Genomic DNA, 144,179 nt, shown 5'->3' with positions numbered 1-144,179 from the left:
ATGATGCTGCTTCTTCACAATCATGCAGGACACCTATGGGATGCCGGCAGGCGAGAAGCAGCAGCACCAGAAGGCAGGGCCACCACCAGCAGCAGTGTGCCAGACTTCACAAGATCTGACAAGTCCCCTACAGACACAGAAAGCTCCAGGGCTTCTTCAGGGAGAGGAGGACCCCCAGCAAGAATTTCATCAACAAAGTTGGAGCTCTCTCTGGCTAGCAGATAAAGAAAGGAGCTGGTTTGAGGGATTTCCATTTCAAGTTCACACCTGGCCCATAAACCCTGGGGGAAAGATAGCCATAGATGTGACAGAGCAATTTTACAAACAATCTCTCCTAAGCATCAGTTTCTCCAGGCAAAGAGGAATGGGTAGTTTTTATAGCAGTCTCCTTTTTATGACTCACTTCCATGTCATTATACCAATAAGATCCTGTCTCTCCAGGGTGTTTTTTTCTGGTGATTAAAGTTGTGAGCCTTCGACCTTGTGCCTTATCAACACTACCCAACACACACTATAACCACCTAGAAACTTGCTGCCTTTCATCCCTTATTGCTTAATAAACTTGCCAGCAGACCTATTGCAACAGAATAACGAAGCTAAGCAACTGCACTCAGCTCAGTAAATCTGGGAACAGAGCCTGTTAAAAATAAATAAAAGTAAATTAAAAAACCCCAACAACTAATTGCAGAAATGTGGAGTGTTATGAAGAGATCCCATCAGTTCAGTCAGAGTTCACAAACCACTCTCTCCTGCTGTTTCAGCTGCTGAAAGGAGCAGCAGTGTGAGAAAAGATGAGAGTAGGGAGTTGCATAAAGCTACAAGAGAAGGAAGAGGATGTGTCAGGACATATACACACAGTCTGTGCCCTAGGGAGCTGCTGCAGGAGTTGCAGACAGCATGGCCTTTGGCACGAAATGTTCAGGAAGGGAAGAGATGGTCCTCAGAAACAGGTGCTTTGGCAGCATGATGTGGAGAAGGCAGCCCAGCACCTGGCTCCAGAAGTTTCAAATTTGGTGAAATTGCAGCCAGTTGACATCAATAACCTGCAGTTTATGTTGTGTTAGTGCTGTAATTGGGCATTTGCTGGCATGAAGCACGAGACAAATCCTCTTCCAAGGCAAGGCACGGGCAGGACGTAACAGTAAAGCACAAGGTAAGCACTGCACTTGCAGGAACATCTGACACTGCTATACTGAGCAGTCACACAATTCAGGTCCAGATACTTGATCACGATGCAGAAGGTATGGCCCTTTCCCACCATTGCCTGTGTATGTAGTCTGTAGTAACCACATTTCCACCTCTGGATGCACTGTTTGAGATTTATGGACAGCTCTACAGTAGATCTCATCTGCGAGATCACAAAGAGACATCCGTCAGGGCTCATAACACTGGCCCTCACGTGTTGGGCAGCCTGAGACTGTTGCAAGACTAAAAGTCACAGAAATGTATTCAGTCCCCAGCAGGTGGTAAGAGAGAGCAAGTGCCATGCTCACTCTCATAACAAGTTCCCTCCAACAACAAGGAGGTCATTCGGGAAAAATGCCCAAATCATCCTAGGATTACCTACAACACTGAACCTCTTCTGCCTCTACAGCTCCCTGGCCCACTGTTTTACCAGCATATATTCCTTGCTTCATCCTTCCTCAGGCAACAGCACCACACTACAAGCCCACTGCTTCATTTCTGCAGTCAGCAAGAGGGATCAGAACAGTCAGCAAGAGGGATCAGAACAGGAATCACTGACTTTACTATCCATGGAAGTGCCTTCTTGACCAGACAGCAGGTCTGGACCACAGGCATGCATGAGTGCAATAAGACAACCACATTAGTTCTCATGGCATTAGTTCTCAGAGGCAGGTCCGGAGAGCTAACCCATCCCAATAAAAGATGAGTGGTCTCCGGGATCCAGGGCTATTACAAACCTCCAGTGGTTCCCACTGCCACCCTAAGGTATTTTCTCCAGCTACCAAGTCACTTGTATCTGAATTTAGACCTGTGTCTGATTCCTGGGAGAAATTTCTGCTGCAGGTGTAAGTTCCTGCTGTGCCTTTCCACCAAGCAGTGGTGGAAAGACATGTCCCAAATAGTCAGAGAACAAGAAAAGGGAGTTCCATCACCACAGTGCACTCCACAGTAAGTGGTACAATTTATAGCACATAAATTCTGTACGTATACTGCTGCCTTTTGCAGACATTATCATCTCAAAGGGTAGGTAGGAGGTGGGAAAACAGCTTGTAACAACTGTAGCATAGATAGCTGCTTTCTTTGCCATGTCTAATGCTGTTTAGGGAGGCAAAATAGGTCTAACAGCAGTGCCTCTGCTTCTGCCAGCATACGCTGCAGCTCCACGTGGGGCTTCTGCTGAATAATTAGGTTAAAGAAGGCACAATCATGTAAACAATCTTGTAGAGGCTTTCTGGGATAAATTTCAGACAAAACCATTCATAACTCCAAGAACAACCATTCCCCAGAAAGGAGTAATGTTGTCCTCGTGCTGGGCTTTTGCACTGCAATTAACACAGACTGTTTGACACAACCACTGTGGCTGAAAATCTGTGGACAGGATTAATCTCCCATAATGCCAGGTGTCACAGCTCATGGCATGTTTCAGCTGCACACAATACTATTTTAAAAAGTTTTTTTTTGCACCAGAAAAGTGAGTCATAATCTTCCTACCTCTACTCCTCTCTTTCCCCAGTCTGATTATCAGACTCATGTCCTTGTCCTCCCATGTCCTTGTGTCAAGGCTCCAAAGAGCCAGTTCAGCTCACTAATCTGACAGAAAATGCTTCCTTTATTCTATCCTGGGGGAAAACTTTTGGGCAAGTTTCTTTTTGTGCCAGTTTAGTGAGTTGAATCATCTCAGCAGGAGCTGACTAGCAAAACCAAAATCAGAGCTGACAATAATTGTACAACTAAAGACATACAAATGGAAAGTTAAAAAAATTCAGGGTCAAGAAGACACTGGATCAGGTCATGTGTACTACTGAACTGCACCCTCCATTAAACATGGAACATCCCATTTTAGACTGTCTTGTATTAAACAAATAGGTAATTTCTCTCCTATAGGCCACAGGATATAAGAAATTATATTTTCACTGGCCTAGTTTATTCTAGTTGCTGGATAGCTTGGCTCCACTGGCCAGAAAAGTAGCTTTTTCTCATTTGTGCTTGGAATTTGCCTTGAGGAAGTTTGGCAGAATGCAGCTATGACATCTGTAATGGTAACAGCATGGGAAAGGAATGCCAAGGTGATCCTGTTTTAGTAAGTGTAATCACACTGGACTTATGCAGCCTTACAGAAGCCATAACATGGCCCAGGGTTTTTAGCCTATAGATAAATGGAGGAGACACAATGTCTGGTTCTGGAAGCCTCTGAGATCACCAGGCGTACAGCATGGCAGCAAGGAAAGCAGATTGCCCCCTGCTCGCCCTGTTCTTGCACAGGTGTTTGTGCTGGTGACAGCACAGTGTTGTCACAGATCCCTGCTCTGACCCACCAGGTCTAACCCAGACACTGCAGCCACAACCAAACAGTGGCCAATAGCCTTTCTTTGCTCCTTCCTTCTCTTCTGCTTTGAGCTCTCAGAGTAAGGAAAGCTTTGCTTTTCTCTTTATGGATCTTAGGCCAAGAGTCTTTCACATTGATAGTTTGTCTGAGCAGCAATAGAATTGCCATGGTTACAAGCCTCATTTGTGGATTTAGGGAGAACAGCAGGATTCGTGGAGCCGAACTCAAAAGCTCACTTTTACATTAGAGAGATGCAACTGGGGATGAGTCAACATCAGAAGGAAACTTAACTGCTTCTCCCACCACACAAAAAGCCAAAAGGGACAGTCAGGAAAACCAACATCGAATCAGGGCTTTGAGAAAGGTGAGCACAATTACTTTCATTAAAAGGCTTAGGGAGATACCTAACTATCATCAGAGCAGGAAAGCAGCTGCAATGCAGTGCCCTTTCTCCTCAAGGGCAAAGTGTGATTATTTGTCTAGAAGTGCAACCTTCAAGCAGTTCTCTTTGCTCCTTATTTTGTTTCAGCCAGAAGTTGTGAGGTTGTAAAGGCCACGTGAACCTCCTGGAATCTCTTCCTGCACTGAAGAAGGCTGCAAGAAGAGTTCTAGGTAGAGCTCAGACTGGGAGACATGTTTCTTTCACCTGTGTCAGCTTCCAGCTCACAAGTGTGACATAGCACAGACACAGCAAACTTTGCATGTGCATCATGACCAGGTACGAGGTGCAGAAGCTGAGAAGAGCAGCTATGTCCCGGTTGCCCCTCAACAGCTGGCTCCATTTGTCCATGCAAGGTCACCATCCTCAGCCCTGGCTGGGCCATGAGGCTGTACCTGTAGGGCTGGATACAGCCTGTTCCCCTGAGGCTAGAGTCTGTAGATGTGCTCCCTCCATGCACAGCAGTATGAGCAGGTACCATGAGGTCCTCAACCATGGAACACCCTTATTTTTGGTAGTAACTCCCACTGTGATTCACTTTGCCTGCAAAGCAGCCAGACATGCACCCAATACTCCAGCTGTACAGCACTGCCAAATCTCAGCACAAAATATCCCAGCAGCAAAGCTTTTCCAGGGGAAAAGCTGCCCACATCCTTGGGGGCAGTGAAAATGTTGCTGTAGTGACATTGGAATTCATGGTCTCAAGCGATCCTTCCCACCAGACACAGATACTCAGGAGGATGTGGCTGGTGTTGTCCTGTGGTCCTATGAGCCAGCAGGATTGAGGATCAGGATTTGATCCTCAAGCTTCTCTATTTACTGGAAAACACCTTCCAACACCAGAACACAAACTGATTTCATCAGTCAGAGCCCTCTGGAAAGTATCTAGAAAGCAACAAGAACCCACCACAGTCACTTCTAGAGGCTACTGTCCACATGGACTCCTTTTCCAGACTTCTTCCAGCACAAGATGCTTAAAAGCAGACTCACCTCCTCCCATTTCACTGAGCAGAGAAGCAGCCTGAGCATGCAGAAGAGCAAGGGAAGACCCTCCCCTGGTGCAATATGCCCAACCTCTGCCGTGCTGCAGCTGTGCCTGTGTGCACTGTCCCTTCTATAATGTTCTGTGACTCTTTGAAACCTGCTTGACCACACCAGTGCAGTAGCAGTGTAACAGCTTACAAGCTCAGAGAAAGGAGTTCTGCTGGTGTACCCATTTCCCAAGAAATCAATGTATTTACAGCCCCAATTTAAGCTGCTATAAGCACTATCACTAAAAACGTATTTGCATTATTATCATTGCACTGTGCAGTTAATTGCTACACAAATATTTGTATTGCCCACATTTGTCACAAGGCTGCTGCTGCCTCCGGGTGAACTTACTCAAAACCTGATGTGTTTTCCCAAGACTGGAAATCTTAAAATGGATGTCTCTCTTTTGCTCAGAGAAACACTGTGCCCTGATCCAAAATCCATTTCCATTGAAGTGGATCCAGAGCAACAAGGGACCTTCATAGGATGCTTCAGAGGAAGAGCATGTTGGGGCAAGATGAAATCCAGACTTCCCAGGCTATATATTTTGGACCAAGAAGCCAGGCTGCATTTACCTTTCCTCTTGTCAGCTTATTGTGATTTATTTAGATTTATCACCAGTCTTTCCTGCTCTCATCTCTCTCTCCTTTCTGTTTTAATTAGGCCATTGAGGCCTTGTTTTCAAAAACCGTCTGGATCCCAACAGAAGCTTTTAAGTCTCAGACATCAAATGGCAGGCAGTTTACTATAGTTAATTATGGTAATTTTTGCTTAGTAGTAGCTTCCCTCTGAAGAGTCAAAACTACTTAGAAAAAGCCCCAGCCTCAGGCATGAATTTCTAAGAACATATTTTTTTGTCATTTATTATTTTACAAAGTTAAGTAGCAGCAGAAAGTTAAAACCCAGAGGGAAAAAAAGAGCTGACAAAAAGAATAAGCTTTTGGGGTCTATACACCCTCACATGATACACAACAGACAATGTTTGCCTTTTACAGGCATCTGGCACCACTGTGCTGAGCTGTGGTACAGGGTCTGGGTCTCCCCAGTTCCCCACCACAGCTGTGCTCTGCTACAAAGGTTGCTCTGAATTGCATAGAAGGACAGACAGCCCTTTGGAAAGACTCCAAGCAAAGAAGGCACAAAAGCATCCTTAAACTTCCCAGAAACAGTGTGAGCATGGGAAGCAGGTGGGTTGTCGTGTATGGAGTGTAGGTACCTGGCTGCCCCACAGGGATGCTGGCACCTTTGGATGCAAAGCGTTGTTACCCACTGCATTCAACCCCTGCTGCACACAGCCAGGACATCCCGAGCAGCTAGAGACCAGCAGGGTCACAGAAATAACAGAAAGCCATTCCCAGACACTTTTGTAAGGAGATTGTACGCAGCAAAAGGGCTTTCGAAATGCCCTGACTAAAGCAGACCCTGCCTCTTCGCAAGGATTAAGCCTGTGGGTGAAACTATGTTGTGTGTTAAAAATGAATGTAACCACAGCACTCACAAAATCGATGCCCTACGAAGAGGGTGGAGCTGCTTATGCAGGGAGGAAAGGTTCTCGCACAAGGAAAAGCTACACATGTCCCCTCCCAAACTAGCAAACCAAACAGTGAGGAATTAAGAGCTACTTTCCCAGTGTTTTGATACAACATCACCTTGCTGCCTGCAGACTACTCAGCCTTGCATGAGCTAAATATCTTGCTTTCTGCCCCCACTTTTTCTGTTGAAAAACAAGAATATTAACCTCCGTTTTCCAGGATTTCCTTCTAGATTCCCACAGAAAAAAATAAATCCTTTTGAAGAGAAGTTCACCTCTTGGAGAGGAAAACAGAAGGAAAACCAAGTTTGCCTTTGATTTCTCTGGCTACAGAGTCTGCTCAGATAATCTGGGCCTTTAATACACAGATTCTTTCTTTTATGAAGGGCCTGAAAAGGTGGTGCTTTTATCAACTACTGAAATATGTAATCTTCAGGTCTGCTTTGCTACTGCAGAGTTTGTTTCATCTTCAGGCTCCTCTTTAGGTAATTTAGCATTTCATCTGGGAATCTAGAAACCGCTTGAAGCAGTTGAAGTCAAACTTTCAACTATTTATATTTCATGGGTTCAGAGGTAGGCACAAGAATGTAAAATACAAGTTCAAAACTTCCTGCGTAACCAGTTTCAGAACTGGAGGAAAGAAGGGGGGAATATATGTGTATTTCTAATTTCACTAAAGATAAGTATCTAAGCAATCACTATGGTCCTTTCCAGAAGTTCTCATTCCGTGGATGCTGCAGCTGTTTGTTTGCAAAGTGGTTTGAACAGCTTAATCATTGTTTAGTGTAAGAGAAAGTAATTGAGTTTTGAAGTTACACTGAGACATTGCACGGCACTGAGAAAATTGCTCAGATTTCCAAGAACATCTTTTAAAACAGTTTGTCTTTTTTGGCAAAGTAGATCTGGGTCTCTGCATACTTTCAGACAAATAAATTCTGGCTCTCAACAAGTTTTTTCTAGGCAAACGTGACTAGGTTTCAGCTCAAATATAGCTGGTGCTTTAGGCCAAACATGATGCACAAGAAACTTAGATGACCCTCAAGGTCCCTTCCAGCCTTATTCTGTACAATTCTAGAATAAACACTGGGCTTGTTTGTCCTCTCACCACACCCTCCTTGAATGCTACAGTCAATCTAGAGAGCCACCAAGCAGTGGACAAGAATTTGGCACTGGGACTCACAGCTCCATCCAAGCCCTTCAGTGTCTGTGTGGCTTCAAATCCTCCAGCCACACCTGGCTCTGTGTACCACTTAAGTGCTCATGTCAGGCATTAGAGACTATGGGGCAACGGACAGGCTGGTGTGCTTTGTGGATTTGTGGCACTAAAGAGAAAAGGAGCAATGGAAAAGATGCCAGCTGGCAGGGATAAAGCTGAAGAGTTCCATTTCCTAAGCCACACAACTCCACTGCCTGAGCTGAGACCTTTTCTTTCAGCAGTCATGGACTATGCCATTTCCCTCCTGTGAAAATTAGGGAAACCAGTCAGCCCTTTCAAAAAAACATAAGGACAACTCCTGGAACAGTGTCAGTGGTAGGATCAGCTGAGGTAGAGGGAAAACAACCATTTCTCCATGCCAGACTGCAAAACCCATCTAACTCCCAGGAGCAGTGCCCAAGGATCATTTATTTGTGATCCCTTATGCCTCAGAGCCAGCTCTGCTTTCCCAGCACAGAGCCTGTCTCCTGTCACACTCCTTCACAACAGAATTTTGGAGTCTCAAGTCCCCCTCTCCATCCCCCCCCCCCCCCCCCAAAAAAAAAAACCACAAACCTAAAAAAACCTCAAAACTCACAGGTAAGTACAATGATCAAAACTGCAAGAAAAGACTTGCCTTCACTGCATTAACCATGCGGAGAATGCAGGATTACAACATGGGAGTGGTGGGAAAACCTCAGCCTAAAAGTCACCCTTGGAGAAACCCACAGGGCTCAGCAGTCTAGATATACTCACTTCTGCAAATCCATATACATGTTGAGAGTATTCCTCCAGTACCACTTCTCACATCACACATCAAATCTTCAGAACTAGAAGATTAGAGGACATAAAAAAACCCCCACATCATGCTAATATATAATCACTTAAATAGTGATTTTTAGCCATAGATCAAGGTACTTTACATAGAATAGCTCAAAGACAGTTATAACGAGGTCCAAGCCTGTGCTAATAGTAGCAGATAAATCTCAAAGCACTGAAATCCTTATACTGTGAGGTCAGAGATCACACTGGGAATTTCAGTTCCCTCTCCCAGTTCTTGTTTCCCAAATTTCGCATTGTGTGTTCAAGAGCAGCTGATGTAACATCCAATTGAAACTTTCACCCTCTTCACAACTTGCCCCACTGCCACATGTGGCTTTAATAACTAAAAGTCAAGATGACATGAGTGGGTAGTTGCTTTCTGGGTTGCCTTCAAAAATCCCTCCTCTCTCATTAACCAGGCCCCTCCTTCATGCCACCACCAACCAGGGCAAAATTAGTACATTAAAGAAAAGCAGAGCATGGCTTTCTTCTCACTAATTAGTCCAGACCAAAAGGAGCCTCATCTCTCTCACAGCTGAGACAAAATGTACAGGAAGTCAAGGCAAGATTTCCCTTCCTTTATCCTTTCAGCAATTCCATTACATTCTTTTTGGCCAAAACTTTCCCTTTGGGGCCAAGGAAAATGCTTTTCATGTTTCCCAGCTCATAACACCCATTGGGGCTGGGGATATAAAAACAGAAGGAAAATCAGTGTACTGCTGAAATCAGTGCCTTGGCTGGGTGTGTTTGCCTGTCTCCTCATTGCACAGTTCTGCAAGGCCTTGGCAATAGGCACCCAAAAGTTCCTGGGTGCTGAAGTCATTTGTCCAAAGAGCAAGGGAGAGCCCTTTCCTTCTGAAAAAAAAAGAACAACCAACCTACCACACCAAAAAAAAAAAAAAATTAAATAAAACAAAAAGCCCAAACAAACAAAAAAACCCCCAACAACAATAACAATAAAACCCCCAAAACAAAAACATAAACCAAAAACCAAACCAACCAACCAACCAAACAAAAGAACAAGGAAAGAGAAAGGGGTTTAAATGCAGGCAAAAAACATTTAAATGCACAGAAAAATGAACCACGTACTTCAGCTCTTCCTGTTCAGGATCTGTTCAATCCAGTCCTCCAGATCCCCTGCACAGGAGTACAAAGGAGTCCCCAGTTCCTCTGTCCAAAACCAGCCAAAATCTTGCCCAAAGATTGGCCTCAGCACAACACCCTTGGACCAGCCAGCAGCTAACACCATCGGACAAGTCTGTGAGGGGAAACTCTATTGACTTGCCAAAACCAGTGAGGTATAGCCACCAATTTCATTGTCTGTTGTAGTATTTCTGCATTTTCATCAGCCATCTTAGCTCGGTTCGGGCTGCCCCCACCCCAGACGTTGGTAATAGTGTTTCTTTTATTGCCAGACCATAATGATTCCTGTTCATAGAGCAACCCGAGGCGAGTTTGGTCAGTTAAGAGCTCTTACCTGGTGCTGTGCTCTCCTTTAGCTCACTAAGAACTTGAGTTCCAGCTGTCAAGGAATCAGTTACAGTGGTTATAGGAGATACAGAGGAGAAAGATGCAGGCGGACACACTGATTAAAAAGGTTTCCATCCTCTGGCTGTGTTTCCACTTCCCAGTTCTCCTGCCTGCGCAATACTGCCAGAGGAGAGGTCTCTGCAGTTTTCCTTGGTCCAATTCATAGAAAATCAGCCTGAGGAGTTTGAAGCCCATTTTGCAGCTGCATTTGCTTAAACTGATAGACATTCCATGCAGCAGATCAGAAAAAGCTCAATGAGCTCTTCCATCAGGGCTGGGACGGTCACATTCCTGAGAAGGGCAGATAATAGGGTGGGAAGCATCTGCCACCCAGACTAGTAAAGGAAAGGAAAAACATTTCCCTACCAAGCCAACGCTTTAAACTCTTAAACTGTGTGGAAAATAGTGACTTAGGCCCTCCTCAGGCTACTGGCTGCAGTGAAACCCATTCTCTCTCCACTGCCTGTGGCTGTGGCACTAAGCCTCCCCATAGCCACATCCCCATGCAGACCTATGTCAGCAACATGTACTCCCCACCTCCACCACCAGCACCACAACTACCAGCTGAGGACCCCTCTTATGCCACCTGAGGACCCCTCTTATGCCACCTGGTACCGTACCCCAGCTTCTGATGACAACCTGGGGCCCAAGCAGGGTACGCAGCATGGCATCAGTAGGGGCTTCCCTTTGGGAGCTCTGTGCTATCTCCTACCCCTCGAGGCAAGCAGAGCAGCCAGTCCATCTGCCTGGTCCCCTCAATGCTGCCTGAAGGGATCTCCCCTCTCATACTTGATTGTACCAAGTCTGGTGCAAGATCAAACCAACATTGATCAAATCACTCGACCTTTCCATGTCTCCTTCAATGATCTGTCAAATGATGTTGATAATATCTCACTAAGGTGCAGTGAGGCTTAACTATTTTAATGCATTTGCAGATGTCTAGATATTTGTTACATGCACATATAGGCAAAACATATGTAATTCTGTGAGTGCCAGCCCTTGTTTGAGTACCTCAAGGGGTCTCTAGCAAGAGAGGCTAGCAAATAGGAAAGTACCAAAAGTATCTGTGGACAGATGGGAAAACCTCCTCAACCTCACAGGTACCTGTCCTGTATTTGTGAAGTACTCTGCCCATGTGATCAGAGATGCCCTGCCCACCTGACTACCAAGCCTACAAGCAAGAGCTTACTGTACCAATGCAGCAAGATGATGCTCTTGCATAAACAAAATTGACCAATTATATTGTGCAACAACTTATTCATTTTGATGTGCATATCTAAATAATTATTGCAGGTGTATGCAAAACAGGCTCTAGCTTAATAGGCTCACTATTTTGTTTGGTTTTGGCCAGAACGATTGTCTATGAAGAAAAATCAGAGAGCTTTAGGCTGTTGTTATTGTTAAAAAGCAGAGTTTGTGGGGAGAAAGAAATTTGCAGTGGGAAAAAGAAGTCTCATTTGAATAACAAAGCAATTTGTGTTGATTTTGTTGTTGTTTATGAGCTATTTAAGCCCAGGGGTGCGTAGAAAGAGGAATATAAGAGGAATTTACTGACAAAGATGTTTTAAACAGATAGTACCAATGATAAAAATGCCATTTTGAGTTTGAGCAATGAGTAGTACATCATACAGTTTCCAGGAAAGAAATTAGAGAGAACTTAATGAGATATGAAAATATTGTAAAAAGGGGTACATGTTTTTTAAAATAAACACAAATAACATTACATCCCCATTTGAGCTCTTAAGTCTTTTAATTTTTTCAGCCAAACTCTCCACCATAACTCTTAGAAAGGTTTGGAAAACAAGATGGCATTTAGCTTCCTCCCTTCAAGTCATGGAGAGCAGCTTCCAGTACAGAGCTGGAAGCACATGAGACACCTCTCTGACCCCATCAAACCCCATCCACTCCTGCTCTGCTTAGTTTGCAGAGGGTGGGAGCTGTGCCAAAGATCCCAGTCCCTGCTCTGTCTGGCTCTGCAGCCCACAAACAAAAGGAGGAAGAGAAACCTGCTGCCACAAGCAGATAAGTTCAAGAACCACACAAAAAAAAGGAGGTAGCAGGGACCAGCAGTGCCCACAGCACCATCACTGCCTTCACATCATGCTGCCTTGCAGAGCAGAGACATCTGTGGTTAGGATGTTGGTACTATAATAAATATATCTGAGAATAAATAATGCTCAGGAACTGCTCACAGAGATAGTTTTCAACACTACCGTGAATCTGTTGCTTAAAATCTGTCTTAAGTTCCTCTCTTCAACCACTGCTTTTTGCTTCACTGTAAGAGTTCACTAAAGTCACTTCTACTCGTTGCACATAAAATAGCTTTGACACCAGCTCTATTTCCATCTTTTGGCTACATATAAAACATTCACAGTTTAACAGCCAACATTCATAGTAGGCAGCAAGCTGAGCGCCCAAAGGTCACAGGTAGCACTCCTGAGCAACTCCTGTGTTAAAGTTGTTTCTCATACCCAAGCAAGGAAGAGAGCTGCATCACCTCCATCACTCGGACTTGCAGCCAACCATGGAAGTCAACAGTGAAAAAGAACAAGACAAAAAGAACAAGGCAAGAACAAGTGCTGTGGTATTTACATAGAAATGTATATGCACAGTTTTTAAAAAATAAAATGTCCCTTTCATACTCTGAAGAATTAGACATGCGTGCTTTTGTGTTTAGAGGATTTTCTGGGGGGTTGTTTTTTTTAAACTAATAAACCCAAGACTTACTGTAGACATTTCACAGGATATATTCGCACCATTTAAATTACAAAGACCTATCACTTTTGACAGGCACATTCAACATGTTTTGATATAAAAATTTAAAAAAAAAAGATAATTCTTTCTATAGAAAAGGAAAAACATATTTCAGATAACTGCTTCACAAGTGGTGACTTGTTATAAATGGATCAGTGCTTTCTTCCAAAGAAATACTCAAAAATATTCCTAATTAGCAGTAAGCTAATTACCACAAAGCCTCCCGTGTTCAGCAGTGACGTGCTAAATCACCCCCGCTTGCAATTTCTAGAGCTTCACAAAAGCCAGAAGTGGGAAGAAGGAGCAGTGAGAGGAGTCACCGCCTGCTCTCTTGGGAACAAGCTGCAGCTCCCACTGCTGCCAGGCAGGAAGTCCTGGTGGGACTCTTGCACCCTCACTCCCTTCCCAGCCTTCCCTCCAGGCAAGCTCCATCCCTTCATCCTCATTGTCTGTGCCCATCACTGCTCTTTTCTCTCACTTTTCTGACCTTGTTTCCACTGTCTTGGTTTGATTTGCTGTGAGCCTGGGTATTCCCAACAGCACAAGGTAAGTCAGAGCCTTTCTGTAAAAGTTTTTCCAGCCTGCCCATCAGTGAGCACAAGATCCCCACTATGAGACAAGGGCATTGCTTCTTGCACACAGGTAGGTTTTTCAGCCAGGGGAAAAGACGAAACAGAGCATTTAGTGTGCAATACTTGGAAGTTGTTTTGTTTGGGGTTTTCTTTTTTCCCTAAAGACTGATGGAAGTTCCCAAGCAAAAATAAAGCCTTTTTTTTTTTTCCATTTTCAAAAGCTGAGGTATTTCAGAATATGCCCATCAAACCTTATCCTAATCTCCAGAACCTGGAAGAAAGAAAATGTGTTGATGAAAAACGAGGAAATGAACCTGAAAAAAATTGGAAAATTCAAAATGTTTGAATTTCAACATTTGCAATGCAATTTTGTTATTTAAATAGAAACAAACTGGGTTTGGTTTTGTTAAAAAACAGCAGAAAATTTCAACAGAGATGTGAGCTGCATCAAGGCAGTTTCCCTTCTCCAGCTCAGGTTCAGCATTTCTCCTTTTTGCCATCATTGGCTCTTGAGTTGCTCAGCTCAAGGGCATGCAGACGATGCAGCTGGCTGTGCAGAGGTTTCCCACCTCATAACTACTCCCAAATGTGAAGAAGGTTTATCAGGAGGTTCCCCAAATCAGAGATTTTCTGCGGAATCCCAGATTCTCCAAATCACCAGCATGTGATAATAACAATGGCACTGGAGAGACTTTCCCCCTTGGGGAGCAGGTGCCTCTCTTGGGCTGGTCCAGCCCCAGCCCCATGGACCCTGAGTGTCCCAAGCTTCCTATTCCTCACAGCCCTCTCTGGACGGCTCTGGGCTTGGAGCCTTGGCCTGGCTGCAATGCTTGGGGCTGTTGTAGAGGTGGGAATTGCAGAGTGAACTGCCCTGGAGGCTGATTCAGAGAAATTGCTTAATTTAGCTTCTCTGAATCACCATGAAGAGGAGAAAGCTGCTCTCTGACTACAAAAGGAACTGGAAAGCTTAGCAGAAAGTTTTCCTCTGTGAATCCTCATCCCCAGTGTCTCACAAAGTCTGCTTCAGGGCTTAATCCACATGGCCCAAATTTTAAACTGTCACCGCAAGCATTATCAAGCAAACAAAACAAAAATAGTTGGGTCACAGCAGAGAGTAGCAAAAACCACTTTTGTTTGTGTTACACACTGTTTGAGTTAAAACATCATTAAAGGCAGCCCCCAAAAGCTGCCTTTGTTCCCTGCCTGGGGACCACAGGCAAGGAGAGCCCAGGGGCTGCATTTGAAGCTCAGGGATAAGTTCAGCAGTTGCCTGGACAAGTAACAGTGTCAAGATCTCCAGAGACAGTGAGTGACCCAATAGCCTGCCAGTCAGCTCAGCACCCACTTAAAAACCCACAGAAAGTCATGGCTCATTTGCCTTGCTGCTTTATATAGAGGATCCTGAGCAATTATTAAATCACAGAGAGAAACTTAGAGGGGAGAAAAGGTACCCAGACTCCAGCTCTCAGGTCAGCCTCTCACATTCAGAACATCTCTTTGCCAAAAGGAAAAAGCTTGGTCAGAGTGTTAATGGCTGGGACATGGACTCAGGAGAGCTCTTTGTGTTTCCATTTTATGTCCTGGAAATTTGCTAAGGGGTTCTCTTGGGCTGATAGACTTCAAAAAGAGGGTTTGCATGCTCACACTGTCTGTGGGTCAGTCTGTCTGCACCCCACTTTGCCTGTATCCTCCTCCACAATCTCTTAAGCTTGGCAATTTTGAAAAAAGTGATGAAGGAAATCTGCTCTCTGCCCTCACTGGCTTGTGCTCAGCTATGACAGACACATCCAGAGGGAAAGGGCTCCTTGGTGATGGACAGGTCAGTCCTCCCAACCCCTCTGCATTTCTGAGGACCAAGAGACTGCCACAGGGCTGCTCAGGGCTGGTGTGGGGAACACAGCCTCATCCTCTGCCCAGGGGAATGAACGAGGAGAAATATGGGTTCTACTGTCAGTGCTCTGCAGGGAGTCAGGATTCTCCACCCACAACAGCATTTATCAACTCACAGCACCAAGCAGTGGATTGGGGCTCTGCTGTGCAATGAAAGCACAAGGCAGACTCTGACACCACATCATCTCTAACAGGGTTGTATTGATCTGAGATTCATTTGTGGGGTCTGATCCACAGTTTCAAACCCAAGCCCAGGAATTAATGTAAAACTCAGTCTCTGGGAGCCCCCTACATGCCTTGTGCCTGGGCACTCTTCATTGTGCCACACTGAGATATGATGGGCAGCTGTTGCCATCAAAAAAATGCCACTGAACTAAACAAACTCCATTTAGAAGCTGTGCCACGGGCTCCATCCACCTCATTACCTGAAACAATCATGTCCATCAAATCCCCTTGTTTTCACAAACTTTACTTCTGGTAAATGATTGGAAGTGTAAGGCAATCTGAAACAGTGAATGTTTTGCAGATCAGACAGTGCTCGTCACAGAATGTAACAGCTCCTGAATTATTAATAGTAAAAAATGAGGTGTCCCAGAGCTGCTCATTTCTGGATGAGGGAGAGTAGGAGGGGGGTAAGAGGAGAGCATTGTGCTATTACAGGTTATTTTTATCCAATGTTTCTATGCTTCTGTCATTAGCTAATTGATGACACAGCCTGTTTAATATTATGTCTGCCTTTGGTATTTATAGCTCACCAATTACTGTAGTATCTAGGTGCTACTAGCAAGCTGCTCTCAGATGAATTTGGATGCTCATGGCCAGATTCCTTGGCACAAGGAACTACAATTCACTTGAAGTCAGATGTTTCACACTAGCCAAGGATTTATGGACTAGCCCACTTAATCATGTGTGGTGATGCTGGATTCCAGTTCTTCTAGTACTGGGATGCAGCAACAGTAAGTAAGAACAAGGCACCATATCACGTTGTGCAACAGTGACTGCCCCCAGACACCTCTAACATTTCTCCTGCACTTGTCACCTGTGATGTCAGAGAGCCAGTTTCACAGTGGGACACCTCTGAGTGTCATCATTTCCTCAAGCAGAGCCTGGAGCATTCAAATCAAACTTTCAGATATTTGGTCCAAGCACCAATTCCCTGAGAGAGGGAGAGAAGAGGAGATTTCCAGGCAGATGTCCAGTCAAATACTTCCCAAACACCAATGAGGTCTGTGTAGGTGAATTCACAGCACTGAGCCATAACATCGCAAGTTGTATGAGGTCGTGCACTCATGGCAGATGGTACTGACCTTTGGCAGAGCTGCTCGGTGAGAGAAGCAGTACTACCCACATGCAGAGCAACATCTGACTGTCAAAACTGCTCTCAGCTCTGACAGGCAAACACCAAACACCTCAGTTCGAACTTTGCCCAGAACCTCTTGTTCCTACACTACAGTACCAGGAAAAAAATGTCTCAGACATATTAATTTATCTTTCCACCACTTCAGCTTCCATCTGAGAAAGACACATGCACAGTCCCAAGGACACTGTGTTCACAAAGGGCTTGCTGTTTGAGATGCAGGTCCCTTGGGCTGTGAACCATGAGGTCCTGTTGGTCTGTGAGACTCAGCAGAACTCAGCACAAGGATTTAGTGATTCAAGACCCACCACAAACAGGCCTCGGACAAGAGCCATCTGCTTCTAAGTGCTACAGGTGGCATGCACAGGACTGGTTACCTACAGTAAAATGGCAGTTTTCTGTAATTGTAAACAACACTGGTGCCCGTGTATTTCAGTCCTGCCTTTACTGAGTAAATCTGAGAAATAATGAAACCTGAGGAGAACATTTGAACTTTTATTGTACAGGGTAAAAGCTCTGTAACATTAACAAATCAAAAAACATTACTTCCCGAACAGCAAAATACCAGACCATTTACATTAGCCATGCTCAGATTCCTGCTACGATTGGTGTGTAATTGTCCATCAGCAAAGAACAATCTCTCAAAATTAGTGCTTGTCACAGAGCTCCAGACTGCCTAGAGCTGCACTTAACAGGGCTTATAGCTGAAATGCACAGAAATCTGCTTTTAACCTCAAATCAAAGAACAGCCTTTCCAGTGGCATTCTCTCTGCAGCTGCCCCCTGCCTCCTTTTTATCCCTCCTTCATGAGGGAATCTAGTTTGTCCTTTAAAAGCATCTTTTTTTACAGAAACTGGCACATTGTGATGCAGCTGCATGTGACCCACTGATTGCTGCCCCTACAAGACCCATGGAGACTTGGGGACCTGATGTATCCCAGTGCAGCATTACATTATATTACAATACCACAGACACTGTGCAGAAGAGACAAGTCATGAGACAGGACTGAGGCTCAATGACAACTGAAGGGGATATTCCCTTCCCGCCACCAAGCCAGTTCCTAAGGCATCCAGCATTATAGTGGTTGGTCTGGCCAAAACATCCCCCATCAGAAGCAAACACCCCAGCACCAGAGCATTGTTGTCTGCTCCTACTCCTTCTCACCCGTTTCTAGCCAGAAATTTTGTCATGAAGCTGAGACCACCTCACTGTTGCAAGTTTTGTTAAAATAAGCACATGTATTTGATGAGTTTCATTTTCAATAAGCTGGCATTTTCTGCCAAAATGCGTTTAGTTAGAAAACTCCCAGCCAGCTGTGACAGCATTCAAAATTTCTATGAAATTTCTTTTTCATTCATAAAGACTGTCTGTATTTTTAAGTTAGAAAGTGATGGAGAAAAGTTTATATGCCTCCAACATTGTATTCTTTAGTGGCAGCTCCCCAACAGGAAAAACAATAGCCTTAATTTTAAAAGGGAAGAGGAAGGCTGCAGAAACATCAATGGAGAAGATTAGGTGGACTGGGGAGAAAAACAGCACAATTAGCTCCCGTCGGCACCCAAATGCTTCCTGTGGGATCTTCCAGCTAAGCCAGTGATGAAGCAACACAGTCAGGCTGGTTGGAGAAAGCAGCTTTGTCCTTCCTACTCCAGCACACAGCAAGTGGCAGCCTCCTCTCCAAAAATTTTCCCACCTCCGAGGATTGCTCTGTTTCACACTTTGTTTTCCCTGTCCCTTATCTCCCTTTAAGCTTCCCCAGTCTCCGGGAGCACACAGACATCAGGGGGGCTGTTCGGAAGCTCATAAGGCTCCCACAAGTCCCCAGAATAAACTAATCTCTAGCAATTAGATGGAGGCGTTTTGCTGCCTTCAGTCAGTTGCAGAGGGAAGCAGAGGAGTGGTTCTGCCTTCTCTCTGCGCTCAAATCACAGAAACAGCAGTTACCAACGCAGGCATTGGCACAACAGATCAAAACAGGGGTTCAAATGCCTAAATAGCCTCTACCCAGACAGACACATTAGGGGGAGAAAATCAAAGAAAAGAGCACGGTCCCGGAGAAGTTATGAAATCATTTGCTTTAGCAGCTCAGTCTTAATCTGCCAACAGCTCCCCTACAAGGCATGTAAGAGAATAAAGCTAGAAGAAGATGGGAGCCCTCTGGGAGTGTGATCTCCTAGCAGGGTGAAGAAGGTCACAGTGCACTTAGGGCTGAACACAGTGTAAGGAGCTCAGAGCACATCCACTGCACTGCCTGGCAATGGGGAGCAGCTTCTGAACTAGACAGCAAAGGGAAGAGCAGCTGCTGCACGGAGGGCAGGTCTTTTCCTTCCCAGCATCCAGCCTTCCTCAGCCATTCCTCACCTGCCATGGTTGCAGCACCCAGGCTCCCCGTGATGACTCCTGTCACATCTTTAATACCAAAAGGAGCACCACAGGCTCTGACCCTGCTGGAGCAGAGGGATCAGCACCTGCCTTGAGCCTGGAGAAAGGCAGATCTGCCACTGCACCAGTCCCCTCTGCTTGTGCATGGTGTCACCAGAGGGAAAAAAGCATCTGGGAACAGCACAAGTAATGCCTGTCTGTCTCTCACTACTGCTGCAGCCCTGGGTTTCAGGGTGCTCCTACAACCCTCCATGAGCCACTCTCCTGGATGTGCCACCTCCACAGAAGTGATGGCAAGGGTCTGAGCATCTCCTGTGTTCAACCTTTTTGCCATTCTGGGCAAAGAAGAACCAGGGCTGCAGTGACCAGTTCACCCAATGTGTGCACAGCATCTTCAGGATAAAGCATGATCTTGCTGGCCTCAGGATGCTTTGTTTAGAAAGCACTATCCGTCACCTCTATCCAAATCCTGCTTCCAGGTGGACATACAGGACAGGACGCAAGAAAGGACAGTCCATCTGCACCAAATCAGGAGAGGAAAAAAGAACAGAACAGAGCACTACAGGTTTTACTTCAGTCTCATAGGGGTTAAATAATCCCCTTGAGTTAAATCACACATTTGGAAGAGCTGAACAGTGATGTGCTGACACACCTTGGCACTGTTTGTTAGAGGATGGAGAAGAGCTGCCTCACAGCTGCACAGGGCTGCTCCTCATGTTTTGTCCCTGCTCCTGCAGTTGGGTTGACTCAGGCAGGACACTGGGCAGGGTGTCCACCCCGACATGCTTATTCCCTGCTCTTTGGCCAGCACCCTTCTACTCTGGAGTTTACACCAGTGCAAGTCGGCAGAGATGAGCTAACAGCAGCATTGAGCATTCTGCCCTGCCTGCAGTCCCCTTGCACTAAATTTTGCATAGCCCAGACAACCCAAACTGGAACCTGAGCTAGGATAAATGGCCAAGCTACTTCTCAGGATTAATCATCCTTAGATATGTTGCATGAGACTGCCACAGCCTCCACGGCTGGTGAGGTATTTGCTGTCTCAACTCATTGGGAGGCAGGAAAATGAAGCAGCTCTGTGAGGTATCCCATTACTTAAACAGTTTGTACTGAACCTGAAGTACCTCACAGGGAGACAGCCAAGGATTTGTCCTTCTGTTTTAACAGTCCTGCCCCTTATCATAGTGTAAGTGTCTGAAACATTATAACAACAACAAAAATCCTCTAAAAAGACAGGAAAGTGTCCATTACTGCCCTATGCAAATTCAATGTTTCCAGTGGAGAAGCCCTGAATACATAAAAAAAAATTAATTGTGACCTTTGGCTATAAAACAGATTTTGCCTAGGGTTATGTCAGCAGCATGTCCGATTCCTCACACAGATCTTTGATTCAGGGAATGTTTAGGGTTGGGGCAGAGGCAGAGTAGGTTAACTCTGCTAAATTCATCACACCACAGAAGCTGAAGGAGACAGGGCTGAGGCAGACAAAGCTTGACAAATATTCAGTGCAGTGCCTGAATGTCCATCTTGGTTATGGGAGCAAAGAGCCAGCAAAGCTGCAGGATTACAGTGCTTGGAAGTGGTGAGCCCCTTCCAGGCACTGGGGCTCTCTGGGGATGCCAGAGAAGCAGGACTCTGAGACTGGAGATGCTGAACTGAGTGCAGTCATTCATACCTTTCTAATTTACCTCATTGCAGTTTGCCCCACTCCAAGCTGCTGAGCTTGGGAGGTGAGAGCAGGCCAGAGAGGAGCTTGCACTTTTGATTTCCAGAGCAAAAAGGTTTGATGCAAACTACAAACACATCACCACCACATCCACCACCCAGTCTTCATTTCATCCACCAGAAGGGAAAAAAAAATAAATTTCAACTTAAGAAAGGCTTCCAGAGACCTCATAAAAAACTACTTCACTAGGGACCAAATGAGAGACCACTGAGACCTCCCCTGCCCAGGGGTCACCGGACACAGGGAAACTCTTAAGAGTTAGTGCATAGACAGCTCCCAGCAGAGTTGGGACAACCCCACCCTGCAAGGGACAGTGACATTCACCCCTTACAGCAGCACTATCAGAGGACTGACCTTCTCCACCATCTCTCCAGTCAGACTGCAAAGGCACAAAGCTGTCTTCCTCCTTAAGTACATCTTCATCCTGCCTCTTTCCCTTCTGCTCCCCCCTGCTCTCCTACCCCCACCCTCTCCTCCTCCACCTCACACCATCTCTTTTTCTCTCCTCCTCTCGAACCTTATTTTGTGGCAGCTTCCACACAGTATATTTTGGTGTACATTAAGGACAGGAGAGCCAGAAAGCAAGGGTGTGAGTCCTGCTTCAAAAGGAAGAAATAAAACCAGTCTTCCTTGTCCACACTGAGAGGAGAGGGGTGCACAAAGCCACTGACACAGGGCTTCCCCAACAACTTACACTTCATGAGAGCATAAAAATTATATTATTGGCTAAAATCTGTGTTTATTTTTAGCACAGATGATAACTGCTGTCAGCCACATTTATCTCCTCACAAATCAGATGTTAATGATGATGGAGCAGCTCAGCTCACCAAAAAATTTGCTGGAGTGGTGTCTGCATGGGAGGCAGCACAGCAACAGAAGGCAATGGAGGCAAAGGTGGGGAACCAAGCCCAGGGCCCATGGTCATTTAGCCCTGGCTCCTGCTACAGGCCCTGACATTCTGTTGTTGCTCCTCCATGCACCCACAGCTCTGCCCTTTCCCTCTCTTCCCCTAAATCCTCCACATCTGGATCTGAGCTAAACCCTTACAGTCACCCACACAGCCCATTACTGAGACAGGATCCAAACACTTTTGCCATCTGCTGTAAAGCTGGTGCCAGGCTGACCTTGGGTTAAGCATCCAAGTCAAGGCTGGAAGTTCACAACCCCTCCAGGGTGATGTAGTTACCACTATACCCCATATACACCAGGAAATCTTGGCAGCAGACAATACAAGCCATCCTGTCTTTTAAATATGTGCTGTGCGTACACTACCCATACGTCCATCACAAACACGATTATCTTCTAAGTATTTATGTCATTTGCTGTAGTCCTCCACAATAAATCAGATGGCAGTATCAACATCAAATCATAAGGGAAGATCATTTGATATAGTAAAGCAGTGCTTTAAAATTGTTTATGACTGCTGTATTAAAAAAAAAAACAAACAAAAAAAAATTTTCCAAAACAGTAATGACTTTGCCTTTAAAAATGAAGATATTAAACAAAAATTATAGCCCCAAAGGAGATAATTGCAAAAATGTAACAGAATAAAATAAAATTAAGAAGATGGCAAAATATACCTCCATCTTTGTAAATCAGAGCTTTCCCATTCTAAACACACAGCAGCGCTGAGGAGCAGCATGTTGGCATAGCTGTGCTGTCTTCCCTGTGTTCTTACCACCACTTTTGGTTAAATTAAGAAAAGCATCATTCAGAACAAGTGTGTGCTGTCCCCCTGCCCAAGCAGTCAGGGAGGAGGAATTCTGTCAGCAGCAACATGGTGCAGTCAATTCTCATCTGAGACTAATGTGGTTCTGGGTGTCTTGAAGTCCCCTGTTGCCGCTGTTCACCCCCAGGCAAGAACCAGGGAGATATGCACCCCAGAGCTAGGGAAGTGCCTACCCTGGCACAGCAGCTCTCATGTAAGACAGTTTAGGACTCTTACTAATGTTATTTCTCTAATAAAGAATGATGCTGTTTGCTTCAAGAGTCAATTTCGCTGTTATTTCCCATCCCATAATATCTGGCTGTGTGTAGGGCTACTCTTGAATGAACAGTGGAGAGCATTCTCTCTCCAAGAGGCTTAGTAATACAGACAAGTGGTACAAAAAAGCAAACTTGTTCCTACCTGCAGAGGCCTCCAAAGCAGTGAATCTGCCCCAAGATGACAGAGCAGATCCAGGAGTACTCAAAGTCCCATCACCCACACAACTCCTCTACAGGACCAGGGTCCTGCTGGCACAGAGAGGAAACCAGGACACCTCAATAAAGGACCATGCAGGATGCAGGTATTTCATGTCCACGGAAATCCTGTAAGTCAGAGCACTCACCAGAGCCTGATGCTCTCAGAGAAAACAGCAATGATCCTCTTCTCATCCAACTCAAAAAGCAGAGTTCTTAAAGGTCATCTGGACTTTCTCATGGCCAGGCAAAATCTGTCCTGGTGACATCATGGTGTCCCATGACCCTTTGTTCATTCTCTTTAGGACATGCTCTCCTGAGCACCATTTTAAATCTTTGAGACTGTAAGGTCCTTGCAAGTCAGGCTGTCTCTTGTCTGAACATTTGGCTGGTACATCACATGTGGGATAAGATTTTGCAGCCCCAGCACAAAATAAAGATGCTCCACGCTGCACTAAACCTACTGCACATCTCATTCTCCCTTCCTCTTCTCCCCCAGAGATCCCCAGTTAATTTTCCTGTGCAGAATATAGTCATTACACTCTCAGATTACACTATAAAAGAGAAACCCAGTTTTGTACTGGAAACACTCTTAGCCAATTTGTCAGGGACTGGCAGCTTCCACCAAATCTTTAATAATAGTCCTGTAAGACCTATTACAAGAAAAGCACAGTGGATCAAGCAGTGATGGGAAGACTCTGGCATTACATGAAACAGGGCTGCAGGCTCTGTGCTTGTAGGCATCAGCCCAGGACACTTGAGACATTTCAGTGCTCTACTTGCCACCACCTGTCCCTATAACATCCTCCTGCCAATACTGCCATCAAATTCAGCTGCTGAACAGGTACATGTGTAGCTCTCCCTACCTAAGTGTGGCTTTACCAAGTGCAGTAAGCTCAGGCGTAAATCAGGAACAATTATACTGTACCAGGTACCTGCCCACCCAGCAGTGGCCAAAGCCTCCAACAAGCAAAGGTCAACCCTCACCCACATGGTTGCAGCAGAGCTGCTCAGGTGTAATGCTGATGAGGGAGGGCACATATCACACAGGCAGAACGCTTTCAACACCACCACGAGTAGCTCCAGAAAGGAGCAGTAACAGCCAAGAGCACCCCAGCAGATCCCAGCTTACACCAAGGCAGAGCTAAGCCTGGCTCCACACTCCTGTCCAGAGCCTGACCTCTGACACACACGGCTAGATCAACAGCAGGCATCAGGCTATGTCAGAGGCACAGTCCTTCCTCCTCTCCAGCAGATCCAAAGAACCAGTGAGCAAGAAAAGCCCCTTACACAAACCCACTGCTCCTGAGCCAAGGAAATGCAAAGAGGAGGGGTGAGGAGGGTGTTGTTACAGTAGCATTCAGAGGAAGAATTTGTGAAGTTCCCAGAGAGGAGACTTTGGAGATATGAGACAAAGAAAGATGTTAAGATCATGCAAATGTTTCTTGTGTGTCTCCCAGGAGTCCCTGGCTTTGCATCTCAAATTATTTCAGCTCGTCATTAATCTTTCTCTATACCCTGCTCACCAAGCAAGCAAAAATGTCATCCAGTTGTCAAAAACTACCATGTCTTACAGAGGAAATGTGTTTGCTCCTTCATGCTCATTCTCTGTGCCAGAAAGACTGACCAAACCTGTCCTTCTCATGCCTTATTTTAATTTACCCAATTGGCACTGTTTGGATGTGGAGGGCTGTTGCTTCTGCATAGCCTGGTTCTATGTGTTCCCTCCACCCTCTCACCACCTGGAGGTGCTGGTCCTTAAGAGAAACTTCCCACCAAAACCACCTAGAAACTTTTCCCACATGGTACTCACCATCCAAGCAGTGGGCATAGCTTGGAGAACAACATCCTAAACTAACAAAGAAGTAATTCAAAATCTTCAGTGCAACAAGGTTTGGCCCTGGGTTGGCAGAAAACCATGGAGCAAGACGTAACCAACATGCACCCCCACCCACCCAGAGATCTTAGGGGAGCAGGGCAGCTTCACATTCACTGCAGCAAGTGAGGTCTTTCCCAACATCCTCAGTTTGCAGAGCTCACTTGGCCCTCAAGGAAGCACCAGGTAAAAGGCAAGGAGTAGCAGAGTTGCTAAAGCCAGTCATAAGACAGACAGCCCAAATCCCTCTGGCAGACACACTAGCTGGAAACAAGATGAGCACAGGAGTGAAGTCCTTTTAGAGGAGAGGCAGCTTCTGCCACCCCTAAACCTGCAAGCAAAGCAGGAAACCCAGGAAGCTGAGGCCAAAGAGGCTTTGGCAACTGAATGGCAGAGTAAATTAAATTTAAAGGAGGGAGATGGCATAAAAGGGCCATAAATGCACCACAGTGATTTATGCACAGCCCTGAGCTGTGGTTACAATCCTGTGATCCAGACAGCTGCATTTATCACCACAGCACTCTCTAAACTCTGTTCCAGTTCTGGGAGCAGTTTCCCTGGAAAATGGCTCATGTTTCTAGAGTTGCCAGGTCTTTCGCTTGTTGGTTTCTTCCATCTCTCTACCTTTTTTTTTTTTAATAAGCAATAAACTCTTCGAAGTCCTGATGTTTGCTTGAGCTCCCAGCCCTTCCTACCTTCCATGCTGCCCTTTTCCTCAAGGGGCTTTCAGTCTGTCCCACTCTAAAAATAATTCAAGAGAAATTACAGAGGAGTTGTACTCCATCTGTCTCTAAAAATGGGTTTTGTGCTCATATTATTCGCCAGTGACACTCCATCGGCACAATTACCACTGCTATTTTATCTCTCTCTGCCTGCAATGCTGATGAGAGAGCAGCAAACAGTGCTGGTGTTTAAGCTGAATAAGTCACTTAAATACATTTATACCCTCAGATCACAACATACAGCATAAATCTAACCATCTATCATGCACTGACTTGATACAAATACTCACCACGATATCAGGCAAAGCAATCACACGAAAAATGCAGGATGATTTGAGCTGCAGCTGCTTGGAAGTCTTTGACAAGGGTATTAGATGAAAAAAATTGAAAAAAGGGATGAAGCATCTCACCTAGATGTGGCTTTTTCTGTGCTGATTCCACAGGGAAAGCAGTGACTTAAAAAACTTCTTGGTAAATTTGCAGCTATGCTTGTAATATCCTAATCCAGCAAGGGATTGCCCAAGGCTCGGCCTTGAAACTGGATTCTTTTCATGAGCAAATCAAAGAGAAAAAATGCCCAGAGCCAGAATGCTTTGTGTGGGGAACCTGGCTGCAGGTTCTACCTGCAAAGCATCTCCCAGCTGCCCTCCCCAGCTCTGCTCCACTGCCCTGTCTGTGCACCAGGGCTGGGAGGCCTGTCTTCATCACTGCTGGATGAGAAGATGGGAGATAATTGGGATGATGCTTGGATCCTGTGCACCTGAAACATTTCTCTGAGTGACTCTGCCATAGACTTGACTGGTAAGAAATCACCCTGTGCTTCCAGATGCCTGTCTGAGATGTGACACGATGTCTGAGAAGGGTTATTATGAAGTGTTTTTTTCTTGTATTCTTCATCTGGAATACACTAGAGAAAGGTGAAATATTGTTACAGATCTCACTGTGTCCGGAGTCAGATGTGCTCTGTGCAATCCACCCTCTTCTGCAGCACCACTGAACCAGAGGACAGTGATGTGGGCACGTTTTCCAAGGGACAGATAAAGCTCAGCACAGTCAAGTGCTTTGTAGTGGTCATGTAAACAACTCGGTGGTGATAGCATGTTGTGATCCTGGGCAAGACCCATTCTCAGAGCAGACAATTAACCTGACACCTTTGTTGCAAATTCCTTCTCCCTCAGCGCTACAGAGTCCAACACAAGAACAGGGAATATGTGAGCCATGGTCTGTAAGCCTTGTATGGTAACACACTTCTGCCCTTTTCTGCCTTGCGAGGGATGAAGGTACCACACACTCAAATTGGAGATAACACTCAGCCTCACATCCACCCTGAGGATCTCTGCTCCCAGAGTAAAATTTTGCCCACAGCACATAATTATATGGACTGTGCTTTAAATGGAAGCATTTCCTAGTGGAAGCATTGTTCAACAATCCCAGTCTTACTGTTTTACCAAGAGTCAAAAAACAGTCACAGAAGTGTTGATTTTTCCCCTTAGGATTGCTGATTGCTGGCTTTCCCATTAGGCTGGCTTTCCCAAAGGCAATTTTCCCAGCCCTAGGGGAAGACTTTCCCCACATTCCACTTCATGGTGGATTTAAGTAAACCCCATTGGTTACCTGGCCTCTCACAGTGAGCTGGGGAAGAGGGGAGGAGAGAGAAACTGCAAAGAAGGCCAGCATCCCTGCCCAGCTCACTTCGGGGCAGGATTTGTCTGTGCATGGACCAGGCTGGGGAGAGAGGTGACAGAAGGGAATCATGCAGGTTACAGTTTTACCAGAGCAGGAGAAAGCAGTTTTGTCTGACATCAGAGACGGGGTTGTATCAGAGAGCCCAATAGTCTTCTGTTCTGTGTTCAGGTGAACTTTATCTCAAAATTTGGCACTAGAAGTCTCAGGTTCCCATCCTCAGCTCCAGAAAAAAATAAAGAAAATCTCAGTGACCTATTCTTGCCCCCGGTGCCTGCAGAGCACTAAAGGCAACAAGTGGCCACTGCCTCCTGTTTCTCTTCTTCCCTCAAATTCAGCTTCCACCCAGGGAGGGCAGATGTCTGGATAAAAGCAGAGGCCAGTCCTAGGGTACAGCAGCAAGTACCATGACTGTTCCCCTAGGCAGACTCTGGGCTGTTTGGGAGCATCAGCCTAGAGACTGGAGGCAGCCAAGGGCAAAGCAGGTGCAACCCTGGGGTGGTGCTGGGGAAACCAGAACCAGCAGCACACAGAGGGAAAGAGTGAAGAAAGCAAGCTGCAAAACTTGATCAAAGCCCAGCAGAAATCTGCACACTGCCAGCAAAGGGAACAGGCAGAGGAGGTGTGACGGGTGGCAGAGGGCTCAGAAGTTGGCTGCCAGCTTGCACTGAAGCAGATAGGAAAGAAAAAAATCAGTTATCCCTCAGGCTGAAGTAAATTATGAGACACATCCCTCAAGAGCACAAGGTGAAGCTCTTGATCAGACAAGCAATGCTGGCATGTAATTCCCCTTGATATCACCTGATTTGAATTTTAGTGCTTATGAAGGGTGCATGACTGACAGCTCTGGAAACTGCAGGCATCTGTTCCTGTGCAGAAGAAGGAGAGCACACAACCCTGGGCATAGCATCCCCATGCCAGCTCTAGCACTGGCTGGAGTTGCAAGGAGAGCCAGCACATCTGGGGAAGGAGAACAGAGCTCATCCCTTGCTCTGTGCCCAGAGCTGGGTACAATGGGGCCAGTTGATGCCTCATGGGGACAGGCATCTGCCCCACATTAGGTAAAAAAAAAAAAAATCAAGTTAGCCACCAGAAGTACAAGACTTCCCAGGGTTATGAATCTCATCCTTCTAACACCGGTCTAAACCATGAGAGCTTGGTGAGAGCTGCAGAAGTAGAGGGGAGTGTGTATTCCAACACTGGCCCAGTACCAAAGAAGTAATCTTTTGGGACACACAGCCTCAATTCACACATTGCCCCCCCCCCCCCCCCCCCCCCCCCCCCCCGCCCAGCAAGATCAAGCATGGGGTCTACCAACAACTAAAACCACCAGAAACACCACCACCACCAGAGCCACAACACTTTTGTAAGACAGAAGCACCTCATTGCTGAGGACGACCTTCAGTGCATCCATCCAAATCATCAGGCTGCTTACCCTGTATTACTGGCCATGGGAATGGTTTCCATTGGCCTGGGAATGGTTTGCATGCTATCAACAATCAATATAAATGGTAAAATTCAGAGCAAAAAATAACATAAAATGAGATGTAGATTCAGTAAGCTGACATCATTTTAGGAGCAAACTAGAAATAGTGTCTATTTAATTGCAAATGGAATATGCTAAACCCTCAGCTCATGTACTCAGGCAGAAATCTGTTGACTCCTGTAACCAAAGTTTACTTAATTGCTCACTTCTTTTGTTAACGCACCTCACTAACTCCTCTGCTGTGTTGCATACCAATTGCAACATGCATTTCTGCAAAAAGGACAACAGGATCCACTCCAAAGCCAAGCCACAACAGAGGTTGCTTTAAGAAATTTTGAAGGTAACTTTTTCAAGAGAAGCTGACTAGCAAAGCTGCTGCAAATTCAGGACTAGTGCAAGCATCGGGAGTTAGCAAATAGCTCACCACCGAGCAAATAAATCAATGCTGGGCTGTTACAGAAGGCTGGTCCAAGACATTTCAGGTCTGCTTGTCTTTTTCCTCTACAGCACCTGAATCAGCAAGGGACTTGGTAATTTCTGGAAGAATTGTGTACACTCAGTTAAAATAAAACTCCAGTGATGAGTTTTCCTAACCAGCCAAGAGGGAATACTTCTGAACGATAGCACAGAAATTGTAGAGGATGAGGGAGCTCAGAAGCAAGAACATTTATTACCCAGGCAGCCCCCAGTGTTTGTCCTGTCATTCAGCCACACCACGAGGCTCTGCACATCCTTCATCAAAGGGAGCTGCAAAGAGGCACAGCTTTTGCAGAGCAAAACCAAGCACTTTAGGGGATGTTACTAAATTGGTTTTCAGGTGAGATGCAGTAACCAAGCATGTGTTTGCTCATAGCCTGCCCTGATTACAAAGTAAAACAGGCTTATTTAAGCTGCTGCTTTGAGCACCTTTTAATTTGAAGTGACAAAGATGTCTTAAGCAAACACTTTGTACTCTGCAGCTGGGGCCAGTTAAGTACCTGTGGGCAGTTCCTGCAGCTCAGATGCCACAGAATAGCTTTTGGCATGATCACATGAATGTCCAAGCAGTCCTAGAAAACTGCTCTCTGGCAGGAGCTGGGCACAGCACTCTAATTTTTTTTTTTTTAATTTATGTTTTAAACAAAACCAGTGTTTTTTCTCCAGAAACACCCTGTGCTTAGGATAAAATTTCAGAGTGTTCATGGGGAGAGGAGACAGGAGCTCATGTTGACTGGTTTCTTTAGATTTTTTTGTAGGAAAGAATGGTTAATCAGCTACATCCCAGGGCTGATGCCAAATACAGCACTCCTTTAGTACTTTGCTTTTACCAACCTACAGTTCTCAATGAGTCTGAGCTATCACTATGTTTTGCCATTACACAAAAATGCCTTGTTTCTATAGGGACACTTGGAAAATTAAGAGGGATCAACAAAAGTTGCAAATACATACTTCACTTGAAATGCATTCAAACCCCATGTAGAGATTCTCATTTCAGATTAAAATGGCTTTAAATTACTGCTTAGTCTTCTGCCAAGAAAGAGAAATGGCTCTTGCTGTGAAGAACGGTGGAGTTTAAATAGTCAAGACCGGCTGAAAGCAGAGTTGTTACATCCATTTCACACCTGGGCATATTAAAAGTGCCCACCATCAAAAAGGGAGACTCCTGGCCACCTTGGAATAAAGGAAATCTGTCAAGATCCAGCCTGAAAAAATAACATCCTTCAAAACAACATTTGCACATCTTTTTCTTTCTGGATCTTAGGTAAGCTGAAGAGCTTACAAAAAACCAACCAACCAAACAAAAACAAAACAACAAACAAACAAACAAAAACAAAAAAACCCACTAAAACCAAACCAAACCGACCAAACCAACAAACAAAAAATCCCAACGACAATAAATAATAAATAAAATAAAGAAAATGGCTGGTCTGGTACTCAAAAATGGGAGCAAGACTGCCCTTAAAGCCAGCATAGGATGTGCAAACAGGAAATTCACAGCTAGGAGAAAGCTCTGGCCAGCACTTTTCATTGTCCCTGGAGGATGCAGTACCTCCTTGAAAACCATGAAGTCTCCTTGAAGACACTGACACTATAAGATAACAAGGATCCCAAACAGAAAATTCACAGACACACCCTGATTAAGAAACAGTTCCACAGTTTGCCCATAACTTAGAGATTTGAGTCTGTGGTTGCTCTCTCAGAGGGGAAAGGAGCACTGCAAAAGCCAGTAAGGTAGAAGAGATACAGCTTGGAGCCCCAGCAACAGTTAAAGCAAGGGCTATTGGATTCACAAAGGCACCAAGAATATCAACTCTTCTTGAAAACCAAGTCAAAACCCTCTCTGTGGAAGCACCCTCCTACTATCAAAGCCTTGGCCAAGAGCAGCCAGCCTGCAGAAGGCCAGCACTAATAGTGTGCATCACAGCCCCATGGTTAGACAGTACAGCCTAAGGAAAATGCTGCTTCTAAGCCAAGGTAGAACACAAGAGCAAAGTTTACCTTCACCTTCGTTTCAGAGCAGTCTGCAGAGTTCAGAACTTGATTCTTCCCCTTCAGTTATACTCTCATTACCCTAAAAATCAAAGCATCTACCCCTCCTGGGCATCCTGCTTATAATCACTACCCAATTGGCACCCAGTGGGGACACCCACCCCCAAACTGCATCATGACCCTGAAATTAGCTCAGTTGGTTTGCACCTGGTGCTAATAACACCTCACTCATTCCTGCTTGTCTGAGTAGCTCTATACACCTGTGATGAGGTACATAAACCCACTGAGATCAGTAGAGAGATATACTAAAAAGTATATGGGTTCCATAAACCTACATAGTTGAGGAGAAAGCAAGCTAAAGTTAAGGCTTAGCAGAGGAGCAGGCAGCTGCTGTGACCTCAGCCACGTGCAGCTTATCCTACAGGTCCTGCCCTACCCACTCACACCCACGGGTGCTACAGGCACAGTTTCACCTCCCCTTTGGAAAACTGAGGTCCTCAAGCAAGCCCGAGAGATAAGATCCTGACATCTTTCTGTGCGCTGAACAGCACAAGTAGCTGATCTGTGTGGGGCTGCTTACAAAGCACTCAAGTAGGGAACAGAAAGAGCAACAAAATCAAGTGCCTGCTTTTGGAAACACACTAAAAATACACTAGGCTAGAAGAGATGGCACAACAGCTAAACCACCTGCTAGGAAAATAATACTCAATTGCTAAAATGTCGAAATACAAATATGCATGATTTAGATATTCTAATGTGGGTAAAGAGAGTTGGGATGGGCCAATTTTCAGGAAGAGTCATTAACATTTCAGAGATGGCAGGCACTGGTTTTTCTGCTCAACTTCTCTTTCTGACACCCCTGCTAATTTTGTTTTCTGTTAATCTCGCATGGGCGACAGAGAACAAGGCAAAGGTCTGTTTCTCTCCGCTCTAACTTATAACTTCTTTAGGACACAGCAGTTTCACCCTAACATAAGGATATAAGATAGCAGCCCCAGACCAGGCATTGTGAACTTGCACGATTACTGGCAACTCTCCTTCAGGCAGTGCTCCGGGCCATGCTGCTGGACACCTCTGTAGCTGTTCTTTGTCCACATGGGCTGGAAGGAAAGCCTTTCCTCTTCTTCACCTGGGCTTTCAACACCAACTGACTGCTCTCCTGGGCGATCCATCCCTCTCCATCCTGCGACCGCTTGCTCTTTGACAGTACTTAGAGAACTAAAGTTGCTCCTAAGTCTTGCTGTCAGGGTGCAGCAAGAGCCAACTGCTCCCTAAAGGACAGGAGACCACCAGAAACTCAGCTGCAGGGCCAAGCTTGTTAAATGGCACCCAGCAGGGAGCTGATCGGGGCCCTTAAGGTCCATTAGTGCCCCATGGCCCAGCACCTGCTGTTCCCCTCACAGTAGAGCCTATGCTCTGTGGTACTGGGAAATGTCTGCGTGTGCCAAGTTCCCAGCCTTTCTCTCTGCCTTCCCAGTCCTGGGGTTTGTAGATCTCAGCACAAAAAGGCCTGAGTTGTGTCCTGTTTTTCACTGCAGTGAAAGGGTTCCCACATTCACAGCAGCAGGACATGTTAGTGGGTGTGTGGTACGTGTTCCTGCTGTTCAGAATTCACAAAGCGAGTATAAATTGAGGACTGGATTCTTGTGCTGTGTCTTTAGTAGCTGGCAGGTGATCAGAGAAGGGTCATGCTTCCCCATTTCAACTTGATATCTCAGTGTACAGTGTCTTGTTTGTGTCCTGCTTGTGTAATACACTGAATACAGACCTACCAGATGAGATCAGAACTTAAGTTAGATGTGAAATTATTTAAAATATTATCTACATATTGCAAGAGCTCTGAAAATGAAAAATATCACATACTTTGGTCACTGAAAGACTCCAGGATGGATTTACTGTGCAAGATCCAGTCCAAAGCAATTAAAGCGAAGAAAGATTTCCCCTAACTTAAGTGCCATGGATCATAGCCCTTCACCTCCATCTTTTCACTTATCTTTACAGGAATAAGAATTTAAAGATATACTTGCTACTTTTAGGCTTACATCTTGCACAAACTGGAATTCAATTAACATTTTTCTGCAACGAAACCTGGAGAAGCACTTCAGAGCTGCTGCTCACAATGCAGAAGCCACTGAACAAATGATATTCTCATTAACGCTCTGCCTTTCCCTGCTGCGCAAGCCAAATCCTTGAACACTAAAAGCACCCCAGCATCAGCTGGGTTCACAGACATCCAGAGCAATTTTTCAAGCTCCCTGACTTTTATAGACCATGGGGGAAGGGATTTGGTGTGCTTTAATCCGTTCTATTATATGAACTCAGAAATGGTTTTCACTCTCTAGCACTATAAATTAAGCTGGCTGCAGTTATTCTATTCCTGATTATGCTGGAAATTACTGGCAATAATTTGATGAGTGTGTTTTCTTGCCTTTTCTTTTTTTTCTCTTCTTTTCGAATTTAACCTGTGAATTTAGTTTCCCTGGTAGTAAGTAAATAATGCAATAAAACTGGAGATAGTTGCCAACACATTCACATCTTGATGCCTGAAATTGTGGATGAATAAGTAAAAGCTTCTGTACTTTGTAGGTGGAATTTACTGTGTTCCCTTCCCAGCCCTTTAGTCTAGAAGAACATGTCGTATGAGAAAATCACAATTTTTTGCACTGCCCTGCATTTTTATTCAGTCTAGAAGACTAATCACTTTTTCAATATAAGTGAATTCACCTTTGCAAATCTTTAGACAAATACTATGCCACACATTTTAGAGACTGAAAAAACTAAGGTCAGGAATCACTCACAGATGGAGTTTCTTACTTGTGCAATGCAAGCTACTATTAAGTACAGATAAAGATGGAAAAGAATCTGTTTTTTTAGCATACTCATAAAAATATATGCAAGCAGGGAACAGATTCCATCTGCTTGGCTTCCCCTCCTTGCCTCTGATCACTGTAATAACTTGTCTCCTAAACCCTGATAACAAACAGAGAGAAAGTGAGGCCACTGGTGAGGCCATGCTGGCGAGGCCACACCTCAAGTGCTGTGTCCAGTTCTGCGGCCTTCACTACAAGGACATTGAGGCACTAGAGTGAGTCCAGAGAAGGGCAACGGAGCTGGGGAAGGGCCTAGAGAGTAAATCATATGAGGAGTGCCTGAGGGAGTTGGGGGTGTTTATCCTGGGGAAAATGAGATGCAGGGGGCCTCATCACCCTCTACAACTACCTGAAAGGAGATTGTAGCAACATGGGGATGACCCTCCTCTCCCAGGCAATCAGTGACAGGACAAGAGGAAAGGGCCTCAAGCTGTGCTAGGGGAGGTTCAGGTTGGACATCAGAAAGAATTTCTTCACTGAAAGGGTTGTCAGCATTGGAATGGGCTGCCCAGGGAAGAGGTGGAGTCACCATCTCTGGAACTGTTCAAGAAATGACTGGACGTAGCACTACACAACTGCCTGGTCTAGTTGAAATGATGGTGTTTAGTTAAAGGTTGGACTCAATGATCTTGGAGGTCTTTTCCAACCTAAATTACCCTGTGATTCTGTGAAAGATGTACACAGACTTGGATTACCTCTGAATAAGTTAAGGGCTATGCTGTACAGTTTAAAGTGTATTACGTAAGTTGCCTTTCTACAGAGTGATGGTATTCTGGGAGTCTACCTGTACCTCTCATTCATGTGAATTAATAAATGTGGCTTTGATGACTGATTTCAATACAAATTACTTTCCAGTGTCAGCAAGCATAGCAGACTCCAACTCCAGGTTGGATACTTGGGACCTTAACAAATATCAGCTTCTAAAAGCTTCAAGTAAAACCTACTTGGGATTCCACCAAACTCAAGTACCCATGTCAGTTACTGTCAGCTATTCTAACTATAAGGACATGTCAGGTACACAGAAGAGGATTCAGACAGCATGACTGTCCTAAAATGATAACTTTAGCATAATGCACTTGACAGTGAAACAGCAATAATAGCTATTTTGGGAACAAAAGAAAAATACAATAGATCTGATGACTAAGTGTCCCAGTCCTCAATGTAAAAGCAAAGTAGATCCCTGTCATATTTAACTTGATTCCTTTGAATTAAACACTTCCATTAAAGTTTCCCACAGTAGCTTTAATATTTAATTATGTATTCCACCAAAGGAAAGAACAAAATCTTTGCAAAAGGGTTTTTTGGTTTGGTTTTGTTTTGATTTTTTTGGTTTTGGTTTGAGTTTTTTTTGTGCATGTGAAATATTTATCAGCATATCTCTTTGGACAAGTATTTTTATCCCCCAGGCAGGGGAAAAAACTTTCTCAGACAAATCAGTTTCAAAACATTTTATTTTACAGCTTGCAAGTTTTCTATACTTCAGCACCTCACGCCGTGACTTTGTTATTTCACTTGTTAATGAATGGTAATTAAATCTCTTTTGGCTGAAAAGGTTGGAGGGCTCCTGCTGTATTACAAAAACAATTTCTGAAAGTTACAAAAATGCCCAAGTGTCTAGAAATTAAAGCATAAAGTTTGCCATGTTTTGAGTCCAAGTTTGAATCGCTTGGAAGGATTTAAGTGGAGAACAGCATGTCCCACTCAGTGTGCACAGTCTCCCCAGTTGAAGAGACATAATTATGTCACTTTGTATCTACCAGAGTAAACACACTTGTGCTCTTAATAATGTACATTGTGGCCACAAACTTCCTTGATCTTACTAACAACTGCAGCAAACATTACCTAAACCCTATTATATACTACCTACACAAAGAACTGCTACATGTGTACATCTAAGTAAAGACTTGTTAATTTTGCATTTGCTCAGCAGGGCTTGAAACAGCAGCCTATTAATTTTTCTTCTTTTCTGTTTTCTCTTTTTTTTCAGATGCTTTGAGTCAGAAGATAAATGGAGTGAGTGCTTACAACAGAGGTAGATAAAAGAGAAATAACTACATATTAAGGCATTTGGTAGTGTTACAGTGCTAAATAGAAGCATAATATTGAAAAAGAAATATCTCCACTATTCACTTACACCACTGTAGGCTTCTGCTGGCATCAAATGGGCAGCTTTGGTCCATGTTTTGTAAAGAAAACTATGTTAATTGCAATATAATATGCAGTACAAAATATAAATGCAATATAAAATATAATTCAAATGTACAAATGCATTTTATTATATACAACATATAAAATTTTCCTGAAGGTGATACAATGATTTCAGTAGATTCTGAATCTCTTCTAAAATTACAGTTTCTCGAATAACCCACAAATAAGGTTTAGCAAGAAACTGGGAATGGGAATGTGACTAGATGAGTAGATTCTTAGGCTGCAATTTTGGGAAGGGGCCTGGTTAAAGGAAAGCCCCCTATGTTGAAGTGAGGTTCATCATCAGGCCTGAGGGGGGGTAATTTCCTCTTCATATCTGGGCAAGATCTCTCCTTCTCCCTTTAAATAGAAACAAAGAAACAGAAAATACATATTTCATTCTGCAGCCCATAGATGTTTACAAACTAAGGAAATCCGTGTCCTCCGGAGTTTCTTTGACGCAACCACGTCTCAAGAGATCATTAAAAAAAATGTTGATTAAAGCCTTTTAGGCTAAACCACCAAGACTAGGTGTCTGTGTGGATCTAATTACAAGCCTACTGATGGGTTTTGGAATTATTAAACATTAGAAATAAATGAGATTTCTTTGTGCTACTCCCCAAAATGGTCAGAACACCTCATTAGAGCAAGCTTGTACATGAGCTCCATGACTTCAGATTTCTAATCACCATCCCATCCTAGCAAGAATACACCTGTTTTCAAACAAATAGCAACTTTCATAAAAGATGCAATAGAGAGGTATTTTTTCTTTGTTGAATTTTAATGACTATATAGTGTTATCTGTCTTCACATTTTAACAAAGTTCCAGTGATAATTACCCTGTCTGTGACATTTGCAGAAAACTAACAGTATGCTCTAGGTGCACTGATAGCCCCAGGAAGTTGCTCCGTCCGGGAGGATCCAGGAGGTCCTGAATTTGATGGCCTTAAGAGGAGGGAACAGGAGTTAGCTAGTTCCACTCATGTGCTTGGGGAGGTAACCACAGCACTAAAAATATCACTCTCTGTGATATACCTGGATGCTTCAGAGAGAGGTCTCGAGATATTTAAGATTAATCAAGTGGAGCTTTATGAAGTACTAGTTTATCATAACAGCAGAGATATCAAAGCTTTACAAAGAAGGTCAGTGCCATTACTTTTATTTCACAGTCACTGAGATTGAGACACAAATGTGAGTGCAGCCACACTGTTAGTACCTTTTTTCAGTCCTCAGTAAGGGAAAAGAAAACACTTTCTGGAATTAATACTTTTGTCTTTGTCCCTAAATAACTGTCAGGAGAGGAGAAAGTTCAGAGAAACTGTAGGATTAGTTATGCATCCTTTTCCAAATTCAACCCATACAGAGGTGGGAGAATAGCCAAAAGATGGCACAGAAGAATGTAACCATGAAAACCATTTATAATTGGTTTTAATTGTATAGATGTATCAATGGATATGCCAGCTGACAGCACTAAAAACTAACGTGCTGTATTTAGATGGCTCATCCTATCTCACTATTGGGCTTCCAAGTTTGGGGAGAGAAAATGATCCAGAATCCATGCTCATTCTTTCTTCATGCTCCCATGGAGACAACCAACAGACATGCTCATCAGTATGGAAAATTCTATGCAACTGAATACTATAATATATTTTGCAGAATTAATGCGCAAGCAGTCACGTGCAAAAGCTCCCAGTTACTACTGACATCCCTCAGTGCAGTTATATACACATACAGGACTGCTGGATCACGTCTCTGTGTGGATTTAAGCTTCATATTTTCTCATCGATCCTTATCAAGATCAAAATGGAATCCTGGTACTTGAAGCAATTAGAAAAGTAGTGATGCTGAAGGGGTGCAAGAAGCAGAAGGAAAGAATAGGAGGAGATAGCAGAAGGAAGGCTAAGACAACTGGGTAAGACAACATTCAGAATCAGAGAGCAGAAAAAGAGGATTTCAAATTCACGACTAAAATCCTAAATATTGAATTTTCATTTTGAACACCAAACTACATTCCTGCTGTCACTCATATTCCTTCAGCATCACACAGAAAGCTGCATTTGTTCAGTACCAAGACTTTAAATCACAAATCAAAGCTACCTTGTGCAAATCAATAAAAGCTTTAGATGATAACTTTGTGTGAGGTTATCTGAGAGTATTAATTCTCTTTCATAGCAGGGTAGTCAATAATGCTGTTAATGCTATTGTCCTGACAGGATCCTCTTTCTATTAGCAAAACCAGCTACATTTATTTCAGACATGATGTTAACATTAGCCAACAAGATAGATTTCAAGTCAGTGGTTTTGTGTCAGCTGGGATTTAGAGCAACCCGAGACTGTACAAATCCAATGGCTCTGGCTCTTTGGCATCCACACACCAGGCACTGCCTGTCGAGCCCTGACTGAGCTGTGGGATGGCTGTGTGTCAGGGAGAAGGACTCCTTGGGGAAGGACCTAACTGCACAACAGGCTCTCTCTCAGAAAGCAAATGATGTGTCTTGCACAACTGGCAAGGTTGGAGAAGAAAGGCTGTATAGGGTTTGTTTTCTCTGCACTGCTGGTGGCCAACACAAAGCACAGCCTAAAGATTGCAGAAGTTGCAATTATCCAGGACTGATACACCCAGTTATGCCTTTGTGTCCTTCAAAGCAGGATGTAGTCCAACAGGCTTAACTAGGGAACAAAACAATGAGGGACAGAGGAGAGCAAAGTCCAGAATCTGGACACTTCTCAGCAGCCACAAGACAAGAGAAGTGCAAAGCAGGGCTGGCAGGCCAGTGCTGGTGCCTTCTAAGCTGTGGTGGGGGCAATAAGATGATACCATCCTCCAGAAGCACCACCAACAGCATCTGAATGTACTTCCAAAACACAGATGTCACAAAGACACCACACTCATGGGACTACAGACACATTTGGCCCACAAGAACAACTTGACAAGCTGTGCTAATGGCAGATATCTACCCTGAACCTATCCAGCACTAACTGACCTGCAACATGAAATTCCATCCACTGTATATGATTAACATGCCCCTGTTGAGTCATCATCAGCTCACATAATATGTTTGTTTTTTTATTTAAAGCAGTTGTGTCCCTAACAAGTGGAGTTTTTATGGCAGGAGTTAGTTCTAGATGAAATATAACAACAAAACATGGGTGAATTTCTCCTCATCTGATGAACATAAAGAGATGTGATGCCAGGGTCCAAAATGGAAACATCAAAACTACTGTGAAGAGGACACTTAGCTGCTGGAAATGGATTATCAGGCACTATGGTAGCCTCGCATATTGATCCTAAAGCTCCAGGAAGGCCATTAGCACGGCACAACTGTTGCTAAATCCAAACATTAAGGTAACATTATGCAATTTGCAGATGGACAAAAGTCACTGTTTATCACTGATTATTTTGCTAATTTAGTCATCAAATTCATTTGCTGGCTGAAATAGGATTAAGGAAAAAAAAGATACTGGCAACTTTGAATTATATTCAGACACATAGAGAACTGTTGGCTTTACTGTGTGAGGAAGGCACAGGTTGAGGTTGGAAATGGGTGGAAAGACAAAAGCCTTTCTGTGTATACGGAAAAACTTGGTAACAGATCACATCATCTGACTGCAGAAATCTATGAAATTTTTCTTTAAAAGTAAAGTCCACCCTCAGCACCCTCCTCAAGTTTTTAGGTGACATAAAGCTGAGTGATGCAGTTGAATCACCTGAGGGATGGAATGCTATCCAGAGGGACCTGAACAAGCTCAAGAAGTGGGCCCATGGGAATCTCATATCAAGGCCAAGTGTAAGATGCTGTATCTGAGTCAGGGCAAACCTTCATATCAACCCAGGCTGTGGGATGAACAAGTTGAGAGCAGCCCTGCCAAGAAGGACTTGGGGATGCTGGTGGATGAAAAGCTGGACTTGAGTGGGTAACGTGTGCCTGCAGCCCAGAAAGCCCATTGCAGGAGGAAAAGGGGTAATGCTTTAACCTAAAGGAGGGTAGATTTAGACTAGCTGTAAGGAGAAAATTTTCCTTTGTGAGGGTAGTGCAATGTTGGAACATGTTGCCCAGAGATGTGGTGGATGCCCCATGCCTGGAAACATTCAAGGTCAGGTTGGATGGGACTCTAAGCAACCTCATCTGGTTGAAGATGTCCCTGCTAATTGCAGGGGGCTTGGACCACATGGCCTTTAAATGTTTCTTCCAACCCAAACTATTCTATAATTCTATGCTTCGATGTGAGAGACCAGACACTAATTTGTGTCCTCTGGGTATCATCTCATCAGTATGAATAATTTAACTGGACTGCAGAACATGTTCAGCAACATCTCTGCTGGATGTTCTTGTCCTGGCCATAGATCATGGTAAATGTACACCAGACTGAAGTAACATGAAGGATAGCATTCAGGAAAGTTAGGCAACAATACTATATCACCTCAGTCAAATTTGACCACATTCTGATCAAAAGGGTAAAGTACAGTCTAAAAACAAAAATCTAGCTTATGCAGAAAGTTGTGTAGACAAAATTATTTTCCCATACTTATTCTGTTGCTCCTTGCGTTTCTTAGCCAGATATTTCTTTTTCACGTTGTTAAGCTCACTGTTAAGTCTTTCGATTTCATGTTTGTATTCTTTGCTCTGAGCTTCATACATATTCAGTTCTGAGGACAAAACCTAACAAACAAAAGACAAACAGCAGAAACAGGAGATGTTAGTTTCACTTACACATAAGTGAATATTTTTACAAGCACTTGCTCCTTTCATATATGATGAAGTAACATATCACCATTTTCTACCACAATTCTTTTTCCATTATTACGTTTCATTTCTGTTGTCCTCTGTTCACTTAAAGACAGCTTACAAAACTGAGGTTATGCCATTTAGCCATGATACAACATGTAAAATATGCTTCAGGTTTGGGAATGGTAATAATATATACACTAGCCCTTAATTTCTGAGACATAAATCTGGGTGAAAACACAAAATGAAGGTCTTAAAAAACAATAAATCAGGGAATTATTTGACAATAATGGGGTTTATTCACAGGGACCCACTGTTAAGTGGAGTAATTCATTCCACACAGGCAAGGTAGTGCCAGGCAGTGTAAATATTAATACAATCCCACTTTCACGCAAATCAGTTAAATTTTTGAAAAGAGGGACATGTATAGTGTGTTTTCTTTCTTTCAAAAGGAGAATAGCTTGACCTGGCACCCCAAAATGTCATGCACACCAGCACATTACAGCATACTGTGCCTGAAATACACGGTAGCAGTTGACTGCATTAAGGACAAATAAGGCCCATATAGAAAACTTCAAATCACATTCAGTTCAGCTAAACTTTGGCTTCTATTTTACATTTTCTACATTGTTTTTCTTCTCCATGGAAAGCTAAGATTTGCATAACAGCCTCTTTTGTTTCCTAAGGGCCCATCTGCTCCTGCATTTTTTCCCTCATAGTTAGTATAGACGTGATTATGATGCAGTGAACAGGAGATGATGACTTCAACAGAGAGAGGAGCCATGTAAGTAGATGAACTCCTGGGGAGACTGATCTCTCATGCAGGCAAGAACAAGGGAAGATCAGCTTATTCATAGAATATCACAGAATTCTGTGAAAGAATCACTTTTTAAGATCATGCTTTTTAAATTTCCTACAAAATTCTTTCGGAACCAGGAAATCCTCCCTTCTACTGACAAGGGGTTAGAACAGGTTCCTCCTGTCATCCCCATAAAATCTGCACATCTAATATATGTGTATGTGTTGCAAGACAAATAACAATAATTTAAGACTAGATTATATATTCCCACTACTTTGTTAAAAAGAAAACTAAATGGGCTTTGATTTGCTTCTTACAGATTTTAACAGTTTAAGAAAAGTGAAGGAGAATAAGCTTAATGAAAAGCTGGCAGTGTCCCAGAATGCCCATGCACAAAACTAATTTACAGCATTGTGCGGCACACTCATATCCTAATAAGACTTTTCCAGTATTTTAATGAATCAAGCTAGCATAATGTGTAAAAAAGTTCTCTTGCTGATAGTGGTTCTCCCTTGAGGAGTTGCAGTATTAACCTTATTTTTCCTGATCTAATCTACCAGGGCAGGCACGCTGTTCATTGAAAATCTTCCTGAAGCCTCATTCCCCTGGTGCAGTCACCCTGCAGTGCTGGCAGCCCCTCAGCCAGAGGCAGAGGGCATCTCTTACTTTGAGCTGTTTAGTTTTCTCCCGGAGACTGTGCCGGTAGTGCTGCAACTGTTCCGTGGCTTCAGGCCCAGGCTGCCGGGCCAAGACTTGCCTCAGCTCCACATACAGTTTCTCCTTTTCCTAAGAAAAAGACAAGAGGAAGAGCTCTTTTAAAACTACTAAGGCAGCAGCACAGCCTGTGATGAAATCAATCTCACTGGAAATTGGAATGCAAACAGGAAGATACGTGGAGAAACAAATCTGCCTGTGTGTCATCCTTTCCTCACTAGCCATAAGGTATTTAAAGTTGTTGTGATAGCAATGGGAGAGCTCATTAAGAGAAACATCCAGCTATTTTGAACCACGAATGAAATACTCTTAAACGCCGTCATCAGTGAGCACATTCCACCACAGAGAACCTACAACAGTCACCGGAAGAGTATCCAGGGCTGGGAAATTAATTACTAGCAACTGTGCTTATTGCAATCTTTCTTCTTATGAGGCACACTGCCTTACATTAAGCATCATAGCTTCACCCAACAGGATGTGAGCAGACTATAGAAATGTCACAGAAGGACTGTACAAAAGAATAACTTCTTCCAAAGAAAATCCTGCAAGGCACATGTACACACACACACGCAAACACACATACACACACACACACACACATATATATTTAGATAACCTTTCAGTTTAACTGCAGGGGCTCTGGGAAAGGGAAAGAAAGTATAAACAGCAACAACAATGACTAGCACAAATACACCATGTAATTTTATTTTGTCATGTGTCTCCTCTTCCTTTATGTTGGAACAGTAATACTTGTGGGAATTGTATTTAGTCATGCCTGAACAGAAACCACGCCATGGACCCACTTACAGCTCTCTGTACTGAAATGTGGCTTTCAGTTGTGTTTTGAGGATGTACTTATTTCCACTCTGAGGAATAAAGCTGTGAACAAAGCCACCTTCATAGATTTGCACATTGCAATAGTTTTAGTATCTACCCTGTCAAACTAAGATCACTATTATTTAACATTATTTAGTAAGATCACACCCTCTTCTGGTACCTGGAGAGCTAAAATTAAAAAGGAGACTAGCAGACAAAAGATTTAACTGAGGAAGACAAAAATGCCAAGAAGGAAGTAGGATAGGCAATTATTTACACTGGATTTGACAAAAACTCTTTTAGCTGCCTTTTTTTAAGCTCCATCTACAACTCTTACTGCAGAATTCTTCCGTTGACGTGGGAAATGGTACCTCCATGTCATCTAGAACTGCAACATTTGCTCCTGCTCAATAGTTGAGCCAGGATTTTCAGAAGTGGCTTGCAATTTTGAAGATGTAAAATTTTAGGTGCCCAGTCTTCAAGAGCATAAGGAGTCTGGAGTTTTTAAACCTCATCATTTTCTGACAACCATGCACTACAATGGCCACAAGCTGGGACCCAAAAACAGAATCACTTGAAATCATACATTACTTTCACAAGCATTGTCCTTAAACTCTGAGGATTACTGAGGAAGAGTTTCTTATAAATGAAGCTATACATAGTTTATCTCTGGAAAAATCAAAGCCCCCGAGACTCAGACTGAAATTTGCATAGTGGCAAAAATTAAATTCATGATTCATTCTGAGTAGACAGTTGTTATGCCACAACAAGTGGTTTCCACTACCAGCTTTTCTTTCTGAGGAAGTAAGATTTTACTGCAAGGTAAAAACAACAGCAAAAGAAAAATACATCTTGTCAAAATCTGACTGGTCAGTATTAACATTTCACCCCTGAATGTATCATAGATTTGTATTTTGGAAGAGTGTAATGGTAATTTGGATAAATATGGAGCAGTAGATGGACTGAAGGTCTTACGTACAATTGTTTTCCAATTTTTTTCTCTCCTAACCCTCTACAATGGCCAAGTAAGCTCTTCAAACATTGTGCAATGATGTGTATAATAATCTCATTTAGAGACAAAGTGTGCAATTCTATTATAAGGAGAATCTATCTTATGCAACAGAGACTCGTTAGCTGTCCAATGCATATTGTCTCCCTAATCCAACCAGATGTCTTATAATGCATATCCTTCCTTGCTAAGCACTGTCCATCTCTTTTACATTTAGTCAATTAATTTTTCACTGGGTTAGAAGCACCATATGTCAGCAAAACATTAAAAGAAAATCCTGGATACTTCTTTCCTCATCAGTAGAAGTTTGTATTCACAGGTTGGCATTTCTAGAATTTCTGACGTTTAACCTTAGCATGGAAAAAAAAAAAATCAATTAATTTCCATTAATTTTAGAACAGCAACCACCAGAGTAAATCTAAGTGAGTCACATGGTACATGTGGTTCTACCACCAAAAATACATTGCTCACAGCAGTTACTTTTATCTCTACACATAAGAAATCAGGAATGCCCCCCCAAAAAATCAGCACAAGTTAATAAAGAAAAATTTTGTTTTCTATAATGGAATCAATTCACTATGATTGGCTTTCTTTGGCTTGTCCCAGACTGCCTCCCCTCGCACTTCCCTCTGTCCTCACACCAGGCTGCAATCACAACATACATCTTGTCAGAGTTATGCAGTTTTGAGATTAAAGGAACTTGGAGTCACAAACACACTGCAAGACACAACACTTCTCCTTGGGGAGGGGAAGGAAGATCCATCACATCTCTCTGTAACTCCATGGTGTTAAGCCTTCACTGGTAAGAGTAATGTACATGAGTTCAGATCAGGTCTAGGCCAGTAACAAAGCTTTTTTACATGATCCTTCCACAGTGAAATTCCCATGGAATTCAGAAGGTGTTTGACTGTAGGATTGAGCGCATAATAATTGAGTCAATAAGATTCACTGGTTTATGACATAAAATAAGACAAGGTGATGGTGCAGAGATGTTGGCACATGCATTTTGTGTATGTAGGGCAGGTAGGGACACTCAGATTGAGGGTTGCAGTCAAATTTCAGTAATTCTAAAGAGAATTTCAGTACCTCAGTGAATACCTGCTGTAAAAATTGTGTAAATAAAACTACAAATTATTTTTAGAATAGCCCTTCCTGTCTTAGATTTGTTTTCAGGGGATTTCTGAGGAGCTCACAGATCCGCCGTAGGCTCGGCCATGACAAAAAGTTTCTTCATCTCTAAGTCTCTCACCCACTAATTTGGAGGGGGAAGGTGTTGAAGTGAGTGGTGCTTTCCCCTAAATTTAACTAGGTGTTGTTTCAGCCATATTCAGTATTTCTTCTGGCCTGTTTTCTCTACAGCAAATTGAGAAAAATTAATTTTCTTCTGCAGAAGACTGGCTCATGCTTGGCAAATTTCAGTTGATTCTCCAGGATCAAGTGGTCACAAGTTTGCTCAGTCTACAGCAGAAGAATCACTTTTGCCAGCAAAATCCTACTTCAGAAGAAGCTACTGCTGCTGACCAGAACAGCCCAACTTGTTTTTCCCTGTGAGAAGAACCATCAGCACCATCAGACACATTTCCCAAAGTGACAGCAAGGCATTCACTGCTTAGACAGGGAGTGGGAGGCAGTCATCAGTTCCAGGCTGGAATAGACCATGGTACTTGGCATTAGCTCTAAAGATGTGACTCTATTTTATGTCATCCTGTCCCTCACCATGACACCAGGAAACTCCTGAAATGATTCATCTTGTTAATTAGACCAGGGTTTCATTCTGAGCCAGAGACAATGGACAACCATACATTTAATGAAGATGTATTCACAGCAGAAATAGTCCCTGAAGTCCCAACTTCCTCCTTTTTATCAGATTGTCTTTCCAAGTAGATAATTCAATAAATTTACCTGGCATAGCAGCACCTCAACAGCCTTTTCCACCAGATCCACAAAAATCCTATTTTGCATGAAAAACTTTCTATCACACAAATCATTCAAACAAACAAACATACACACAAAAATCCAAAAGCCTTTGACTCAGAGTAAATTTCATTTATGTCAGCTCCTGTCTCCAGCAACTGAGCGAAAGGAAAAAACCCAAGATAAAGATGTAGTGCAAAAGTGTGCAATGGAGTGTATGGCAGCAAACCCCGAAACACTCAGCCTAGCTAAAAATCCTTGTTTTAATTAGTGAGGTGGAGAAAGCAATGTAGTAACTGTGTAAGATCTTCACAGCTCCTCATGGTTTTAGTGAGGATAACAAGTCAGTCAGTGTGCCACAGGGGGCTTTCTTGCTTATTGGCACTATAACCAAAATGTCAGCACTGTGCTGAACCCCTGAGCCATTTTGTTCACGATGCCATGCAGCAGCAGAGTATCTTTAAGGGGTTGTGATTCCTTTTCATAAGTGTTAAACAGGACACTGAAATCTGGGTTAAATACATGGACATCCTCATGTAGTCATAGTTGTTTTACCTGTATAAGCTGCACATTTGTGTGTTTGTATATACCTAACAATAGCTGTTGGCTCAGGACACCTATCTTTAAAAGTTTTAAGAGGTGAAGATAAAAATTAGCATATGATGACCTTCACAAATTTTGTAATAACAGAAGCAAGTTGCCTCCAGCACAATGAGAAATGTGCAGTATAAACTTTCTGTATAAACACTTCTCAAAAGCTCCCCCCCTTCTTTCTTGTCTATTCCACATCCATCAGCAAACACCTTTACAGACATGCAGCTCCCTAGAACGGTTTCTATTTTCATCATCATCTAGACACTTTAAGTGTCCAGTGTGAGGTTTTTTATAGGGTAAACTTATTAGGTTTGAAACAGAACACCGAGACCCTTTCACAGAGTGCCAACACTAACACTGCATTAGATGCTTTGGGTTTTCTTGTCAAAATGTTGCCACCAATTTGAAGGAAAGGCTGGGATAATCCCATCCTAGGTGACTTCTGCACCACTCAAAATGTAGTTAAAATAAATCTGTCTTGTAACTTATACCTCTGATAATAATACTTCTCCAGAGCAAATCTGTCTCCTGTGACACAAACCAAACTGCACCAAATTGACTGGCATTTTCAAAACATGTTAATGAGACAGGAAAAAACACCTTGGAGCATCTTCTAAGTCTTCACCCTTGCCTCTTCTTTTGCAACAGCAAAAGCTAAATGCTGCTCTATTACCATCTTCCAGGAACAACAAAGTATGAACATTTCCAGCAGAAGTGCAACTCCAACTTCTTACTATTTTTATTATTATTGCTAGGTACTGTTACTATTGGATCCTTCTTAGGAAGGTTGTGGGAAAGCAGGGGTTTTACCCCAATGAACAAACAAATATGTTACATATACTCATCTCCTTTCAGCTTCTGAACTCTGCCAATCTATCAGAAGAAAATGGCATGGATGTGTCTTGCTGAAATAACAGCTGCATTTCTCTTTTTACTATGGACATTATACAAGAGTTTATAAAATTGTTCATCAGAGTAGCTCATTTAATCACAGTGATATACTCTACATTGCAGAATATGATCAATTAATTATCTCCTGCTCTATATGTGTGAGCAGAAACATACACACATATGCACACAAAAGAAAAGGGAGCTGTTCCTCCAAAGTGAGAATTACCCCTGACAATGACATGGATTGATGTAAATATTCCAACTATTTCCACAGTGCCTGCAGCTTGACAGCTTGGTTGAAGAGAGCTCTAAACAAACCTTTGTTTCACATTCTAGTAGTAGTTTGTCTTAAAGTGTCCTGGAGGAGATTCGGAAGTTGATACAAATCTTATCAGCAATTTAAATATTCTAAGTGCATAGTCTACAAAGCAAACAATGGGGAACCTTTTACTGTACAATAATGACTTTATACAGTGTTTCAAGCAAAAAAAAAATTAAGTCTCTTCTTCAAATCTAGACTATTTGACCTAAAACCTTTGTATTATAATGTCAGTGTAACAGCATGTAATTTAGCTATTCAATAGCCCTTTAGATTTTTAAAATATCAGATGAATCAAAGGAGAATTATCACAGCTCTACTGATAATAATGAGCTGTTCCTGCAGGTGGAGGCTTGGGATGGGGATTCCCAGCAGACTCAGCTTCTGCTCTCACTTCAGACTGATCTGACAGATGACCTCGAAGGGTCAGAGAAATTGCAGAGCTCCTTCTAGAAATACCTATTTGTAAGTTAGGCACCTACATCTCTTTAATCACCTGCATGACTTAAACCCGTAGATTTCACTGAAAGATGAGAGCACTTTGCTTCAAGTCCTTTGGTGTTCTGCAATTGCTACTTCTGAACAGCTGTCTCAAAGTTAAGTTACCACTTAAATCTACAAATACCTGTCTAACAAGGCAGTAAAGCCTACATACATCTTTTTGACAGGGTGGCAGAGTTTCCCTGCATATGCCAAGTACCTCAGGGAAGAAAGACCGGTCTTCTGTTACACTTTGGAACCTATTAAGAAATAACAGTACATCTAAGAAACACACACAGCAATTCTGAAATCATGAATGTTTTAATGCATGGCTTCCTTCAGACTCACTGTAATTAGAGCTGAGCCTCTGCTATCCTTTGAGGAGTTCTGTTTCAGCCCCCTTTGCCTGCTCCTTAAAATTCAAAGAAACAGAAAGAGGAATAAAGGAAGGGGAAAGACAGTGAATCCTAATGTCCATGTAAAGACAACCGCAGTGCCCAAGTGTGCCATCCCCTATTTAAGATTACTGGTATATCTACTAAGATAGGCATGAGAAGACCAGCTCTGAGCCTAGAAGATGTGGAGCAACTGGCTGACTGATGCACCCTACTTGGCAGAGAGTCTCCCTACGTGAGGTTCATGACTGCCGTGCGCTCGGCAGCACATTTCTGGATGTCTCAAGAGAAGAATGGAGAAATGGGGTTCTTTCTACACCTATTTGTGTCCTCATGTGTCCAATTTTAAGCTCCCTTTCTAAAAAACCCAACCAAACACTGTTGACTCTGCCTGCCTCTAAACTGCTGCAAAACAGCCTTAGCCTGCAGCATCTTTCTGCATGTGTTCTCTCAACAAGAGCACCATTCACACTCCTGTAAGTATGAAAATAAGTGAACTGGAATAGACAAAATCTAGTCTTTCCCTGTGGAATCACCCTTTTTTGTGGGGTTTTGTTGTTGTTATTGCAGCTGTCATACAAAATAATAATCCATCACTGAATGGGATGCTGTAGATTGTCCATATTTTGCTGCGGAGGGAAGAGCAGAACACCCTTGCCTTAAAGGAAGAACACCTGCCAAAGGGTACACCTGAACAAAAAGATGTACACCTGGCTCTGGGCCACACTACATAACATGGGCTTGTGAACGTATTGCTACACTGCTGTCACACTCCTTCAGTATTTTAACTTCTCCAGCAGCTTCTGGATGGCTGACAGTCAGTATCGGATTGCTGAGAGCACTGCAAAGTTTGTGCACTGCAATGTATTCAGTCAGCACAGAGACTCATTTATTTTCCCTTAATGAGATAACTGGTTGATTAATATACTTTACCCTGGGGTGCACAGCAGATTTATTTCCTTCCCAGCTACATGCTGAACACAGGAATGAGGAGTAAACAAGTTTGTTTTCAGTTATTTGTTATTTACTGGAACAATTCCTGATCTTTTTACCCAAGCTTTATTCTAGCAAACTAATGTTGAAGCTAAGGGCAATTCTGACTATATGAACTCCTCATTTCAGTATCTGAATGCTATTATTTTTTTAATGTACACAGGCTGAAGTGTTGTTACCAGCAAGGGCAGTGATCCCCTTCTCATTCTACAAGAGTTCTGGACACAAAGAGTTGCTACACAAATTGCCAAAGTTCACTAAAACTCCTTGAAGACACTCAGAAATGACACTCAGTTCTCCAGGACCATCTCACTGAGTAAGACAATACACCTGCTCCTTGCTTTGCAGAAATACCAGGGCTAGACTCCAGCAGCAGGTTAGAAGTGTGGGAGAAAACTCACAACCATAAACCACAATGTACTTGAAGCCAACAATTTCTTCACACATACTTAACTTCATGGACTGGGAGCACATACATTAAAATGCAGCAAACAAATCTATACTTGACATTCATCTGTCAAGGAGAGTATTTGTGTAATTAAATCAATCTTGCATGACATGGAGGGATGGCATCTGATGACCCACCAGAGTTCTCTTTCAAGCTCAAAGTCAAGTATATAGATCAATTCTCCTAAAAAACTTTTAAAACAGATTAAGCATTCATGTACATTTGCCACCTATAAACCCTAAGGGATTTTTACTCCCCCTGTGAGTTCCTCATCTTTTTAAATGACATCTGAATATTTCTGACTAAGATTGTCATTAGAGGAGCTAAAATTGGTGCAGACCCCCAGAAGTTATTTTGATCTGTTTTCTTCCAGTTTCTGAAATAAATTTGCACCTTGCTTCTGTCCAAAACCATTTATCATGGGAAATCTGTTTTGTTTATGAGGGCAGCACAGTTCAGTGTAGTTCCACAAAGACTCAATAAAAATTAAACTCTTCCACTAAGAAAATTATTCACCAAAAATGTTTTGTTTGATCACTAAGTAATATGATCGCTTCCCAATTCTCAGTGTCAGTAATATTTGCACTAATTTTATTGAAAAATTATTTTCTCACTCTAAAGTGTGGCCAATTATCTTCACCTGGTGACATTGATGCAACCAGCATCTTTCCTACCTGTTTTTGAAAAACCGTGTTGAAACAAACATACTCAAAAAAAGAAAAAAAGTCTGTTTTCCTGGGAAGACTTTATTCTATTCCCTTTGAATTGCGACATATGTGGGAGGAGGGAAAGAATCTAAATGTCAGCATGTTTTTAAGAGTAGTTTATCATGCTGTAAATTTCTATAGCATAGAACATCTTCTAATTCTAGATGGACTGAGATTAGAAGGGCTAAAATAAACTAATGCACCAAGAAGTGTATTCAAAATATGCAGAAATAGAAATTAAATTCTTTCTGAGGAGAGCCTGGGCAAGAACAGAATATCCCTTAAATACCTTATGAACTGTTAAGGCATTCACAAAACTTTCAGGTAGATATGTAGGCCCTCAATAGACCTTCACACAGGTGACTCATATCTTTCCTGTTTTTGAGATATGATAATATTTATTACATCATCACAGGATTGTATATGAGTCGTGGTAAATTGCACTAAGAATTAACACAATGATCCCACAATTGGCTCAGTGGGAGTGGTTCTACCCTAGTCACAGGACCCTACTGGCTACACAATCTGTTTTTAAAAAAATTAATAATTAAGTTAATTGAAAAAAAATTATCAGTGTCAGAAAAAAAGACACTAGAGAAATTCTAATTGTATGGAAAAATCATCATGCCAGGCATAGAATCACTAAAAGACATTAATCCTTCAACTTAAAACCAATACTAAAATAGAAAACATTTTCACTTACAGTCAAAGCTAAAATCCCCAGTCAAAATCCTACTTCAGCAGAGAACCTTTCAAACACAACAAAAGGAAAATAAAACAATGGCACAAGAAGGAAAGAATCTGAAAAGTAGTCCTGAAGGATGACTTGATGCATTAGATATCTCCATATGTCACTTTACACTGCATTGAAGACTGTTCAAAGAAGTTCAAATAAGTTTCAAGATATCAGACTGAAATCAATTTGATGGCACAAACTCAGCAGACTGCTGTGCATCACAGTATTGAGCTGATAGTAAGATATTTTTCATTAATCACTAATTAGAACTGGGTTACAGCCAGAGTTCATGGGCACGCATTATATTTTCATTTGAAAAAAAACCCAGAAATTCTCTTTAGAGTCTTAACTCTAAATCCAGGCAACTCTTACAGTGTGCCTTTGACACAGCAGTGCCTAGTTCTTCATGACACTGGGGAAGTAAACTTTTTCTTTATGATTCATAGCCTGCTGAAAGCCAAAAAGTAAATGTTAGGGCTTACTGTATTTCTTATTTCTATATTTCAATACAAATCTCTTGAAATTCTTATTTTGAATTTCTTGAAATCCAGCTTAGAACTAGAGCCATAAACTCAAAATCCACACTCCACCAGGTACTGCTTGCTCTCTCTCTCGCTTCCTTAAGGTACATGACAATACTTAGGTTTTTACAAGGATAGAAAAGCATTTTTCTGCTTTTTTTTCATGTCAGGAACCATTTTATCAACAGAAGTTTTGGCAGTTTGGAAGTGAACCTCAAAGATCATATGGTTCAACCTTCCTTTCACTCTCATTTGCTTATACTGATGCCAGTATACATATACGAGTACAAACAGTAAATCTGTTGTCCCTTTAATGGGACCTCTCATGCAAGGGCTTTGGGATTAGATCTTCAGTTGGCACCTTTTAAGCCTCTGAATCATTGAACACCAGGTTGCAAGGGGACCTCAAGGATCACCTGGTCCAGTCTTTCTTGGCAAAAGCACCATCTAGACAGGACGGTCTTTTCCATGTGGTTCCTTGTAAAAGGAGAGTCTTCATCTTTTTTTTAGCCACCCTTTAAATACTGGAACACACTTATAAGGTTTCCTCTAAGACATTTTCTTTCAAGGCCAAACAAATCCAGTTCTCTCAGTCTTTCCTCCCATATCAAGCTTCCCAGTCCTTTGATCATCTTTGTGGACCTTCTCTGGAACCCCTCCAGCCTGTTCACATCTTTTTTACATAAGAGGGACTAAAACTGAACACAACATTCCATGTGTGGCCTGAAATGTGCTGAGTAGAGTGGGATAAACTCTGCTAGTGATGCCTTTCTTTGCTGCAGCAGCAAACTGTTCACTCGTATTGAGCTTGTTGGCTACCAGGTCCCTTTCCACAGAGCTGCTCCCCCCATCCAGGTAGATCCCAGCCTGTGCTGCACTCCTGGATTACATTTCCCAGCTGTAGGACCTTACACTTGCCTTTGTTGAACTTCACGCATTTTCAGGGTTGTTGTTGACTATTTCACTTCTCCTGTCTAACAGTGGGGCAACATTTTCCTTCTGTTTCTGCTTGTTGTTTACACACCTGAAGAACTCTTTCTTGTGGTTTTTGACATCTCTGGCCAATTTCCATTCAGCTAGTGGTGCAATTTCTTTGTGCTGACATGGCTATGCCAGCTACTGGCTATGCAATTAGATGCAATTTTACTGGCAAGAAAGTCTTCTCCCATTCAGGAGGTGGTATAGGCTAAATCAGAAAAGTGACTTTTTTGCTAGTAGGAATGGTGCTTTTTAAGCACAGAAAAGGCCTAAAGCTCAATATACTCACCCCTTTAATTGAGGGCTGAGAGAACCACTAGCTTGAGCTGCAAGATAGGGCATTAATCCAGTGCTTCCAGAGGAAGTCAAATCCTCTAGGAAATAGAGATAGAAAAAAGCCAAGTCCTAGTACAGTACAAAAAGCTAAAAAGAAAATTTCCCTTTTCATTTTTGGATGGAAAAATCCCTTCAAAAAGCTGACTTCATATATAAATGATAAAGGAGCAGTAAAGAAAGGATTGTATTTTGCAGTGGATTTTGCAGTTCACCTGTAAGTTTCAGTGCATACAAAGCACTCTCCCAAACTACCTCTGCTGAAATTTCTCTAAAAGCAAGATGAGAGAGAAACAATAATGGGCAGGTCAAAAGAGACTTTCAGGGATTCTACAGTCATTAGTTTCCTGAAGTGAATTGCAGTTATTTTTACGAAAATAGACAAAACTAACTTCTGAGAAAAAACTCTCCAACTCAGACTATCTACCTACATGCAACATGCACGTAGGTTATACTCTCAAATCCAAGCAGAATCTACACTGGCCACCAAAAATTTGTAAATTTGAGAATTTGAGAGGGTAAAGTAAATCTCAGTCATGTTGAAGATGTAAAGATAAAATCCAAGATAAAACTGATCTGGGCCTTAAGAGTACCAAAATAAGGGTAGGTGATAGGAGAGTATTCTCTTCTTTTTCCTAGCAGGCTGGCAGATGAGAAACTCTCTTACTCAGCATTTGAGCACACATTTCTGTATTATGTGCTGTATAATGGAAGTTACCTGAGCACTATGAGAGCAGTGAAGAACCTAGCAGAAGAATGCCTCATGAAACTCTCAAGGTAGGGAATTTCAGAAGGACTAGGCTCTCATAAATTGGGCTGAAAAAAAATTGTACAAGATTGAAAAAAATTGTATTTTACATAATAAATGGGGGGGAAAACTGTATAACAAATACAGGTAAGCAAATCCCAAAGTTCCTTCATTTCTTGGGAGAAAACTTTGATTTCAGTAGCTGCCAGCCTGCATAAACCCACATGGTAACACACTGTTCTAAAAGCAGATTTCTTTATGAAACTATAGTACCAGATCTGAGAAATAAAGATGGTTGTGTATATGTTCAGACACTATAGCAACAAGCACCTCAAATTGGACAAAATAGCTGTTTTACCAAGTTAGCACAAATTAAATAAAACATCTGCCTATTTTGAGTGTTTAGCTACTGAATTGAGTCATGTATCTAATATATTCATTCACGCACCACTATAAGAATGGAAATTATTTTATTCCCTTTTTACTTGATATGAGGCATGCAAAAGCTAAGTAACCTGCCCAAGGTCACAGATAATCTCTTGCTCTCCCCTCCCTGTATATCACAATACCTGAAATGGACCTCTGCTGCAGATAGCAGCATACCTTCTACTCCTCCTACTCTCTGACAGTGGGACAGTCAGTTCTCCGAGGGATTGAAACTGAGCTCAAAACTTGGCTCAATACAAGGACATGTGGGTGCTATCTGGCTGTAATCTCTGAGTCACATACATGAGCTAATCATGCCTTTTGCCCTGGCACTTTTTGAAACTATGAGCTCAAGACACTAACAGTCTGGAAGCATCACATCTTGACTGCCCAGTCCTGGGCTTTGACTGCTGGCAATTAAACAACAGTGATTATAAATATATATATGTATATAGGGAAAAGCAATGCTTTCACTATCACATGCAAGCATTAAATAAGACACATTTGCCTCTGCCTCCCTGCACAAATAATCTAGGTTGCAATTCTTTTTTACATTTATGAACAATCTTCTGAGATGACTGACAAAAGAAGTAACTGACATATAATGTGAATCTTTACGGTTAGCCATTCCAAGACATGCAGCTGAATAAAATTCTGCTCAGTCAGACATAAAATCAAATTAGAAGAGCTCACTCTGAAGAGAAAGAACTACATTTGAAACAAATAAGGTAGTGCATAATTCACTTTTAATGAGATAAGTTCCTAAAACCACACTAATCACAATCCTAACAAGGTAATACATTCCACTGCGAGTTTACCACATCACTGCTCAGTACACAGCAGAGCAGCAGAGCTTCAATCATGTGAGGGATTTGCCCCACATGCAAAGTGAGCAACCGATTTTTTGCAGTCAGGATTTGTTCAGCAGAGCACTCCTGTTTATTAATAATTACACCTTATAGCCTTACAACACGTGTTGTTCATCCTACATGTGTTCACAAAGACCTTCACCCATCACTCAGACCCCTTGGTTAACACACAACATACTTCTCCACAATGCCCTGCAATATTCCTCAGCAGTTTAGAAAAAAACCAAAAAATGCTCCATCTCACCTGCACAAATTCAGAAGGAAGGTAATGACTCAAACATGAGAGCTGGCTAACGCTGAAGTAACATTTCCTATGTGTTGCAAAAATGCCACTGGATTTTTATAGACCGTAAGTATTCAAGACCTTGGGTTTGGATCTGATTTTTAGGACAGCCTTTTTCATCAGCACAGCAGCTCACAACTGTAAGAATGCCTGAGTTAAAGGAGAAAGTATGACCATCTGATTTGCAGCTACTCTTCAAAGTAGCATCTCGGGATGTCCACACTTATTTGGTGTACAAGAGCTGATAGCTTATAACACAAGATGCTGTACCTACAGGGCAACAATAAATCAAAGACAAATAAGAAGAGTTAATAATTCCTATGACACAGGATATCTTTTTACACCTTTATTAGAGTGTTCAACTCTGAAAGTTGTTCTAGCAAAACCCACCATTCACTATGTTGCATATCCACTACCTCTCAGCATGTCTGATCCAAAAAATGTGCTCTGATGACCAGCTAAGAGATATTTTAGTATGAGATTTAGAGTCAAGCTGGGTTTTTCCTTTACTGTCAGCAATCCAAATGTTCTGACTGAAACAAAGGGAATCATTCTTTTAATCAGAGAGCACAGACTGTAGCTTGCTTCTACAGCTTCCTAATTTTTAAACAACTAACAGGTGAGAAATAATGAAAAAGCTAATAAAAAGGATATGATTAAATACACGTCAAGAGCAGGAAAAGTAAGCAGATGCTTTTCTATCTGCATCTATATATTGTGATACTTACTTAGCAAAAATTTCCATTTATATATCCAGCTGAAATCTTGTTCCCTGCATAAACCAGCTTTTATTTAAAAGACCATTTACCAAAAAAAAAAAAGTAACAGTCAGAAGACAGAACTACAGTACATACAATACAAATGGAATTATTTTTCCCTTACACAAACGTTATAGCTCTGTATGAGTATGCAGCAAGATGAATACCCTACAAATCAAACTGCAGGTTGCTGACACTGGGCTCAACCATCTCCAGACATGGGTTATTGCTAACTCCAAAGATGTTTTTAATACACAATATTCAATCCACCAAGTTTTTTTGCACTCTATTTTATTGCTACACTTTGATGTGAGGGAGTTTGTCATATAATATGCATACACAGAAATCATGGACACAGACACTCACAAGCTTCCCCTTAAATAGATATCCTGTTTTCTAGCATGGCCACACACGTGAAAAAAAAGATTATGTATGGCAAGCAAGAGATTAAGACCATTTTAAAGCAGATACACACAATGGCTATGCCCTGGTCACAGGGCAAGATGTCGATGGAAATAACTGGGAGTGAAGAGGTGTGACTTAGGCAAGCAAACACAACATGGGGAAAGCAGTAGCTCTCTGAATTAAGTTTGTATCCCTCAGCTCCTGCAGTCTCTGATTGTGAATATGGGGGATCTTACACCAACCAGCTACTGGACAAGTCAATGGCAATTCCCCCATTCCTACAGATGAACAGCAACTGAACTGAACTGAGCTGACTTCCAGGAGAGACACATAAAAAGAAGATGTTGAATGCCTTTAAGCATGAGGAGACCTACCAGGATTTTTAAAAAGAGAGAAGAACTCACAAAGCAAAACAAACTATATTGAGGGGAAAAAATTAAAAATTCCAGAAACGAGAGCTAAATTGCTGCTGTTTCCCATAAATCTAAAGTTCAGTCAGCATCAAACCTTACACTATCTTTTGAATGGGACACACGGCTCAGAAGGGGGTCTGGTGGAGCAACTCTTCTGGTGCACGCAGCTCAACTCTCTCCAGAAAGTTGATGCTACTGCTCTGTTCATTTCCTTCTGCTGGAAGTGTTCCTCAGGCTCGCTCCTTCATCAGAGGAGTTTGGAACAAGATAGAATCAGTTTAATAAGTTATTAGCAAGAGTTTTGTTTTAGTGAGTAACAGGGTACCATTTCACAAAACAGGTATTATCCTCATACCAAGGAAAACCAGTTCAAAGAACAACAAATTACTTGTACAAGGTTATCCAGACACTTAGTAGAAACAGCTCAGCTGGTACACTTAACTGTTGAGCCCTACACCAGTGACCGATCCAGCAGGACATAGAGCCCTCCAAGGAAATGAGCTGGGGGTTTTGCTGCATCTCTGGTTACCTCTCATTACCCAAACACTGCTAGGAAAGAGCCCTACATCAGTCATTGTGGAGGACTCAAAACACTGTGGAAAAATAGAAAAGAGCTCGGAAATGTGCATGGTAAATCCCTGAACACAATTTGGAGCATGATATTTTTGGCCTTTACTGTTAGTCTCTCCAAAGGACAGCATTAATTTCAGCATTGTTGCACAGGAAATTGGTGCCTGAATTGAGGATGGAAAGGAACTCATTAACAATTCTAGCTATAATAATTCAATTTTATATAGCCAAACCCTGTCTCAAATCTAGAAAATAATAAAAAAACACAGAGTCACCAAAGAAGGACTGTGGTATAGACAGAAAGATTGTATCAAAGGCTAATACAGCAATGTGGGCTCAAAAACCTACTATTTCAAAGATTTTCGTGGGCAGGCAACTTAATACATGTATTTCTCAGTTCTTCAGCTGAAAATAAGGATAATAGCAAAATGGGAACATACTAAGGATAAGGCAAGATACTCAGTAGAGACTATGTAAAAATCTAACAGAATTGGGTTTGTCCTTAGGTAAAGCACAGTAAATTTGCAGCTATTTTTGCTACATTTTAAGATAACTATGTCACTGACAAGAGTTTCAGTGCTATGAAACAAAGATCACATTTTTCCAAGCAAAGGCACAATACACCATACATTACCTTCAAAGGAAATTGTAGATCTATTTTTTCCTATGAAACAAAAAATATAGACAAACCATGCCTTGATAACATCTGCTGAGCTTTTTCTCAAGACAGAGGGAGATTCAGGTCACATTCAACTCTACACTGAGTGATACCCAACACAGGCATCAAGACTATTAGTGTATTTAAGACCAAGATTTTAAAATCCTATCTAGAGCTGGTAAACCATAGTTATTCCCACAGTCACCAGAAAGAAGGAGACAGATTTCCCAGTTTTACACCTACAGTTAAAGCCAAAAGAATCCTTTTTTTTACATTTTATAGCAATGTTTGCAATACAGGAATACAGTCTCTCCATCCTACAACATAAATCTTACTGGTATCACTGGGGTTAAGGGACATCTGATACAGTTAAAAAAGATAAGCTATCACAAAAATTATTTCTTGGCAAAGTTCAGCACAAAAACCTTGAAATCAAACAGGCCCAGACAGCAGCATATCTAAATCACACAAACTCTGTAGGATTTCTTCTGCCAAAAGCCAAGGTAAGCACAAACTGTATCGAACAGGGACTTTCCTTCATGGTCTGGTCATAAGAGTCTTGTTTAAGAGGATATAAAAAAAGCCTTTCAAAAAGTCTAAGACTGACTTGAAGATGAATCTATGACATGAATAAACAAAAGCCAACCTTTAATTGTATTTTCCAGAGTTACCCAGGTATCAGTAATCAGAATATAAAACCCAATTAATCAGATGCTGCTTGTTCTCTTTCAGCAAGTCAGTGCTGCCATCTATAGCTGTCTAAAGGGCATGTAAAAGAAATTCAAAGTCATGCATCTAAATAACATTCAGGAAGCATGTCAGTAAACAGAGAATGCAGGGTGAGTCAAATACGTTAATAAGATGCAACAAAATAATGACGCTGCAGTACCTGAAGGAGAAATTCTTTCTCTATCACTTCACTTGTCTTGCTTATAAGCCTCTTCTGTAGTCTCTGTACTTTCTGAATCAGCTCATAGGTAGTGGGGTTGCTGGCCTAGAAAAGAGCAAAGAACTCTCAAAAATTATACATGATAACAAGTTAGGGTTTCTCATTTGCAAAGGAAAATCATAATATCTAAGTGTTCAAAAGTAATAAATATAAAAGGGGGGTGGTGGGAGTGTTTTGTTTTGTTTTTTTAAATTGCATGCATACAAGCAGTCCTGAAACTTAATGTATCAATTTTAGCAGCAAATGGAACTGCCCACTAAGAGCAGTGCAAGTACTTTCCACTGTTTAAGAACCTCAAGAGTTGCTTTGAACAAAAGAAAGAGTAACTGCAATACAGTCTCGAAACAGGTTGAGAAGTTAAGAGGAACAAATTTGTGGGGTACACTGATTAATTATGAGGCCCTAAAGTGTCCATACATGTGAAATCTCATTCTTCAATGGAATGAAGTGGAAAAAATGGTGACAGTGTATACACTTACTGCTGCCCTCTACCTACATAGCCCATAAAGACCAGGACCTAGTACATGTTTGTCTCTCTGTCCCTTCTCATTCTTTTGTCACAGATTGAATCTGGAGGACGCTCTAAGGAGCAAAGTAGTAATTCTGTGAGGAGCAGCCAGCAAAGCTGGCTACTACTTCATATCTTCTTGTTGGATCTTTTACTGAAGGGCAAACTCTGACTGAAGCTTTTCCCCGTTCAGGATTCATAACACCTCTCTCCCATCTGGTTTCTCTGCTCTCATGTGGTGTCTCATAAGGATTAAACTCATACTGCAGTAAAGGCTTCAATAAAGTCCTGCTCTCTATATATCTGCTTGAGCTTATAAGGAACTTGGTATCTCATTGCTCCTAATCTTTTGTCTGATTTTATCTAAATTGACTAATCAATTCAAGTGTAACTAGGACACTAACACAGATACGCACACAGCACTCACAACACAACATCATTTCCTGAGAAACAAGGCTAAAAAGTAGATCAGTCTCCATGATCCACTCAGACCTTGATTTTTTTATAGTGCTGCCCAAACATAGTGCCAATTGTGACAACTATAGTGATATGAGGGTGTTTGTTTATTAGGAATTGAACCAAAACCCCATCAGGATTATTTCACATGGATCTTGCCATCTGCTGGCCTTTCTGTGTTCCAAATACAAACCAGTAAACTAGAATGGAAAGGCATGATTTCCCATTATCATTCTCTTCATACATTCATTTTCCCAAAATTGGATGTTTTGACTGGCCTGATTTTTCCTTGTTACAGGGTAGTGCTGGAGTTCGTACCTACACATGTTTAACCTAGTTCATCTCCCTTCCACGTGAAAAGCTAATCACATTGTTCAACTTAAGCTCAGCATGGGAAGAGTAACTATTCTGTTAGTAAGCACAGTCGAAATATTCAGCTTTGTTTCTGCAGGGACTGAGCATGTTACCACTCATTATTAGAGCAGCTAAGCAACCCAGGCTGGCATCAGATCAGAGACCCATGCAAGAGTGGAATCTCAGATGGCTCTGACTTACATCAAAAATATCCAGTGATGCCAACTGATGTTCATATATTTGGTCTATGCTTGATGGATTTTTTATTTTTCCCCTTCACTTGGTAGGTTCAAATTGTGTGAAAATTTAGATTAGCTGTTTATGTAGAACAGTTGAACTCACATTACCTGGAATGACTATCTTTGGGAGCCCACTGCTGTTTATGTGCAGGCCTCTTCCTTTTCTCAGAGATGTAATTTACCCTTCTGACTTACGTTTGTCCATTCTCTAGTCTACCTATTCTATGACCCTTCCAAATTCTGGCTTTCTTCCCATATACATCTCCCTAATTGGTGAGGGTAGGGTTGTATCTTTCCCCCATTGTCCTCTTTCTCATCATCCATGTTAAGGAATCACCCCCTTCTCAATTCACCTTATGCATTCTTACTCCCTTTAGCACTTGACTGTCTCTTTACAAATCCCTCTGCAATTTTTCATTGAGAAAGTGACACAAAAATAACACTGATTGCATTGTGCAAGGAAACCATTCAGCAGTTAAGCATTCCACTGGCACCATGGAAATTTCAGTCTGCCTGCCCCTCCACATCATTTGCCTAACAGTAAATGAAATGGGCTTTGTGCTGGGTCACTGATTTGGTAATAGGGGCTTTGGGAACATGAAATGCTCACACATCACCTCTAATTTTCTCCATCTGTGAACTTTCAAGGGCTTCTGCAGTTCTTCTTCCAAAATTTTGCATCGAGTTTGTTCCTTTAACAGTTCCTTCTGCATATGATTAACCTCAAATCTGAAGACCAGCATAAAACAAAAAGAAAAATAACCCACTGAAACCATATCAGTGTGACCAAGGCACTAATATGAACATTAACAAATCATTCTTTCATGCACTACTACAGTGCACAGGAAGCACTACATGGAAAACACAAAGAGTCACTTTGCCACTACAGCAACACCGTAGTGGCAAAAAAGTTGCAACATTGACATCACTAAACAGGTGGAATCATAAGGTAACGCACTTAGACCTCTTCACTTGCTCCATCAAGAATGGCTCAGAAAAGGGACTCTTGGGGAATCTACTCCACAGCCTACTGGATCTCACTGTTCACATTAAGGCCAGAAGGACTGTTAGCTCATCAACCTACAAAACAGTTATGAGTCATATCCAATAACCACTGTATTGAATCTAACAGTTTGTGTTCGAAAGAAGTTTTTAAATCTACTTGGCTAATACAATCTGTTAAATAAAACACACTCTAGGGTCTAAGTAAGATGGACACCATTCCTTACAGAACTGAAGTTTGATTTCTTCTACTCTTACTACCTCTCCTCAAGGAATTTCAGGGGTGAATTTAAAATTGCTGAATTTAAAACTACTTGAGCACTACCAAGATTCTTTGAAAACTAGGCTTTTATGGTGGGGATAGGGGATTGAGGAGCAGGGGGAAAAAAGGTGCTTTTTGGAATGGTCTGACCCTGATCATTCTAGTGATTGGATCCTGTAAGTTCTCCAAGGTCAAAAGGAGGTGGGGAATCACAATGTGCCTGCCACTGAATCTTTTCCTCCTACGCTCAGAGTTACATTTAGCTCAATAGAGAGTAAAATACCTTTTTTTTAACTGTGAGGTTGGAAAAGGTTATGGAAGAGGAAAAAAACATCTCCAATTGGCAAATCAAGAAAGCTAATTAGCAGCACAAGTGATATATGGAGTCTTTCGACAGGCAGTTTTCATGATGGTTTTGGACTTCATTAAAGTATGTGATTGCTGCTGCAGTTAGGAAGAATTGATCTACCCATCATGGCATGCATCAGACTACACTTCAATACCATCACTGAGTTTCAATACAGTAACAGACTTTCAGCTGAATGTATTTGGGCAGCAAGTTCAAATCCTATTCCTGTCTGCAGTCAGTCGATGAAAACTGCAATTGCTAATGTTGTGTGCCCAGTTCTCTTTTCTGTTTCACCAAATCAAACTGGCATAATTCCACTGGAGTCAATGGGACTGACCACGGACTAAAGTTAATTTGTTCTGCTGAAAAGCACAGAATTATACTGATAAGCTAAAGATCTAGCCCAAAACTGTGGTAGCTACACAGAATTGGAATGATGGTTATCTGCTAAAAACATAACTGCCTCTTTTTACAAACCAAAACTGATTCTACAGAAAATGACATTAATTTCCCATCAGGAAAGAATACACCTCTAATGGAGGAGGGTTAAAAAAAGAAATGAAGCATTAAGCCAGAGAAGGAGGAGATAAATCAGGTTTAGGCTATTAAACTTGTGTTTTAAAGAAACACAACCTTCAATGAAAATTTAACTAAATCTTTCTAAGAGAGTATGCCTGCATATAAATCTGGAAGGAGAGAGCTCTGAAAGTGCAGGAGTTTGTCATAAATATGTCAAGTGTTCCCCATACCCTGTGGATTGCTTAAAAAAAAGGAGTTCCACTCATCTGAGCCTTGTACCACTGTACCACTAAGCAGCTCACTGAACTATGAACACCTTTCGTGCTGATTTCTGTCAGTTTTATTCTGTAGGCAGTAATTCACAGTACCAAGGGAAATATGGAAACTATTTCAACTTTGGCCAAGAGGTCTTCTTTCCTCCTTCCTATATTTTAATTGTCTTAATTGCTGAAAAGTTGTTTTATAAATTTAATCCAGTTTGTGTTAGAGGTCAAACCAAACAACCTCCTTCTCCAAGGTATAATGCTTGTTGATACAAATCCTTACCATGCATAAAACATGTTCTCTGTCTCAAACATAAAATCATGGCTGCAGTCACTATGGAAATGTATTCTATCAGGTTTTCTACCTGAGCTCCTCCACATTAGCCGCACTCTTGCCAAGTATTCCCTTCTCACGCCGAAGTTTTTTGATCTCCAGCTTGAGAATTCGGATGTCCTCCACCCTCTGTCGGTACTCACTCTCACCCCTGTTTAGGATGGCCTGCTGGATTTTTATCTTTTCATAGAGCAGAGCCACTTCATCATTGCGACGAATAAGCTGGGTCGCCAGGGCATGTCTCTCACTGAGCACCTGTAAGGGCACAGGGCAAAGCAGTGAGCTCAGCTACAGTTCCTTCACGCCATCCCCAAGGATCAGGACTATATTTGTATCAGTCAAAATCATGTGCATTAAGAGGTTTCACTGTTTTTAATAAAAGAAATATGGCAAGAACCTAATAGTTTCCCCTGTATGGGTTTGGTCACCTGAACAGTATATACTACATATTTCGTGCACTTCAGTATCTTAACATTTTGGTTTTAAAGCACTACAAAGCTTTAGTAGTACCATGTTCACAGTGGTTGAGGATCTTCATCTTAAAAATACACTGGACAAATGAGGAAACAAAATGCAGGGTGTTTGAAAACTCAGATTAGAGATTCCTACTTTGTCAAATTCCTTTGTGTGCTTCAGCCTCTCTGCATCAGCTTCAGCAATGATATTTAGGAGTTTTCTCTCTTCTGCCTCCTGATTTTCTATGAATGTTTTGGTTTCCAGAGCCTGTCTTGTCATCTGAGCCACTTCAGCCTGATGGAGAGAAAGAATGCAGGTAAACTGTGCTTAGTAATAATTTCACATTACACAAACCTACAATTAAGACTTAGGATTTTAAAAAATATTTCATACATTCTTTTAGCTTCCTGAGATGTACATATTTTGTTAGTTTTTGAGAACAAATCACCAAGACAAGCAGGGATTAAGACCCATAAAGAAATATTGTAAACACTATTTTAATATCATTGTATTATACACAATAGAAATTTGAAAGGATTTTTATCTATGACAGTGGTTCAAGTTGTAATTCAGGGATGCCTCATTTAATAACTTTTTTAAAAAGTGTATCGGTCATATTTGGAAAACTTTTCAGGAGTTTGTTATTCAAATTTTAAAGTCAGTCTGGGATGTGAGAAAGGATAGTTCACCTTGCTGAAAAGGGCAACAATCTACGCTGCAGAATAAAAATCAGCATCAACTCAGAAAAGGCTTCAGACTGGAATAACAGAATTGGTGGAGAAGACGGCAACCAGGCAGGGAACAGCAAAATTAAAGAGCTTTAGCACTTTGCTTAGTGGATGTGTAGATGAAGAAGACTGGGAAAAGAAGGTTGTTCCTAAGTGAAGGAGCAGCAAAGTACTGCTAGAGTGACTGCACAGCACTAACAAACTAACACTGCCCAATCATTCTATCCCACTGTCACAAAATGTATCATTCAAGGCATGTATGTAGATAAAAACTAATAAGGTCTTCTTCAATTATTAGAAGTTGCTATCATTGCTATGCAACTAGAGCCAAGGTTGCTAGCTGACCACAGTCCATTTCCATAGATATGAAAACTTTCAAGCCTTGACTCAAGACTTTGCCACAGCTCTGGCCCTTATAAAGGATGATATTCAAGCTGCCTTTTGGGAACAAGCATCATTCAATGTTGAAAAAATTAGGTTGTGATAAAGGCTGCACCTGCAAACATGTCAATTTAAGACAGAAACAGTTCCATCATCATAATAAAATAGCTTGTTTCATTCTTATTTTCTTTAATAAAATTCTCATTTTCCCATATGTGTGAGAGTATCTCTCTTAGTCAGTGTTAGATATTCATCAGAATACATCAGCTGAATGAAAATGCAAGCCACTTCACACTGAAAGGCAATCAACACTGTGCAAAAGCTGTCTACAAATGTAAAACTGCTCATGCGTTCGGTACTGCTGGATAGTATTTTTTTTAATATATCAAAATTCTATGGTCTCCTTATGTCAGAAAAATATGAATTGTAAACAAGAAGTGGCATTAGATGTTGGCAGTAAACATTTATATAAACAAATCTCCTCACTGGAATGCACTAAGTTAAAATAAATCTGAACTGCCTTGTATAGTAAAGAACATAAATACTTTAAGCCACACAAAAGCCCAACAAGCTAACAGGATTTTCAGTTAGATTAAATATGCTGAAAACTACAGTAGGAGGGTCTGTGTACATTAGGTAAGAGAAAAGTAAATGAATAAACACAGTCACTGGCAAGGAGAAAAATGATCAGGTCTGAAATGGCTGTAAATCAGCACAGCTCACTTGAATTCAGTTTGGAGAATTTGTAAGAACTGAAGAACAGTCAGCAAGAAAGAATAATGTATATAGGACCTATACCAGTATCTCAAACCAAATTCAAACTAAATTCTTGTTTAGATTCTGAAATATTACTGTAAGTGAAGAGGGTTTTTTACTGGTATTAGAGGTCAAAAGAAAATATGAGTTTTACAAAAGTTATAACTGAACACAGAATGCTGAAATAACAAGGCAGAGGTTTTATATCCAGACTTCTAGAAAATGCTAACAAAAAAAAAATACACATAAACATCTACAAAAAAAGCCTGACTTGCCAGCAGGTCAAGTCTGGAGGGCCATAGATAGATTGTTTCCAACATTCAGATGCTCCATCAAACCACTCTAACCTGCAAGCCTGTAAGAAGGCCAACTGAAGCCAAAAGATGGTTTTGTACTGGCTTTAATGGAGCCTGGATCAAGTGTCCTCTGTTTCATTTACCATGATGACAGATTTTTAAGACCTTTATGCCATCTGAGATGAGCATAAATCCAATGTCTATATAATCTCATTCCTATGAATCCCAGTTCTCCACTATTTAGTACATTCTTTAAACTTATTTCCAGGAGCAGCTTGCTTACTTCCTTCACATCAGCGCAATCAGGACGAAGGGAGGCTGGCTTGCAACACAAATAATTGTGTTCTTTTGTGCCTGTGACAATCAGCTCCCTCTGAATTCTCTTCTGTTTTAGTATTCAGCAGTGACACTCGGGTAAGAAGACCACAGTGCCTGGCAGCTAGTCAGCAATGTCATGTCAATTTATGGACAAACTTGCTAGTGAGTAATTGAGTGTGTAAACCATGTAGCACAATCATATATTTGTCAAATAAATGGCAGACAGTTCTGAGGTGATGAGACAGAATTGGGAACTAGTTAAGGCAGAAAGCTGCACACAGGAAATGAGATGTTGTTTGACTTCTCCATCGCCGATAGAACAACTCTGAGACAGATCAGGTACAGGAACACAAATTCATCACCTTTTTACAAAGCCCCATTGACATCTTGTCATAACTGTAATGTGCTGAGAGGGGCTGAAAACTCAAGAAGTCATTGCAGCAAAGCAATAAAGTGACAAAAGAAAACATTGTGAAAAGTGACAGAGGACTTTCAGGTTTTTTGAGGGGTATTTTTTTTCTCTGGTATTGTTTTTTTTTCTCTAGTGCTTAGTGAAGATTAAAAATAAGCTTCTGTGGACACTAACTCCTTAAATCTTTCCAGAGCACAGCAAATTGGGTTGAGATATCACCACAAATTTAATAGCTTGTGTAAGGCTGGGCTGCAGCCAGCACTTAGAAGAACCAGAGCTTCAAGCTCTGATTTCCTTTGATTTACAACAGATTCTTCCTGCTTTATATCACAATATTAAAATAACTTTCTGTGCAGAGGGACCTACTAAAAGGCATTGCCTAACTCTCAGAAGACTAATGCTTGCTAGTTACACAGAAATACAACATTGTGGAGTGTAATATAATGGGGTTTACACTTAAAAACTGCAGAGAGAAAAGACGTTTTTAAAAATAAGAAGTTGAATTACAAGGATCCATATTAAAAAGTTTGCTAGAATCAGGCTATCGCCAAAATCCACTCTTCTGAAAGCAAAATGGAACTTTTTAGTAAAAAATGTTCAGTCACCAAGAGATTTAAAGCTTCCAACAGACAGTTCAGGACTTTTTGATAATTATAGGCAGAGATTAAATTTGTCAGATACACAGAAGATTTGTGCAACTACTATCTCTAAAGTGTACTGAGGTCTTGTGCTTCAATTACAGAATAGTTTAGTAAAATACAACAAAACAACGACGACAGACCAGAACATAATGCAGTTCTGTGAAATCATGGCAACTACTCTTTGTAGGAAGGTATCTGTGTAAAGGGTCTTACTTTCAATGATTCCTTCTCCTCCTCTGAATGCTGATGATCTAGATGTGCTTTCTCAAGGGCTACATCTTTGTCTTTGAGCTCCTCCTTCAGCTGATCCAGCTGACGTGTTGAAGTTTTCAGTTTCATCTTCATATCCGCTATCTCATCCTAACAAACAGAAAGTGTGATCACTAAAATGAGCTTATTTGTGATGGGGAGTTCAGGCTGTTTAGATGTTGGAAAATGTAGCCACAGTGCAAGAGAGGAGACATGCTGTACTTACTACATTACTTTTTAATCTAACAGACCAAAACAGCTTCATTAAATGACAATTTATTATGCCAGCATGACATTGCAATAAAAAAGCCTTTAAAAGATACACTGACAAAAATAATGACCATCAATTATGAGTTTAATAAGCCATTTAATTTAAAGTGTGGGACATACTATAAGAACAAGCAGTCAATCTGAATTATTACGAGTCAATCATATCCATCTGTTTTCATGCTTCTAGTAATGTGTTTTTCAATGATGTTGTATGCAGCTGGGGACAAATCTTTGGAGAGAAGCTGGTTTTGTGCAAACGAACATACCCAGCAGTGAGATACCTATATGGCTGCAAGGGAGAATAGAAAATGCTTACCTCCATTTTGCCTATGTTCTGGCTTGCACATAGGTGCAAGGGGGAAAAGAGTTCTCAGAGTTTGAGAAGTCCCTGGTATGAGAATATTTAGCATATATTTTAAACTCAAAACACAGTGTAAAAAGGCTGGTAGCAGTGAAGAGAGATCAGGTCAACAGGAATACTTCTACTCACAGCACAAAGGTGCCTGCCTGTAGAAAATTAACTGAAATTTCATTTCATCACAGTGACAGCACCTGTTCTGACATGAAATGGAAACTAACAAATTCAGTGTTTAGACAGACGTGCTTTTCTGGATCTAATGAAAGTAGCTTTAGAAGCTCACAGAGAAGACATGATAATCTTTCATGTGAATATATCCTCTTTCAATACAAAACCAGGGTTTTCAAAGCTCTCTCAACACTGTCCACCATAGGACTGGACAAATGAGTGATGTTTTCTTGCATTAAGTGTTTAGCATAGCTAAGCAAGATCTTGAGTCACGGCAATCTTCATGCAAACAGTACAGAGAAAGTGCTGATTAGTAGTAATTTGTCATTAGGCCCAACTGTGCATGTTCAGCCACTCTTGTGAATGCAAAAGTCTTATTAAAAGCTTATTAAAGGCTGTCTTTGCTACATAGCCTATAAATATCCTTACAGTTGTAAAAGATGACAGATTTAACATATAGTGCCCAGGCATACACCCAAATACATTCTCAATTCATTATTTAATGAAGAACAGTAAGAGCACACAATTTTGCAAGCTGGTCTTCTAGACAGCTTGCTTAAAAAAATGAACTCCTAACACCAAAAGAAACCCCAAGGATGAAAACGTTGGGTATATCTCATATTAAAAGACTGCCAGCATGTTTTCTCCAGGAGATTTTACTGAGTTGAACGTTATAGTACTTTGGAGACCACCAGCAAGGTGGGCATAATGGGATCATTTCAAATTAAGCAATCTAAAAATACTTACAGCTAGTTTTATATAAACAAGCCTGTGCAAATTTGTTTTACTTCCCAAAAAGAAAAAGAAATTACCATAATGTTTAAAGCAACCCTCTTTTTTTTTGTTTCATGACTGGTTGACCTGTTACTGAACACTGAATGGCTGTTTTTCTCATTGCTACACATAATACTGGCATATTGCCTTGGTCAAAAGATCTTCTGGGGTCAGCCTTCTCACACAGGACTTGCTAAAAACGTTTTGCAGTACGCCAAGTAAGCTATTAAAGTCTAAACACTGGCCTCTGACAACTGGAACTGTGAACAACATAGTGTATACCACCACATAACACTCAAAACCAAAAAAAGCTGCTTCGTTTTCTAACTCAGCACACAGTTGCCCTTCTTTATAAGTAAGCAAATTTATGTTCCATGTTTTAAAATAAAAATTATTTTTAAAAAATCAGCATTGCAATTCTTCAACCTTATTTCTTCTGAGAGATTGTTTGGGAGCAGCAAGATTTCCAACACTGCATCCACTGATGAGAGGCTGATTAAGATCAAGTAACAACTCCCACATAAGTGGCAAAATGGTTCATTCCTCATAGAATTCAGTACACAGTTGGATAGGAACTTGGACAGTTCACTCTCATCTGCTTTTCAAGCAAAACACCTACCTATTCAAACCTAAGTATAAATTTTTAATTTACTATATATGTTTATGTCATAAATCTTTATTTAGAAATAACCCAGGGCTGTAAATATTTCACAGCTACCCAAGGTCCCAATCTCTGCCAATTACAACAGCATTTGTGTAATATTTTAGATCTTTACATCAGAATAACAGGATACATCCTTAACTGGTCTGTTCCCTTCTTATAGTATTGTTATTGGGATCCCCAAGGAGGAGACATGAATGGAGAGAATCATTTCCCGAGGAAAATGACAGTCTCTGAGAGGATAAAGCAAGGTAGAAGCATTTGGTTCTTGTCAAAAAATTCCACTTCAGCTGAGAAAGTGTTCCTTCTGCTTTCTAAACCATTATTCACAATAATGTGCATACACATTCAGGGTTAAGGAGGCAATCTTATTCCCCTTGTACCCCATCTCCCATACATGCATACAACTCCTAAAGGGATGAAACAGAGTGGAGCCAGAATGGCTTCAAGATTCCAAAGCTCCAGTGCATGGTATGAAGTAGGGATATTGCCACATGATGACTGCTGACTTCTATTTCCAGTCCAAATACAAACGGTGTAGGTAAAATGTCAGGGACCTAAAACATTCATTTCCCCAAAACCCATGAGGATGATGAAACCACTTCTGTCATTGATCCACTGAGCTTTCCTTTCAACAAATTAAAATTAAATCATCAAAAAAACCCAACGAGCAGAGAGAGAAACATGAGCAAAAACACATCCTTCTACCTTAGCTTCAATCAAATTTTTACTGTACAGGCTCCTCTCTTCTCTCAGAGTTTCACAAATGTTTTGCTGCTGTTTTAATTTAATCATTTGCACTTGTACTTCTTTCTCGTAGTCACAGATCTGTACTTGACATATTTCAAGATCTTTCATATGATGGAGGACCTGGTGCAGAAAGAAAGAAATTAACATGATTAAACCACCATCACAATATTAAAAGGACAGGGCAAAGTTTGCGATTTTCTTCTAAGGTGACAAGTTCAAATCCCTGTGATAAGCAGTTTCAGCTACAGCTAAAAATCACTTCAGTCCAAATACAAGTTTAACCTTTCGGGATTGCTTATGTGGGACAATATTCTGTTTTAATCTGATATCTAGGTTTTGTTCAAGACTAAAACTTACAGATGTGCACATATTTAATTTAAAAACAAGCTACTGAAAAAAAATATTGCCACTGAGCAGGTTCAATAAAAAATTAATAGTTTATTTATAAAGCAAACCTAGATTTTGTAAATTATGTTGTTTTGGATGTCAGTTGTATGATAAGATGAATTAATACATGTATGTTTTTTCAAGAAGCCCTGTATGTACTCCTATATTCTAACAACCCATCTTTTTTTTTTAACAAACACATGATCACAAACTGCTGATGATCATAAACTGTTGATATATAATTACTGTAATAAGACACTCAGTTAATGTAACCTAGTCTAAATAAGAAGATAACCACTATTAGTTGTTTCTATCACAGACTAGAAATAATTATGTAAAGATTATTTAAAGAGAATGAAGTATTGTAGACTATAGAAAGAAGGTGATCACATGCAGTATCAATAAACAAAATTTTACACACACCTTTATTGAACAGTTACCACCATGATAATACATAATAATTATTATGTTAGAGGGACAAAAATACAAATAGTTGCTAATCATTATGATGGGCTTCTAAATTATTTTTTTGAAACATAAGAACTTTTCTCCTGCTGTACCAAGCTGAAAACTGAGGAGCTCAAGCAAGCAGAATTCACACAGAATTCAGCATTACAATTAAATAAGATTAAAAGAAATAAAAAGAAAACTAAGGAGTACACACATCAAGAACAACTTATCAGTTTCACTAATTCGGAGGAGAAAACAATGCCATCCCTTAAGCTAAAAAAAGATCAAGCATTAAAGTAAAAGCTGAGGAACCACATGGACAAAATCCAGAAGAGAAGTCCATTTCCAGCTGCAGTTCATATCCTGTTCTCTTGACTTTGCTTGTGAAGGCAGCAGTTTGGGCTAAGATTCATGTTTATATATCCAAGGGGAAATAAAAAAAAAAAAAGGTTTGCATCAAATAGTCAATAACTGCAAAGTTTGCAGTGGACAGTGTTGTCCCTTGCTTAGTGTAAAGCCTGTGAGGCCTAACCGTGGGGCAGGATTAAATAATTAAACATTCTATCAGGTACCTCCAACTGACTTCGAAGATAGGGGATAGCTAGACAAACACAAAAAATTTTATTACAGCAGCAGCAGTACAATTCCAGCACATTGTAGCTGACTTCAGATGATCCCAGGAACTGCTTACAATGCAATACAAAACCACAGTCCTAGTTTATAACCTACTCCTGCCTTTTTCTTTTCTGTTGACACAAGCTGCCAATAGTAATAGCATGGAGAAGAAATCAATAAGGCGTGTTTTCTACCTGCACTATGGTGATCATAGGCTGGAGCAAGATTTGAAAGTAGGTCACTGCATTTGTAAGTGTTTTACTTGTGTTTGATACAAGTGAAATAAGACTATGGACAAAGTTTTCTGAGTTGTGCTCACTGGCTGGATGCTGACTCTGCTTATTCAGGAATTATTAAACCCAAATAATTCTTTCTTATAAATACAGAAAAGATACATGCAGTGTTTCACAACACAGCCCCGTGGGAGGCTGAGCATCCTCAATTCCTATTTAGTCGATAGCACACTACTACTCTCAGATTTGGCAAGGAGGGCCCAAAGCTAACAGAAAGTATTAAGTATTCATAGTTTTCTCCTGTATCCTCATAGCTTTTTTATCTGTACACCTAACTATCATTTACTGCTGGTTACCTGCTTAGTTCAATGAACCTACTCAATACCTCAGTAATGGTGCTGAGCTTATTTGCTTACCCTTTTTTAAGCACTCTGACAAATGCTGCCATGGCCTTAATGATATGCCCACTGAACATGAGGTTTTCCAAAAGATTATGTTAATTTTAAAAATGAAACATATTTTTTTTCAGTTTCCTGGATATGCTGTTAACTGTAAACTTAACATTTTAAAACGTTTTATTTGAAGAAGAAACAACAATTAGAGAATGGTTTTGTGACCCTTCGGAAGACACAGTGGGGGACACTTCAGATGAAAGCAAAAGATATACTTCACTGCCTCCTTTTAAGCAGCCTATACCTTCCATAGAGAAACTAACATTTCATAATTTAAGAATTTCAATTCAAAAAGGAAATATTCTACTAACAGTTGCAGGTCAGCAATACACGACAAATAGCAAAGAGCAAATTTTTTTTCTCACTCGTGCTGGCTAATCTACAAGTAAGACTATTCAACAAGTGACACTGACTTAAAAATAGTACAAGTGAGGAGTCAGCCAAAGCAATAGATAGAAGAGAAACCTATGGATGAATTCTCACCCCTAAAATATTTTACTGTTGTGGATATAACTTTGCTGACTCTTCATCAGTTACTAGTAAATGATGATTTTGAAAGAGGAATTCTGCAGTTCTATAGATTCTGTCCTGCTATAAATAACCAGACAGCTTTCAGAGCCAGCATGGGTAAATCTTTGGACTTGGATGGGTTTGGCTCTTTACCACTCTTACACAATTCCAAAGATGTGCAGCAAGCTCCTGCAAAGCCAGTTTAGTGGTAAATGGTGATGAATGGACATTGACTGGCCATAGAGTTACTGCCCATCAGTACCTCATTCCCCACCAGCTGTGAAATGACTCTCATAGTTTTGCCATACTCAAGTTGCATAGATCAAACAGCAAACTCAAATATTACCTAGTTGATATAATAATCCTGATCCTATGTCCTTCTTCTACCCTGTGTTTTGTCTTGAAGGACAAGACTACTGTCTCACAGACTTCTGTGCTCATACTTCTGCTCCTCACCTGTAAGCTGAGTCAGGAATTTAGTGAGCCAAGTCCTTTGGAAACTTGCAGCCACAATGCAGGCATCATTATACAAACAGCTCAAGTGTCATAAGCCATTTACTGAGCCTCTGCCTTATAAGAAGTGACAGAAAATTTGCAACCAAAGTGGCAGGGGAAGAAAAGACAAAGTAAATAACCAAACATTTGTTATTTTCACCTTCAAAATATTGTGGACAACCCTAACCAGAACTACAAGAAAGAGTCTTGTAGTTCTGAGTGTTATGAATTACTCTCTGGCCCTAGTTTACAACGTTCCTAACTCATATCTATCCTGTTAGAAATGCACCATGAGGGAAAGATGCAAAATATGACTTTGCAACAAAGACAAATCTCACTTTCATGGAATATTATTTCCAAGGAAATTATGAGGTATTCCAGGCAATGGAGCATATACCATTCAAAAATGATTTAAAAGCCCCTAGTCACCTGAAGCTAGAAAGGATAACTTTAAAGTGGAAAGATAGCAAATAACTTGTGAGTTGAAACCACTTGAAAGCTAATCCCAGTAAATCAATTAGCTTCTTGGAGGGCTCTTCAGTGTGATAGTCAGCAATTAATGGAAGAGGTTAAAATCATGTTTCTGAGTTTACTCCATCAGGAATAAATTTATACATAATAATGAGCAGCAGGCAACACAAATTTTATGCAGTGTTTCTCTGCAGTTGCTCCTGGAAAACTTCTATTTTGCAGAGTAGCTTGAACATGTTGAGATACTTTTACATACTTGGAGTAATCCTTCAAAATGCTAAGCCTCTTACAAAGATGTTGAGCACTGGCCTCAATTTTAGGACACTGGTAGTATGTAAAACAAGGTCCTTTGCAGATAAGACAGGACAATCAAAGAGTAATTGAGTTTTGAGAGTAGGACAGGAAAAAAATTCTTGCACAAATAGCTGTTCCTACCTTCTCTTTGAGCTCACTGGTTTCATTGATGAAGCCATCTCTCTCCTTTTCCAATTGGTAAATAATCTTCCTTTGTTTCTGAGCTTCAATCTTATAATTTTGTATTTCTGCTTCCAAGTTCTGTTTTGACTGTTCATGGAGCTTCACCAAATTTATCTGCTTCTGAGTAGCATTTGTAGCCTTGATCAAGTTCTACAGAGAACAAAAAATAATGACTCTTGAGCTGAAAAGGCAATACCGTCACCACTATGACAAAAGCATGCCATTGTCAAAGTGGATTATGGACTTTCCAATGTTATTATCCATTATCTAATTTGTTCAGTTGAAACACTTGAGCCTCAAATCTGATTTAAAAACAAAATCTCTAGCACAGCTGCTAAATAGAGCTTTTTCTGATTTGCAGTTAAAACACTAGTGTCTGTGTTACAAAAAAAATTGATAGGATTGTTTACAAGTGGATATAACTAATGACCAGAAAAACCTTACCAGTTTTAAGGTATTTTGAATGCAAAGCATGCCAATAGCCAGTAAAATTAATAATAAAGCCAAATACTCTTCCTTCTCATGTATTAAATAGAAACTTCAAGGCGGAAAATAACTAAGCTTATCTTAAAATTATGCATAATGATTAAACAGAAAACACCAAGATATCATCTTTACAAAATCAGACTTCTGGTCTGACTTTAAACTTTCTTTCCCTATACAAAACAAATATTTGTTACCTGCCAAATCTGAGCCTCTGCTAGAGTCAAGACACAGGACAATGAACCTACACCAAATAAAGCACCTCAGAAATCATCTTTTGGCATTGAATTTAGTAGATTACACTTCAGGAATGCCCATAAACATGAGATGCTATCCTGCAGTACAAGAACCTTGGGCTGATAGGAAATGACCAGTGTGAGAAATGGACTTAAAAGCAAGGACTAGTACCAACATACCCTGCCAAGCTGCTACGTGGTGTATCAACACTTTGGTTTCTTCCTTTACTAGCAAAGACTTAGCTTGCCTAGATTGATGTTAAACTTCAAATGCTACAGAGTGTAAAAGCACACTCTTTGGATGCAATGAACTCTTTGGATACCAAATAATGGGGTTTGCAGTAAAGGTGAGCACATGTCATATTTTTGAAGTACCTGATGGTTTACATGTTTATATGTTAAAACTTAGACATTTTCTGTGTGTTTACAGATACCACCACTATTTCAATGCACAGAAAAGAAGCAGTATGTGCAACTGCTCACAGAAATCTGAAAGCTTTAACTTAACGTTATGTATTCCACAACATTTCTGTGGTGTTCTGAGTGTTTAAACTAAAGGTATTTTATTATCAAGCTGTGAGGTTTATCAGTGATACCAATACACACTCACCTGGTTTAGCATATCCCTTTCCCTCATAAGCCCATCTGTAGCTCTCTTGTCAATCTCTGACTGCTTTTTGGCTGATTCCAACTCTAGAGAAAAAGAGGAAAGAGAATAAATCCTGGGTTCAAAGTGTACAGCTGTTAAAAATGCAGAAACAACTCAGTGGACTTCTTTAAAAGCCTTGACTACAAACAGCTCTATTAGCTGTGAACAGATTTTACAACCTTAGGTATCAGCTAATGATGTTAATACATATTTGGGTATCTAGAAAACTTATTAAAACTCAGAAGACAGACCCACCCATCTGTTAGGCACCTACCTTTCTCCAGTCTGGATATTTGATTTTTTAGCATGCCTTTTTCATTTTCTGCATCAACTTTTTGTTCCTCTGCAGCACGCAGCTTATTCTGGATAACATCTCTCGTTTTGTTCAGCTTTGAAATTTCAAGGCGCATCTGAGTGGCTTCATCTTCTCTCTCCTACAGAACAGCAACAAGGAAAGGGGAGAGAAAGCATCCACAGAAAGAAAGAAGAAAATGCTTTTGCACTTGGTATATATTTATTTCACAAAATTCAGGAAGTAAACATATAAATGCTGTGAGTCACCTGCAAGAAGATAATTAGCTAATTGGACAATATTAAAAAATTTTTAAACAAAACCAGCTAGGGAAAGGAAAATGATAATCCAATCTTACACTTAAGGGCTGAAGATGATCAATATAGAATCCCCAGCTAATCCCCAGCAAATCTCACACAGCACTACCCAATTAGTCCTGCAGACTAACTCCAGCCAGCTCTAATTTCCTTTGAAGTAATAGGCACAGTGACTGTGATAAGAAAGATATCTGTAGTGTGGTCTGACTGCATGTCCCTAAGTAGCAGGTGCACGTTATTCCCATCTCCTTTATAACCTCTGTCTTTAAAGAAAAAGCAAAACGTAGAGTTCATCTCATATGCTACACAACAGAGATAAAAATAATCAATCAAAACCCTGCATAACTGGTTACCAGGAAACACATCCAATAATCACAACAGGAGTCAGTCTTTTTGCTTTTAAGAAGTAAATATAACTTCCTTGTATAATTCAGGGCCACTGTTGGGTTTTACAGCCATCACAGACTATAGTGCTCCACTTACAGCCTCTGTAAGATTCTGTGAGATGGGGAATCCTGGTATGAAAGTATCCTCTGGGAGGATGTGAATCTCTTCATTTTTTACTGACAATAACCTTCAAGAGATTTAAGAGTACCCTCACAGTTCGTGTTGCCCAATACCACAGTGGAGGCATTCAGTACACTGCAGGATGAAACTGCAAACACGGTCCCTACAAAAACTGCATCTCACATCAGGACTGGGGCTCTCAAAAGCTTTAGCAATTGGCTTAGCTACTAACTGGGCAGTAGCTTCTATTTTTTTGTTCCCAGAAGTCCAGGTGCATGACTTAAAAAGTTTTCTTGAAATCAGGATAAGATCATAGAATCAAAATCCTTTGACACTCTAGAGCCCCAAATGTAAGTCTCATTTGAGCACATTGTTTGTAAAGTTTTAAACATTTATGGTATTGGTAGAAGTAATGATAAAACTGGATAGCCCAGAAAAGACAGTAATTTTTTTTCAGATAGGTAAGAAAAATGTCCTTCAGTTTGCCTAAAAAAATACAACAGAAAACAAGCCATCCTCCATTTAAGATCCAAATCAGAATCATCTGTGTTATATAAGTTATGAACTGAGCTTTTAATCTGTCAGCGATTAGTTTATCATTCTGACTAACAGGCACTATTGGCAAACAAACTTTTTATTTAGGTGAATTAGTTATACTTGACTAAAACTCAATTAGAAATTATTTTCTACCTGACTTTTCTCACGTTTAGTATTTTAACCACAATGATGATACAAAATGCAAGATATGGTAGATAGATACATTTCCTTTTATCACAAGAGTTCTCAAAGTACCTTAAAAAGCACATGCAGGAATCATTTAATCCTTTTTCAACTGAAACTCACCTCTTCTGAATTCTATGAAATGACTGTTAAATAATGAGAAGTAAGGGAAGAAAACCATTTAGATCTGAAAGTAAACACCATCTTGATTACTTATATTTAATTTCCTCTACTGTGGAAAGGGAAAATTTTAGTGTTGAAAGCAATTCCCTTCAGTGGAAGCCATCCAGAACACCTTCATTATAATATATTAACATTTTTCAATGGGTTTTGGTAAAAGTCAGATTAGGTTAATCATTGTAAGAAAGTCACTGCTCTTATTTGAAAATCTCACAGTCAAACCTTATATTTGTCAAAAGGGTGACAGGCCCTTTATGAACACAGTGTGTTGAGCATTTTGGTTTATGTGTTTTACGAAACACAGCTCCTCCAGCATTACTGGTCCTACAGTGCCAGGTGCGATGCCTGGAGACTACCATGACCATGGTACTGCCATAGAAAGAATGGCACTAATTGTCAGGCACATCTACTCCTAAAAACTCCTCAGATTTCCTCCAAAACTGCCCATAAAGACAAGAACTGAAGTCATCCCTGTCCCCATCCAGTGGTAAGACTGTCATGGAAGTGATGTGGCTGATAGGATGGATGTACCTTCTGGTACTTACCTTTAGTTGTGTTGTCTTCTGGCTGACATCCTTCATCACCTCATCAAACATCGCACTGTGCTGTTCATTCTCTTGCATTAGCTTCTGATTTTTCATCTTAAGTTGCTCAAGATCCTTACTAGCTTTTTCATTCAAGTTCTGTTAGATTAAAGAACAATCCTATTAATTCTTTTAAATCTCATTATAATATCTGCATATACATGAAGACAGAACCTTCCATCTTCCCTGGAGATAAAAGCTGTTACAGATTGTTGTCTGCTTAAAAACCATTCTTCACTGCTGATGAAATTACTAATGTGAAATATGATACATGTTCACATTTACTAGGGGAAATTATCATTTCTAATGAATAACACATTCAGTATCTTTTTTTTTTCTGGAAGCTTAGCAGGTCTCTATTGCAAGCGATAGATAAATATTTTACTTCTTGTTAGGCATTTGGCAACCATCACGTAACACAACTTGCTACATATAATTACTGAAAATGAGTACGAGATTCAAATTACTTCAATCATCAGAGGGCAGGGGAGCTCTGTTTTATGAGCAAGCATCCTACATTAATATGCTGATAACATTTCTCTGGCTACATGGTTTGCTGAGACCAGGACACAAGTATTTTCCTCTTTAATTTGTCTTCAGTCAAACGTCTGGAACAGCAGTTTTGTGGTTTCTATAGGGAACATATTCTTCAATACTGGAGATACAAGTCTTTTCTTCTGCTTGATGGAACATCACTTGCAGATAGTACAGATACAAGTGAGGAAAGAACAACCACCATATTTTTCACTTCAATCATTAGTGCGTGATAAACTGATGAAGCTGGTATGTATTATGCCCTTAAAAAAACAACAAAGGAGGAGAAGGAGAATCTAGTGTAAAAACAATGAATACTGTTTCTTGTAGTGTAAATGTCAGGATAATGCTGCTTCAGGCAATTTTTTATTGAGACTTGGACAGGGCTGGAATGAAGCTTATAGCAGCTGTATCAAACCACTATCACTGTCACGCAAGAACAGATATTTTATTAGAAATTTCATGGGAATAAGAGCAGGCATCTCAGACAACTACAATTCAGCTGACAAACAATAACCCAGTGACATCGCAATAGCTGTGTCCCTTTCTTTTGCAGATCTCTACCCTGACTTTTGCACAGTTGGGTAGCCTGTTGGACAGACTTCTAGGAAAAGACAATGCAGGGCCTCCACAGACACCTTCAAGCCAGCACAGGCAAATGCAGAAGTCTGGTTAATTAGCCCAGGCACAGCACTTTATGTGAACTGCTGGTTTCCAGGACAGTTTGGACAATTGAATGCCCTTAAAATCTGTGCTTTGAATGGTTGAAAGGGACTATAAAAAGGAGGAAGAATGGAACAGAACTAGGAATTGTATATACAATGTGATTGTCATGGCAGATCATGGAGCTGCCCTCAAAAGCTGCATCAAATCAGTGATATTCAGAGAAATAATCAAGTCTTCTCTGTATCTCTTTATGTGAAGTATTTTACTAAGACTCTGTGTTGACAAAAAATTGGCACAGACCTCTTCACAATTTCAGGGACTAGAAGGGAAGAAAAAGCCATAAAAGTCATAAATTTACAAGATACACACAACTCACAAGGAAGTTTCCCTTGAGGTAGGACTGGTTTACAGGGATGAGATCTACCCTGCCATTTACTTAAATTGCTTCTCTGAGAGTTTCTCAAAGTCTGGGGGAAATGGGGAAATGGACTGAAAACCTGAAAATTCACACACTTGCAGAACACTAAGTTAGGACATTTCCAGATACAGTTTTTAGAAACAGTATGAGGAAAATCAATCAAAAAGGTTTATGAAGACAGTTCTCTGCCCTTCCACAAAACTCTTCCGCAGGCTTGAAAGGTAGATAAAAAATATTGAGAAAAAGAAGAGAGAAGGGGATGGAGGTAAAATTTTTTACCAGTGCCACTAGAGACAATCAATGGCAAAACTGGTAATACAGTCAGAAGTCCAGCCTGGCAGTCTTCTGTTACTATCATTAGATCATTCATGCTCTTCACATGTCTCATTTGCTGTGATTTTTTTCAAGATGATCTCTAACAATACCATTGCAATCCACTACTGATTTCTGTGAGGAAATCTATCTGAAATTTGTTAGCAAGCTTTACATACTTATTTATTAGTAAATTAGTACTTATATAAAAACAAATATTTATTAAAATTTAATAACTTAAAATAATCTCCCTCCCTCTCTCTTCAGGAAAATCCATTTTCTACTTAATTAAACATCTGACTGTAATCTTAGATCTGATGAATCCAGTGTGCCATGTACCCTACCTTCTGCTCTCTAAGATGAACCTCCATTTTCAGTTGTTCCTCTTTGCTTCTCTCTATTTGCTGCTGTAAATTCTGGATCTCACCTTGCTTTTTATCCATTTCAGCTAGAAGATTTGTCAGCTCAATCTCCATTTTTTCCTTCTTTCGAGCCTCTCGTAGTTCCTCATTCTGACGCAGCTGGATGTCTTGCTGAAGCTATAATAATAGAGAAGAAAACTGTTTTAAGTTCTTCTGCCTTTGACTCAGGAAAACAAGTCCTCTCACCACTCTTACTATGCTTGATTTTGGAAACAACAGCTTCTATATTACTGTACCCACTACTACGTGGAATATGCCGGATCCCCTCAGAAACAATTATGTTCTCTAATGGTTGAACAAAAAATTCTGCATGAGGGAACCTATTTATTGATGACAAGAATTTGTTAAGCACCAGTCAGTTCACCCACACGGCAGGGTCTGATACAGTTCAGACATAAAAGTATTCCTCTGGAGATTCAGTGGCACTGTCTTTTCTGTTATAAGTGGTACTTTCTGAATGTAGCATTAAAATTAATTAGGGCTTGATGTTGTATTGCAAGGATTTTCACTTTTCTATCTCACCAGCAGAAACATTTATTACACTGATATTAAAGGAAAGCGAGACATGTCAGACCAGTGCTCATTTTCACAATTGATCTCAATGTTTCTGCTCTCAAAGTTCCTCTGTGGGAACTTTAAAAGAGGAGCTTTTTCTCACATTTAATAGACTGTCTCATGACTTCTGCTCTCTCTCTCCCCAAAAACGTGATGGAGCAGAATCAGCAGAGAAGAGATGCAGGGGGCTGATCCACATGGAAATACTCAAGTTCAGCAAGGACTAGCAATTGAAATATGTTCTTTGCTTAAGGATTCCTCCCCTCTGAGTTCACAGAGGAAAAGTTACCAGAACTGACAAGGTCTTCAACAGGATCTTCAAAAAGACATTGTCATTTAAGCAGTCTGAAGGGGAGAATAATTCCATACTGGGAGAATGGGAGGTGATTACAAATGCTGCAGCAATTCTGTAAATTTAAGGGCTGATGAAGTGAGTATCAGAAGATTAAGGTTGACAAGATTCAACAGGTTGTGACAGGAGTTTCAATCCTCTCTCTTTTCTCCCATGTCCAAAATGCTGTCAAGAAAACACAGATTTTATATTCTTTTCTAATACGTTCCCATTCATCCACTTTAGAAACAGAAACAAGTTCTGGGCATGAAACCTAGACTGACCATTACTTTCTTATTTGTGATTAATAAAAAAATGTAAGCCAAATGTTTTTTCTATCTCTTCTTTGTTCTTTGATTCTTTTCTGCTCCTCCTTTCTTCTGATGTCTTGCTCCAGCCCTTGCTTATATTCTGGTTTAATTTTTTTCATTCCTCATTATTATATTTTTATATTTGATGTATCAGAGTTCTGTATACCATCTTCCACCCTTTTCTACTTTCTCTCCATTCAATGGCTATTTTACAGATCCTCATCCTTCCGTATCTCTAGCTGCTATACACATTTAAAGGAAGCTATACATATTGATCACTAAAGAACAACTGTCTACTCAGATGGTCAGAAAAACAGAAAGCCTAACTTAAAGTCAAGATGGAATAAGACTGCTCTCCAGAGACACAGGTGAGGTGAAAAATTTAAGGTGAAGAACAGTAGGCCAGAATCAGTGTAAAGAAGAAAGTAGGAGCTCTCTAACCATTAGAAAAGCAAGGTTCTGGAAAAGTTTCCCAAATGGAGTAGCAGAGAAAATAATCTAATATTAAGTCAGAATTTGAAACATTCTTAGAAATTATGGTATTGCATCATATGGCAATCACTGCCAACAGCAAGGGTCTCCATTCCAGTCTATGTTCCAAGAGGCATAAGGATCTACAATTCAAAAACCACTGCACATCTCCAGTAAGAAAGATGACTCTGATTCAGGCAAAGCAACCTTGGCCTCATTCAGGGTACTGGGAAGCTACAGAAGCAGCTGGTACATGACAATACACTTTGTAAAGGACACAGTCTGGAAGTACAGAAAAATCATTCACAACAGACTCCTTTCTAAGCACTCCTCATGTTTGAGATGTGAAAGAACAGAGACCATTCTAGTCAATGGAGATCAACTGCAGGTGTGGCAAAAGGTTCAGGACAAAGCCTAAAAATCACCACCCAGTGATTGGTACAGACCTGCAGAACAGATTGCTCTGCCTCATTTTTTGCCTTCTCTGTTTCCTGCTGCTGCTCTGTGACTTCAGCAAGACTTTGACGTAACTTCACAACTTCTGACAACAGTTCGTCTCGCTCCTTTGTTACCTCTTCTTGAAGTTCTAGCAGTTCCTCAACACTGGAAGGAAGAAAATAATAATCAAGCAGTGTCACAGGCCATTTCTGTTCTTTCTCCTATGCCAGAGCAAGACCCTTGTGAGAAACAAGAGTTTAAAAGTAATTTGTTTCATTTTAAACTCCTCTGGTGGTCAAGTGAATTATATGCTTTGTCTACTATGATACTCATCACCATCAACCAAGTCCAATAAATCACTCTTTCTTGATATATAACATTCTCACAGGTATCAATAAACCTTCAGTTTCCCAAAAAGGTAGCAGGAAACAAAATTCCCTCTTGTCTGCTCACTACAAAATTACTTAGGGACTAAAAATACCAGTGCCTCTACAGTTCACCTGACTGGACACCTAACGAGGTTATGTCTTACAGTCACATAACATAAGAATAAAACTGACTCTCTGTTTTGACACATTTACAATATGAAAGAAAGTCTAAGCCCTGTGGGTTCAAGCTCAACGTAAAAAGCAACCTTATAGTTCTAAAAGACAATAGGGTCTTCAGGGCTGAAATCCTGCAAAGGAGTTACCTCATCTCTTGGCCTTGTCCCTGGGCAGGGTATTTAAGCATAGAACTGAGGGTAATACAGAAAGAACTTGAAGAAGAAATTGTAAGTAGGCAGGTCACAGCAGCCTGAGAAGAGCTGGAAACAGGAGTGAGGTGTTGGCAAAGTAATGGCTCCTGCCTCTTGCAAGAAAAAGCAAAAAACAGCCAGAGAGAGATGCCTTTAGGGAAAGTTACACAAGGGAAGACTTAATGACCAAGCCTTTAGGTCCAAGGAAACCTGTTAAAGAGGTTGAGAACATTTCAGGGACAAATGGTGAAGGAATGGATTTCTCATGGACCCAGGTGGTCTACTGCTGGCACTTCTCTTGGAGGGGAAAGTGTATACAAACAAGAACATAGAAAGTGTTAATGCCTTATAACAAAGCTAGGAACAGAGAAGAAATCAAGTCTCCCACTTCCTTGACTTGACCTTGCTGCTGTAAAATGTGAAAATGTTGACAGTATCCTATTCTCTAAGACAAAGTATGCTGAAATGCTAGTCAGATAAAACAATATGACACATACTGAGAAAGTGCATAATATTGATTTTTATTTGATCTCTCAGTTTAATCCAATGCTGAATGAACTCACTCAGAGCCTGATTCTGTACTTGCTCACTGCATAAACACATGGACAAATAAATGTGTATTCATGAGAAAAGTAAAAGGCAGAAAAGACCTCTCTGTTTTTTAGTATCTTTGTAGGGTTTAAATGGCTTAATAAGGTGTAGAATGATAGAAAATCAAATTAGGTTTTCCCTCTTCCTGAGGAAAACTTACTTGTACTCCTGTCCAGCTCTTTCCTTCATTAAATTATTTAGGCGTGCAATTTCCTTTTGCAGTGAATTAATTGTTTCCTTTGCTTTCTGTTCCTTCTCATAGGCTGCATCCACCATTTTCCAGGACTTTTCAAGCTCCTAAGAACAAAATGGAAAACAATTACATAGATTAATTTGTGTTTAAAATTAACACAAACTAAAAATTAATTGCCTGGCATTTTAGTTAGCTGAGAAAATAGGTTTTTGTGTCTTTTCATGCTTAGATTCCCAGTAGTTCCCTTAATTGGTTATCTTTTTTGGGGGTGAGGGCACAGCAAACATTTTGAGCCATTCAGGCTATGTCAATTTACATCACAAAAGCCCTAATACATTTCTATTAACACACAGATCTGAGCATTATCAAATCTCACTCTACGAGGCTTTGATCATGTGAGTACCACTAATATCTAAAAATTTACTGAAAATTCAGTGCCCACAAAGGTACCACCTACTTAAATAGCTCATGTCTGTAAAAGTCTTATTAGCTGTTAGGACAGTGAACATCTAATTTGATTTGGATGAGAAAAAGATGTTACTTGACTTTTCTGTCTCTTTGTTCATCTTCATCTGTGAAGACATAGTGTATTTTGATTTTAACTACATATTTAGACAAGCCACAACTCCTATGCCAAATTTCAGCACATGGAGTTACTTGAATGACAGATTTCTGTGCCTCTCACAAGTCTATGGTTTGATATCCACAAACAGCATAGGGGAGGAGGGTTCACTTAATTTTTTTAACTTCCCCTGCATCTCTCTCCCTTGAATCAGATCCCTATGAATCAAAAACAAGGCTTACTCCTTGCCAGGTTCAAACCAAGCTCCTACCATTTCTGGAATCCTGTGCTAAAAAAAAAAGCATAGATTCAGAAAGCGACTGGACTGGAAGCAAAGTTCCCGAAGACTCAGTAAATAATGAAGACACTACATTTGTCCCTGAGCTGCAAATCACAGCATGATGTTCCCTCTTTCACACTCTTTTGTCAGCTGGCTCCCAGTGGAGTTCTGGACTCGACAGATTTGTACAGATTTAGACCCCAAGTGTGGCTGTGCAGTTCTCCATTAGCTCCAGGGTCTCCCCAGGGAGGGCTAAAGAGAAACAGCATTACATCAGGCCATAATACCCCTTTCAACTCCTGCTTGCATCATATGAAGTTGGGGCAGGGAAAAAATATTTTTAAAACCACTTCCACAATGAAGAAAATTAAATAATTTAATTTATATCAAATTGTTTACAGAATTATTTATTGTACTGAACGTCTCTGATCCTACAAAAACCTCTATATAACATTAAACTCTAAATTATGACACCTATATTATGGTATGTTGTTAATACATTTATTGGACCATTAAAGACCAAATAAATGTAATATTTAGCTGTTTACTGCCTAAATTAAAAATTCAAGTTATCAAACCAGCAGAAGTAACAGGCTACCAGATTTTTCTGAAAAGATTATACAAAATATAACATCTGCAGCCTCTTTAAACTGCAGAGGGAATATATTTTCATTTTATTTATTCAACTAGTTCAGCATATCCAAATTTGGGAAACCATCTGGAACTTAATGATCAAGAATGTTTGCTCTTCTTTTTTTTCCCCCCAATCTATTAATAAGAGTTAAATGGTGGGCTTTACTTGTTCAGAAATTCTGAAAGAGATTTTAGTCAATTAAATTCACTATCTACAAGGAGTACTTTCATTACTTAATAAATTACTTAGTTCAAAATTTAGTTTGAAAAATGTGCTTTTTCACTTAAGTGTCAAGCATATTTAAATAGTTTTAAATACTAAAGTCAATTTGTCTTATACATTTTGAGTTCTAATTTGCATTCAAATGCAGCAATTATCACACATAAAGGATTAAGTATAATCTAGTAAATAATACATTTTTCATTGATTATTATCTTACATAAAAATGTTCAATTATGAAATTTAAATAAATGCATGCTAGACTGAAATAATGGCATGAAGACATAGTGCATCATGTTGTATAGCAGAGAAGCATAAAATATAACTGTAAATAAATATGTTTCAGATTTTTCAACCAATACGAGGCAACCATCCTTTCCCTATAAAAACGCAAATTGAAAGTAAGATTAAAGCTGATTACTTAAATCAAAGCTTCCTGCTGGCTGATTAGACTGTGATTAAAATTGGTGAATTAAATCATTAAGATGGGAGTTATGGGGGATAGAACTGGGGAATAAAATCAATATGCTCTCTGAGAGGCTCTACTGGCTTCAGTGAGTATTTTGTTCTGGTATTTGCAAAAGTGATTCCCTGAAGTCAATAAGGCCATTCAGATAAGCAGTGATTTCAGGTCTCCCTAAGGTGTGCTTTTTGAACTTCATCTTACTTTTGATGTGTAAAACCAATTCTACTGAATTTGTATTGATAATACCAATATTTATCAATAAATTTAGGAAGCACAGGTGATGGCCCCATTATTAATCAAAATCTAAATACGAATTTGCTACAGACTTCAGCATCAGTGAAACTGGGTTTTGTTGTAGTTGCTTCTTCATTGTGTCTTTTACTGTGAAAAGCGGATCAACAGATCCTTTAACTACAAAAGTAAAGAGCAGGAAATTTGATGATGGAAGCCTTCACTGAAAAAATAGTCCCATTGTTACTCAGTGGAGAGGGGAACTGAAAGACTGCAAGTGTATCAGTAACACTGAGTAACTGCAGTACTCTGTTAGGTAACATGCTTGGCAGTCTGCTGCATAATTAAAGAAGGAAGTACACTGAATATTTGCCATTAGAATCATTCAAAAAGTTTTGGAGAAGTACTGAACTCTGGAACTTGTGAAGCAGAATTCATAAAGTGCGATTGCCTTACTTTATTTTCATTAAATACCCCAAACATCAGTTTCATTGCTCAGAACCTGAGAATTAATAAAATGCTTTCTTAGTATATTGGATTGATACGCCTGGAAATTGAAAAGTTGATAATTCCAAGCAGGGCAGTACAAGCTTCTATAAATTCCCTTTCTAGCGTTCTTCCAGTGCAGATTCACAGATCAGTATCCCTACCCATGAAAAACAGAATTGTAGTCCCTTCCTGATTAGCTTGGCCCTTTGCTCCTTTGATAGGCCTTTAAACAGCAGACTGTTACGTCCAGTTTATTAAAACTACAAAACAGAGCCCTGAACAACCACCAGACAATAGTCAACAGCTATTGATTATTACTGACCTGAGTCCCACCAGCCACTGATCTGTGTGCTTAACCCCTGCCCCAAACAAACCCCACTGATTAAAACCAGGCTTTCACATGGAGAAAAATTTTGCTTCTGTAACTTTTATTCATATATGAAACAGTGATCTAGAAGAGGAAGGCTGTGCTCCTGTTACCCTAATGACCCATCAAGTCACTGAGATTTAGGGCCTTAATTTGAAGAAACTGCCATTTTTACAGGAACAGCACCATCAGGATTATTCTATCATTTATAAATAATTAAATTGTGGGACAGATTGTTTAATTTAGCACTGAAGAATATCATCTTGGCTACTTTAGCACTTCAACTTCTCTCAACACGTATCTTGTGAAACACTTTTTTTGAATATTAGTAAGATTGCAGTGAAATTCTAGAGCTGTAATAGAAATTCCCTTCAGAAAGAAGAATAACATGGAAGATGAAGGGTATACCAAAAACATTTTAAATTATATCCAAATAATTTCTGAACATTTAAGGGAAAGACTAATTCTCATAACCAAACTGAAAAAGTATCAGTGCTGTATACTAGGCTCACAGCAAGCCACTAGAATTGAAACGTCACATGTGCATTGCAAATAATTTCTAACAGGATCATATTGTCAAGCAGCTTTTTCATTAGAAAGTCTATTAACAGGTCCAAGAGTAGGCAGTAGGGTGAAGCCATACCCTGCCTGAGCTTCAAATTAGCTGCTGAAGTTGGAAAGGCTCTTATTTTCCCAACACTTCTGCTCCTCAGTTTTATGATGTTACTAAGACAATGTCTCAGCTTGGGAACATCTTGAAGGATCACCTCTGCTACTGTTCACGTGTTGAGTATTGCCACGTAATAGCAGAAAGAAAATCAGAAGGATCATTGTGGTTCCTGACACTCATCTACCAGGTTTGGATTAGAAGCAGTTAAAATCAACAAAATTTTCTACGCCTTTCCTCCTCCTTGAGGAGGCTCTGAGCAGTACCATGGGTCTGCAAGCTGCAGCCATAGGATGACAGTGCTGCTATTTCTATTTACTCTAAGTGTATTTTCTTCCTAATTCTAAGGACAAGAAACTTCATTTCAAAGAACTTCTATTTCTGTCATGCTCATAAATCACTCTGGATTGCTACACTGAATTTATTTTACTGGAACAAAACACTTTAGTGTAAGGCACGGAGGCTTCTCAAGTAAATGCTAAATTAAATGCTGTCTAGGTATCACAGGCTAAGTTTTTAAACCATCAGAATGTGAGAAGCTCCAAATACAGACTTCTGATCATTTGGCAGCTTTAGGTTTCTGATGGTCAAAACTCACTGTAAGCCTAAAAAAACCATCATATATTTTCAGTAAGCCAAGCACTTTGACAGAGTTCAAATCAGTAATAATAAAGAACACATCCAAGTAAATTAATAAAATAACATTGAAATGCTACATAGGACTCCTTTTCAAAAACACTGTGAAACATTAATTTATATGAGTTGTCACTTCCCTGGCCTAAAATCCATATTTCAGCAAGAAGTAGATTTTTTCTGTTCTGGCAATAGTTAACATGCAAGAAGCCCTTCAAAAGTATTAATGAAAAAAAAACCTGTGCATTAAGTTGAAAATGTGCTATTTTACGGAGGGAAAGCTTAAACAAAATCTATTTCTGAGTATTTGAAAGCTGATGGAGTTGGTTTAGTGCAAATAAATGCAGAATTACACTGAGACCTGTAAAAACACCAGGCTGAGAAAACAAAGCAGTTGGTAGCAAAGCAGAGGTTAAACAGCTGGAGATGCCAGCTCTATTTTTCGTTCTCCAGCTAGTTCTCTACATAAAACAAAAGTGTTCTTGTAGGTGCTTTTGGCATTATCATGTGTTTCATTAACAATTTCAGAATGTATTTCATTTTATTCAAAACTTTACCGTCTTCAGTGATGATATAGTTTCCTCATCATCTTTAGAGAGCTTTGTGAGCACAGCTACTTTAGATGACTTCTCCACAAGCTCAGCACTCAGCTTCCTGCATTTGCCCATGAGATGCTTTTCATTTTCACGAGACTTCTTCATGACAGCAAGGAGCTTCTCATATTCCAAACGGAACTGTTCCAGAGCTTCATCTCTCTTAAGCAGACTGATGAATTCTTGGGAGTCTTTTTCCAGTGCTTCAAAGGCACTTTCTTCTAGATATGGCTTGTCAGACTTTTCCTGAGTGAAATAAGGTAATCAACAAATCGGAGGAATTCAACATCTCACTTATGACCCCAGAATATAAAAAAGTAATATACTGAGTGTGTAACAGCTACTAAGAAATCAGGACAAAATTTTCTGTAATAACAGTTCTTTTGCTAACACGATATGCATGTTGCAGGCTATTTTTCAAACACATCTCCCCTGATTTAACTGAAATAACCTGTGCTTTAACAGTCAGACTTCTTGTAATTGAGTCCCACAACTGCTTTAAAGATAAGTCTACAAAACACCATCATTGTGATAGCATTTGAATAATGCATCAACCACTGAGGAATTTTAGTATTTTAGTCTCAGGTCTGCCCAGTTCTCTTCCCTCTAAAGTTTGATTAGTTTATGCTTTCCATGCAAATAGTGCCAGCAAATCACTTGTTGACAAGTGTATCTGAAAGCTTCAGTAATGACAATGCAAGCCAGTCCTTCCTCTGCAGGAAATACTACTGTTAAATCTTTCACAGAGGACATTTTTTTATCTAGCTCAGTTGTGCCAAAACCTTACAACCATATCTCAGAGGTGGTCTCACTTGGACCGGAAAGCAGCTCTCCTGTTAGCACAGCCCTGGTGAGTCCTCACCCCAAAAGACAGGCAATGAAATACACAGTTCCCACAACCTTAAAAATTGGCCCTTATGACTTGAAATAAAGGTCAGGCCATGCGACACATTGAGGTAGAGAGACCAGTTCCATGTGCTCCTCCTCGCCAAGACTCTGGTTTGGGGTGTCTTCTTCTGTCAGAAACTTCAGTGGGAAAAACACAGGCTAGCATGGAAGGGCAATCTGCAGTGTGAGGCTGAAACTTATTGCCTCCTCCCCTCAAGCCTGCTCTGGGACTCACAGGTTTCTTCTTATTTCATCCTCCTCTCCAAACCACAGAATCATAGAATCACAGAATGGTTTGCTTTGGGAGGGACCTCGAAGATCGTCTCATTTCAACCCCCATGCCATGGGCAGGGACACCTTTCACTAGACCAGGTCGCTCAGAGCTCCATCCAGTCTGGAGTTGAACACTTCTAGGGATGGGGCATCCACATCTTCTCTGGGCAACCTATTCCAGTGCCTCACCTCCCTCACAATAAAGAATTTTCTCTTAATATCTAATCTAATAATTTAATCTAATATCTATCTAAACCCACTCACTTTCATTTTGAATCCGTTCCCTCTTGTCCTCTCACTCTATGCTCTTGTGTAAAGGCCCTCTCCAGCTTTCTTGTAGGTTCCCTTCACGTACTTCAGTTTTGATCCTGTTTACGTTTGTGATCGTAAATAGAGTTAAGACTGGCAATAAGCGGGGCGGCAGGGGGCGAAATAACACCTACGATCTTAAAAGTAGCAGCTGTTCCTAAGATACAACTGCTGTTGCTGCCTACGTACAAGTAGGCTAATTGCTCTTGCTTTCAACGCAGGACATAACTGAGCTCTGCTCACACGGGTAACCCCTACACATAAACATGGCTTATGGATACACGTGATGCACGGGTGATGTTGTTGGGGTTATGATGAGGTACAGCCTTCATCCTGTCCAAACAAGGGGCGGGGAAGGGAGGGGGCAGAGGTTACAGGTTACCTCAGCCATGCTGCCGGCGGGCGGGGACAGCGAGGCTCGGGGCTGAGGGTCGGTGCCGGTGGTTCTGGCTGTGCCGATGCTGGTGGCTGTGCCGATGCTGGTGCCGGTGCCGGTGGTTGTGGCTGTGGCTGTGGCGGTGGCGGTGGCGGTGCCGGCCCGGGGCCCGGCAGTGCCGAGGCCGCGGCTGAGCAGCGAACCTCGCGTCGTTTCGTAGCAACGGCGGCAGCTGCAGGCGGGGCCGGGCCGGCCCCCGGGGCTGCTCCCCGGCCATGGCCCCAGTCACCCCGCGCCCGAAGCGTGGATTTTCCTCCCAGGGCTGGCCGTCTTGCTGTTGGAGTTCAGTCGGGGTTTTTTAACCAAGGACACCGAGCGCTGTTTGCGCTCCGACTCGAAAGGCTCGGAGCTGCTCCCCGAGGCAGCAGGATGGAGCAGCTCAGTCAGAGAATCACAGAATTGCTGGGGCTGGAAGGGACCTCTGCAGATCATCCCGTCCGACCTCCCCGCCGTGGCAGGGTCACCTAGAGCAGGTGACACAGGAACGTGTCCAGGAGGGTTTTGAATGTCTCCAGAGAGGGAGACTCCACACCCTGCCTAGGCAGCCTGTCTCATTGCTCTGCCACCCTCAGTGTACAGAAGTTCTTCCTCATATTGAGGTGGAACTTCTTGTGTTTTAGTTTATGGCCATTGCTCCTCGTACTGTCACTGGACACCACCAAAAAGAGTCTGTCACCATCCTCTTGGCACCCAACTTTGAGATTTATATGCACTGATGAGATCCCCTCTCAGTCTTCTCCACACTAAACAGACTCAGCTCCCACAGTCTTTCCTCGTATGAGAAATCTCCAGACCCCTCCTCATCTTCATGGCTTCTGCTGGACCCTTTCCAGTATCTCATTATCTTTCTTGTACTGAGTAGGCTTGATGCAGGGTCCTGTGGAAGGTGATAAACGGGGATTTATGCAGTTTTGGGAGGACAAATCATAGAACCACAAAATGGTTTAAGTCAGAAGGGACCTTTAAAGTCATCTCGCTCCAACCTCCCTGCCATGGGCAGAGAATTCCACTAGACCAGGTTGCTCAGAATACATCCAGTGTGTGTCCAAAAATTATACCCATTTATTGAGGCATTCCCACGAGCTTCCTGGTCCAGTTGGAGATGTCCCTGTTCATTCCAGAGGGGTTGGACTAGAAGACCTTTAAAGACTCTTTCCAATCCAAACTATTCTATGATTCTACTCTATGTTTTTCAAACTCCCGGTGATTTGTGTCCTGTTAGACTCTGTAAGGGTGACTGTTTAGGCTGGTCTTCACGATAACTTCCATTTGAGCTAAATTAATTCAAACTCTACAAGTTCACCCTCAATGGTAGCTGCAACTCCAGCTGCAGTGCAGACATAGTAAGTCAGGTGACTGTGTTAGGAGTCTGTTGTAACTCGTGCTAAAGCCCATTTTTGATAAGCCAGTCATCGTGCCTTAAAACATCACAACTCATAGCACATAGTGGAACCATTAAGTGGAACCAGGACAAGATTCAAATGGTCATATTGAATTCATTCCACAACAATTAATATTAAACAACAGAATGCCTCGACAGCTTCGTGACTAAAGAGCTGCACTGACACTCAAGAGGACACTGGGGTTTCTGACCTTAGCAAGAATTTACTGTAACTTGAGACCAGCCACTTAAAATTAAATTCCTTATTGAGGTGGAAATAACCACATCTGCCATCCTGCAATGGTGCTGTGACTGTCATGGTTTTAAATGATGCACTGGTGTCATAGAGAGAATCTCTAGACAGGGTGGAGCTGTTCAAGTGGGATCGCTTTTTAACACTCCCTTTTAAGCTAAGCCTATGTTCCCAGCTCTGCAAAAACCCTTTTGCTAGTAAGAGCAAAAACCTCAGACAGCCACAGAAAAAATAATAAAAAAATCAACTTAAATAAAAACAAATAAACTTAAATAAAAACAAATAAATCTCCAGTAATAGCAGGGACAAGCCAGACCTCGTAAGTTTCAGTTCATTGACAAGATTGTTATTTATTTCCCTATCTGACTTTGTTCAAGAGACACACATACTTTATAAATAAGTATAAATTATATATCTCCATATTCTTATGCCGGTAAATAAGCAGAATCACCTGTTTCACCAGCTGTATAAAAGAGAGTTTTGCATCAGTGCGGTGTGTTGGTGTGCATGCAGAAAGGGTTACTAGAGAAGGAATGTTTTCTCACTGATTTATTTGAGGTCACAACCCTCATGCAGTTAATTTAATGCATGTTTCAAACTGTAGTGGCATGAAAATGATAAGCCATCACTTCCTGAATGTAAGGATTTATGAGCTACTGCAGAGATATAAATAAATAGAGTAAAATCTCATCATAAGATGACCCAGGAGAATGTAAGCCATTTGGGGCAGCGACCATGACAGTACATGTCTTTTGGAAAGCACAAAAGGAACCTTATGGGCACTGCAAGGTAAGGATAAGAAGAACTGATAAGGAAAGCCCGGCAGCGGGATTTGGAGTGTTTCCTCCCACATCCGCTGCTGTGCGGAGACGTCAGGAGGCGGCAGCACCGCACCACCGCCGTGATCGCTGAACTGCCCCGCACAGCTGCTCCCAACCCCGGCCGAGAGACGCGTTACAAACCTTAATTATTACATGGAGATACAACGGTGGGGTGAACATGTGCTCATGGATGAGGTTCTGCATTTGAATACAGTTTTGCTCAGTTTATTCAGATAATATCATTGATGGGAGATTACCTCTAAGGAAAGGAAAATTTATCTACCGATTTACTAATTAAAATATTGTTTTATATATATTACAAATATGTTACATAAATATCACCTAATCTAACTGCAAGTCTTGTAATTTTCCCAGAGATGTAAATCCATCAGAACCTCGTGGCCTCAAAGAGCAGTGATGCTGCAGACACAGTCTGTGGGCTGACATCCTGGGACATACCCTGGGAGCCAGATTGCCTTCTCAGAATTACAACAGTTTTGAAGCATTAAAAGGAACAAACTTCTTTTTCTCCAGTGACAAGGAAACACTATGTGGTCCTCGATTACTTAATTATCTAGCTGATATTTTTACTACATTCTTTTTGAATGTCCTCTCCACCTGTTATTTTCAAACTTAATCATAGTTTTATAATGTGAACAGTTGTTCAGTTTAAATTGGATTGAGACTTTCTGCTTTGTTCATAAAGATGATGCAACAGGTCTCAAATAACAGTAACCTTTAATCACGCTTGGCACTAGAGTTGAGCCACTGATCTCAAGAGAAGGAAACACTTCCATTTCCGTAAAAAGTTAAATCACATGAACGTTTCAATTAACAGAAACACCCAAGTAAAGAGATTCGTTAGTTCTGAGACAGAAGCTAAAGCTGACAAGTGGTCTGTGTATATACAAATACATGCTCTACATAAAAAATTAAATAGATGACAGTTATGGAAAGTAAATAAAATTATTTCAATAATTCTGAAACCAAGATGAACTTGCTGTTCTCCATTATGGTTTGACACTGCAGAACAGTTTTCCATCCCTGTTTTTCCTCCCAGTTCGGAAACTGGGATTACTATGGCCTGCCATGCTTATTAGAAAATTCCTCTCTTCTACCCTCCTCCAAACCAAACACAGGGATTCTCAGATCACTGGAGGAAAGCAGTGCTCTGCAGATCACCATCACTGCCCACTGTGGGGTCTTACAACCACCAGTAGTATGGTTTATGCTACCAATCTGGCCTTCCTCCTACATATTTGGAGGAATGGTGTGGCAGAAGTGACCCCCACCCATCCTGGTTGCCCAGCAGCATTAATCCCTGGTGAGGCTATAAAGGAAAGCCTACAAGGTAACATAAACATACTTGGCCCTGCACCCTGCACAGGTTTCTTCAGTCCTCAATTTCCATTACCTGCTTACCAGTTCTGATCCATGGCTGTCTTCCCAATCATGAACATCTGGGTCTATTTAAAAATTAGTTTCAAATATGTCTAGAATCATCATGTTTTCATTAGCAGAAACAGCTTCTCCCCCATGCTTTCTAACAGCCTTTCGGTTCCAGCAGCAGAATCTCTTATTCCTGTTCCTCTCACATTTTATTCTTCAGCCTTTTAATTCTCAGCCACCAAATGTTTCTATAGATGAAAAATTGGTCTGGGATTTTTCACTATTTGACACTTGACTCCTCTGGGAGGAAGAGGTTATTAGAAAAAACTCTTAATACTCAGAGAAGTCTGTAGAAATCACAGCAATAAAAGATGTTATAAGGTCAGCGTAGGGGGTAGATGAGGACACCATATGGTGAGCTGTGAGAAGGGGATCCTGTCTCCCTGCACATTTCCGTGCATGATAGCTAGGAAGTGTGAAATGGTGGAAGAGTCCCCCTACCCCTTCTTGGTCTGCTCATGGTTCTGCTCTGCTGAGTCATGCTGAGCCGTGCTGCTGCAGATTCCTTTCGGTTTACAGGAGGTGGGGCTGCAGCAAGGCCTGACAAGCAAGATTATCATCCCTGCTTTCTTTGTGTTTGAGTGTTAACATAATCCCTCTGTGTGCTCCAAACTGGCAGCTGTCTCCTGTATTCCTTGATTTTTTTTTTTATTTAGTGCTTGTAATGGTTTAAGGAAATATTGTCAGTTTTGTAATGAATTAGAAATACTAGTAGAAAGAATAAAATAATTCCTCAATCTTCTAACATGTCTGAAAGCAGCTGAGAAAGATACCTAGAAATTAACTCTCAGTCCAAATCTTGCTTTTGTCCTACACCTGCTGATGGGATCTTAGAGTTCATTTTAGAAATAATATTATTATATCTAATTTCTGCTGCAGTAGCAGCCACATCACAGAGCCACACATTAAATCCCAATGTGCAAAGAACTATGATACTGTTACTCCAGTGCTCACAGCTTCAGGTCCTGCCCAGCATGTGTGTGAGTAAGGTTAGCGGAGCTTGGCTCATTATCAAATAAATTACTACCTTTAGCAAGATAATGATCTCAAGCCTTCTGCAGTGCAGCAATACTCAACCAATGAATCATGTTCTAGAGTTGTCAGGATATGTGCTTCGAGCTTTCCCTCCTCTTTCAGATTGCTGAACTGCATAAAAATAAACTAATACAAATCAAATTAATTTGTCTTGGTTTGACTTTTCCATTTACATGTATTGTATTGTTATCATAATTTGATACCATCTTAGGTGGCACAGAAAGTAGATCCTGAATGAGATGGTGGATATGTAATATAATCTATTGGGATGTGAGTCTTCCTTTGAAAAATGTTCAGGTCTTTCCCCTGTATCCCAGAGAAATTTTGCAGATGCATGTAAATGATAGTCACTGTAACCCATAGTGATTTGTATTGTCCAATGTGTATTTCTATGCATATACATCAGTAATTACTACCTTGTTGGGCTTTATACAGGTGATATTTAATAGGCATTTTCCCTTGGCTTAGGTGATGAATAGCTGAGATCCTGGTGAAGAAGCTGTTTTCTCTCCTCCTGCTGCTGTGAAGTTCCCAGGGGAAATAAATAACGCACAAGACAGGCTGAGTCCTGCAGCATAGAAGTGGGGAGATTTCAGTATTGCTCTTGCTGGAGATGATTTCCATAGATTAGGGCATATGACGAAGAAATGTACTAACAACACCCAGGTTGCTAATCAACCTGAATAAACTTGATTCGGACACTAAGGAAATAATACCTATACACACAAATTTACAAACACAAACCCTTTTGAGTAACATTAAAACTGTTACTTAATTCAATAGCCACTTCAGGAAATACAAAGAACGGGCTGACTTAACAGTCCCAGCTATTACTCATGAACTAGCCAGCTACCAAACAAAGCTGTGCCGCCACATTTGCCTGGTGCCCTCTTTATATTGCAAAGTCTTAGTGCAGCATAACACACAGATTGTCTCCTACCACCACATATGTCCACCATCCGAGCTTAAAAAAAAAAATCAAAGCAGCAGTGGTGAAGAACATGCAACATGCCAGACCAGTGGTAATATAAGCCAGTTGTTGCAATGCTGTGGAAAGAGGAAGGGTGCCATAAAGGGATCTATAATTTCCCTAAATCAGACAGATGTCACTATGCTGTTGCTCAGACTTGGTGCCCTTAATCTTCTTTGTGAAAGTGATACTTGTTGAGCAAACTTATTTATGTGAGAAATGTAAGAAGATGGCCTTTAGAATGAGGACAGTGTTGGAAAACACTTTTGAAAAACCTTTACCATGGCCTTATCATTAGCTAATACTGCTGTGCCGCAGCTCCCCCACCCCTACAAGGCCCAAGCCTGTCCGAGTTCAAAAAGCATTTGGTCAACACTCTCAGGCACATGGTGTGATTCCTGGGGTTGTTCTGTGCAGGGCCAGGAGTTGAACTCAATGATCCCCATGGGTCCCTTCCAACTCAGGATATGCTATGATTCTAAGGAAACGAGCATGACTTCTGTGCCTCGGAAGGATGTTAGGCAGCTCCACAAGTTTCTATTTGTGCCACCTTTGAGCAGGAAAATAGTTCGGCATCCCTGGGATCTGCTCCTTTGCTTTGATAAGAGCTGTACGCGAGGTTACGTGTTTCAGCTGCTTTCCTGACTCTCAGGCACGACCACCAGGAGGTCAGAATACATCCGAGAAGCAAGATGAGCGCATTTCCTCTCCGTCCTCCGTGCCCTCGGTACGAAACCATCTGGGAAGCTGAGGGGTAGATCAGACTGCTCGCTGCTGCCCGCCGGAGGATGGCTGGGCTCCTAGGGCTGGCGGGGGTGGTTTGAAGGAGGAGAGAAACAACAAACCAAAGAGCGGAGGGCGCCCGCTCGGGCCGGGCTGGGCTGGGCGGGCTCCTGCCCCTCGCCGAGCGGAGCCGCCGCCGCCCCGACAGCGCCGGTGTGCGGGGACCGCCCCGGGAGCGGCGGCTGAGCCCGCCCGGCCCGGTGAGTGTCGTGCCGGGACCCGGGGGTCCGGGGGGTGCAGCCCGGGGGGACGGGGGGTGCCAGGGGGTGGGGAAGGGCCGTGCCGGGCTGCCCGCAGCGGGTCGCGCTGCTGTGATTGCCCCCCGGATTCTCCTTACGGAGTAACTTTTGCCTTTAGCTCGTTTTGCGCGCCTAAGCGGCTCCTCTCGGTGGGTACCGGGACGCCGGCAGGATCGGGCCCCTAAGGCAGCTTGCTGCGCCCACCAAAGTTTTTGCTGAGCTTTCGGCATCTCTGTCCCTGCAGCCCAGGCGGGAGCCGAGCGCGGGGGGCAGGAGGTGCCCGCTCCCAGGGCCCCTTGGGAGGAGCGCGGGGGGACCCTCTGCGGGACCGAGCCCGGGGGACCCCTCGGCCACCTCTCTTCTCTGGGGACACAGCCCGGAGCGTCCTCGGGTCAGCGCTGACCTCGGGCATGTGCAGTCCATGCAGAACGCATCGCTGAGCTTTGCTGCGTGTTCAGTGTTACACGGCACGGGCTTAAAACTTCCTTGTCTTTCTTCTGAGTTACACTACGTCTCACTAATGAGCACAGAGGGAAGGAGTGATGTTTTCAGTAGAGCTGAAGGAGGGATATTTTCAGTAGAGCTGCTCTTCTTTTGTGCGGGCATGTTTTTGAAAGTGGCCAGCATGTATTTGTAGCTCAAACCAGAGTGAGCCAGGACTGGGATACTAGAAGTCACGGTCTGTAAAACTGACATGCAGAACCAGAGCCTTAATGGCCCTTGCATCTCCAACTTGGCAATCTGCCACTGAAGCAGTTCTCTTGGGAAATGCCATACTGAAATCCTTCAGGAAAACAGGACACGTTGCTATTGGTATCTGTTATGTGGTTGGGCAAGATGAGCAGCAGCAGTCTCTCTAGGCGAACATTACTATTAACATGTTTTTAATGAGTACTGTAAGCCTAACCCATACTCAGCACATCTCCTTCAGGCACCAGTGTTTGCCATGAGCTGCCAAGCAAGGACATGAGCTGCCATGAAAGCAGCACTTGGACAGGAGAGCCACTGTAGTGTAGGATGCCTTGGTTTGCAAGGTTTTTTGGTTCGGTTTGGTGATGATGATAATTCTCCTCTGCAGCTCTGACTAAAGTGATTGTCTACCTTCATAGGTAACTGCTTTTAAAAACCGTTTCTTCTTAATATATGTGAAAGGTGCTCTCTCAGTCCTTAAGGAAAAGCAGAGCATAGAAATTAGGAATGGAAACTTCGAGCCTTCTCTTCCTTGTTTTCAGCACAATAGACGCTTCGTGCTGCTCCCACGTGGGAAATGCACACACGTGCATTAAGTGTGATTGCCACAGATGTGGAGAGAGGTGAATTGATTTGCCAAAGGTCAGAGAGCCAGTGTTAGTACTGGGATCAGCCCGAGGATTTCTTGGCTCTCAGCTGGTAGATGACATTCTTTGTTTGCATGACTTGGGTGTACAGGACTCAGTGGTCTGTGTTTACACCAGTGGCATCTGCAAGGAAGAAGAGACCTGTGCACACCAAAGGCGTTATACCTGTTTATCAAGAGCTTGGGCGGTGGCCCCTCCCCACCTAACTGTCTTCCTCTTTTTGTTGCTTGAAGCATTACAATCTACTAAGAACAACCTTTCTTTTTTTTGTCACACTACCCTCTCTGTCTCAAGTCAGACTAAATAGCCCTGGTGAGGGATTGGGGAACTTCGCGTTCTTGAGTAATTGTTTCAGGCCATCTAATGGCTAGGGCCACCAAAAGCTGCATGTCTGCTCCCCTTTCGGTTTTTTATTGGTTCTATGCATGGCATTAAGGGCTTTTGTGTATTTCTGCAGGATGTCTCAGGAGGATACCAGTGCTTGTGATTCTTTTTATGTGGCAATGAGTAACAGGAGAAGGGAATCTGATGTGCAGAAACCTAACACTGGTGTTCCACAAGCTGATCTAACTAATTTCTGCTTTTATGTTTAAGAAAAGCTGTATGTTTTTCAAAGGGACAGTTTTAGGCTTCCATTTGCAACTATCTACCTGCTGACTGTTGTTCTCTTGTTTCAGTGTCTTGGAATTTGCTTGCAAAGTAATTAACACACCATGATATCAGGAAACACTCTTAATGGGTTGTATTGTGGTGTACTTTCTTTTTTTTTTTTTTTTTGGCTCATAGCTTAAATTAGTTCCCTGAGTGCAATAGGTACACAGCGAAAGGGGTGCTTTATTTTTCTCAGTTGCATTGTTTTCTTCTGACACATCTGCATCCCCTCTAAAACAAATATCCTGGCAAAATTTAAGCTAAATTTAGCCTCTGTTGACAAGATGAACATTAAGAAGCAGTATATGAACCCCATGAAGAGTCTGCATGAGTCTCCCAGCTGTCCTGTGCTGTCCTGTCCAGCACACTCTGCTCTGCAGAATTGCAATTGCAATCCATAGCAATGGTGTGATGGAAAAGGAAGCTGAAAAAAGCTTCTGGCTTTTCCATTTAGGTCCCCTTTAAAATGGACCATTGGGTGGGCCAGCTCTTTCTCTCCCAAGTGTTATTATAATCCATTTATACTGGGGAAAAAGCAGGTTTGCTGCCAGGCAGCATACTTTCCATCAGCACATGTAATTGCTGGGTGATGGAGAGAGGTAGAGACTCTGGTTTTCAGGCTGGAGGGAGCGTGACCAGGGTGTGCAGTGGGCAGCATTGTCGTGTGCCCAACCATGAATTCCAGGTTTTGCAGGGATGTGAACTCAGCTGTGTAAGCAAAACCTCCTGCCTGTTCACTCCCCAGCATGGGCAATAGGCAGAGAGGCAGGTAGCCAAGCTTTAAGCAGCCTCAGGAACAGAGAGCTGGCCTGGGGTGCAGCTGCAGCAGGACTCTTTTTTTAGCTTGTTTGTACTTACACACACGTGTGGGCCATGAGAAGTTGGCTGAGCCAACCTTGACCAGCAGTTCAGCAAAACAAACGGGTTTTACTGCCATGACCTGAAGGCCAGAGTAGCTGCTGAGCTCCACTGGAGCAGGGGCAGCTTTGATTTCTGTCATGGAGAGGAGGCTCTCATATAGGGCTGACTCAAAACAAACACTGTGCTGTGTTGCTCCCGCTTCCTCATGGAAGCAGTGTTAAGGCATGTGCAAGACAAGGAGGTGATCCAAGACAACATGGCTTCACTAGGGGCAAATCATACCTGACCAGTCTGGTGGCCTTCTGTGATGGAGTGGCTGCAACATTTGGCAAGGGAAGACTGACCAGTCATCTACCTAAAATTGTGTAAGACCTTTGGCATGGTTCCACATGATATCCTGATCTCCTGAGTGGAGAGATGTGGATTGGAAAGGCTGACTGTTTGGTGGATAAGGATTTCACTGGATAGATGCAACCAGAGAGTTGTTGTCAATGGCCCTCTGTCCAAGTGGAGGCTGGAGATGTTCCTCAGGGCTGTCTTGGGACTGGTGTTCTTTTATATCTTTATCAGTGACATAGTGAGATCAAATGCACCCTCAGCAAGTTAGCAGGTGACACAAAGCTGAGCAGTGCAGTTGACACAACAGAGAGAAGGGATGTCATCCGGAGGGACCTGACAAGTCTGGGAGGTGGGCCCACAAGAATTTCATGCAATTGCACTTCTGCCAAGTGCAAGGTGCTGTACCTAGGTCAGGGCAAGATATGAGGACAGACTGGGAGAAGAACTCATTGAGAGCAACCCTGCAGAGAAGGACTTGGGGATTCTCATGAATGAAAGGCTGTACATGACTCAGCAGTGTGCACTTGAAGCCCAGAAAGCCAAATGTGTCCTGATCTGCATCCAGAGCAGCATGGCCAGCAGGTTGAGGGAGGGCTTGTTCCCCTCTACTCCGCTCTCATGAGACTCCACCTGCCACATCCAGTTCTGGGGTCCTCAGTACAGGAAGGTACATCAAACTGTTGGAACAGGTCCAAAGGAGGTCACAAAGATGATCACAGGGCTGGAGCACCTCTCCAATGAAGTCAGGCTGAGAGAGTTGAGGCTGTTCAGCCTGGAAGTTCCAGAGAGACTTCATTGCAGTCTTCTAGTACTTAAAAGGGGCTTACAAAAAGGTAGAGCAACTTTTCACATGGACAAAAAGTCATAGGACAAGGGGGAACAGTTTTAAACTAAAAGAGGAGAGATTTAGTTTAGATGTTAGGAAATTTTTTGCTTAGAAGATGGTGAGGCATTGGAACAGGTTGCCCAACAAAACTGTGATTGCCCCACCCCTGAAAGTGTTCAAGGCCAGGCTGGTTGGGACTTTGAGCTGCATGGTCTAGTGGGTGGCATCCCTTATGGCAGGGGAGTTGGAACTTGGCACTCTCTAAGGTCCCTTCCAGCTGAAACCGTTCTGCGACTCTGTGACTGCCTCAAAGAGAGTGAGAGAAGCTTTGTGCTGGTATGTGAGGGTGCACAACAGGCACATCCACTGCTGAGAAGGACCTGCTTGTAAGTGGCCTTAGACCACCCCCAAGGTTCAGTCAAGGTCTCTCCAACATCTGTACACATGTAGTTGAGGGAGACTCTGACTTAAACTCTTTCTTTTGAGATTTAGAAATTATTTTAACAAGTGAGGTTGTGCAATTCCCATAGCAGCAGTACCCACACAGCACTTCATAGTTTCTTTCCTCCAAGCAGAAGCACATGCTGCACCTTACTGACCCTGAGCCACCATGAGATCAGGCACTGCTGGCCCTGAGGGCTTACAAACATCCACTAGGATATTGTGAAGGTACAGTGCAAATCCAGACCTTTGGGGTTTGGGGTGTCTTGCTCCTGTGTTTGGCAGTCTGTGCTGTTGCTGGCAGTGTCATGGCACTGGTTGAGCAGAGGCACCTGCAGCCCTGCAAGCTGGGAGGGCAGGGCAGGGCAGAACAGAGCCCATTTGCTCAGTCTGGCCTCTAAGAAGACAGAGAGAAGTGAAACTGTACACATGGTCTGGTCAAAGCAGGTACCTGGGAGGAGGGAGGTGAAGTGAGAAGGTCTTCAGAAGAACAAGGTTGCATCAACCTAATACAGAGCCCTTAAAGTACCCAGCTCCAAAGCCCAGCTCAGCCCACACTGATCATGATTTCATCAGGCTTTGGATGACAGTTGGAAGGTTTGAAGTGGTGGTAGCAGCTGGAAATGAGGGTGGTGGATACCTGCTCCCCAGCCCATTGTGCAGCTGGGTAATATCTCCTTTATCTACCTGCAAGCAACTTGTTGGGTCCTCTCCTCCCTTTGGTTGGGGAACTTTGTTTTTTTCCTGTTGCATGTAAAATTTCTTCACTTCTCTCTCCTAAAATATGGTAGTTTGTCTTTTGTGGTTCAGTGTTTCACATCTTCCTGTCTGCTCTTAGACTTACTTCCTGTCTCTTCTATATTTTCTGTTTCTCCCATTAGCTCTCTAAACCCAGCTCCCCGAGCAAGTATTTCTACCTTACAAGCTGCTTACAGCAGCCAGATGCCTTTTCTAGACAAACCAATCCCAGACAAAACTGTCCCAGCCCTTGCACTTATGCAGCTGCTAATTTGACCCTAATCCATTTTAAAAGGAGAGAGTTGGTGGGTGAGGATGGAGTCAGAGGAAGGGAGGTCCTTACTTGCCAATATGTCTGCAAGGCTGGCAGACCCACAGTGTGATCTGCACACTTTCCCATGGGAGAAGCAGCATTTTGACTCTCCCCTGATCACTTCAAACTGATTATTTCTGGTCTCTTGAGCTTTTATGATAATTTTATTAGGTAAAGGGGTGAGTTAATCTCTTTTTTAATCAATTCCTAGTTTAGATAACTGCATTATATACCCAACTGCTGCCTGAACTTCCTCATTCATTCACTTTGTGTTTTGCAGACTTCCTGGCTGTGCTTCAACAGTGGGTGACTGAATATAGTCTTGTCTGCATCACGGCAATAGTAGTAATGTGAAGCCTAATGAGCACCTGCAAAGCTGTGTAGCAGGTAAGTGCTCCAGGGGTCATTCTTCCTTCCAGATTTGATGTGATTTAAAAAAGCGTCTTGATGGGCTCTCACTAGGAGATCTTGAGCCTTGCAGCAGAAATGCTGAAAGGAGATTGGTGTGGCTCATATTTTAGTAAATGTTCCCAACAGCGAGGTTCATACAGCTTCTTGCAAAGTAAAAGTAGCAGTGTTGTGAAAGTTTAATTTGGAAATGGCTTCGGTGTAGAAGATCAATGTTAAAAGCCTCTCTCTTTTGGACTTTCAGTATAAAATTGTTTTTATCTCACTGCTTGTTACGGTTGGGATCTAGTCAGAGAATGATGGCAAAAGGGAACCAACAGGTCCAAAACTTTGCCGACATCAGCTACTGCTGCATTTTCTGTTGTGCAGGAGAACTTGCCAGAGGTACCTCACCCAGACTGGGCAAGTACTAGATCCCCACTCTTCCAGGTGTTAGAGAGAGAGCAAAGGCATAGAAGTGTGTGGACAGCCTCCTGGTGATCAAGGGTGACAGCAGAGGCAGCCAAATTGAAGGGAAATAAGCCACAAGCCAGCAATGTGGAGAGTTTTCGTGTTTGTATCAAAACCCCTGAAAACATGCTGAAAGGAGAACTGCAGGGTGAAACCAAGATGTCTGGTACTGCTGCTCTGTGAGTGCGTGACAGGAGGCTCTGCAGGTACCAGTGGTGGGAAGGAAAGAACTGGGGCTGATGACAGAGGGAGCCGCCAGAGCAGCAGTCCTGGCTGCCACAATGTCCTGCTTTGGCTGCGAGTACCTGTTAGTTCATGTTCTCCACATGATTTTTTTCTTTTATTTATTCTGGATCAGTGTTGGGTGGTGTCTGTCCCCTTTTTCCCATCGCAGAGTTCAAACGGCTGCTCTGCTCTAGCAAAGCTCAACTCACAGCGTTCCCTGGCATGCTCCTCCAGCCCTGATCAAAGCTGTGAGACCTGGCCCATTGCCATTCTCCTGTGTGTAAATGAAGCTCTTTCTCCTTTCCCTTCACCGTCTTTCATTATTATCCCTCTTCCAGAGGCAGGTTTTTCTGGCTGATCTAGCACATTATTTGTATCAGCGATATTTACCTCAAGGCAGAGATGCTTTTTCAACATTTATAGGGAAAGCATCTGATCCATCCCACTGCCATGCTTAGAAAAACCAGGCATGGTGTTGGCAGGGATGAGGACCATTGCAGCCAACTATTGCAGAATTTAAGCCCTGTTAGGTACAGCCTCTGACTCATATGGTTATTCTGGTTGCCTGGCAAAGGAAAACTGTTACTGTTCCTTCACTTTCAGAACCAGGGGGAAGAGCACGTAGAGAAGGTTCTTGTGTCTGACCAGTTGTAAGGTGTCAGCTGAGCGACCTGTGTAACCAACTCGTCTTTCTCTGGGCTGCCTCAAGGGATGGTGGACACTGTCAGTTGAAAAGATAGAGTTTGTGGCCAAACCCAAATGAAAACAATGTAAATTGGCTTCAGAAAGCCTTGCTTTCAGTTCTTCCAAATTGCAGAGGATTTGGTGACGTGTGATGAGCACCTGATGAGGAGTGGGAGCAAATGATTCCCACGATGTCTGCAGGGAGGTGAGTAGTTCCCTAAGACAAGATACTGCCTGCCTGTGCCAGAATCCCAGCAGGGATCCAAAACAGCTTGTTTTGGAGAAAGCACATGCAGTGATAAGGAGACTTTCCTACAGGTAGGGGCAGTTAAGCAGTAGTCTAGACTGCCTTGGGAGGCAGAGATTCACTGGAAGTTTTTTAGAACAAAGTAGATAGAGACTTGCCAGAAACCATCCAGGCACAGTGTAGGCCATGCGTAGGCAGAGGGAAGAAACTCTATTGCTTTTCCAGAACTCTTTTTTCCCTATTTTTTAAGTTCTTTTCTGTTAACACGTACCAGAGGTGGAGCTAAGGAGATGTTCTCAAGCTTAAAAAGTGGTGCTTGATATACACACTCTAGTGCTTCCCAGAGGGGCTTGGTCTTGTGTATCTTTGTCCAGAATGCTTAGATCATAGTCCTCCTGGATGTTCAGGTACCTTACTGCCGCTGGTTTCAGAGGAGAGTTTGATTCTTAAAGGCCTCTGGGGATTTAGCATCCAAATACTTTGGGACTGTTGGAAATGTGAGGGAAAATACTTGAATTTCAGCAGCACAGACACTTCTGCACTGCAGATTGCAAGTCATTCATGGTAAGTGAAGATGAGCCTTATCTTTTTCTTCCAGTCAAGTGGGGGCAAGGATGACAGGGATGTCTTCATCTTTATTTTGGGTAGCTGAAATCCACCGGCTGAGCCTCCCCTACTGTGACACACAGTGACATAAATTATCGGCACACTAGGTGACATAAGGACATAGAGCTGTACTGCAGTCCTACCTAGTGAGCTGGCTATGCTCAGTCTAAGTATCGTGGGCACTCTCTTCTGCTGCCAAAGTCAACAGATGGTCTGAAGGTGCTTGGATGATGTGTGTCCCACCTCCCTGTTGACCCATAGCTGCATTGTGTTCTTGGAATAGGTGCAGGGTTATGATCTCATGCTCTGAAGGAGTTACAGGAAGAAATGTCAACTGAGAGGAACATGTTTGTGTAATAAGTCATCCACAACACGTGCTCTCAGCTCAGCCTTGTATTTGCTGCTAGTCCTGGATACTTTCAGTCTCCCATGTGAAGCTGGAAGCTGTCTTTACTCCTTACTAAGCTCCCTGCCTGCTGCAGCAGAGGGGATTTTTGTGCCTATGAGCAGGGGCCCCACAGCTATGACTCACAGTTCCCATTACGTGGTAACTTAGCCTTTAAGTGTGCAGAGAGGCTGTTCCTTGGCTTTCAAACAAAGCCTTCCTTTGTTGTGCTTATGTTATAAAGGAAGCAAGTTTTGTGTTCACCCCACATCCCAAATGAAAACCACGTGGCTTCACAGCCTTAATATGTGTGTTCGATAATTCTGTTACAGCACTGCAAGTTACATTGCTCTTACCCTGTTGAGCCTTTTCAGAGTTTTTCTTCCCAGAATTCAGTTTACAAATTCTTCAAGGAAAGAAAGAGCTTAGAGATGTTTCCTTTTGTTGGTAAGAAAAGGGGACTGAGCAAAGAGCACATGAAAATTATTAAATATGGGTACATGTGGCAATAGGCTGGTCTCTGAGTCATTCCCTTGGGTGAAAATGGCTCTGAGTTGGTGGCCACGGGTGTTGAAAGGATGAGCTTCATGTAAATATTGCACGGAAGTGGGGCAGTTTGTTTTTTTGTATGACTTTACTTTCTTCTGCTGCTTTTTATTTATTCAAACTCATTTTGAAAAGCAGGGTTACCAGCAGTATTCTGCAGCCAACATATTTGTGTGTGTGCGTCTGTCTTGGCAGTTTTTAAGTTTATGACTAGTGAGCCAGGACTGGGATTACTGCTTCCCAAAGCATTTGTCTTGTTTCTCCTGATCTTTTCTAGAGTCACCAGGTAATAAAGTAAGAGGGTCTGATTCTTCCTGCAGAGGCTGCCTGAAATACAAAGTGCCTCCGCTTAGATCAGGGAGTCATCCTAGTGGGAGTCAAAGAAATGGGGCAATGCAGTAAAAGTGCTGTTTCGTGTTCTCTCTTCCTTCCACACCCTCTACCCATCCCTGCAGGGGCTTTCACAGTCTGTTAGGATGGGGGTGTTTTTTTATTATTATTTTTATTTTATTTAAGGAACTATATTGTATTTTACAAAAAAAGCTGGGATTTCAGGCAATGGAATAAAGCATTGCTTTTCATTTCTGTGGTGACGTTTTGGCTACAATAGCCAGCTTTTAAATACAGTTCCTCCCCAGTTGTTTGAATACAAACAGTAGTAACTAGTTAGCAAAACAATAGTGCAGTATCACACAAACCTTCAATCCCAGTCAGTGTTTTTGAGTCCTGTTTAAGCAGATCCTTGGGCCTGCAGGTCTCCTGACTGTCACCAAGTCAAAACTGTGATGAAGTAGAGGATCTCAGATCGGCCAAATTCCCAGCCTGCAATGACAATTTCTTTTTGCCGTGTTTTTGTTCAGCGTCTCAGTGTAGAACTGTCTGGCAACTACTGTGGTTTCTACTGTCTGTAATACATAAGTGCTCATTGTTCCATGACCGAAATGGAACTTCATAGTTTCACGTGTAAAATGTAATCATTCTGCAAGTCATGTCTGAGCCATGCCAATATCCACACGTGCTTTTCCTAGATGTGCTGGAGTGGTGTATCCCTGCTGGGAAATAACTTTCTGATGTTTTCACCAACTATTATAATACTGAAGTGTTTGTCTCAGTGGATGTACAATGTACAGTTAAGCTGGATGTGTAAGGATGCAGAACATGTGCTTACCTTAGGGATAGGAGAGCCAGAGTAGCCACTGCCTGATTTGACAACACTGATGTGGGTTCTTTCTGCCTGGGTGAGAATTAAGTGGGGGAAAGGAGGGCAGATTTGAACAAATATCTTGGCAATTGAACCCTTTTTGTGTTCTCCTCACCTTTCCCTGCGGTGACTGCCAGACCGGATCAGTGAGCCATGGCTGGCTGTACCTGCAAGGAGATGTTGTGTGGCTGAGGGGGTGACAGCCAGAGTGGAGCACCAGGTGGAGGCCAGAGAGCATCTGTGCAGTGACATTGCTCCATACCTCATGGTTGACACTATCAGACTTTTGATAAAGCACTAGAGGTGTTGTGTCCATCTGTGCTGATGAAAGATTGTGCAAGGGAACGACCAACTATTGCCTGGGCTCCCATCAGGTTGCGTTTGAGGGGGAGGTAAGGGTGGTAAGTTAACTTTTTTTCTTTGTGTGTGTCTTTTCTCCTTCTAAAAAAAAAATTAAAAAAAAATCAAAACCAAAACCAGCAAAACCCACAAAAGTTCTGTCTGCTCCAGTTGTTTTCCTCACAGTTAACAAACAAAATTTATTTGGCTTAAAAAGCCAAGCTGTTCCTGGCTGTGATCCTACTACAACAGCTCAGTACGTGGGTGGGAGCCATATACACACTTCCTACCTTTCCTCTCCTGCCTCCCCTGCTGCCAACACTATGTTCCAATTTGTGAAATCCCTTCTTAGTCGTACGAGGAGGAACCCAAGGCACTACACAGACTGCCCATGGGCTGCTTGGTGACAAGAGCTGAGCTGGCTTGCACGGTCAAAAAGCAAAAAAAGACATGCAGGCAATGGGCAGGATGCTGAGTAACACACTCCTCATGCTGTTAGCTTTGTCTCCTGGTCTCCATGGGCACCTCTTCTTGGGTCCACCTTTGCAGTGAGTAAACAGTGAGTGATCTGGGGGCATGACCTGGCTCTGTGTTTGTTTATTAGTTGTTACAGCTGCCTTTAATGGTGGCTGCTGGCTTTGGGGGCTGGAAGAGGGAGCCAGAATCATGTTTGCTTTACTGGCATGATATCTGCATGCACTGAGAAATAATGACTTAGAAATGGCCACATAAATCTCCACTTGCTGATGAAACTGAAAATCTAACATGTGCCACATCTGTGGGTTTTGGAAAAGAGACCTAGAAGGCAAATAGCTCCCCCTGAACCAGAAAGAAAACTTCGTATTGTGTAAGCTTTGGATAAAGGGAGACCATGGGATTTTATGGCAATATCTTATAAATGCATCTGTATGCAGCGAAAGCTGACGCAGGAGGGGAGGACCTCTGAACATCCTGAGTGGTACTGCAAGAAGAAAAGAAACAATCTGTGCTACTTTTACCCACACTGGAATGTTAGGGCTTCAAACTGCAGCAAGGGAGAATTAATGAGGCCTGAGAAATAGCTTCCTGATGGTAATGAATAACTGGAAGACAGGAGAAAGAATCCCTGTCTTTCCTAAGGCAAGTCAAGCACTGCTCTGCCTGAAGAGATGCTGACAAAATCACTCCTCGTTTGGACCTGGGGCTGCATGGCAATGTCTGCTTCCAGAGCACTGTCAGTGCCACTGACTGCTTATCTATTCCGTGAATCCGCCTGTCCGTGGGAAGGAAGGGCTATCTAGTCCTGCACACAGGATGAGCATCAGCATTTCCTTGGAAATACCTGATCTGGTGACCCCCAGGAGGAAAATATTGCTTCCGAAAGTCCACAGCAGACCTGTTGGGCAGGATGTCCGACTCTGGCTGGGCGACTGACCCTGTTGGCACTGCAGCAGGCCTGGGACAGGATGTCCACGGATGTCACAAAAGGCTAACGTGTTCTCAATCAAACAGCAAAACAATAGCTATCAGGCAAGTGGCCTTGTCCAACTGCTGTGCTGTGGCCAGCAGCTAATCTGGGGTGGGGCTTCCAGGCATGGTTTGGAAGGCAGTTGCTTGGCCATGCCTGACTTTTGTAGTACTGGGCAGGCCAGCTGGCTTGTTCTGGTTTCAGACGTGGTTGTGTTACCAGTCTCAACACCGAGGCCTCTGCACTTCATGTATTGGTGTATTTGGTCCTCCCCCACTTGCGGCTTTGGTAGAGAGCCAAAGACAGAGCCCAATCCCACCTGTCTGTGCTGAACCAGCTGCAATTGTGCTGGCAACTGGAATTCGGTATTTTGTCTGTAGCACTAATTTAATGCTCAAAAAACAAATCAGAACATGAGTTATCGCTGCTGTGGCTGGCACTGCTCTGTCCCAGCCGGCAGCTCATCACACCAACATCCAGCACACAGCTTAATTCATAGCAGGGGAAAGAACAGCACAAGTTGGTGCTGCTCAGGCTCTGTACTGGATTCTTTACCCGCGTTTGTCTTGGCTGGGCTGTGTGTGCTGCAGCTGACTGTGTGCTTAAGAAATGGGAGAGCAGGAGCCTCTTCTGGCTGCCCCGTGCTGTGTGATCTCTGGGTGGGCTGTGCTGGGTGCTGTCACAGCTGAGGGCAGAGTGGGAAGTGTGTGGGGGGGGTCTTTATGGCTCTGTATAGGTCTGGGACACATCCTCACTGCAGCAGTAGGGTCTTTGTCCTGGAGGATAGAAGCCAGCTGAGGAACCTCATCTGAGTGCCTGGGCTCTTGTTGTCTGTGCCAGGTGAAAGCTGGGCAGGGTGACATGTGCTGATGTGTACGCTGTGGTGTGGGAGGGGTAGACTGCTGCAATACACCCTTAGTCATCCTGGGGTGTGTTTCAGTATGTGGAAGTGTTCATCTTGGCTCTCAGGGCCCTCCAGCTGCCTGAGGGCCCAGAGCCTCCCTAGATAATACTTCTTCAGTAAAAATGGTCTGAGAGCGAGACAGGTTTCAGTGAAGTCCTGCCAAAATCAATTCCTCGAATCCTGTGAAAGCTCAGGTCAAACCGGGAGAGCAGAGCGTTGACCTGAAAGTGATGAGGGCAGGAACCCCAGGGGCTGGGAAGGAGACCAAAGCTTAGATTACTTTAGTCTCTCCTGAATTTGGAGGAGAACCTTCAACAGAAGTTTCTGTTATCCCAAGTAAGTGATAAGACTACAAGAGCATAGACATGAGCTCTCTTTTTAAAATATGTGCATATAAATTAAAACATGAAAATTTTCTCAGTCTTTTCAGTGCAAAAAAGGCAAAATTTGAACAACAAATTTCCAACAACTAATGGGAAGGGCCAGTCTGGTATCTTTACAAGGGTATTGCTTTCTCTAGTGGTACCTTTGTCTTTTTCTTTGAACAGCCAACCAGCACATATCTATTCCTGAGGCTTTACATGCAGCAGCTGGAAGGAGAACTGCACTCAGCACCTGTCCTGAGCCAGAAAAGGCCTTTTGACTGCTCTGTAAATGTTGATAGGGAGATGGTGGAAAAACAGCAAGCAGTATGCTATGAGGTTGTCTGAGTGCATCTTTCTAAGTTTTTGGCAGGAACCATAGTACTGATATATATCTCTGGAGTTCCCATTTCTCTGCCATTGTGCATGTGTCTTACAAATCAGAGCTTGTAGTCCCCACTGAGAAAAAACATGATTTCTTTCAGTGGCAGCTGGACATAGCTCTGAATACCTGCAGAGGTGGGAACGGTATCTGCAGATTGGAGAAGGACATAGTGTGTTACTAAGAGCTTTCAGCACACTTTTATTCTGGACTAGATATTCAAAAATGCAGCAGAAACATTTTCAGACTATACACTCAAAAGGCCAAAAGGCAAATTTTTTTTACTGTTTTACAGCAAGAGGAGGAATCGTGGAGCTCCCAGAAGCTGAGCCATGAGGGAGTATGGTTGGGCTGGATGAAACCCTTCAGACTGAGGTTCACACCTTCCCAGTTAGAAAGTCCCAGTTGCAGGTTAGTGGCTGGTTTGAGCTATTAATCTCTCCAGGCAAAACAAGTAGCAGAGTCCTTTCCAAGCCTCAAGGACCTTTCCAGTGAGAGTGTCAGAAATCGCATTTGTTCCCATGAAATTTCTGGTTTCAAAAATTTGGCAGCTTTCAATAAAGAAAACCTCCCAACCAGCTGTAGTTTCTATCATCTCTTTGAAATGCCTCTTTTCTTGCAGCCTACCAAAGCAAAACACAATGTGGCAGCCACCTATTCACTGCCTTTTGTGTCAGCCCAATCGCAGGAAACAATCGAGTGTGTTGTAAATGATGTCTTGGCGTGTTCCAGTGCATTACTGAACCACATTCAGTGGCTTGACTTAGGGTTTTCTAATTTAAGAATCAAAGCTTCAGCCCACTCCTATCTGGTTTATTGCTGAACACTGGCCAGACCATGTTTTGCTTCCCAGGATTCAAAATGTAAGGGAATAAAAACCCTGAAAAAAATAAAGCTGTATGGGAACTCTTGAGTAAAGAAAGGGATAGCTTATGAAAGAGAAATGTCCTCCCATGTCTTCAGAGGAGATGGAGGGTTGTCTGAGCTCAGAGCATATGAGCAGCCTACAAAGGCAAGTTGCAAGCTGCCATTTAAATCCCCTTTACCAAGCTGAGCAGGAGGTAAAAGGCTCTGAAGGTCCAAGAGTGTGAGGAAGGCTTGGGTACATCAGATATTGAGCACATTTTAGCTGGAATGGACAGGACAGTGTCATGACTTCAAGCATCATCATCTCTGTGAAGGACTTTGTTGCTCATGCAGGGATATCCCCTGTGGCTGGTGGGAAGGGGGAGCACACGTTGCCACAAGGTAGCAGCTATTGCAGGTTGGTCCACACAAACCCCGTACGAACTCTGTGATGTTCCCAGGTGAGGAGGATGTCTTCAAGGCAGAAACTGCAGGTAGAGCTGCTGCCTGGCTGTGTGAAGGCTTCTTCATGTGCTGCTTCCCTTTCCTTACACCACACTGTCTGTAACTGTATTCCAGGTAAGCAGGTGAGCCAAACATCACCAAGTGGTGCAGCAAAGGGCTTTCAGATCAGCTGGTGAGAGAGCTGGCCTCCTTCTGCTTGTGGTTTCATGGCACCAACCTGAACTGCATGATAGCAGTGCCATCTTTCCCCTTCCTCTCTTGGGGCTCTCTGCATCATCCAGGACCTCCTGTAGGGCTGCTCACAATTCTCCAGGTGGGAAGACTGCTTCAGGCTTGAAAGGATGAGGCCTAACCTACCTGGGAGCTGAGGGTGGAGGGCTGCAGGTGCTCTTGGTGGAGCCTTTGAACATACCAAGTGCTGCAGGATGTAGCTGATTGTTGTTTCTAATCAGACAGCAGAGGGATCAGCTGCTTTTATCTCTCTGAGCCCTCACTCCCCAGCTGGAGAGTGGCATGGTGTCGGCCCCCTCACTTCCCAGGCTTGTTCAGAGCGATCATTAACCTTAAAATTGGTGAAGCCCCTACTCACTGAAACAGTGAGCACCATAGAAAAGCCTGGAAGAAAACTAGTTCTGGTGCCAGAGGCAGGTTTGAACAAGTACCATCACATGCTGGGCAGTGAGCAGAGACAGAGCTTTACATCAAGACAGCGAGGCTTCACATATCCTGGCCCTTCTCACTTTCTCAAGCAGCTTTCCTTGGTCTTGCTGCTCCTTTCTCTGTTTTGTGCCCACAGGAGCACAACAGGTGGGGTTTCTGCATTCTCAACTGGTTCAGGGAGGGCTGGTTTGGCTGCTGGCAGGGCTGGCCTGCCTGTGATGCAGCAAGGAGCACAGCACCCTCCCTCAGGGAGTCTTTGGAGCCTTGGGACTGCCACAAGAGGGTCTGCAGCAGGTAGGTGGACATAAGTCTGTTACTGAGTTTGGACATTGTCCTTACTTTAAACGGGGAAAAAAATAGCAGGGTGAGAAATTTGGAAAAGGCTGAAGAGTGCTTTGAGAACTTGCTGTTTAAAAACTTACGAATACCTTTTTTTTTTCCCCCATACTTGAAATGTTGCTAAATTTGATGCGTAGATTAAAAAATTGCTGTTTCTCTTCTTTAGTCTCCAGCTTGGAAACATTTGGACTCACTCCCTCTTCCCCACACAAAAGCTGTCTCAGCCAGAGTAGGCATAAATATTTTTATCAGGCTTAAATAGCTTGGGCTGAAGTTAAAAGCAATGGAAAAGAGCGACCTTTGTTATGGGGAAAGCTGGAGCCCCAGTAGCAGGCAGTGCTACTGGTTTCACCTGTATTATTGAGTCTTTCCATATTAGCCAGGAAAGCTGGATGTGATGAGATGTGGGAACGCTCTGCCCATACCACCCTTACTGCTGCCAAGGCGAGGCTCCACTGACGTTGGTCACTGAGCATCATTAATCTTAAGCCTTAACCGAGGTTAATGTTTGGCTTCATTTTCTGGTGTGAATAGCTACAGTAGCAAAAGGGCAGTTTTGACCAAGAGAACTTCCTGTGTTCAGGCTGAAAACAGACATGCCTCTTGCAAATTCATGTGATCTGAAGATTTTGTCACTTCCAGTTTTCATTGTGACTCTCTTCCAGAGTTTGATGCCTGTAGAATTTGATGGGGCAAGAGATGTGTGTGTGCTTCCTAACCTACTCTCCTGCAAAATCAGCTGGGGTAGCCTAGATGTCAGTGACCTGGAGTGAATTCAGCTGAGCCAGCAGGTGATGGACTTGGGGATGCCAGGTCTAACCCCTTCTGCTACCAGAAGGGACAGGTAACTTCTGGAAGTGGTGTGCCCATGGGCAGCTGGGTATGAGAGAGTCTTGCAGGCTACAAGAAGATCCCAGGAAAGCTGACTTCTTTCAGCCTTATGCATCTAAGAAGTAACTCGGTAACAGTAAAACATTCCATCCACAGGGACAGAGGTCTAGCAGGGCAATGCAGCAATGTCATCCTGGTCAAGACTACAAGAAGGAGGCATCTGGCCCCTGGCCATGTTATTTTTAAGCTTGGAAAGCACATGTGGTCTGCAAGAGCATAGCACTAAGGAAAGGAACTCACCAGCACTTCCTGCCCTGCCCCGGCAAACTGATAAAGCCCTTTGCAATGCAGGGCGACCACAGTTTATTTTTAAAATGTGCCCAGGCATTGAGCTCACAGAATAACTGGAACACCCAGATTTGGGCATTAATTCAGCTTTAATTCATTGCCTGATGAATTAAAGAGTTAATGTAAATGTAAAAAGGACAAGACAGGCCCACAAACCATCTCCAGAGAAATGACTGCATAAGAACGTTTATCTATGCATGTGCATGGGATCTAAAGAAAGGGAGTTGGTAGATGTTGCACAGGGAGGGGCACGTAGCATTATCCTGAGCACCGTGTGAATTTTCTTGATGCTTGGACAATGCATCTCAGTCCTGTTCCCTTCCCTTGTTATTCCAGTCCCAGCCCTCTCATAAGCAGAGATAATTGCATGCCGAAGGATACAGTTCCCATATACAGTAAATGCTCACATGGAGGAAATCTGGGTTCCTGCAATCAGAAGCCAACAGTTTGTTGCGTAGTTGCGATAACAAGGTCCACTGGGATGGATCTATCTTTATTGTGTGCCCTGCGGAGGCATAAATGAGATTGCCAGAGATGTTCTCCTTGCCCAGATGCTGGGACAGCAGGATTGCTGTGAACCAAAATATGCAGAGTTCAGGCCTGCAAGGAGCTATTGCAGGGGGAGGGAATTACAACCCTCAGCTCCCGGAGCACAGAGCGCCTCACCATCTCTTGGCTTTCTGTGAGAGAGCCTCATTCCCACAATAGGATTTGTTAGGAATGAGATTACTCTTTCTGGTCTGATTGATTAGGTATTTTATTGATAGCCTTATTTCTGTAATAAAAAACCTTCTCTCTCAAACACACTTTTGAGGGATTAAAGCAGTTGTCAATTAAAGCTTGTCAGCTTTGTTCTTCTGATCTTCCTGTGCTGGGACTGAGCAGTGATACTGCCAGAAGGAGGGACTGGTGAGCTCTCTATGTCCCAGCAGTGGGCGACAACTTCAGGTTGTACTGCCCTGGGCAGGCACTTGGGCTCTTGATAGCGATGCCAGCTCTCCAGAAACAGAAATGCCACCCGGGAGGAAACAGCCCAAGCACCATCTGGCCCAGCCTTCTGTGAGGTCTTGTCAGGACCAGACAGATACCCTGGCAATGGGACCATGTTCTAGAAAGTTGAGAATTAAATTCTTTCATCGTGAGTCCCATGGCACAGAAAGGTTTAATAAATGTGAGGTTCAAGCAGCAGAGCCAATAACCACACAAAACCACTCCAAAACACAGTAGTGGGCTCAGTCATGCCAAGGGCCTGTGCAAGGCTGCTGGCACATGGCTGGTGTGTTCCTCACAGCCATGTTGAGGGCACTTCCAATGGGAGTGAGCTGGCTGCAAGCACAGCTGTTAAGGGAGTGTTTGGGAGAGATGGCTTACATCAAAGCCGTGGTGTTTACTAATGTCTTCCACAGATCAGTAGTGTAGTAAGCACCAAAAATAAACAACCTGATGCTTTTAAAACCACTTGGCTAAAGGAAACCCTTTCCAGTTTAACAGTGTCTGTGTCTCTGCCCTTTCTCTTGGGACTATGATCATGAAGCATCCTGGGGGGCAGAAGGGTTTGCCACAGCCTGATCCTGATGGTGTTGAAAGGCAGGAAGAGCTTTGCCTGTAGTGCCTTTTTAGAAGCACAAAACCATGCAGGCTTGTTCCTATGCAGGTGCACATCACCAGCACTGGCAGTGAAGGTTAGCTCTGATCCAAGCACGCTATGTGGGTTCCCAGACATGCTTACCATGGAAGGTAGTCAGGACAGCCCTGCCTATGCCATTGCCACATCTGCAACATCAGCCTTACATTGAGGAAAAGCAGTGCTCATCTCCAGTCCTGCTTTCTTACCTGGCGAGGTCCTTCCTGCTTCTTTCCCTTTCTGTCCCAGGAATTTTAAAGGGGGGAAGGAGGATGGATGTGCCCTCCCACACTGCCCCAGCAGCATCACAGTGGGTTGACAGGAGCTAGTGCCTTCACAGTTCTGTTTTTCGAAGATCACTTGATAAGAGCCATTTTCATTCTCACCAAAAGCTGATAAAGCCTCTTCAGGAAGTTGGTTGATAACTTGCCAAAACACCATACACTTAGGAGCTTCTAGACTCAAGCATTTTTTTCAGGGCTAGAAAGGATGCTGAAGTTTTTATTCAGTGGGAAGTTTCTTACTTTTTTTTTCTTACTTAAGGGAATATGCTCTGAATAATGGGTCATTCTAGCTTTCTTTCTCTTCCAGGGAAGGAACTGCCATGCCTGTGGGAATCTTCCGGGTGTGCCTACTGGTGATTACAGCTATTGTCAACCACCCGCTCTTCTTCCCTAAGGAGAATGGCACTGTCCCTGAGAACACGGAAGAAATCATCCAGAAGATGAAGGAGCGGGAGGAGAGCCTTCGGCTGGAACAGTTGCGCTTGGAGCAGGAGATTGCAGACCAGGAAGCCACACAGAAGGCTCTGGAAAAGGCTGCATTGGTAGTGGAGGAAACCAAAGAGGAAAAGGTCCGATGGGATATGTGGACTGCCCTTTCCATGGTCATCTTCCTGCTGATCGAACTCTGGAGGCAGGATTTCCAGGAAGGGAATTGGCAGGACATAGGAGGAGAAGAGGATGACATGGCTGTCCTGGGGAAAGCATTTAAAGGAGTAGCCTTCCCTAACAAGGCTGTCTTGGCCAGCTTTTATGAGAGGCGCATCCTGGGCACCACCGGAGACATGGCCAGGATGCGGGAGATGGTGGAAGGATTTGCAGATGACCTGCTGGAGGCCTTGAGGAGTGTTTGTAACCGGGATGCTGACATGGAAGTGGAGGATTGCATGGGTGTAGGGAGCATGTATGAGAACTGGAGAGTGCGTAAACCTTTCGTCTGTGATCTGATAGTGCCTTTTGCCCCCCCGGAGCCATATTGCTTTCGCTGCCAGACCTGGTGCTCTGGGGACTCTTTTCCCCCAGATGAACAAGGTTATGGCACTATCAAGGTGTGCAGGGCAGATGAGGATGTGACAGGTTGCATCTGTGACAAGACTAAACTAGGGGAAGATATGCTGTGCCTCCTCCATAGCCAAGTCAGTACTACCAGGCCCAGCAGTGAGATGGAAGACCTCCTGTGCTTCAAAAATACTCAATATCTGGATGCCGATCAAGTCATGAAGTGGTTCCAGATTGCTGTCACCAAGGCCTGGAACAGAATCTCCCACAAGTATGAATTTGACCTTTCCTTCAGCCTCCTGGACTCGCCAGGAGCCCTGAAGATAAAATTTAGATCAGGGAAATCGATTGCCTTCAACCTCACCCCTGTGGTGCAGTATGAAAACTCCGATGTTTACTTCATCTCTCATTTCCCTCGGAGCAGCCTGGCAGCAGATGTCCCCTCCAGCACTCACTGGTTTCTCACCTTTGCAGTCTACGAGAGGAGGTTCATCCATCTGGTCTCCAAAACACTGCCTGCCAATGCCTGCCATGTCAGCTGCCTGCAGATCCTCTCCTTCCTCCATGGGAAGCAATGCAGCCTCACAGGTCCAAGCGGGCTCACCAATTACCACCTGAAGACAGTGATGCTGCATCTCCTGCAGGCACGTCCCAGTCAGGACTGGGCCCCAGAGAAGTTGGAGGTTCGTCTACAGGACATGCTGAAATTCCTGGAGAAATGTTTGCATGAAAAGAAGCTCTACCACTTCTTCGTTGGCAATGGGAAGGTACCAGCAGAGCTGGGTTTCCCCATCGTATTTCAGAGGGCTGAGCCTCTCAACCTTTTCCGTCCCTTTGTGCTACGCAGGGACGTTTACAGGAAGACGGTGGACACGTTCCACGAGATGCTCAGGAACATGTCTGCACTAATAAATGAGTACACAGTGCACATTCCCCTTGCACACACCAATGGGATCCGTAAGGAATCCCTTTAACCAAAGCCAAACTCTAAGCACAAGCCCAGAGGGCAACTTTCTGAAGCCTCCTGGAGACAACTGACTTTGCCAGTACAGCTTCTTGTCTGCAGCTGAACCAGTCCTGGGTCATGGTTCCTGCAGGGAGGGAGAGGCAAGGCGAGGAGGATAGGTAGAAACTGGAAGATGTGGTATTGAAGTAGGTTTCTGCTCCACTGCTGTGCTGGCTCAGTTTTATGCAGCTAAGAATATATTTTTCTGTTGTGCCTCAGTCATGCTGCAGTGGTGGTTGAGGAACAAATACAACTAATTTATTCAGATACCTGCAATGCAAACAGTGGTGGTGGGTGATGGTGGCCAAATACTTCATTTCCTTTGGAAGGGGGAGATAAGAAAAGGGTGGAGGAATCAGAGACAGGATCTCGGGATCAAAGGAGCCTGTCTGCTCACAGACAAGAGGAGCTCTGCGACGACCAAGGGAAGCACAACATAAGACTCCATGCTTGTGTGGAGAGGAGGAGGGTCATGCACAAGATCTGGACTGGATGGAGATCCCTAAATCAACCACAGCTTCAAAGGGACTTGCAGTGGTAGTTTAAATGGCTTGTCCTGTCCTTCAGAAACACCCTGCATGCTGCACATTGCATCTCCAGTGGAAGGATGTAGCAGGGTGCAGGGTCTGTGTCTTTGGACCATTTTATTCGAGTCTTCCATGGTAACATAGCTAGTGGTTTATATTCCTGGCCATTTTCTATGGGTAAATGGACAGGAATCTTTTTTACCTTAGATAAAAGAAACATCACTATTGAGTTCTGACATTTTGGTTTGTTTGTTTTCCTTACCTTGGTGCAGTAAGGTTGAGAACAGCCAAGAAAGGAAAATGGGGGTTGAACTACATGATCTTTTGAGGTCCTTTCCTACCCAAACTATTCTAATTCTATGACTGCTATAGGTTTTGCTTTCATAAAAGAAGCAGTTCTCCAAAATTGTACTGTAATGAAGCCAATCTCAGCAGTCTGGTAGCAGAAGTGAACAACCACCTTCCAAATGAGAGGGCATCTCCCCGCATGGTTTTAATGAGGCCAAGGCCAGCAGGATCACTCTGAGTCAGGAGGAGGAGAAGGAAGGGATGAAAAATGTGCACATGTAGTAGAGCTCGGCAGTGCTGTCTCTGCAACTCCCTTGTGATCAGTGTTGTATGCCTTCTGCTCCACATACACAGGCAAAAGCTCCCTTATAGGGTCTCCTCAATCTTTTTAAAGACTGCTGCTCTGATGAGGCTCTGAGGAGCTGCTGCTTGCAGACTGTAATTTGCAGAGCTGGGAGTGTGAAGGATTAGTGAGCTGCTGCAGGCTTTCAAGCCAGGGGAGAGTCTTGTGGCATATGCTAAAAAAACCCAAACAATATAGAAATGGAGATGACTGAAATCCCTCAGGAATCAGCATGTTTGCTGTGCCAGTGGGCTGCCCAGCCACAGCAAGGTGGCTTTGCTAGAGGAGAGGGCTCAGGAGACCCTCACCCTCTTCAATGTGCTTTGTACAGGTCCCAAGCCAGGGCCTCAGTGCAGATTTGCTTTGTGCTGGTCACAGAAGCCTGTGTTCCAGTGCTAAGAGGCCTTTGCCGTCATTTTCTTACATTAGAATTTCCTGCAAAGTTTTACACTAGGGCTTCTCTGAATCCTGTTTACAAGAGGGTAGTTCTTCTGTGAGGTGAGACCCATCAGGGATGATCTTACCACATTCCACAGGTTCCTTTTTATCAATCTTCTCTTATCAGATACAAGATTTAATCCTATATCATTGCTGGGGACAGCATACAGCATGAGGCTTATTATCCAGCCTGTTGATGAGCAAACTCTCCATAGTCGTGCCCTCTCCTCCCTTTACCTGCTAAAAACCATTTCACCACTTCATTGATGTCTGCTCTTCTCTGTCCCACCATCAGTGACAGACACTTTATGCACAGAGAAAGCTTCTCCTGTCTCCACACGTGGTTTGTAAGAAAGCACAGGTGGGGACAGGGAACTCTTTGCTCAAATCACTGCCTCTCTTGGCTTTTATTATCATGGCTATTGGGTATTTAAGTGATGCCTCTGAGCAGAAAGTAAGGGGTAGGTAGGAAGTAAAATGGGAAAGTCTGATGAGTAGTGCTGATAGGAAAGAGTCTTGGATCATCAGTGCTTGCTTCAGAACCTTGGAGATGAGTGCCTGGGATGGGAGACTACCAGGGCTGGCAGAGAGGGCTGGACTAATTGCTAACGCTAACGAGTGCTGTAAGCCCCAGCTTTCACTTAGTACAGCCAAGCAAGCCTTCCCCAGTTGGAAAGAGAGCAGGAGCAGTCTCGGGGACACGACAAGCAGGTAGTGACAAGCAGAGGTACAGGGAGGGTGGGTCCTAATACTGGAGCCTGGAGGCTGCATCAGAACCTGTGAAAGTTGTTTGCAAACCCAAGCAATTTGCCATTTTTACCTGCCCAGGTTTACTGCACAGTGCCTGTAGCAGATCCAGCTTTGCATGGGCTGGTGGCAGGCAGGTCATGCTGAAGAAGTTGTGGTTGGAGTTGCTTCTAAATGTGTTCCTAGCCCAGCCAGAGAGAAATAAAAATTTCTCTGCCGTTTCCTGTCCAGAGTCTAAATTTAGACTGTCCAAAGAACAGAAACAAATTTGTGACCCAGGTCTCTCAGGAAATGACGTTCAGGGTTGAAAAATAACTTTTATATAAGGTTGAGCAGGGGGAACATGAGAAGAAAAGGCTGTTGAACAGAATAAGGTAACTCCCCTATTAAAATGTCAGAATAAAGCTTTGCAATGCCAGTCCTACGGGCTTGTAAACGAGCCCAAACTCGTCTTTACACAGCTCCAAGCACTGCTGCTCAGACTCAAAGGGAACCCAAACTGATAAGTGGATTGTCTTTTGTTCTTTGTTTTCTGTACTTGTGTGCCTGTTCTCTCTTACGCCCAAACTGACCCTGAAGTGTTCTCATGGGGTTTAGTTGAACCCAAGCTGGAGCCGAACCAATGAATTCGTGGATTTGATTCCACTGAAAGAAATTGCTTGGCTTAATTTTCCTACATAAATATGCTCATTTTGCCCTGAGCACCTTTTAAGAGGTCTGTTCTGTGCATTTAGGCTGTGAGGAAACCCACACATACTTGTCTGGGGGGAAAAAGTGGTTTGTGATTATAAGCTGTGCTCCAAGGAGCCTCAGGGCAGAGATCTTCCTTGTCAGCCATATACCAGAGGTATAGAAGTGTCCCATCAGAGGAGATGTGGGTACACAGCGTTTCTTTGGATCAGACCTCTGCAGTGGTACAAGGAGGCCGTGATGTGAAGCACATCATTCCTTGGACTTCCTTGTCTTTGCCCATCAAGTACTAGCTCTATCAGTAAAAGCCCACATTTCACAAAAAAGGTTTATAAAACAGTTCAGCTCCATCAGCTGTCAGGCAGTAAAAATGCCCTAAAACATTTTAGTGTTGCCCATGTGTAGTTCTGCCTTGACTGAAATCTGTGTGGGCATTCATAGGAAGCAGCTTTAAAGGATGGAGGTAGAAATGAGAGTTTGTGGTTTAAAGTGGAAAATGTTCTTTTAAAACCAAACTGCATATGACATAAACACACAAGATGTCTTTGGCAATGCCTGCATCTCTGTAAGACATTCTAGGGAAGGGTAAATGGCCTGTCCTGCACCCCTTCCTTGTGTCTCAGTAGTGTTCTTGCTATTTGCTGACTGGTGAATTCAATAGATGAACTCCTAGTGCCTTCTGCTGCTTTCCAACCACTCCCTCCACCCTCAACTTGTGGTTTTAATATTTTATTATAGGCTCTGTCAAGGCAATGGAATTAGTGGTGGCTTGATAGCAGCCACTGATCTACAACATAGCCTCAGGAGCCATTTGCCTTTAGGAAATGTCTTGGTCTAAGGTTATTGCTGTGCAGGAGCTGAATGTCTTCTAAGGGGAGCTGTTGTGTGTTCACTCTTTACTATGTGGCAGCCACAGAATACGGCTTCTCTCTCTCCAAGTTGCTCTATATAGAGGTCTTAGAGGGGTATAAAGATGTGTTTTAGCAAAAGGATCCAAAAGTTTATCCAGTATTCAAGCAGCAGGATTTGGTGCTTGTTCACCAGACATTTTTAATGCAAAGCCTTTGCAATGTTTTCTCTGTGGTGAAGAAATAAGACTTTATGCACCTGTAGCAACTTTGCTGCTGACCATTGAGGGGTTGGCTCTCATAGGAGCATACCGAGTAAACAGCTTTATTTATTACTTGTCTTTTTTTAGGATAGGGGGGTTTGTGTGTAATACATTAGCTCAGAAGCAAAACTGTAGTATGGCAATGCAGCTGAGATGGGCAATAACACCAGAACTCTCCAAATTAAGGTCTTCCTTGATTGACAATGCTGTACTTAAACTGCTGCTTTTATAGCAGGATACTGTTGAATTTGTATAGATCTTATCATGCAGCTTTATTTATAATAAAGTCTTGTACAAAATCTAAATTAGTGTGAAGTCTCTTTTGTTTCCAGCTCCCCCAAAAATGCTTCTAACAGAGCAGAAGGATAGAGTGAGGGTATTTCCAGTGTGATACTAGCACAGTGAGCCCAGCATCAAGAATCCCTGCGATTCCTGACCAACTGTAGAAATAGCTCCAGAATAAATTGCAGTGTGAATATAAAGTGGAATAGCTATTCCAAAATAATGCCAGGGTTGTCAGTCTTCTTGAGAATATGAATCCACAGGAATTCAAAATAATTATACTGAATACATCCGCACAAAAATACCCTTTCATGGCAGGTTCTAAATGACACTGGTAGTTGTTGCCTTTTTTGGCTGAACCAGAAATTTCCTGAGTTTCCAGTTTAGTTAGAGGAATCCTCTTTACCTGCTTGTTTTATGGGTATCTAGAGCCAAGTTGCAGCGACCACCCACCACCATTTAATCTCCTGCTTAAAACTTTTGCCTGCTTAAAGGAATGGCACATCCTTGTTAATATTCCAATGTGCTCTGGCTCTGGAAGCAAACCCAAAGCTAGTTATTAATTCATATAATAAAAATACCACTATTTCCTTGGCAACATGCCTTCCAGACCCACAGAATGCTCTGCATACCTTTAATAACTCTGCCTTCCAGTGACCACTGAGGCTGAATCAGCACTGAGCAGCTCTGAGAAGCAGCTGGCTTAAAAACTGCAGCACAAATCTACCTAGGCAGGTGTTAAAATTTCCCGGGGTCAACCACACACACTGAGGTAAAGGGAATTCTGTAGTACAGGATCATAAGCAGTCTTGGTTGTTTTAGTGCAACTTTGTTATTGAAAAAGACAAAACAAAAATAAACCTGCCATGCTTCAAAGCTGTCTGACAAGCTCAGCAACATTTTCTCCACTAAGCTGTCGATTTCCTACAGCTTTTTTTTTTCTTTGTCTCATTTACTGCTTCATTGTTGCTAACAAAAGAGGTAACATCACTATAAAATCCATTTTCAGAAGGACAACTAGCAGATTTTTGGTCCATGCCATGACTATTATTACAGTATTATCTGTCATAGAGTAGGCAGAGCAGAGAGAGCCAGCCACTAGAGATTGTTTTTAGGTCTCCTAGGAGTGAAACAGTTTTACTCTAGGCTTCTTGTGTTTTCCTTTTTTTCAGGCTTTTTTAAAAGCCCTCTTTGCAATGTGTTGGCTTTCATCAGAAGTCTAGCAGCCTAGAGCTTTGTCATACAATTATGTCTATACTACAGTCCAGAAATGTGGAAATGTGCTTCCTGCACCTGTAGACAATATTCTTAGAGATGGACAAAAGCTCCCGAGGTAACAACCACCCTGCAGCTCAAACCTTAAATGCGTGCATCACACACTCAGACATGCTTGGTTGGTGTGTAAAGTCACTGTCCTGGGATGTCCTTCACTCCTTGAGCAAAGGGACAGATCATCCCAAGCTTGGCTCATGAGCACATGAACTTCAACTGAGAGCAAACCTCTCATTCTTGTCCTCTCAGTTTCTTCAATATGTGATAGCCTTTCACTTGCAACTGTTTTTCTTAAAAAAAAAAAAAAAAAAAGGAGCTGCCTTTTATTGATGATTGTACACCACCAGCACAGTATAGGGTTTTTTGCACTGAACACTCTGTGTCATAGGCCTGGAAACTGTGTACCAGCCATTCCCTCCAGCTGCTGCATAACTAATTGCTTTATGACCCATTCTAGGTGTCTCCCTGTCTCCTTCAACATTCCATTTCATCTAAAATCAAAACTGCAAGGAGAAATTTCAGAAAAAAAAGGCTGATTTTCACTTAGCTTTAGGAAAACAGCACTTGCTATTCCAGCTAGAGGCATCTCTAATCTCAGTTTTTATTACCACTTAAAAAAGACCCCTGAGAAGAGAGATGATGTGATGTTTCTGATGGTGGATTTGGCATTTTTTTCAGCACATTGAGAATCAATAGCTGAACACAAAGATGTTACACAAAGCAAATCAAGTCTGCCACATGCAGTAGTAGCTCTTGGTTTCTGATGTTGCCAGGCCTGTGTAGGAGGGCAAGTGCAAGGTTACAACAAATAACGCACAGCAGAGTGAATATTTCTGTTGCCCTAGTTCAGTAGATGATCAGACCTTAAAACCTGGGCATTTTTGCTTTCAAAACCCATATGTTGTTTAAATGTTTTAGATGGCAGGAGCTGACTCAATAACTACAGGAGAGGTCTCTGTCATTTACAATATTTATTTAGGGTCAAGAATACAAGTAACATTTACCTCCTTCTCCCTTATTTTCCAGTAAAACTCCTCTTTGATCATTAAAAGCTTCATATAAAGTCTCCTTGTAACACTTATATAATTCCTTGGTCTGCATCTGTGTATCCAAGCCTTAAACTCAGAAATCACAGTAACTGTCTATTATTCCATGTCCTATCTCCAGACTGTCCTTGTGAAGTTGACATTGGGCATTGACTGCTACTTCATTTGAAAACTTGAAAACAGCATATTAAATGCTGGAAATTTGGAAATAGATCAAATAATACAAAAATGGCAGGTATAATGTCAACTGTGAAACTTTTCATTTTAATGAAGGTTTTTAAACACAGTTCAGTGTTCCCTCAGTGTCCCAAAATTCCTAAATCATGAGTTTGATGAAGTCCATCATTACAACCCTCTCCAAACTCCCTGAGAGGTACACACTTCTCTTAGATTAGTTCCTTCAGGCTGGAGTTGCTTTCTCTCTAAGGTAGTCTGTCCTGCCAGTAAGGCCAAGCTGAATCACATCAGCATGTAGATGAAACTACTAACACAGATGTCTGTAGCACATCTCTCCAGTGATGAGCTGCTGAACTTGCTACAGCCTGGTCCTCCTCACTCTACACAAGTTTCCCCGTGACATTTAAGGCTGAAAACAAGTTACCCCTGTGTGGTACCAAAAGGTGATGAAAAGCTGGTGATGCAGATCCAGTCTGCCTCCCTGGTTTCCCAGCACAGTAACAAATTTCACTGGACAGGTAACACTTCCAAATGCAATAAGCAGTCTTTTCCACAAGCATGTGCTGCCTGGCCCTGTAATTGTCATATTGGGTAGTTCTCACAGATTTGGCATGAAATACCCCTGTATCACACATCCTTTATGGTAGTCAGATACATAATTCTGATGTGTGGCTAATACTAAAGAGCTGCAGACTTTGAAAAATTGTGGGGTTTCTCCACACAGGAATGCATTGCTTTTTCCTAACTCTGCACAATGTTATTTTGCTACCATGCAAATCAGGATGTTTATGTTGATAAAAATTAGCACTTGTCAAGTGTTAAGTCATCCAGGAGGCAGGCAGAACAGTAAAGCCAGGAAAATAATTTGTAGCTTCAAAATTTATCCAATGACTTTTTATCACTCATAGCTGCAAACAAAGACAAAATCTCCTTTATTTCAAGTAGGCAGAAATATCTGTGCTATAAAAAAGAAAAACGAAGCTCAGACAATATGGTGACTCACAAGCATGATAACATTGATTTGGTCAGGTACCACTAGCAACCAAACTGGTAACACTGGTCTCAGAACGGGGTACTGCTCAGGATTTGCCCACGTCTTGAGCATGTTCCATCCTCTCTGACAAAGTCTGCATTATGGTTTGTTGTTTGCAGGACTAAAAGGTAACTCAGGTCTGTCCCCAAGTGCCACTGGCACAGGATCAGTCAGTTCACCTCCCCAGGTGCACCAAGGCAGAAATGCATTCTATGGCTCCTAACCTTCAGTCTTGCTCTCTAACCCTCTGCTGGGAATCAAACAGCACACAGGGATTTCCCAGATCCTCAGGGAGGTGGTATTTTGCTTGCTAACATGTTCCTAGTCTCATCCCTGCCAGCCTACACCAGGCAGGGCAGAGCAGGGCAGCCCTGGGCGGTTCTTGTGCCTGTAAGCACAGAGCCCTGCCTGGCCTCCCTCACATGGGCGTTCCCAGAGAACAGAGGTGTTCTGCACTGTGAGCAGGATATTCCTGCCAGTTCAGTTCTCCTTCAGGGGTATCACATCATGTCAGTGCTATGAAGCTCCTGTATGCAAATCTAGAGAAAAAGCAAGGCTTGTCCAACATGCAGCTTTCTACCTATGGTCCCACACTGACTGTCCTGCCAAAGCCACACCTGGCAAAGCTTTAGGGCTTGGAAAGAGATACAGAGCAGAGATACACGAGCAGAGAACAGCCAAGATGCATAAAGCAAATTGAGAGGAATTGAGAGGCACCAAATCTGTGGGTTTTAATACAAAGGTTACATCAGAGCTGTCTTCCCACAAAGAACAGCTGATTAATCACCATGGTTTTATTATTAGAAGGAAGAGGGGACAAGCTCTGTTTCTAAGCCTAAACAGGCACAGAAAAGAGCTGTGTGATGAACGTAGAGGGGAAAAAACCAGCCAAACTCCAACCTGTGAATTGGCCCAGAGCACTTATTGTTGAGAGCTCCCTTCTGAGGATGGTTTGAGTGACAGGAGGAAAGGCACAAAAGCACCTTTTGGGGTAATGGGAATGCTGCAGAGACCTGTGGGAAGGACAGCATTAAGCCATAACATTGCTGTTGGTCCTCACTGATTCTTTAGGCAGTCTGAAGCTGACAGCTTTTTTCCTCCATTTTCCTCATCCTTCCTGTGCATTTGCTGTGCAGCCACATAGGTGACTCATGCAAATGGTTTGCAGCTTACAGGAAACACTGTCTGCTCCCTACCCAGCTTGTGGCTGTTCAGTGCCCCTGTTCTTGGCTCCCTTTCCCCTGGAGAGATGGCTTTTTCCATCATCTTTGCCAAGAGTGGCATTTCTAAGATGCAAACCTGCAGCATGTGCTGTAATTCTCACAATATGCCTCCTGCACATCAGAAGATGCTGTGAGAGGCACAAAACAGGCTCAGTACATCTGTCCCTTAATACCAGCTGCATTCTCTCTCCCTCCTGGACTCAGATACGGTGCTATTGCAGACTGCTGAACAGATGTCACACACCACCCCAAACACAGCTGCATCTCACTGACAAGTTTTAAAACTCATGTTTTAGTAAGTCATAGTGGTTTAGTATCTAACAACATCACATGGCATCACTAATTTACTCAGATAAAGCAGAAACTGCCGTCCCTGTTGGCTTTGGACCAGCAGTAGAAAAGACTGTTTCCATCTTATAGAAATCGAGGATGATTTAGTAAAAATTGCACTTGACCTCACAACTGTAAAGAGACTGGATTTGCATCAGCCATTCCCACATGAAATCCATGTCCAAGGAACAGAGTAGTGAAATACTCGAGCTACTAGTAAAGAAAAGAGAGAGGATAAGAAACAGACAGTTCTCCAAACATGCTAATGCAGGGGAAACATTACAAATGCCATGACAGAGGAAAATTTGGGAGAGTAGGCCCAGGACATCTAACACTGTGCCAACACCACATGCCCAATGCATGTGCTCACACACAGCCAGGCACCTCTGGTGGGCTGGACAGACAGCTGTTAAAGGAGGCACGGCGAGAAGCTGAGATTTCCTTTTCTCTTCCTTTTTAATTGATTAGAAAAAGCAACAAATCTACAGGCATCTGTACAGAATTCACACAAGTGCTTCAGGTGTCCCTAGTATGTCACATTTGAGATGTCACCATCTCCAGTTACTACCACTTTAAGTACAAGAACCACAGAGCTTTCTAACACCTCCCTGGACAGAAGCTTCTCAACAATTTCCCCAAGCAAGAGCCTTCTGGCATAGCCACAGTCCTACTCACGCAAGTCCCCACTCAGCTTACCCAAAACTGCAAAACTTCCCAGATTTGAGAGCCTAGAATCCCCATTCCTCCCTCCCTTCATCTTGGTTGCCTTCTGCCTTGCTCTCAGCTTCAATATAAGGGTTCCTAAAATTATAATGAAAAAAGAAAGGCTGGACCATGTCTTCCATTACGGTACCAAAAACCATCTCAGGGACATCAGTAAAGATATAGAGACATGTTATAAATGCAGAACAGAACAAGGCTCAATGCCTTGCTAATCTGAAGTATCTATTATCCATCATGCTACTAAACTCACTATTTTTAACAAGACAAACTCTGTCCTTTTTTGCTTGACAGTGAATTTATCTCCTTTAGCCTGTGCTAAGAGCAGTTACATTTGGTGACTCAATAACAGGGAACAAAAAACAAATAAACAAAAACCTGACAAAAACAAACAAACAAACAAAAACCCCCAACCAAATAAAACCAAAACTCTTTTCGAAAGCAATAGCACCAGAAACAATTTTTAAGGGCAAAATATGGAGTAGGTGGTGAGTAAAGACTGTACTTGTTGTACAATCTGATCCACAGAAGATTTTAAGGAGAGGTCTGAGCAAAGGGCACAGCTGTTCATCTGCTTGGCCCTTCCCTTATTGACTTCCATCTTTCTCTTCTGTTGAGCAAAACTGAAGATTTGCGTTTTCTTTTCTTGGCCTCTTCAAATTAATACAGTGTCTCCTTTACACCCATCCACTGAAAGGAGAGAGCCAGTCCATTCCACATAACTTGTGTTTTCCTTTGAAAACTGGGCCAAACTGTTGCATATTCATTACCACATTAAAAACACTTAGCCTGAGGCCTGCATTTCTTGCTGTGCTGTAATGAGTTCAAGACCCCAGCTGTCTGCCTGAGGGTTTAGAACACAGATATTTAATAGCAAATTATAAGGCAGAATATTTCATTTTATTTTTTTTTGCTGAGGTAGCACATTTATAATGGTACCCTACAGCCACTAAATAAAGATGGGAAGAGCACATCTTTCTGTTTGGACAACACAGTCTCTGGGTTACCATGGTCTGGCCCTAGTCAGTTCAGTTTTTGGATGCCAGTCTCTGCTCTTAACCTATTATTGGATCTCCCTAATGTCACATCTCCCGCTAGAGTCCAACACAGTGGAGCAAACTGTTACATATTTCTAGCACTATACTAACAGCTCTTAAGCCCTACACAAAGCAGAGCAGCTAATAAAACCAAAATGTTCTGCAGTTAATCCTTGGAAGTTTGCCACTGAGATCCCACCACCACTACTTCAGAGACAGTGGTTTTATAAAGCTCAGACCCTGCTTTCATCTAATGAAAAGGGCCAGATCCACATCCTGACAACACACTTCACAGCTTTATGCTTCCTCTGGGTTCTCTAATGACAATCTACAGAACACGTAATACCATCACATTCCGACTGGGAAACTTTTTAGAAGACATTGGCATTCTGGAAGGAACAGCAGAGTGATAATTATTTCTCTAAGTAGTGCCAGATGTGCTTAAAAGTCACAAAGATAAACAGGAGAGAAAAAGTCACATAGTTTGAATTAAAGCTAATAAGAGCATAAACAAGCCCCTCCAATAGCTGCAGGTTGACAAACCAAGTTCCTACTGATTCTTTTACCTCATCAAATCTGCCTTTCATATCTGCTTTCCTACTTGAAATTACACAAGCATGCACCTCCTTAATGTGCTGGGCTAGAACACGTTAATGGTAAAAAAAAGGTTAGTCCACCTTTTCTCCAGAAAAGCTCCAAGACTCCCAGTGCCTCCATTACCATGAAATCCATGAACCACTACCTTCTGTTATGCTACCTTACCTCACTGCAACGGGAGACAGACAGGAACAGTCCTGGGTATCTCAGCACCACAGGAACCACAGCCCTGCCCCTGGACATGCTGCTTTGCCTTGTATCTATCTGCATGCTTATTCTCTGGAATTTTGGCTAGTTTGGGTTGCTAGTGGTCTGATGGACATACACAACTGAGCAACATCAGAAGGTGTAATAGATCTTTTAATCCCCTATGTGGACAGGAAAAAAGGATAAAAGGAAAAAAAAGGAACAAGTTTTTCCTGTGATTACTTGTGATTCAAACAATCTTGTCCCCACACAGCTACGTTAGTACAGAGGATACCTTCAAAAGATGTTCAACTGACAAGCTCTGATCCTGCAATTTACCTGATGGAACAGAATGTATTCATTTCCTCATCAAGCAGCAAGACTCCACCAGTACATAATGCTCTGACTGAACTCCTTCTACTTCTGTTCTCTGATTTCATCTACACCTTGGCAAATACAGCAATGCTTTGAGTTCTGGAGCAGAACAAAAAATAAATGTCCTTCTGCTCAGGATATGGTTTCTGTTCGCTTTACTCCCTACTCCAGCCCTTAGATTAGAACCTAGAATAAACACTACCCAACTTCAGAAGGACAGAGAAGGATTACAACCATACACTCTCCCTTAGCATATCTACCCCAAAGTGGAATTTTATTAGATGGTCCCTGTGAACATGACTTCAGCAGGGATAAGTGAACAGGGCTGCGAGGTCAGTGGTTTGGCAGTAGTTCTGTCTAAAGAGGTAGTTTGTACTAAGTAACATCTTAACTTCACAAGCCACACTATCTGTTTTAGCCTTTACAGTGCACTGCTCCTCTCTCTCTGCATGACCAGTGACTAACAGCTGCCCAGAAAGCGGAAGGAAAAACTCTTTAAAGACATTGTTTGCTTTTTATTCAATTTCAGGACACCAGTATTACAATTTTTAAATCACATAACAGCATCAGTTCAGGGACTGCCCACCAGCAATGCCTACAAAGAGGCCAGAGATTACAGACCATCACCTCTGAGTAACAACATCTTCCCTTATGCAATATATATGGCTGGCAATGAATTTCCATCTCCTGCTTCAAGCCAGCACATCCTTCTCATGACAGGAAGAAGTGGAGTTCACAGCAGGTTTCTCAGCTTTTCAGCACAGATTTATTCCCAATCATGAAATGCAACCACAGAAGAGCCCACATCAAATTACACTAAGTCGCCGTACTGAAAAACAGCACTGACACTTTAGCAAGCTCATGCCTACTGGCACCTCAGAGCCCATAATCACATGCCTCAGGGCTGTTCACCAAATACAGCTGGAGGTAGTTTTTGAATGTCTGTGTGTCAGTCATTATAGCCTTGACAGCAGGGTCCTCCTTCATGGCCTCCATCCAGCGTTGGAGCTTTGGTGCGTGATTCAAAGTGCTACAGGAAAAGGGAAGAGACTGAGTTACACAAATGGAAAATTTGGAGGGCATGAAGGAAGGAAAACAGCTTCAACAATTCCATTTTACTACTTTCTCCCTCCCAGTACAATGTTCAGCTTAGAGCAGGTGACAGGTATAGATATCAGGCCATAGAAGACAAACTAGCATTTGGAATGTGCAAGAGTTCTTATGGAGCTTGTGGGCTCTGCAAAGCCCAGCAAAAACACAATAGAGCACTTATTGTGCAAGGTATCACCATGTTTTTGCTTCCTGTTATCCCTGCTGCAAAACACACAGCTCTTATTTATCATCTGCCCTGAGCTGAGGGCAGAGGCTTGTGCTCCACTGCCTCCCTCTGGAATGCTTTGTTCACAATGCCTCTTGAGGCAAATGCTGTGTGCAGTGGTTGAATTCTTCCCCCATGAACCTCTGAGCCTTCTTGAATACCAAGAAAAGCTGTGCAGTTTGTACAACCCTGCAACCCAGCAGCTCAAAACAGACAGTCTACTGAAGAAATTGAGGATCTGACTAACAGATTAAATCCACAAACCCACAGATATTAAAAACAAACTATAACCAACAACAACAACAACAAAAAAACCACCTCATGTGCATAATCTGAGGTTTTGGATAAAAAATTTGTACTTAGGCTGCTGTATCTCCATCCCCTTCAAATAAAGACTATTTTCATCTATGATACTAGGGATGGAGATAAAGTCTTGTATTTCAACCACTTCTTCCAGGTCTGTCACAATTATTTGGTAGGAAAGCACAGCTGGTGAAAGAAAGGCTATTTATAGAAGATCCTTGAACAACTCATCTTTTTTTTTGTAAGATGCTTCCCCTCAACTGCAACATAATACAAGCCTTCTTCAGCAGCCCCCATGAGTGTCTCGTTGCTGCATGTATGCAAAGAATATGTATACTGGGGCACTTCAGAACTCACTAGAAGCTAGGCAAGGTACTTACTCTTTCAGCTGGAATGCTTCCAGGCGTTCAAACCATGGCCAGATCATGTAGTCAAGCATAGAGATGGAGTTCCCACCAAAAAACACAGTGTTGCGTTTGGACAGAATCTGTGAAGGGCCAGAAATGTCAATTGTCCCCAGAAGAAAAAGTACAACAGAACAATATCAAAAAACCCACTTCATAGAGGGATGCAGGGAGACTGTAGGGATCAGACAGCAAATAAAGGATATACTGTATTTCTCTTGTGTGTGCAATATTGGCAGAGTACAGTCAAGCTTAATACTACGGCTGCTATTTCATAAACTGTCAGTCCAACTCTTTTCCACAGATTCAAAAACTGTCACAAAATATGAATCACTAGCAATCTGCAGCATGTGCACAAACAGAGGAACTTAGCTCTCAGAATCTGTCAGTTTGTGATTTCTTACTCCTCAAAAGTCATTAATGGCACAGACTAATCAAACATAACACACACGCATTTCTTGAGCAATAAATCCAGCTAAATTTAACATCCAGGTAAGTAAGAGTGCCATTTTAGAAGGGACTCTTTTCCCATGGCAGTTGAGGCGAAGTGGTGTTAGGGAAACATTTCTAACATTACATATCAAAGTGCATTTCATTCCAGGTGCAAAGGCAACAGGAAGCAAGTGTAAGTTACACCAGGAAGAGATCCTCACAGCACAGAAAGCAGGGTCACAAAGAATCCAGCAAGTTCTCCCATTACACTGGTAGTTGTGATGCATTTTTAAGTGCCATGGTCATCCAAGTTTAACATGCTTTAATGACCCTCCAGAGCTTGGTCTCCTCTTTCATTAGACTAGTCCCTCTGTTTTCAGGCATTTTAAAGGTGAAACTCAAGAGACCTTAAAAATCTTTGTCTTTTTGGACACTCACCACTATTCTATACTTGTATGGCATTTATTCCCTGTGCCTTAACCCCCGTGATCGAGTAGAAATGTCACAGCAGCCCTTCAGGAAGCATCGAGCTGGTTTGAGTTTCCAGGTGTCTAGCAGAGCACAACCAGCCACTGCACAGGTGCAGAGATGGGAGCACAGCCCCCTCTGTTGGGCAGCAGAAATTGAAATACAGAACTGTTTAGAAACATTTCCCCTCTGGAATATCACTTGTAATAGGCTGAGGGAAGTTTGCACGGCTCTGTTCCTGCCTCCCATCCTCAGCTGACTGTCAGCTGCTGCTGCAAAATCCTTCAGGGCATAGTAAAATAGAAACACTGAAGGAACAGCAAGTATTTCACTGCATTGATCAAAAGGGAAGATTAATCTTCCCTGAAATACAACTCTATTAAACATTAAGGAAAGTGAAACACACATGACTTCCCTCAAGAACTCATTTGTCATCTGCACTACTCCAAGCTTAGGCTGATCAGACAAACAAGACTACCCTGAAAATGACTCAGCATGTCCTATGACTCTATCAACTCTTCTTAATTGATTCAGACAGGCATTAGTTGTGGATGCTAAAGAAGCAGAAGGAATGGGTTCATGACAAAGGCAAGTCCAACAGCTGTTCAGACTAGCCAAGAACCACTACTGACATGGACTGTCAAGTGATTAATACAGCACCAAAGCCACCTGACAGCTGCTGGAGCTCTGCTGAAGTTGCATTACACCTCGAGTGGCAGAATATGGTCCAGGGCTGGATTTCTACAAGGCACAGATTATATTCTGCTTCTTCCCCCCCTCCTCCCCCCAAAGGTAATCTGTCAAATGAAAAAGACTTTATATCATCAGCATGTCTGCACTGATTTCAGCAGAGCTACAGAACAGATGCTCTTCAGCAGCTCAGGCTCCTCAGCCCTTGCCCTTAGTACATCCTGCAAGGTGTCCATACATTTAAAGCAGAACAAAGACAGCCAAGGTAACAGCAGTCAGCTAGAATTCAAAAATCTCCACAAGTCCACGCAGTCTTCCTCATCAGATAAAGTTTAGTTTAGCTACTTGACATTTACTCTGATGGTGCTGGTTGTGCATTCTAGGCTGGGAGTAGTAAACTGAAAGATTGTTCCTTGTTGTAGCTACCAACTAAATGAGAAGAGATCTATCTCCAACGGCCACAGCATGAAAAGAAAAAAGAGATCACACAAAGGCTGACAACCTACTCATTATCATGAAACACTCTTACCTCTTCGAATTTGCCAAACTTTTCAGCAATCTCTGCTTTCAGTGCTGTGGTGTCTTGTCCATCTTTGACTGCCAACACATGCTTGAAAAGTAAGGGTGTTATCTATAAAAGGAAAGTATGAAGTCTGTAATGTTCCTATTACAATAATATAATTCAGTCACTCAGAACTTAAAATGTTAACTTAGATGTTAAGATATTAAATGCAAGTTAAATTTTAAAGATTTGACTTTAAAGAGCTAAATAAAGTCCATTAATAAAAAGCTTCTATACTTCAGAAAAGGTAAGCGAAGGCTTACAGGAAAAATTAATACAAATAGTAATGAATTTTAATATTGTAATAAGAAGAGAATAGTGAAAAGAAGGGTACATTTCCCACCTGCACATTTTCTTTCTTGCAACATGATTCCCTGTAACCCTCCTCCCACCAGGTCTATCCAGAAAGGTCTGTTGCAAATATATCCTCCCTTCTATCCCCCTTCTTTGTCCACATCTCTTTGCATCTTTTGTTCCTTCCTCTCCTGTCTCATATCCAAGCTGACTTCTTTCACTTCCTAGACTCCTCAAAGGATATGCTTGTACAGAGAGGTTAACTGCAGTCAACCACCTCCAAACCAAAATGAGAGCCAAACCCAGCCTCCTTATACATGTCAACAGCCACATACCATCTCTCACCCATGGTTGTAGGCTCTCTCCATCAGGCACTCCTCACATTCTGCATTCACACAGTACTTCCAACACAAATACTTGGGTTAAATACAGCAATTGTCACTGTGTAGGTCTCAAGTATTCAGCTGGTTTCTAACCTCTACTAACCTCTACTAACCTCTGCTCTATTGTACGATGCTCAAAATCCTACCTCTTCCTGCACCCATCCCCACTCATAAGTGCTGGGAGCAATTCAGAGACACAGTGGTTTGTATGTGCTCACATCAAGAGACCCCACATACCCCCTCCAGTTATTTAAATGGTTTTCCCAGACACAAGACCTGCCTCAAAAGATGGAAGCAGCCTCAGCAACAGAGCTGCAGTTTTTGGTGAGATGCTAAAGTAAAAAACATAATCCTACACTACTGATCAGGCACTACCTTTGAGAAGTCTTCCAACATCATCTTCTGACGGGCTCGCTCATATGGGTCTGAAGGCATCAGCTTCTTCTCTGGAAATGCCTCATCCAAATATTCACAAGTGATTGGGGACTCCCAGATCAGTTGGCCCTTGCTGGTCTCCAGAACAGGGACCAGCCCAGAGGGGTTCTTCTCAAAGAACCAGTCAGGTTTGTTCTTCAGATTGATGTTGACTACTTCATGGCTAAAACAGCAAAACAACCAAGACCCAGACAGGCTCAGTTCTGCTACAGTCCACTCCATACCATGGTGAAACACAAGCCATTACACCTCAAAAGTTCAGTATTGAGAGCCTGAATCCTCATTCCCCTGCACTCCCCCCATTTTCCCTGAAGTCTTTTGCAGGACTAATCCTTTGATACAGAGATAAGATACTGCCATACTTTACTGGAGAAAGTCAGGACTGACTTAAAATGAGTTGTTTGTTGAACTAATAAAAGACACGCACAGTCTGCAAGCACACAACAGAGGCAGCCCTTATTGTCATGCTAAAAAAAAACGGTCAGAACTCAGCACACTTATCACATGTGGGTTCAAGGGCATTCTAAAAAAGTAACACTTTATTACCAATAAGCTACACCTCAATTAAGAAATGCAACTGAACTTTAACCTGTCCTTAAACCAAAGAGCAAATCAGGAGAGCATCCTACCTACTTATCTTCCCAACCTAAAATAGGTGTTTAGGGTAAAGGCAAAAAGATACTGATAAAAAGATTAACAAGCCATAGGTTAAATGCTGTGCTATATGTGTGACCCCACAAAATTCCCAGTAAACCCAAAGGTCTGCTAAACACAGCTGAACCTTCAAAACCACTGAAAGGTTACCAGAAGGCAACTACAACATCTAGCCATAAATCACTTCCAGAATCACTACAAGAAACCTCCCAGCACTAAATAAAGACAGAATTATACTGGCCTGGAAGTTTTACTGCATCTACTCTTTCAAATAAAAAGACCCATGGAAAAAATAAAATGAACTCAACTCTCACTTTGCTGTCAGGAGTTCTGAATGGTAAGCATTCCCTACGTTACATGAACTCCCAGACCTACATTGGTTAATAAACCACTGGGAGGCCTGCAACTTGGCAGAATCAGGAAAAGATGTAAAAACGTGACTTTTAAGTTGTAGACTGAGAGAAACATTGGACCTCATTTAAGAACACTGAAATGATATGGCTATCTTGAAAAAGAAACAAACACAAGTACTGAATTCCATTAGCTCACTACAGCACAGGAATGAAACCATGTTGTAGAACACAGTGTATTTCCTCTTTCAAAAAGGCCACTCACTAACTATTGTGTTTTGCTGGGTAGTAACACAACAGAAACTTGTAGCTCCCAGAACTTTCACTGCTGCTCTCATCAAAAACAAACAAAAGTGTATGTTATGTCTCTACTCACATTTACCCAGGATAAGCTCCAATGCTATTACTGTAAACATTCGGGATGTTTACTCAACGAGAAGAAAAAAAAAATAATCAGCTTGGGGTTTTTCCCTATGGATTTGGGCAATGCTTGCAGGCACAGGGCCTTTTAGGGATGTCCTGTGCAGGCCTAAGAGTTGGACTTGATGATCCTTGTGGGTCCCTTCCAACTCAGCATATTCTGTGGTTTACTTTGGGCCTTTACATAGTTAATTTCATACATGTGCTTCAGAACAGCCCTCTCCCCTCCCCCCCCCCACAAAAAAAAAGCTTTAGAGCAAAACCACTCGCAGACCTCTTTTCAATCAGTTCTTCCAGGACTGTTTTAACCAAGAGCCATTTAGGAGAGAAGGGAAGGTTGGGCCGCCCCCGCCCCGTGGGGTGCAGGGGCCGCGCAGAGCTCACCTGATGCCCTTGGCGCGGAGAACCAGGCGCGTTCTCTGCGCGAAGGGGCAGAACCTCATGCCGTACAGCCGCAGCAGCCCCTCGGGCACGGGCCCCGGCGGCGCGCTACCTGCGGGGAGAGGGGTGTTAGCGCCGGCACTCACCCCGCGCCCCCCACAGCCCCGGCACCGCACCGCTCACCCTTGCCCAGGCTGCGGGAGCGATCGTTCGCCATCCCGATACGATGCGATGTGCCACGATCCGCCTCCTCCCACCGTGCCTCCCTCGCCCCAGCGCCGGCGGCCCCGCCCACGGAGGGAGGCCCCGGGGCGGGCCGGAGCCAGCGCCTTTAGCGGGGCGGAGGTCAGGGCCCGCCTCTCTCCTTCCCTCTCACTCCGGGGGTCCGGCGCCCGGTGTCGCCGGCCCGGCCCGGCCCGGCCCACACTTGCCCAGTGGTCTCTACTTGATCTGACCGCCCTCCCCACCCAGCTGGGACAGGCAGTGTCAAGCTGCTCTCCGTGCTCCCTCTCTGTGGTTATATCCTCAGCACAACAACCCCGCTGGCTCCCCCGTGTAAGTGGGACACCCACCTCCGAACTCCACCCCGCAGGCCAGGTGTTTGTTTATAAGCGCTGCCCCCAGCAGCTGACGAGGCACCAGGCTCTCCTCATTGCCTCCTCCTGCTACGGCAGTGCTCCATCACCTACTACCCTGCAAAATCCACAGTAACAAGGAGGATTTCTCTTTCCTGCAGCTATTCTGCTTCATGGTGAAAACACAAGAGGAGACAGTAGATAACCCAGCGGACAAGGGGGCACAGCAAAAGTTAGATTTACCTTCTTTACTACCTTGCAGTCATAGAGGGATTCGTGCTTGTTCTGCAAACGGGGCCTGTTGGGAGCATCAGTGTGTGCATAGAGCAAAAGAAAGAACCAAAGCGCAGACTGGAGTGCTCATCTTCCTTTTTGCTCCCTCTTCGGTTGAGATGAGCACACCAGGGCCTTCCTTATACCGTTTTTTCCTGGGGTATAACAGTGGAAGTCGAGGAGCTTTCCTCTTAATGTGTCTTACACACAGTGTTCAAGTTGATACATAATCAGAGAAGTAAAGTGATTCCCTTCCCGGGGCTCCACACACTTCCACCTAATCTTCAGGTCAGAGCTCTTTGTTATTAGGAAACAGCACATTTGTAGGGACCAGAGGGCTGAGGCAGCCCTTGCCAAAAGGGAGAGAAAGTCCTGGCCTTCCTGGCAATGTACACATCCCTGTCAAACCCCCAAGGCTAATAGAGGGACTGGGGATTCTCCAGTCTCATCAGTGGATCCGTACTTGTACAGCAGGGAAGTTTTGCCTGTTAGGACTTTTGGTTCCTCTGAGTACCTATCCTTAAGAAAGATTCAGCAAAATTTCAGGTGAAGAAAAAAGAGAAAGTTAATTTGAAATTCCTCATAGCAATTAAGAAATACACAAGCAGTTTGTTGACTCACAACCTGGACACAGGCACATGGGAAACCAGAGTAGCATTACAACACCCACATGCTACAACAGGCCCTCAGAGGCACCAGAGAAAATAAACCTACTTCCTCATTCTCTCCTGGTTCTGTGTGGCACACAAAGCAGCTCTGGAGACAAAAGGTAAGGAATAGGCTTGTCCTGCTGCCTCTGGACAGGAATGTCATGCTCCACTGTTCCTCTACAGCACTGTGAGTACACAGCACTTTTACAAAACTGCATGCTGCCACTGTAGAGCTAAGTAACAGCAAGCTAACACAAGCAGGCAAGGCACTATAAATTATATTCCTCCCTTAGGAAAGGGAAAAGAAGATTTTGTTAAATCTGCTTTTTAAGTGTTTGAAGGTTCTTACAGTATTACTAGGCTAGAAGCCACAAGTACACAGGGAAAGACCACAGCTGTACTTCCTCTTTTTTTTCCAGCAGACTTCTCAGCTCTCTGAAGCTTCAGGAGCCCCATCTTACAGAGTCCAAGAACTGTAGTACCTTATAGAATCATTAAGGTTGGAAGAAACAGCTAATATCATCAAATCCAATTGTTCACCCAGCACTACCACTGTAGTAGAAAATGGTATCTACATCCAATATCATACCAATGGAAGCCTATTCAACCTAAGGCTACTGAAGGCTCATACTAAGACTTAAATCATCTTGTCCATGAGCTGCTTTTTGCTGATGCCGCCCTTGTTGCCCACACAGAAGCAGCTCTGCAGTGTTTAACATCCTGCTTTGCAGAGGCTGCTGAGCTTTTTGGGCTGGAAGTCAGCTTGAAGAAGACAAGTTTTCTACCAACCTACACCTCAGGAAGTCTTCCATCATTCCCATATCATCATCGGCAAATCAGAGCTCAAGTCAGTCCAGCAGTTTAATTATCTGGGAAGCATCATTTCCTCGGATGGTAAGATTGACAAAGACGTAGGCAACAGGTTAGCAAAGGCATGTAGTGCTTTCGGAAAATTCCATAAAAGGGTTTGGTGTAATAAACACCTGAAGAAAAGTACAAAGGTTAGTGTTTACAGAGCCATTGTACTGTCTACTCTTTTATATGGAACTGAATCATCTACTGCCACCGCTTGCAACTCTTAGAACGCTTTCATCAGCACTGCCTCCATACAGTACTAAACGTTCACTGGACTGATTATGTGACTAATGCATCTGTTCTTGAACAGGCAGCAGTTACGAGTATTGAGGCCATGTTGCTGAGAACACAGCTGCATTGGGCAGGGCACATCTCCAGGATGAAGGACCACCGCCTCCCTAAGCTCATGTTCTACGGTGAACTTGCCACTGGCTGCTGCAAGAGAGGAGCCCCAAATAGGAGATACAAGGACTCCCTGAAACAATATCTCAGCTTTGGCCATTATTGATCATCACCATTGGTCTACTCTGGCCTCCAGTCGGGAGACATGGAGACATACTCGACATAACGCTGTGCTTCTTTTGAGAACACATGCGGAATCATTCTTGAGGAGAAAAGACAATGCAGAAAGAATCGTGTCTTGCCAATACTGCCTAAGGAGACTTTCCATTGTGCCTTTTGCAACCAGACTTGTCTATCTCACATTGGCCTTTTTAGCCATCAGCGCGTTTGCAGCAAGCGTGGGTAGAGCCCTTCTTAAATCTTCATTTGCAAAGCCTAGCCATGATGATGACCACTGTAGCCCCTAAGCCTCTAAATCCAGCGCTAGATCCAGATAACTCGTAAATACCTCCAAGGAAGGAGGTGTTCCTCATAAACAAGTCCACCAGGAAAGGCACAAGAGGTGACAGAAGAACAGTTCAACTGTCTCACTAACAGAAGGGCAGATGACACTGGCCAAGGAGTAGGGACACACAGGGTGACCGACAGAAGGAACCCACGGTCACTGGGCCAGGATCAGAAGTAGCTACTGCTGTCTTGCTGGCCCTTTAAATACCCGCCCGCGCTCAGTGATTGGGTGGCGCACGAGCGCGGGCCAATCAGATGTGCGCTCCGAGCCTGGCCAATGGCAGACGCCGTTGCTGTTGCCAAGGCACGGGCGGCAGCGGCGTCGGGGGCCATGGCGGCGGGGTCAGGTCCCGGCAGGGAGCTCCCGGCCGAAGAGGCCGCGCTGGAAGTGAGGTGGGGGCGGCCGGCACAGCCTCCACAGCCTCCACGGGGGCCCCGCGGTGGTGGGATCTGACAGGGCAGCGCGGGTGGAGAGGGGAAGAAAACACGTGCTCCCATTTCCCCCTTGCGTGTAGCAAAAGAAGCCAAGAGCAGAAGGTCCTCAGAAAAGATAACAAGAAGTTATTGCTGGACATAAATATCTCAAGACTAGTAATTTTAATATGTTTGTAAGTATGAGAGTGCCGAGGCTGTAGTACCATCTTCTTCTGAGTACAAAGGGTCAGCAGCTGAGCTGATCTTATGGCTGGCTTATGTTCGTGAAAGGAGCATAAAAGTGCTTCTAGCAATTACAGAGAACAAAGGTCTCTCCCAGTCAAATGCTCTCATTTGGAAGAAGAGCAGAGATGGAAATTAGAAGAGAAAGTGGTAACAGCAGTGTTGTGCACAGAGGGTGCCTGTTACACTGCTGGAACTTTCCTGCCGTGGTACTAGCAGGCTAAACTGACATCCTCACTTAGTGATAAATCCCTTTGATAAAAGGACCCTGATGTTTATCCACACGATTTCTGAAAGGTAAAAACATCTGCAGGTAGTTATGAATTTGTTGACATGTTTTAAGTTCATAAGCTGACTCTGCTTCAGTAATTTATTTCAGACCTTGTGTAACACATCCTGTTTACATTCCAGAGTTTTGCCATGTTAAAATACTGGTGTCTTTAAAGCAGAACAGTCCTTCTGGTTGGGTTCATATAAACACAAGCTGTGCCTTCGTATTTTCTTTATTTTATGGGGATGAGATGAAC

General features: G+C 42.5%; 4 protein-coding genes across 13 annotated transcripts in view; 2 read left to right on the top strand and 2 right to left on the bottom strand.

Annotated features, from left to right (window-relative positions):
• Nucleotides 1–36,294: 36,294 nt before the first annotated feature.
• On the bottom strand, nucleotides 36,295–92,347 carry CFAP58 (cilia and flagella associated protein 58). 3 transcript variants are annotated; one of them, XM_027648265.1, is made up of 19 exons: nucleotides 92,306–92,347; nucleotides 92,202–92,264; nucleotides 90,314–90,595; nucleotides 85,176–85,312; nucleotides 83,697–83,853; nucleotides 81,505–81,699; nucleotides 79,192–79,329; nucleotides 76,905–77,064; nucleotides 76,592–76,674; nucleotides 75,221–75,412; nucleotides 71,131–71,292; nucleotides 68,156–68,302; nucleotides 64,564–64,704; nucleotides 63,986–64,209; nucleotides 61,843–61,954; nucleotides 59,609–59,713; nucleotides 42,408–42,527; nucleotides 40,743–40,876; nucleotides 36,295–36,575 (listed from the first exon to the last, which is right to left on the bottom strand). In XM_027648265.1, the coding sequence occupies exons 2-19, from the start codon at nucleotides 92,208–92,210 to the stop codon at nucleotides 36,452–36,454; spliced, it is 2,622 nt and encodes an 873-aa protein (XP_027504066.1). In that variant the 5' UTR covers nucleotides 92,211–92,264; nucleotides 92,306–92,347; the 3' UTR covers nucleotides 36,295–36,451. The 3 variants fall into 3 exon arrangements, with proteins under 3 accessions (XP_027504066.1, XP_027504064.1, XP_027504063.1); XM_027648263.1 differs by having other exon boundaries at nucleotides 92,202–92,280; nucleotides 92,312–92,329; XM_027648262.1 differs by lacking the exon at nucleotides 92,306–92,347 and having other exon boundaries at nucleotides 92,202–92,296.
• Nucleotides 92,348–98,749: 6,402 nt separating this feature from the next.
• ITPRIP (inositol 1,4,5-trisphosphate receptor interacting protein) lies at nucleotides 98,750–124,716 on the top strand. 5 transcript variants are annotated; one of them, XM_027648141.1, is made up of 5 exons: nucleotides 98,750–98,891; nucleotides 103,776–103,869; nucleotides 104,973–105,079; nucleotides 107,114–107,270; nucleotides 118,583–124,716. In XM_027648141.1, exon 5 carries the CDS (start codon nucleotides 118,596–118,598, stop codon nucleotides 120,243–120,245), a length of 1,650 nt encoding a protein of 549 aa, XP_027503942.1. In that variant the 5' UTR covers nucleotides 98,750–98,891; nucleotides 103,776–103,869; nucleotides 104,973–105,079; nucleotides 107,114–107,270; nucleotides 118,583–118,595; the 3' UTR covers nucleotides 120,246–124,716. The 5 variants fall into 5 exon arrangements, with proteins under 5 accessions (XP_027503942.1, XP_027503939.1, XP_027503940.1 ...); XM_027648138.1 differs by lacking the exon at nucleotides 107,114–107,270 and having other exon boundaries at nucleotides 98,751–98,891; XM_027648139.1 differs by lacking the exons at nucleotides 103,776–103,869; nucleotides 107,114–107,270 and having other exon boundaries at nucleotides 98,751–98,891.
• An 8,726-nt stretch (nucleotides 124,717–133,442) lies between these two features.
• GSTO1 (glutathione S-transferase omega 1) lies at nucleotides 133,443–140,107 on the bottom strand. Its single transcript, XM_027648143.1, has 6 exons — nucleotides 139,977–140,107; nucleotides 139,797–139,905; nucleotides 137,929–138,151; nucleotides 136,844–136,945; nucleotides 134,701–134,807; nucleotides 133,443–133,729 (listed from the first exon to the last, which is right to left on the bottom strand). Exons 1-6 carry the CDS (start codon nucleotides 140,008–140,010, stop codon nucleotides 133,576–133,578), a joined length of 729 nt encoding a protein of 242 aa, XP_027503944.1. The 5' UTR covers nucleotides 140,011–140,107; the 3' UTR covers nucleotides 133,443–133,575.
• A 3,150-nt stretch (nucleotides 140,108–143,257) lies between these two features.
• The window catches only part of CFAP43 (cilia and flagella associated protein 43), a 42,166-nt gene continuing 41,244 nt past the window's right edge, over nucleotides 143,258–144,179 (top strand). For all 4 annotated transcript variants that reach the window (XM_027647985.1, XM_027647984.1, XM_027647982.1 and 1 more), the window contains exon 1: nucleotides 143,258–143,388. In XM_027647985.1, the coding sequence (XP_027503786.1) occupies nucleotides 143,273–143,388 (116 nt within the window). In that variant the 5' untranslated portion in view covers nucleotides 143,258–143,272. The remainder of the gene's footprint in view (nucleotides 143,389–144,179) is intronic.

This window comes from Corapipo altera, unplaced genomic scaffold (assembly GCF_003945725.1).
Source record: "Corapipo altera isolate COAL_440 unplaced genomic scaffold, ASM394572v1 56, whole genome shotgun sequence".
Classification (NCBI taxonomy): Eukaryota; Metazoa; Chordata; class Aves; order Passeriformes; family Pipridae; genus Corapipo; species Corapipo altera.
Note: the sequence above shows the minus strand (reverse complement) of the source record. Positions and strands in the feature narration are given on the sequence as shown.

What these genes read in the sequence shown, in the direction of transcription:
- ITPRIP (XM_027648141.1), top strand. Translation starts at nt 118,596, where the DNA reads ATGCCTGTGGGAATCTTCCGGGTGTGCCTACTGGTGATTACAGCTATT.
- CFAP58 (XM_027648265.1), bottom strand. An exon ending in CAGAGCAATCTGTTCTGCAG is followed by an intron (nt 81,700 to 83,696) that starts GTCTGTACCAAT and finishes CTATTATTATAG; the next exon opens with CTTCAGCAAGACATCCAGCT. An exon ending in CCAGTGAGCTCAAAGAGAAG is followed by an intron (nt 71,293 to 75,220) that starts GTAGGAACAGCT and finishes TTTCTGCACCAG; the next exon opens with GTCCTCCATCATATGAAAGA.
- GSTO1 (XM_027648143.1), bottom strand. Translation starts at nt 140,010, where the DNA reads ATGGCGAACGATCGCTCCCGCAGCCTGGGCAAGG. An exon ending in CTCCCGCAGCCTGGGCAAGG is followed by an intron (nt 139,906 to 139,976) that starts GTGAGCGGTGCG and finishes CTCTCCCCGCAG; the next exon opens with GTAGCGCGCCGCCGGGGCCC. An exon ending in TGTTGGAAGACTTCTCAAAG is followed by an intron (nt 136,946 to 137,928) that starts GTAGTGCCTGAT and finishes TTCCTTTTATAG; the next exon opens with ATAACACCCTTACTTTTCAA.